General features: G+C 42.7%; 1 protein-coding gene across 3 annotated transcripts; it reads right to left on the bottom strand.

Moving 5' to 3' along the window:
- Positions 1–32,698: 32,698 nt before the first annotated feature.
- On the bottom strand, positions 32,699–142,373 carry LOC140066248 (alpha/beta hydrolase domain-containing protein 17A-like). 3 transcript variants are annotated; one of them, XM_072113822.1, is made up of 6 exons: positions 141,835–142,373; positions 141,405–141,657; positions 134,040–134,108; positions 102,312–102,506; positions 97,778–97,957; positions 32,699–33,870 (listed from the first exon to the last, which is right to left on the bottom strand). In XM_072113822.1, exons 2-6 carry the CDS (start codon positions 141,467–141,469, stop codon positions 33,648–33,650), a joined length of 732 nt encoding a protein of 243 aa, XP_071969923.1. In that variant the 5' UTR covers positions 141,470–141,657; positions 141,835–142,373; the 3' UTR covers positions 32,699–33,647. The 3 variants fall into 3 exon arrangements, with proteins under 3 accessions (XP_071969923.1, XP_071969921.1, XP_071969922.1); XM_072113820.1 differs by having other exon boundaries at positions 141,405–142,372; XM_072113821.1 differs by lacking the exon at positions 134,040–134,108 and having other exon boundaries at positions 141,405–142,364.
- Positions 142,374–144,179: the final 1,806 nt, after the last annotated feature.

Raw genomic sequence — 144,179 nt, 5'->3', positions numbered from 1 at the left:
TAGCGGTTAAGACAGATAAAAAGGGGAGGTTCATCTTCTTATTCTGTTCTTTATATAAAATCCTGTGTGTTCTGGCTTTTATATATATTCCGCCCCCCTTTTCAATGGAAGTTCTAAATGAGTTAATCCAGTTTACTAGAGATAGAGAGGACAATCCGGTCCTGGACCTAGGGGATTTTAACGCAGTTCTCGATGGAGATCTGGACAGACGTAGCCTGAGCAATTCTGCCGGGCATAGGGATAGGGGGTCCTCAAGCTTAAGAACTTTCTGCGAGAGTTGGTCATTTAAGGATGTCTGGCGCACTAAATACTTGGATAAACCTGCATTCTCTTGTTTTAGTCGGACTCATTCATCTCTCTCCAGGATTGACTTATGCTTGGCTAATGATGCCTTCCTTGGTTTCATTGCGAGAATGAGGTATGAGTCTATAGCGGTCTCTGACCATGGTGGGATATCCCTCTTATTGAGGTTACAGAAGGGAACATGTTTGGAAAGAGGAAGCTTTTTTAGACTTAACCCTCATTGGCTTGCAATCTTGAATAATGAGGAGAAGATCAATAGACTGATTCAGGAATTCTGGTCTCGTAACTCGGGGAGCGGGGAACCATGGAGGGTGTGGGATTCATTGAAAGCTTATCTGCGTGGTATCTTCTTTTCAGAGATTAACTGGAAGAAAAAGGAATTCAGACAGATGGAGCTTAAACTTAAAAAAGAATTAGACCTTAACCAGAAAACCTGGGCTGCTACCTCTACGGAAGCAGATAGAGATAAGTTTCTAGAGTCCCAACTGGCTTATACCACCTTCATGACAGAGAAATCCCAACATAGAGCTTTTTTTAGGGGATATAGAAACTACGCGGAGGGGGGTAAACCGGGTAAACTTTTGGCTAACTTTCTCAAAAAAAAAGAGAGCAACCAAGGGGTTCATGCTATATTGGACCACACTGGGAAACTGGTCCAAGATCAAAGAGTAATACTGGAGAGCTTTAGGCTCTTTTATGAGGCGCTCTACGCATCTGAAGCAAGGTATATGGATAGTCAGTTAAATGGCTTTCTGGAATCGATCCCTATCCCTAGTTTGTCAGAAGAAGAGAGGCTCCCTCTGAATGACCCTATAGGGGTAGAAGAGATTTTGGAGGCCATTAGGACTTCAACATCAGACTCAGCACCCGGACTAGACGGTTTACCCGCCGCCTTCTATAGAAAGTATCAAAATGTTCTGTCTCCAATATTAGAATCGGTGTTTACAGCAGCATATGTAGAGGGGGCGATACGGGGATCAATGACGGAGGCTGCCATAGTATTGATCCTTAAGAAGGATAAAGATGGAGCTGAGATGGGCTCTTATAGACCAATTTCTCTATTGAATTCCGACATAAAAATTTTATCAAAAATTCTTTCCTCCAGATTAAAAAAGGTAATTTCCGTCATTGTTCACCCGGATCAAAACGGGTTTATCCCGTCAAGGAGTACGGGACATAACCTCCATAGGCTGTTCTCAGATATGCAATTGGGAAGTAGGGGGGACCGCTCCATCCTGTCCTTAGACGCTGTTAAAGCGTTTGACAGGGTGGAGTGGCCTTATTTATGGAAGGTGATGGACAGATTTGGGTTAGGAGGGGACTTCGCTAGGTGGGTTAAGATCATGTATCACTCCCCCATAGCGAGGATGTGTGTTAATGGTTTGCTTTCTGAACCTTTCCAACTATATAGAGGGACTAGGCAGGGATGCCCCCTCTCCCCCCTCCTCTTTGCCCTATTTATTGAGCCGTTGGCTATTTTGATTCGGGAGTCCAACGACATCAAGGGCTGGGGGTGTGGGGGAGAGAGGGACAAGATTTCGCTTTATGCGGACGACATTTTGTTGACGATCCAGAGTTCAGATGACTCTATAAAGGAGGCCATTAAATTGGTGGATGGGTTCGGATTCTTTTCAGGATTAAAGATCAATTGGGGCAAATCAGTCCTCCTACCGTTGGATGGAGTGGGAAGAGTGGAAGACCTCCCTATTTCCCGGCTAGAAAGGGGTGCGTCCTTTAAATACTTAGGTATATGGGTTTCCGGGGATTTTGGGAGGTTTGTGGAATTAAACATAACCCCGCTCATTAATAAGTTAAGAAGGAATATCTCGGGGTGGATAAAAATGCCCTTTTCTAGAGCTGATAGGGTAGCTATCGTCAAAATGATCCTCCTCCCACAGCTCCTTTACCCTCTAGCGGTGTCCCCAATTTGGCTCTCCGGGAAACTGTTCAGAATTCTTGAAGGTTTGGTCAGAGATTTGATCTGGGGGAAAGGGCGGGCCCGGATCGGGTTGCCCTCTCTCTATTGTTCTCTGGAGGATGGGGGGCTCGGGGTTCCCTATTTCTTTGGTTATTTTTTGGCCTCCCAACTTGCTTTTTTAGTTATAAGAAAGAACTGCAGTGCCTATGGTAGGTTAATAGAGCTTAGTGTTGGAAGCAGGGATTCCATTTTCTCTTTGCTAGAAAGTGGGGAATTTAGATTTAATAATTATAAGAATATCCATATGGCGAAGTTATTGGATAGATGTTGGGGAACATATAAAAAGTTAAAGGGTATAAAGGGTATTATGTGGTTTACCCCAATATGGGAGAATTTTCACTTTGATGAATTTAAATCTATTCCAGATAGTGAGCACTGGTTTAACCCCTTAACGACTTGGCCTTTTTTAGTTTTTTCACTTCCATTTTTCACTCACCAACTTCAAAAATCTATAACTTTTTTATTTTTCCACATAAAGAGCTGTGTTATGGCTTATTTTCTGCGTAACAAATTGCACTTCGTAGTGACGGTATTTAATATTCTATGGCGTGTACTGGGAAGCGGGAAAAAAATTCTAAATGCAGTGAAAATAGTGAAAAACCACATTTGTGACGTTTTCTTGTGGGCTTGGATTTTACAGCTTTCACTCTGCGTCCCAAATGACATGTCTACTTTATTCTTTGGGTCGGTACGATCACGTGGATACCAAATTTGTATAGGTTTTATAATGTTTTCATACATTTAAAAAAATTAAAACCTCCTGTACAAAATATTTTTTTTTATTTTGCCATCTTCTGGGGCCAATAACTTTTTCATACTTTGGTGTACGGAGCTGTGGATAGTGTCATTTTTTGCGAATTTTGATGCCGTTTTCATTACTATAATTTTTGGGGCTGTGCGACCTTTTGATCACTTTTTATTAATTTTTTTATATTTTTCAAAATGGCAAAAAAATGCCATTTTCGACTTTGGACGCTATTTTCCGTTACGGGGTTAAACATAGTGAAAAAACATTATCATATTTTGATAGATCGGGCATTTTCGGACGCGGCGATACCTAATGTGTTTATGATTTTTACTGTTTATTTATTTTTATATCAGTTCTATGGAAAGGGGGGTGATTTGAATTTTTAGGTTTTTTTAATATAATTTTTTTTTTTTAAACTTTTTTTTATTTTTACTTTTACTATTTTTCAGACTCCCTAGGGTACTCTAACCCTAGGTAGTCTGATCGATTCTATCATATACTGCCATACTACAGTATGGCAGTATATGTGGATTTTACTCCCCATGCATTACAATGTGCAATTAGCACATTGTAATGCATGGGTAAAAAGGAAGTAGCCTCGGGTGTTCGGAACACCCGAGGTTACCATGGCGACGGATCGCCGCTCCCCGTGACGTCATCGGGGAGCAGCGATCCACAACAAGATGGCGGCGCCCATGCGGCGCCATCTCTTTGAAGCCGCCGGCAGCATTGCCGGCGGCGATCACGGAGAAAACACCCGCGATCGGTGCTAGCACCGATCGCGGGTGTTACCGGTAAGCCTTTGCTGCAATATGCAGCAAAGACTTACCGGCTATGGAGAGGGCTCGGCCCGCGAGCCCTCCCCATGCACCGGGACCCGGCGCGCGTCGGGAAGGGGTTAAGAAGGGGGTTCGATTTTTTTCACAGATTTTGGATGGGTCTCCATTATGTGATTATATGATGTTTGGGAATCGTTTCACAGGGATGGATTCGAGTTTTTTTCGATTCATGCAGTTGCAGCTCGCATTTAATGCGGTGAGGTGTAAAGATAGATTCACCTTATGCACTGATGTAGGAATAGAATTTTTGATTAGCACTAGCCTTAGGAAGAAGGTGACTTCACAGATGTATAAATATGTTATGCACGGGTTTGCGAAAGGGGTGGTTCATCCCTCGAGAAATAAATGGCACATGCAAGTTGGGGAGATATCGGAAGAGCAATGGAAATTGTGTTATAAAGGTATCGGATTGTCCTCTCAGTCTTGGAATCATAAGATAGTTCAATTTAACTTTATTCACCAGTTATATTATACGCCCAGGGGTTTATTCAAAATGAAACTTAGGGCCGATTCTAGATGTCGGAGGTGCCCCCTGGAGAATGCGGACTTTCTTCATGTAGCTTTTGGTTGTCAGAAGTTGAGGGACTATTGGAGTGAGATACTGGACTTTATAAATGGTACTTATAATTTGAGACTTACTTTTTCAGCTCGGGTTCTGCTCCTAGGTCTCATAGACTTGGGGAGAGATGAGTCTAGGAAAAGGCCGATAGTCCACAAACTTCTGTTCCTGGCTAGATTGATTATCGCCAGGAAATGGGGTAGTGTAGTAACCCCGTCTTGCGGAGAATTTATGGCAGAGGTACAAAAATGTAAAAGCTATGAGAAACTTACCGCAGAAAGAGGTGGATTTATAAATAAATGGAAGAAGATCTGGTGTGTGGATATATAAGACAGGGTTTTTTTTTTTTTTTTTTTTTTGTTAATATTATTATTATTTAATTTTTTTTGATTTTTTTTTTTTTTTTTTTTTTCCCTCTCCTTTTTTGATTAGTTCTGGTCTAGATGGTCAGTCTCGAGTCTCCCCATCATCCTCCTGGTAGGGTGGGAGCGGGAGGGAGGGTAGGGGGGGCGGTATGGGTTTCATAAGTTTAGATCGCACTTTAGTACTATGTGCAATATGGTATAACTTATATGGTATTTATTTGTTTGTACATATGTATTTTTGAGGAATGGTATTGTACATGTTTATTAGAATTTTTTCAATAAAAAAGATTTAAAAAATTAAAAAAAAATGTATGAAAACCTTATAAAACCTATACAAATTTGGTATCCCCGTGATCGCTGCGACCCAAAGAATAAAGAAGACCTGTCATTTGCGGCATACAGTGAAAGGTGTAAAATCCAAGCCCACAAGAAAACGCAAATGTGTTTTTTCACCATTTTTTTCCCACTTACCAGTACACGGCATGCAATATTAAATACCGTCACTATGAAGTGCAATTTGTTACGCCGAAAATAAGCCATCACAGAGCGCGTTATGGGGAAAAATAAAAAAAGTTATAGATTTTTGAAGGTGGCGAGTGAAAAATGGAAGTGAAAAAACTAAAAAAAGGCCAAGTCGTTAAGAGGTTAAATAAAAACATTTTTTAATAAAAATAATTAAATAATGTTAAAGTCCCCTAAACACAAACATTCCCTATACACATGTAATAAAGTAAAAAAAAAAAAAAAATTGCCAAAAAAACCCCACATATTTGGTATCAACGCATCCGTAGCAATCCGTACTATAACTCAGAAACATTATTGGGCTCACTTGGTGAACGCCGTAAAAACAAAACACGAAAAACTCGCCAAAAATTAAAATTTTTTATAAAATCTCTTCACAAAAATTTTCTAAAAAGTGATCAAAAAAAGTTACGTGCGCCAAAATGGTACCACTTGAAATGACAACTCAACACGTAAAAAATAAGCTCTAAAGCAGATCTGTCAACCAAAACATATTAAAGTTACGTCTCCGAAAAGATGGCGATGCAAAAAACAAATGAAATTTCCTCTATATTAGTTTTTTTCCAGTTAAATTGTAAAAATAAATGAAAAACTATATAAATGAGGTATCACCGTAATCGTAGTGATCTATAGAAAAAAGATAATATAGTATTTTTAGTGTACGGTGTATGACCCCCAAATAGTATAAAAAGAAAGGAAACCAAAATTGACAATTTTCTTTTCACCCATACATTCAAGAGTTAATAAAATCTCATCAACAAGCTAATGACCCACTAAAATGAAATATTTGTAAAGTGCATCTCATATCGCAAAAAATAAGCCCTTATATGTCCAAATTGCCAAAAAAATAAAGATTGTTTAGCCAATAAAAAGTGACAATGCATAATCTGTTCTGAATGGCGCAGTTCCCTTCAATGGCCTGGCGTGTGCCCATGCAGTAGGTTACCACCACATATGGGGTATTGTTATACGCAGGAGGGATTGGGTATCAAATTTTGTGGAGCGTTTTGGTATTTTATCCACTGAGAATTTTTACATTTTTTGAAAAACACATTAATTTAGCCAAACAAATGCATAGGCTGACACTATGCCTTTAAGTTGACCTCACAGACTGGAATAAGATGGTGGCCGTTATCACCTCTGGTTTGGACAAAGGGATCACCTGCGGATGTTCCCAGATCTCATTAATTTTGGTGTCGTCATAGATGCCCCAGAACAAGTCCAGATTATACTGAAGTTTGAAGCTGATATCAAATATCCTGCTTGAGGGAACATGGATCAGGGCATAGATCTCAGACATATCAAAACCCCTTAAAGTCCTTCAGTAGATCTCTTCCAATGTAGAGTCTGGAGGGAATGTCCTGTTGTGGGCTGGTGTATCTAATCCTCACAGCATTCTTCCTCTGTGGGTTAGAAAGCCTGGCGACATTGGAGAAGAGTCTCCTCTGCTGGGGCTTCTCAGCTGATGGTTTGGTGCTGGGCCTCTCCTCAGACAATTGCGCTGCAGATGCACCTGGTGCAGGTTCTGACTGCTGTGCAGCCTGCTTCCTACTCAATGGAGCTGTGCACAGCTGAGGGTTTGGTACAGAGTTCGCTGCAGTGATAATGGTGTTTCACTCACAGCACTGAGAGAGGTCTCACCAACAAAGTCTGTATAGGGGGAACACTCAAGGTCACACATAGGAGAGCCATTCCCCTCAGTTATAAGAGTCTGCTGGAGTTAACCCTGTATTACCAGGATCACGTGTAGTGTCCATCTTTAGCGACTCCTTCACCCTACAATGAAACACATACAGGGTTTCCCTGCTCCACAATGTTGTACACAGTCTCATAATCAATGTCCTTCTCTCCAATAATGGCCTTCCTCTGTACAGTCTGAGTTCTGGCGCTCTCTGCTTCTCATTGCCCAATTTTCTACTTTAAATACAGGCTTTGTATCTGGATTAATTCTCTCTTTTAATAAGGGTTATCCAAGCGCTCACATTTTATCAACTTTTCTTTTGGGTCAGTCTCATTCTTAATATCATCTCTTAATCTGCTAATTAGCGTCACCATCTTAAATACATCCTTCTTAGAAACACTTGAGCTCAGTCCAGAAACACCACAAACTTCACTTGACTCACCAGCCACCATTACATCTCCTCCATGATCTCCATGCTGCAGGCCCCACTCCATGCTCTTCGCTTTCCCAGGATCCTCAGCCCAGCTACCCTTTCCTCCTCCTCCATTCTTTTTCTTCTATTTTATCCATAACTACTATAATGCCGCCCCTATGTGCAAGAATATAACTACTATAATACTGACCATATGTGCAAAAACATATCTACTATAATACCAACCCCTATGTACAAGAATATAACTACTATAATACTGCCCCTATGTACAAGAATATAACTACTATAATACTGTCCATATGTACAAGAATATAACTACTATAATACCACCCCCTATGTACAAGAATATAACTACTACAATACTGCCCCTATGTAAAGAATATAACTACTATAATACTGTCCATATGTACAAGAATATAACTACTATAATACTGCACCCTAGGTAGGGTAATATAAATATCATGCCATATAAAACCCCCAGCCCAGTATAAAGCCAGACCATCCTGTGTATAGCCAGCAAGCCCCCACTGTATATAGCCAGACAGCCTTCCCCAGTATACAGCCAGCCCCCCCATATACAGCTAGCCCCCTGTATATAGCCAGTCAGTCCCCCATTATACAGCCAGCCCCCCAAGTATACAGCCAGCCCCCCAAGTATATAGTCAAGCAGCCCCCCGTATATAGCCAGCAAGTCCCCCCAGTATACAGACAGCCACCCCCCCAGTATAGCCAGCCCCTCCCAAGTATATAGCCAGCCTGACCCCCCATATATAGCCAGTCCCCCCAGTATATATCCAGCCAGTCCCCCCAGTATACAGCCAGCCCCCACTGTATGTAGCCAGCCATTCCCCTGTATATAGCCAGTCCCCCAGTATACAGCTAGCTAGTCCGGCAGTTACAGTTTCGTGCGCGACGGCTAAAAAATGGGACGTCAGTCGCTTGCCGACGTCATAGTCTGTGCACCCGCAGGCGCGCATAGAGCTTTCACTCCTGGCCGGACTCCATCAGCGAAGCGTCAGAAGGGTTAAATATATTGCTTTTTATTTTTCACTGGCTCCTGTCCCATCAGCTATCGCCGCTGCCCCACCCCACCCACCGCCCATCTGCCCCAACCCCTGGCTATCGCCGGCCTGCTGTGACCACCCCCCCCCAGCCCCACCGTCAATCGCTGGCTCCCCAACACCCGCCACACCCACCGGCTATTGCTGGCCACAACCAGCATACTCCCTGCTGGGAGGGTCGATAGGCAGATATGACTGCATCGGCCCTTCTCTTCCAGGGACCTGGTTGCAGTCGCGATCTTTACACCCCTGGTGAGACGGTTGCCATTTGAAATTTTCAATCTCCATGAAGAGCTGGGCAGAATCCCTCAGGTAGGTTGAATAGGATTTGGCGCAACCTTTCAAAAATATATCTACATATTTAAAAAGATTGCAAGTTACAGAGTTAATCCCAGATATGATGGATTGACCTGGTTGTTGGATTGGGTCTTTGTGGATTTTTGGCATGTGGTAAAAAATGTCCATTCTTTGGTTTTTGGGAATGAGATATTCATGTTCTTTCATATTGAGGATTCCAACAGAATACACTTCTGTAACTAGAGCATTTAGATCCTCTAAGTGTTTTTCTTTATTCATTTTTTCTTCAAATACATCAAACGTCAACATTTCTGGTGCCATATATGAATGCACAATCTAAGACAACCAAGCTCTATTTTCCTGAATACCAAAAAACCATATATAGGATCAATTCAACTCAACATCAACAACAAGTCAATACCATACAGGCAGTCCCCGGGTTACATACAAGATAGGTTCTGTAGGTTTGTTCTTAAGTTGAATTTGTATGTAAGTCGGAACTGTATATTTTATCATTGTAACCCCCAGCCAAATTTTTTTTGTCTCTGTGACAATTGGATTTTAAAAATGTTGTATTGTCATAAGAACCAGGATTAACAATAAAGCTTCATTACAGACACATGTGATAACTGTTACAGCTGATTATTGTAGCCTAAGGCTAAAGTACAGGAAATTACCAACATCCAGAGGTCCGTTTGTAACTAGGGGTCGTATGTAAGTCAGGTGTTCTTAAGTAGGGGACCGCCTGTATTATTGTAAATTCATTTTTTATTGTACGACAAAATAGACAATCCAGAAATATATTAAAAACATGATAAAACCACAACAACACATGAGGTGGTGGTCAAAAGTCAACAACAGTATATTCCACAGTGGGATATCACACCTAGGCACATGAGGATAATCACATAATGAATAGTAACAGGTATTGACAATGCCCAAAACGGGGCATAGTATGACCTACAAGTGCCTACCAATAAGATTATGAATTACCAGGCCACCAACACAGCACCCCGACGCACGTTTCGCCGTTGCTTCCTCAAGGGGGTGTTTTTTCCGCAGGGCTCTTTTACAGTAAAGTACATTTCATGGTAAATTTGTTACAGCCTGAGGCAGTCCGGGACGCAGACCTTCACATTCTATTCTATGTTTACAAATCTTTAATCATTCGTATAACATTTGTAGATCATAAGTGCTATATTGTTCCTATGCAATTGTATATCTTATGGCCTTTTAGATTGATTTTCTTGTACCTCTTTTTATTTATATTTATATTGATATTGAGCCCTTCCGCGCCTGATGATATATATAACTTGAATAACCTTAATCACTATAACTAATTTGCTTGACTCAATTAATAACTGTCAGGCTTGCGGGTAGTGGATCCACTGGACCACTGCAGACGATGACTCAAGCCACTACCTGGGACCGGAGTCTAAGTGGTACCCGGTTTTCACCAGAGCCCGCCGCAAAGCGGGTTAGACAAGCTGCGGCGTGGTACCACCAGGTCGTTCCTCAGGCGTGACTTGTCTGCAGTGGCGGCTAAGGTTGAGGTACAAGAACGGCAGTCAATCTCGTGGTCAAAGTCCAGGCACAGGGTCAGTGCAGGCGGCAGAGATGCAACGTCAGGGTTCAATCCGGGGTCAGCAACAAGAGGTCCAAGCTGAGGGGTACGGGAACACAGAACAGCAGCACGGAGGAACACTGGTACACGGAAACATGGAGGAGCTCAGGTAACACAGGAACACGGAGGGACACAGGAGACACAGGAACGCAGGATACACAGGAACGCAGGCTAATCGCAGTAAAGCTTTCTCTCAGGCTGTGAGGCACAAAGATCCGGCAAGAGATACAGGAAGAGGCAGGCTTAAGTAGATTTTGTGAAAATGGCCAGCGCCCTAGGAGGCGGGGACGCGCGCGCCATGCTCCTGGAGTCGGCGTGGGAATGGGACGGGGTAAGTAAGAAGCCGGGGGACCGGGGCAGCCATGAACCGCGGCACGGGTGCCCCTGCGACCCGGGAGGGAGGTCACAGAGGCACCCGTGACAATAACCTACTATAAAAATAAGTATTCGTATCAAAATCAGGTAACTATCTCATTTCTGAGCAAGGATTCATGGGAGGGTAAGGAAAGGGGGGGGGGGGGTTGGGGATTTTACTTTTTATCCGGTACTGTCTCCTTCCTGTATCAATTTTCAGTCTTTTTCACCTCTCTTGTTGTGCTCTATCCACTTTTCCCATGTCTTCAGGAACTTCTCTCTTTTACCATTTGTCCAAGCCGCTAACTCCTCTACTGTATATTTCGTTCATCCTATTTTCCCAGATCTCTAAAGTGGGTGCTTTGTTTTGCTTCCAGAAAGCAGGGATTAAAACTCTGACGGCCATTAACATTTGCGTGGCTAGGTCATGTTTCTTTGGCTGAAACATCTCTGTTGGGCGTCATAGTAATAATAGGCTAGGATCTCTTGGAATACAGATACCACATATGTCCTCTATTTTTCGTAATACCCTTGTCCAGAAGGGTTGAATGACCGAGCATCTCCACCATAAGTGTATGTATGTGCCCTCCTCTCTTTCACACCTCCAGCACTTTGATGAACATTCGGGATTAATTTTATGCATAAAGGTTGGGGTTTTGTACCATCTGGACAATAGTTTAAATGAGTTCTCTTGTATTCTGATGCATCTAGAGAACCCTGTGGAGTTGCCTAATATCTGTTTCGTTTCTTTTTACGTGAACTCCGTTTCTAGATCTCTCTCCCATTGTGTAAGACAGTGTGGTTTTGTTGCTGGATCTGTTAGGGACATTATACTATAGATCTTAGATACTCTCCCTTTTTTCGGTTTGTCTTCTTTCATATAAGCCTCCATCTGTGTCATTGGCTGGTAAGGTTGATATATGTTCAGTAGGGCTTGGATAGCTCGCTTAATAGTGTGCTTTTGAAGGAAATCGCTTATTTTGCACTCCTTAGATACATAAGCAACTGTTTCCAGGATTGGCCTCCCCGGGACTGCTACATCCCTCAGGTGGAGTCCCTGCAATCTGTTCCAGAAGGATACCTCTGGATTCCGTTTGCTATCTATTATGTAAGGGATAAGGCTGGCTGGTTTAAGTGGCGAAGGGCTACTAAGCAAGGGCTTTACCATCAATGATTTTTGCACAGTTGCAATGGGAACTTGAATTAGTATTCCTTGTTTTCCTTCTCTTTCTTTAACCCCTTAAGGACGGAGGGTTTTTCGGCTCATTTCTCGCTCTCCAACTTCAAAAATCCATAACTTCTTCATTTTTCCATGTACAGACCTGTGTGAGGGCTTATTTTGTGCGTAACAAATTTTACTTTCCCGTAATGTTATTTATTTTAACATACCGTGTACTGCAAAGCTGAAAAAAAATTCCAAATGTGGAAAAATTGAAAAAAAACCGCACGTGCGTCACATTCTTGTGGGCTCAGTTTTTACGACTTTCACTCTTCGCTCCAAATAACACACCTACTTTATTCTTTGGTTCGGTGCGATCGCGGTGATACCAAATTTATATAGGTTTTATTGTGTTTTAATACATTTTCAAAAATTAAACGAATGTGTACAAAAAAGAAAAAACATTTTTTGCCATCTTCTGACGCTAATAACTTTTTCATACTTTGGCGCACGGAGATGTGTGAGGGGTCATTTTTTGCGAAATGAGGCGACGTTTTCATTGCTACCATTTTGAGGTCTGTGCGACATTTTGATCATTTTTTATTTTATTTTTTATGTTATGTAAAAAGGTGTAAAAGTCGCATTTCGGACATTTGGGCGCCATTTCCTGCCTCGGTGGTCACCGCCGCCTGTAACCGTTTTTATATTTTGATAGATCGGGCATTTTGGGACGCGGCGATACCTAATATGTTTGTGATTTTTACTGTTTATTATGTTTTATATCCGTTCTAGGGAAAGGGGGGTGATTTGAACTTTTAATATTTTATTAATTTTTTTTATTTTTTAAACTTTTTTTTTTAGTTTTTTTTTCACTATCTTTTAGACCACCTAGGGTACATTAACCCTAGATGGTCAGATCGCTGCTACCATATACTGCAATACTTCTGTATTGCAATATATGGCATTTTTGCAGCACATTCATTACAATGAGCCACTGGCTCATTGTAACGAATCTGCAGCTGCCAGATAGCCTCGTGTCAAAAGAAGACACAAGGCTACCATGGCAACCGATCGCCGCCCCCCGATGACGTTCGGGGGCGTGACGATCGAAAAAAAGATGGCGGCGCCCGCGCGCCGCCGTCTTTTAAATGCCTCCGGCGACTTTGCCGGCGGCAACGGGGGGTTAATAGCCGCGATCGGTGCTAGCACCGACCGCGGTTATTAGCGGTGGGGGTTTTATGCATTATGCAAAAACCCCCACCTTAGTATGAAGAGGACTCAGCCCGTGAGCCCTCTTCATACATCCCTTATACCTCTGCGCCGTAGAGCTACGACGCAGAGCGTTAAGGGGTTAAAGTTGCTAATTCCCCATAACAACAATTGATTATTAACTGTGAGCTGAGACCTTTCCAGATCTAAGTATAAGTTACTACTTTTGGAGGAGAGCAATTCTGCCCATCTATTTATTTGTACTGCTCTGTAAAACAGTCTTACATTTGGCATATTGATCCCTCCCTCCAATTTCCTTCCTGAGAGCATGTTATAACTTAGTCTAGGTTTGCCTCTGTCCCAAAGGAACCTTGTAAACATTCTCTGTTAAGCCCCTTCTACACTGGCGTTTTTCACGCGCGAGTTCTGAGCGTGCATTTGACGCGCAGAACTTGCATTGCACTCTGTCCCATTGTATTCAACGGCTCTTTCTTCATTAGCGTTGTTTTTCACGCGCGTGCTTGCGTTCGTTTGCACGCGCGTCAAAATCGCAGCATGCTCTATTTTTGCGTTTCACGCACGTTTTTCACTCCCCATTCAAGTCTATGGGGACGTATCAAAAACGCATTGCACTCGCGAACATTGCAAGTGCAATGCGAGTGCAATGCGTTTTAAACGTAAGGGTTGCTAGGTGACCAGAATAACAGTATTTCCCCTGCTCGCGAACGATCATTTAATTAAAAAAACACAATGAAGAACAGTGAAGAATAGAATAAAAACAGTGAACACAGTGAACACAGGATCATTTAAGAGAAAAACACAGTGCAGAACACAGTGCAGAATAGATTACAGATGTTCGGCACATCTGCTTACTTGTCGGGAGATACGCGGGGAACGGTGCGCCCAAAATAGCATGTGAAGAACAATATATATGTGTGAAGAACACATTGCAGATGTATTTAAACATCTGCAATTTGTTCTTCACACACATATATATTGTACCAATTTTAATTAAAGGAAGAATGTCCCGCAGCAGTCAGGTGGTAACAGCGGAGTCTTTGCTTCCTTGTCGTTTTTGCTTCGTAGCTTTAGATGGTCCTGCTTTGCTCCACTGTGTCGTCATGGGCAGTGTTGGTAACTGAAGTGGAGTGGGTATAGGGAGCCATGACTGAATTTTCATCTTCGGGATGTTCAGAGTTTCACATGCTGTTTCTACAGTTATTGTGCCCCCTTCTCCCGAGATCAGTATGCCAAACGGGTATAGCTATCTAAAGCAAATATTCTTTGAGCGGAGTATGTCCGTGAAGGGTTTTATAATCTTCCTCTTGGTTAACCCCTTCCCGACGTGCGCCGTACTAGTATGGCGCGCGCGGGGTCCCGGTGCATGGAGAGGGCTCGCGGGCCGAGCCCTCTCCATAGCCGGTAAGTCTTTGCTGCATATTGCAGCAAAGGCTTACCGGTAACACTCGCGATCGGTGCTTGCCCCGATCGTGGTTGTTTTCTCCGCGATCGACGCCGCCAATGCTGCCGGCGGCTTCAAAGAGATGGCGCCGCATGGGCGCCGCCATCTTGTCGTGGATCGCTGCTCCCCGATGACGTCACGGGGAGCGGCGATCCGTCGCCATGGTAACCTCGGGTGTTCCGAACACCCGAGGCTACTTCGTTTTAGCCCATGCATTACAATGTGCTAATTGCACATTGTAATACATGGGGAGTAAAATCCACATATACTGTATACTGTAGTATGGCAGTATATGATAGGATCGATCAGACTACCTAGGGTTAGAGTACCCTAGGGAGTCTGAAAAATAGTAAAAGTAAAAATAAAAAAAAAAGTTTAAAAAAAAAAATTATAATAAAAAAACCTAAAAATTCAAATCACCCCCCTTTCCCTAGAACTGATATAAAAATAAATAAACAGTAAAAATCATAAACACATTAGGAATCTCCGCGTCCGAAAATGCCCGATCTATCAAAATATGATAATGCTTTTTCACTATGTTTAACCCCGTAACAGAAAATAGCGTCCAAAGTCGAAAATGGAATTTTTTTGCCATTTTGAAAAATATTAAAAAATTAATAAAAAGTGATCAAAAGGTCGCACAGTCCCAAAAATTATAGTAATGAAAACGGCATCAAAATTCGCAAAAAATTACACTATCCACAGCTCCGTACACCAAAGTATGAAAAAGTTATTGGCCCCAGAAGATGGCAAAATAAAAAAAAAATATTTTGTACAGGAGGTTTTAATTTTTTTAAATGTATGAAAACATTATAAAACCTATACAAATTTGGTATCCACGTGATCGTACCGACCCAAAGAATAAAGTAGACATGTCATTTGGGACGCAGAGTGAAAGCTGTAAAATCCAAGCCCACAAGAAAACGTCACAAATGTGATTTTTCACCATTTTCACTGCATTTGGAATTTTTTTCCCGCTTCCCAGTACACGACATAGAATATTAAATACCGTCACTATGAAGTGCAATTTGTTACACAGAAAATAAGCCATAACACAGCTCTTTATGTGGAAAAATAAAAAAGTTATAGATTTTTGAAGTTGGTGAGTGAAAAATGGAAGTGAGGCCAAGTCGTTAAGGGGTTAAAGTGGAAGGCGATATATCCTGGAAGATCTGTAGTTTAGAGCCTTCATACATAATCTCACCAGCCTCTCTAGCTCCTTTCAGTATCGCCGCTGTGTCGATATATGAGAGCAGTCCGCAAATGACATCTCTGGGTGGCTTGCCGTCATTAGGCTTTGGACGTAAGGCTCTATGTATCCTCTCAATCTTTATCTCCCTTGCTTCTCCTTGCCGGAGCAGTTTACCAAAGACCTCTTCCGCCATCTTGGGGAGAGCCTCATGCGCAACAGATTCAGGTACTCCTCTCAATCTGATGTTTTTACGGCGGCTCCGATTTTCTTGATCTTTCTTGATCTTGTGTTTGCTCGATTTGCTCTATTCTCCCGCCAATATGGCGTATGTCCTCCTTAATGTCCGACAACTCCTTTGCCACCGGAGTGAGGGCTTGATACAGGGTATGCTTTATGAAGTTACGTGAGCAATCTCCTCTTCTCCACTCACCTCCTCCCTACCTGCGGAGCTTCCAGCCTCTGAGTCCTCGTCAGCTCTTTCTGGTTCCACATGTCTCGTCGCCATCTTGGCTTTATTGGCTGAGGTCTGACTGGCTTTTTGTCGTTCCAGCCGGTGCTTGGTGTTGTCTGGGGCCACTTCCCCCGTACTTCACCATGGTTTTGTCTCTCTTTCTGTGCTCACGGGCTTTGGAGATCAGACGTCGTGAGGAGCTGAGTTCTCAAGCAGCCATCGCGGTCCGCGGCCAGACTCCGCCCCCCCCCCCCAGATCCTCTAAGTGGATTACTTTTGGATTGTAGTCTGCTTTCTCATAGTAATCTTTGTCAGATAGAAGATTAGGACTCTCTTTGATGTAGTCTATTCTGTTGAGGATCACTGTTCCACCCTCTTTATCTTGGTTATCCATTATGTTCTTAAGTGCTGATCTTTCGACTCAGTTAAGATTTTGAAAAATATTTGGTAGATTCTTCTTAATGGTTCTAAATTCTGAGGAGACCATGGATGAAAAGGTCTCAATGTGTGATCCTCGGTTCTGGATCGGGTTAATGGACGATAAAGGTATTAACTTTGTATGGATGAATGGGTCGATGGGTTCCGCCAAAGTTGGTTGCTTTTTGAATTGAGAAAAATGGCGATTAAGGGTCAGTTTTCTCACAAAATTATTTAAATCTATGAAGAGATCAAACTCTTTGGAACTGGTTGCAGGACAAAATGATAAACCTTTACTATGGAGGGTGTTCCCTGTTTGTAGCAGGACATGAGAAGACAAATTGATGTGTTTGTGTGAGTTGTTTTTCCTTTTTTTGTGATGCTTTCTTCCTCCTCTCTTCCCTATGGTCCATTTTTTCGTTCCTGTCCTGTCTGGGCCTGGGAGAAGATTGAGAATACAGCCTTTGGACTCTCTAATAGAGAGTCTGGATCAGGCCCTGCTGCTGTCACTGTGAGGTCTTTTAACCCCTTAACGCTGAAGCCACTGTTCACCTTCCTGACACGGCCCATTTTTTCAAATCTGCCCTGTGTGAGTATAAATGGTTATAACTTTGAAACGCTTTAACATAGCCAAGTGATTTTAAAATTGATTTCTCATGACACTTTGTACTTCATGTTAGTTGAAAAATTTTGGTGGTATGTTTTGCATTTATTTATGAGAAAATCAGATATTTGGTGAAAATTTGGAAAAATTCTCGATTTTCAAAATTCAAAATGTTCTACTTTTTCCACACATAGTCATAACAGCAAAAAAACGTAATAACTAACATTAACCAAATGTCTCCTTTATGTGGACATGGTTTTTTATGCATACTCTTATTTTTGTAGGATGTTATGGGCCTTTGAACGTTAGGTGCGATTTTTCACATTTTCATAAAAACCGCAAAATCCTGCTATTGAGGGATCTGCTCAGGTTTCAAATCACTTTGAGAGGCCTAAATAAAAGTAAAACCCCTTAAATTACCCCATTATAGAAACTACACCCCTCAACGTACATAAAACAACTTTTATGAAGTTTATTAACCCTTTAATTGTTTTACAGGGGTTAAAACAAAATCGGATACAATTTTGAAAGTATATTTTTTTTGTCTAAATTAATGTGTTTTTCAAACAATGTACAAATTCTCAGTGGATAAAATACCAAAACACTCCACAAAATTTGATACCCAATCCCTCCCGTGTATAACAATACCCCATATGTGGTGGTAACCTGCTGTATGGGCACACGCCAGGGCATCGAAGGGAAGCTGTGCCATTCAGAGAAGATTATGCATTGTCACTTTTTATTGGCTATACAATCTTTATTTTTTTGGCAATTTGGACATATAAGGGCTTATTTTTTGCGACATGAGATGCACTTTACAAATACTTCATTTTAGTGGGTCATTAGCTTATTGATGAGATTTTATTAACTCTTGAATGTATGGGTGAAAAGAAAATTGTCAATTTGGTTTCCTTTCTTTTTGTTTTTTTTGGGGGTCGTACACCGTACACTAAAAATACTATATTATCTTTATTCTAAAGTTCACTATGATTACGGTGATACCTCATTTATATAGTTTTTCATTTATTTTTACAATTTTACTAGAAAAAAAGGAATATAGAGGAAATCTCTTTTGTTTTTGCATCGCCATCTTTTCGGGGACATAACTTTAATATTTTTTTGTTGACAGAGCTGGTTTAGGGCTTATTTTTTATGTGTTGAGTTGTCCTTTCAATTGATACCATTTTGGCGCACATAACTTTTTTTGATCACTTTTTAGAACATTTTTGTGAAGAGATTTTATGAAAATTTTACATTTTTGGCGAGTTTTTCGGGTTTTTTTTTACGGAGTTCACCGAGCGGGCCCAATAATGTTTCTGAGTTATTGTACGGATTGTTACAGACGCGACAATACCAAATATGTGGGGTTTTTGGTGATTTTGTGTTTTTTTCACTTTATTGCATGAATATAGGGAATGTTTGTGTTTAGGGGACTTTAACTTTATTTAATTAATTCTTTTTATTAAAAAATGCTTTTTTTAAATGTTTTTAACTGTGTTTTTTCACTTTTACAGGTTAGCTTGAACAAGTGATCCACTGATCACTTGTAACTTCGAGTTTAAGTTTGTGCCTAGTGATCAGTCAGATCTAGAAACTGGTTAAGTTTATATGATGAATGCCAACAGAAGAATAGGAAGATAGAGAGGAAACGTGTTTCAGTCAGTAAAGACAAAGAGAAACATTGTACATATGGTAAAAGTCTATCATTAGGTTGTGTTAGACAGATTTATAGTCAAGAGCACTAGTTCTACTTTTAACACAGATAATGTGATCTGTGAGGAGATGGATAGTGAATGTAATACATGTGATGATGTTAATGATGATGTAACTCAGGAAAATGACCAGGGACAGGTCTGTGTTCTCTCTGCTGGATGTGACTCTACAGACCCTACAGAGAAGGGATCTTTTGAAGAAGGGTCATTTATTAAATCTGAGCAAAGAGGTTCCCACATATGATGAAAAAATACATGTGTGCAGGAATGTTTGGGAGTTTTGTGGAGAAATTTGAATTATCTAATGAACAGAAAAATCAGTTGTTTAAAATTTAGCTTCCTCTAAAGTTTTCCAGACAATTAGAATTAGGAAATTCAATTGAAATTGAGTCTAGTGAGTGGTCACATGGCAGTGATGTAGACAGATTAAAGAAGTCACTCTGGTGCACTACAAGTGACAGCATGCCTACATATGAGATTTTACGTGAACTGAAATCCCATGAAGGTAAATAATTGATGTGCATATGTCTTATGTAACAACATGATGGTGATAATAATGTCCTGAATGATGGCTTGATTATGGGGGCTAGTCCACAAAAAATGTTGATTATTTATTTGTCAAGTTCCCAGTCACTCCCATCTTCCACTCATTACCCAAAATTCATAAAGGAATTTTCCCTCCCCCTCTTCGCCCCATTGTAGCAGGCATTGGGTCATTAAGTGACAGATTGAGTGAGTGGGTAGATTATCATCTACAACCTCTGGTGACTACCTTACCTGGTTTCATAAAAGATACAAAACATGTTATTTCTCTCCTTGATGGTAAATTACGCAAACAGGACTATTTGTGGCTGTCATGTGATGTGGTGGGACTGTACCCGTCACTAGACCATACTATCGCTTTGCAATGTCTTTCTTACTGGCTTGAAAAATACAGTCTTTACACACTTGCAGTAAAAGAGTTTATTATGGAAGCTGTAGAATTCCTGTTGAAAAAGAATTATTTTGTTTTTGATGATGTTTTCTTTTTACAGAAATGTGGGGCCTCAATGGAGGATAGATGCTCCCCATCTTTGGCCAATGTGTACATGGCCAGATAGGAAGAGCTCTACCTCTTCCCCCGAATCCAACCCCTACCTCTCCCATATCAGGAGGTATGGTCGTTACATCGATGACCAGCTCCGGATATGGGAGGGGACTCCCAGTGAAGCCAACTCTTTTGTTAAATATCTGAATTCGAATGGTATGAATTTAAAATTTACTTATAACATTCAGGATAAATGCATCATTTTTTTGGACATTAATTTGACAAGTACGTCCATTGTACAGGTTTCTTCTTATGAAAAACCTACAGCAACTAATTCTACTCTTTTAGCGAGTTCCTGTCACCCTAGCCATGTCGTCAAGAATATTCCTATAGGAGAGCTGATTCGTACTAAAAGAAACTGCTCTACAGTCACTACTTGAGAAATCAGAGAAAAAGAAAATGTACAATAGATTTTTAAACAGAAAATATCCAAAATGGATGCTTAATAGAGCATCTAACATTGTAGACAATATTCCACGATACAATCTAGTGCACATACCAAATAAAAGTCCTAACATAACACACAAGGAACACATTCATCCCATAGTGTTCTCTACTACATACAGTGTGCAATACAAGGAAATCGAGAAAATAATATATAAAAACTTGCCTATTTTGCACACAGATCCAACCTTACTTGAAGTAATGCACAATACGGTAAAATGTGTGGCTAAAAAAGCTCCTACATTAGGTACTCTATTGTCACCCAGTTTATTCCAAACAAATGAAACAAAAACGACATGGCTCAGCATAACGGGGTTCTTTAAATGTGGAGCGGCACAATGTAAGTGTTGTGCAGTTGCGGTCCCAAGTACAACTTTTCCTTCCTATCCAAATAACACACAACATGAAATAAAACAATTCATCAATTGTAACACTTCCTTTGTGGTATAACAGATACAGTGCACCACAATTAAGAAACCAAAGAAAGGGGGAGATCTCAGGCGAATCCTTTTAAACAGGGAAACGTTTTGGATATTCACCCTTCGCACCATAGTTACTTTTGGCTTAAAGAAAAAAACAGGATTTAATTCATTTTTGTTAACCTCTTAACGCTGAAGCCACTTTTCACCTTCCTGACACGGCCCATTTTTTAACCGGTTAAGGACCGGGCCCTTTCCCGTTTTTTCATTTCCATTTTTCACTCCCCACCTTCAAAAATCTATAACTTTTTTGATTTTACACGTAAAAAGCTATGTGACGGCTCGTTTTTTGCGTAACAAATTGCACTTCATAGTGATCGCATTGAATATTCCATGCCATGTACTGGGAAGCGGGAAAAAAATTCCAAATGCAGTAAAAATTGTGAAAAAACGCATTTGTGTCGTATTCTTGTGGGTTTGGATATTACGGCATTCACTTCACGCCACAAATGACACATCTAATTTATTCTTTGGGTCAGTACGATTACAGGGATACCAAATTTGTATAGGTTTTATAATGTTTTCATACATTTACAAAAATTAAAACCTCATGAACAAATTTTTTTTTTTTATTTTGCTGTCTTCTTGTGCTTATAACTTTTCCATACTTCGTTGTATGGAGTTGAGGGTGGTGTCATCTTTTGCGGCTTTTGATGATGTTTTCAATGATATTATTTTTAGGACTGTACGACCTTTTGATCACTTTTTATAGAATTTTAATTTTTTTTTAAAGGAAACCTACCACTTGAAGTGGCAGGTTTCCGATGGCAATACCGGGCACCAGCTCAGGGTGAGCTGGTGCCGGAGCTTATTTTAGTTAGTGTTTTAAACCGCGGTATCGCGGTTTAAAACACTTTTTAAACTTTATAGCCGGCGCAGGCAGGTACGCGCTCGGCGCTTACCGTGCGCGCGGCTACATAGGAAGTGAATGAGAGCCGCGTGCATGGTAAGTGCCGAGCGCGTACCTGCCTGCGCTGGCTATACAGTTTAAAAAGTGTTTTAAACCGTATTGCCATCGGAAACCTGCCACTTCAAGTGGTAGGTTTCCTTTAAATGGCAAAAAAGTGCCAGTTTTGAATTTGGACGCGATTTTGCGTTACGGGGTTAAACGCAGTGAAAAACCGTTATTGTATTTTCATAGATCAGGCATTTTCGGACGCGGCGATACCTAATGTGTTTATGATTTTTACTGTTTATTTATATTTATATCAGTTCTAGGGAAAGGGGGGTGATTTGAATTTTTAGGTTTTTTTATTATATTTTTTTTTTTTAACTTTTTTTTTATTTTTACTTTTACTATTTTTCAGACTCCCTAGGGTATTTTAACCCTAGGTTGTCTGATCGATCCTACCATATAATGCCATACTACAGTATGGCAGTATATGGGGATTTTACTCCTCATACATTGCAATGTGCTGATAGCACATTGTAATGAATGGGTTAACCCGAAGTAACTTCGGGTCTTCGTGAGACCCGAAGCTACCATGGCGACGGATCGCCGCTCCCCGATGACGTCACGGGGAGCGGCAATCCTCGGAAAGATGGCGGCGCCCATGCGCCTCCATCTGTTTGAAGCCGCCGGCAGCTTTGCCGGCAGCGATCAGCAAGAAAACACCGGTGTTACCGGTAAGCCTTTGCTGCAATATGCAGCAGAGACTTACCGGCTATGGAGAGGGCTCGGCCCGCGAGCCCTCTCTATGCATCGGAACGCGACCGCCGCCGTGAATACACGGGGGGCGGTCGCAAACCGGTTAAAATCTGACATGTGTCTATTTAAGTGGTTATAACTTTGGAACGCTTTAACATATCCAGTTGATTTTGAGATTGTTTTTTCGTGACACATTGTACTTCATGTTGGTTGAGAAATTTAATCAATATGTTTAGTATTTATTTATGAAATAAATGGAAATTTGGCAAAAATTTTGAAAAAAAACAATGTTTTCCAAATTCAAAATTTTCTACTTTTTGGAAAGTTGGTCATAGCACTAAAATAACTTGATAACTAACATTTTTCATATGTCTGCTTTAACTTGGCATCATTTTTCAAACATCTTTTCCTTTTTTTGGGATGCTAGGAGGCTTATAACTTTAGGTGCAATTTTTCAGATTTTCACGAAATTCATCAAAACCTACTTTTGGAGGGTCAATTTAGTTAGAAGTGACTTTATAAGGTCCACATGACAGGAAACCCCCACAAATGACACCATTTTAGAAACTACACCCCTCAAAATATTCAAAACAACCTTTGGGAATTTTGTTAACCCTATGAGCGTTTCATGAGGGTGAAAGATAAATGAAAGTAAAATTACAGAAATGTAATTTTATCTTACTATAGATTCATTGAACACTAAAATTTGCACCTTCACAATGGGTTAAAAATGAAAATGTATTTTACAATGTTTAGGGCAATTCCTCCTGAGTATGCCAATACCCATTTTGTCACTGTACCCAGCTGTACGGGCACAGGGGGGCACTTGGAATGGAAAGAGCGTTGTTTTGTTTTGGAGGGCAAATATGGCTGAAAAAGTTTTCATGTGTCAGGATGCATTTAGAGAGCTCTAATGGTACCAAAACAGAGGAAAGCCCCAACAAGAAACACCATTTTGGAAAGTACACCCCTTGGAGAGTTTAGCAAGGTGTAATTTGTGTATTTGCCCCAACAGGTGTTTGATTAAAAAGGGAAAAAAGGTGAAAATTTTCTCAAAAAAGTCACTTTTACCCCAAATTTTTGTAAGCCATAAGGGATAAAAGATGAAACAACCCCCACAAATGTGTAAAACTATTTCTCCTAAGCACAGAACTGCACCACTTTTGCATATAAAGTAGGGCTCAGAAGGGAAAGAGGGGCTTTGGCCTTTTAGAAGCCAGATTTGACAATCATCCTTTACATGTGTCAGGATGCATTTGGAGAGCGCAAGTGGTACCAAAACAGAGGGGAACCCCCAACAAGTATCACCATTTTAGAAAGGACACCCCTTAGAGAATTTAGCAAGGTGTAATATGTGTATTTGTCCGTAAAGGTGTTTGATTTAATTAGGACTTAAATAGGAAAAAGGTCATTGCACCCCTAATTTTTTATAGCCACTAGGGATAAAAAAATGTAATAACCCCCAAAATGTGTAAACCTATTTCTCTCGAGTGTAGAAGTACCCCACATGTGTATATAAAATGTTGTATGGGCGCACAGTAAAAGGAAAGGGGGATGTTTGCCTTTTATAAGCCAAATTTGACATAAATGTTTGACATGCATTTGGAGAACCCTAGTGGTATAAAACAAGAATCCGAAAAGTGACCCTAATTTTTGAATGCACACCCCTTAGAGAATTTTGCAATGTGTAATATATGTATTTGCCCCTACAGGTGAATGATCCAATTAGGCCCTAAACATTAAAAAGGTGAAAATTTTCCTATAAATGTCACTATACCCCTAATTTTTGTAAGCCACAAGGGATAATATATTAAGTAACCCCGAAAAAGGTGTAAAACTATTTCTCCCAAGTGTAGAAGTACCCCACTTGTGCATATAAAATACTTTATGGGCGCACAGTAGAGGAAAAGAGGGATGTTTGTCTTTTAGAGGCCAAATTTGACAGAAATCCTTCACATGTGTCAGGATACATTTGAAGAGCCGTAGTGGTACAAAACAGAGGAAAACTCGAAAAGTGACCCTAATTGTTGAATGTACACCCCTTGGGGAATTTAGCAAGGTGTAATATGTGGTGTAGTGTAATACACGTGGTGAAATGAGCATTTTGAACATAAAGGTGGTTTCCAAATATGATGTGCAATGGAGTCCAAGATGGAAATTGCAATTATTTCTGGAAAGTTCAGTGCCCGTTATGTGGCGCCCCTTATGAAATAATGGAGGGGTATAGGGAGCAACGGGACCTAACAGTTGTTACAATTATTCATTTTACCAAAATGAATTCACAACAGGTTGGGTGTGAATTGTGAATGTGTTGCGTATAAGGAGGTAGAATATACACGGGGACCAACTAAACTTTTGTCACTCTTGAGGTGTCACAGTTCTCTTAGTAGTAAATAGTGTCCATCCTAACTCCTCTTTTGGAACAGACTCTTTATTGAGTCCTACCTTTAGAAGCAGCAGAATTCACCGAGAAAATGCTGTCCTGGCAAAACACGGAAACATCTAATCCAGAGGTACTGGGGCTCCGTCCTTCTTGTCCCAATATTAGTTTCCTAATACCTTCCTCTTGAAAACGGAGAAATGATACGGCAGGACCTGCACATTGGAACAGCTCGTAAGAGTTGTACAGCATCATCTGTACAATGTGCACGGCCAGTGCTTTTGTACCATATCTTCGTTTTTCGTAGGGAAATAATCGCCAAGTGTTGCTCTTATTTACCCTAGCGATGCCCATTGTGACAAATATTGCTGCTTTTGGCTGGACAAAATCGACCAGCCAATAGCGGCAAACATGGACAACCTCTGGACCGCAAGGCAAAATTGGTGGCAGTCAGGAACAGCCGCCACCCTGCCCCGATCACTGTGTCTGAACCGTGTTGGCAAGTCACTACCCGCCGAACCGTTCTATATCAACGTGCATTGGGAACAGGCTATACAATCTTTAATTATTTTTTTAATCAATTTAGACAAATAAGGGCTTATTTTTTGCGAGACGAGATGCACTGTAAAAAAAAAACCTAATTTTAGTGGGTTTTTAGCTTATTGAAGCAATTTTATTAACTTTTTACGTGTGGAGGAAAATAAAATCATTAATTCTTGTATTGGATTTTTAGCATTTTTTGGGGGGGGGTGTTCACTGTAGCATAACAATAATATATTATCTTTATTCTACGGATCACTACGATTACGGTGATACCTCATTTATATAGTTTTATTTATATTTGTCCAATTTTATTGAAGGAAAACTAGAATAGAAAAAATTGCATTTGTTTTAGTATTTCCATTTTTATAGTGGCATAACTATAGTATTTTTTGGTTGACGGAGCTGGTTGTGAGCTTATTTTTTGCGTGACAAGTTGTTCTTTTCAGTGGTATCATTTTGGTGCTTGTAACTTTTTCGGATCACTTTTTAGAACATTTTTTGTAAAGCAATTTGATAAAAAGTTTTAATTTTTGGCAAGTTTTTTGGGTTTTTTTTTTTACCACGTTCACCGAGCGGGTCCAATTATGATTAGGATTTATTGTACAGATTGTTACGGACGCAGAGATACCAAATAAGTGGGGTTTTTTTGTGATTTAGTGTTTTTTATACTTTATTACTTGTGTACAGGGAAATGTGGTGTTTGGGGGGACTTTCACTTTCTTTTATTATTTATTTTTATTTTAAAAAAACTTTATTTATTGTTTTAACTTTTTTTACAGTATCTGACATCTTAGCTTGAACAAGTGATCTTCTGATTTTCAAGCTCTTTTACAGGTTACACAGTAAAATACAGAAATCTCCGATCGCGGGTGTTAGAGGAGGGTGTCGGCTATAATATATAGCCGACACCCGCAGCTTCTGGCGCCGGCTCCGTTCAGAAGCTTGACCTAATAGTACTGCATTTTGCGGGAACGCACCTCCCGCCATGCAGTACTATTACGTCAAATGTCGGGAAGGGGTTAAAATATGCATTTCTATACAATATGTGTTGTTCATGAAAATGTTAGTTTTTATGTAGGAGTGTTTTTCATGTATTGAAAGGGTTAACCCCACTCCAATGCCTTATGGGATTGAGTAGGTGGGTTTAAAAGGCTAGGCTGCATAATATGTTGCAGAAGCCATGAATAAGGTACAATACCGAAACGAGCAGGCTTTTTAAGCCATCTTTTTCATGTTTTGTCTTCCGATGTGCTGTGTCCCACAAGTTTTTAAATGACCTAAGTAAAGGATCTGTGGATTTTACCTGTATGCCGGTTTCCTGTGTCCAGCTGGAGGTTCTTTCTAATATTGATGAAAATGATAATGTTACAACTTATGGACATATCTGATGGACTATGTTATCACTGAATGAATGGCAGCTGATAATTATAATACATCCATATGACAATAATTGGACTGAGTTATTATCAAGATTGTTTTGGTCAAAGATGTCACCAACTCGGTGAGAAAAGGGTTATTGATACAACTGTGACTAAGGACTGTTATATTTTAACTAAGGTGCATTGCTATCACAACTGTTTCAGTGAAAAGTGCACAGATGATTCCCAGGGGGAACTCAAATGATATGTTGACATATTCAAGTAAATTCCAAGGAGGTGACTGCTGCACAGATACAATAAGTACATGTTCCTTATGAAGACTTCAGTTTTAAATCTACAGTATATCTTTCTAAGACTTTTGTGCTACATACTGGAAGAAACTAACAATGAAGGAAATGCAATTAAAGGTTTCTGTACAAAATAATCTATTAACAGTAATAATAATGCATCTACATTCTAAAGACGGTAACTAATCCTTTTACTGGATAAGATGATGATGACCATAAGAAAATGACAAGAAGCTTCATTTAGTTTAGATTTAGTATAGTCTATCAATTTATTTGTATTTTGATCACAGTACACCATAACATTTATTAATATCATAATTTATAGTAATGAGTTAATATTGATTGATATTCATATAAGGACAGTTAATTATTACAGACATTCTAAATAAAAGAAAGATCATCCGATGATTTATAATATAATTGAATATTGTTAGTGTATTTTGAGGAATCAAACAGATGATCTCACCCTCAAGACGGGGAAATGTTAAATATTACAGATTTACAATATTCTAATTTGGGTGTGAAAATCCACTCAAGAGTTGATCAAGCACAATATGGTCAATGAGATACAAATGTGAGGATTAAAATACAAATGGAGAGTAAGTGTGTAATAATCATGAGTGAAAGATGAGGACCATATATGGGCAGCATTGGAGTTGTATGTACATTCTTGAGATATATCTAAAAACCTTTGAGAGGAAGCAACCTTCCCCCAACCACAACCTATCACATGGCATTAGTAGTCCTTTACCATACAATGGTCTCTGTGTTATCTGGTCATATATGAAGTGTCCTATGGATGTTACCATATATGAATGTGAACAAGACTAATGGATGAATTTGGCTCACAATGTAACTCTATAGGAGTGTAGTCTTTAAAAGTGACTCTGTCCAAGGGGGAGGGGTATTTTTAGAATTTTACACACACGCACACACCTAGCACGCTCTGACATGCCAATATATGGAGGAGATTTAAGGGCACAAGATGTGGATGAAGAGATGGAAGAAGAAAGACCAACAGAAGATGATGAAACCTTCACCAGAACATAATTTCAAGGACTGACTTTAACACATGACTAATAATCTACACAAGTATTCTGTATTCTACAACTTGGATGGCGACAATAAAAGTAACTTTTTATAATAATTACTCCTGAATTAACCTAAGTAAGGTATTTTTGGAAGAACATACTAAAGGACACGGAAATTAATATTCAATAAATATTTTTAACAATTAATTTGTAAAAAACTTTTCGATCTTACCAAATGGTTGCAATCAAAGAGAATAATCTAAAGGTATATGAATACTTTCTGTACTCACTGTATATTATTTTATAAATAAACTTTTTTTTGTATATCATTAACTGGAGCTGGACTACAATCTCTTTGAAACTGCATTGTCTACCCTGCAGTGGGGGGAGGCCAGTGCTCAGATGATAAGCTTTTGTGATTGAGGGAAATTGGTGAGGACAAGTCTATTACATGAAGGTCTTCTGGTAACATGCCCCAGAGCCCCCCTTGCTCATTAGCATAGTGTTAAAAGTAAATTTTTTAAACAAGTAGGCCTTGGATGATTAACACAGTCACATGTGCCTGGATCTATAAGTCTCCTTAAGGAGAACACCTACTGTCTGATATTCCCTAGTGGAGCGTCTATGGCTTTAAATCTCCACAAGCCTTTAAGGTGGCCTTAATTGGCAATCTCTCCTTAAGGAGAACACCTACTGTCTGACCCTAGTCAACAGCCTCTCACATGCTGTGAGATAGTGCTGTCTACAGTTGGGAGTCTGTTTCTTATGGAATAGATATACTGGTTTGGCTTAATCCCACATCGTGTTTTTAGACTTCTTGTAGGTCATACATGATGTTAAGGTGGCTGCCTTTCAAGGTAGCAAAAGGAGGTATTTTTTTCCATTTAACACCTTGGAAAACTTATTTGCCTTCTTCCCAGAGTTCCCCAGTGGTGCATCTATGGCTTCAAGTCTCCACACGCCTTTAAGGTGGCCTTAATTGGCAATCTCTCCTTAAGGAGAACACCTACTGTCTGACCCTGGATCTATAAGTAAGTGCACCTGGTTTATAATGGTTGATTTATATGCTAGATTTCCTTTAACTTAAACTGTTAAAAAAAAACATACAAGCAAAACCCATGCACTGTTTTACACATTTTGCAGGAAAGAAATTTTCTTCATTTTCTGTTGAGCTGCTTCAGGGCTTGTTTATTGTATTGTTTAGGACTTGACAAATAATGATTTTATAAGGCTTACTTACTAAGGGTCTGCGCACGCACTTTCGACGGACTTTCTGAAGTTTTTCAGGTTTTGTGCGGCTGTGACAGGTATTTAACAGGGGTCTGCACTGGAATTGTGTCGCACGCGATCGGATTTTGGCTTTCATTTAGACAAAAATGGGGGGGGGGCACCGTCGGACGATATGACTGATTCGGACGGAGCGCAGGATTTAACTCTCAAATTGTGTTGCAAGACAATGTACTTACATGCACCACGTACAAGGTGAACTGTCGGGCCTGAGCCGGGAAGCGACACATGCAGGATATCGCACGCACAATCTTAGTGAATCATAGCACAGTGCATTATCCACAGACAATGCACTTTCGGGCAACTTCGTCGGATAGGTAAGTAAATGTGCCCCTATGTGTTTGCATGGTTTACTGATGCAAGGATAATAAATGTATGGCATTTTCTAACTCAATTTTTTATTGAGGTGTCAGAACTCCGAAGCCACAGGTCACAAAGGCTGCTGTCACCCCTGTAGCTTTACGTGGTTCCTCACAGCAGCCGCTGTCTGCAGCATTGGTGCTCAGCAGAGCTAGTGCTGCATTTCTGCACACTCCACTTCAGGAACGGAAGTAGAAGATAGCCCCTGTCTCAACACCCGGCCTGCCACCTTTGAAGCCTCCATATCTTCCTGCCCTGCACAGGGATTCCTGTGCCAGTCAACTGCAGCTCCATCCAGTCCTAAACGGCTACTCCCCAGTAGCAAGCAGGAGTGGACGACATTCATCCTGGGGCCTACGGACAACAGGGGCGATGGCCGGCTGGGTCAGAAGGCAATATGAGGCAAGATCTCTCACGTCAGCTACAAATGACCCTGGCAGCCTCTCTGCCTCACATGCAGCCAAGTGACCCTTCTCCGTGGATCCCTGCAGGTTCAGAATCTCCAATGGCCAATTTTTCACCCCAGCCCTGCCAGCTGCCTGCCTCTCAGGACTACCTTCTTAAAGGCCCAAAGGGGCTGCAGCTCTGAGGTTGCAAGGCCAGAGACCAAGCCATTTCCGCATGCCTCCCCCTTGTTGTGCACAATACCGTAGAATAGCTGGGATGCAGAGTTTGTGCCTTCGAGTACCAATCTTCTTCTCATGACAATAGATTGGAGTTACTTGAAAAAATGTGTGACTTCTCAGCAACACATGCTATGCTCTCTAGCTCTAGCCTTAAGTGCTCAATCACCTGAATCTTCTGCTGCTCCCCAGTCCTATCCGTGGCTTTGAGTGACTGGCTGCCTTCCACATGCATAAGGGACCTGACTTGTTAATGTTGCATTTTTTATGCCTTTAATTTTTCATGTATCCCTTATTGGTGAGGGGTTTATTAAGCTTAGGCTATTCCCCTAAGGGTCCACTCTTCTACCTATATAATTAGCTGTAACTGGGCATTGTCTAGCCTGTTTTCTGGGAAGGTTAAAGGCACTTATTTAGTTTTTGGTCAAGAAGTTGGCATTCATAGAGTCTTCTGGCCTTCAGGAATATTTATATGAGCCCAATATAATCCTAATTTTCTTTCCCTTCATCATAGAGCCTGGGATTGCGAGCTCTTACTCCTTGATTGCCCTATCAATTCCCACCTAGAAACCCCCAGGAGTGCCTCCAGCTAATGGACTCCCCTTGGAAAGTTCCTGAACTCTTGGGATTACACATACAATTCCTATTCTCTAGGATTGATTTCTTCCTGATCGATTGTTTACACCTGGATAAAGTGGTGGATGTGGATATTCACATAACCCAACTCCCCTTTCTATTTCCATAAGCTTGGAGAGCTGGAGTACTATTTCTCATCCCATTCAGATGCTGTTTCTAACCCTCTTGTTTGCTGAGAGGCACATACATGTTACATTCAGATGTGTTTATAAGAATAAGGGGTGAGAACAGTACACCTGTGTATCAGAACTGCTCTCCCAGATTAGAGAGGTGGATGATAGACATAAACGTATTCAGACACCCTCGGGCAAGGCCCTACCCCACACCCTCTGAGTGTAACTTTACTCTCTATATCTTCTAGAAGTAAAATAATATCTTTGCAACAGAATTTTTTACAAACATGGTAAATAAACCCAGTAGAAACTTGCCAAATGCCCACACAACTCAAAGATCAGCCAATCATGTCCCACATTTTAATAGCAGCACAGGTACCAAGATCACCTCCCCAGCTGGAAGTCGTTTTAATTTCTCCAGTTATCAATTGTAGCCCCATTGTAGCCTATTATGGAGGATATTTGAGATTACCTGGATGTAGCTTCCACTCTTTGTCTGTGGAGAATAGGGAAGGTCTGTAAGCCCCAATATCATTAGAAGAACTCAAAAAGTTAAACAACTTATGACAGGCTTGGTCCACTTTTACCAGATGATTTTTATTCCCCACAATCCCTTCTTTTCCTTGGTTGAATTTGATGGACATGTGTCTTTTTTCAACTGTATAAACTATGATACTATGAGAGAGGCCAGGGATAACACCAACCAGGCCCTTAACATGATGTGTCTTGCTAACTAGAAAGCTACCCCTCCGGTTATACTCTCTACTGATGCTGAAAAGCCTTCCAACTTGGTGGGATGTCCATTAATTTTGGGTAGTTTGGACCTGGGATCCGGCTTGGTTTAAGGTTTTATATTCCAAGCCCTCCACCACAATGACGGTAAATGGGGTTTAATTTGTCTCCGTGTACACTAAGAATGGTACTTGACAGGGGTGCCCTCATGTCTCCCCTCATGTTTGCTGTGACAATCGAACCTCTCCTCTGTAGAATAAGAAATAACCTGTATATCACTGGCATGACTGTGGGAACCCAAGTGATATAAAATAGCAGCCTGTGCTGATGATTTACTGTTTTTCTCCATTCTTAAACCTTCTTAAAGAGCTTGAAATTTTAAGGTTAAAAAAAAAGTTTTTTTCAAAAATATAAACATGGGTTGGACATCTTGGGCAATCGTGGCTTTTGGATATTTTTTAGGCAGTGACTAGCCTCTGATCAATTTAGAGCCTGCCACTTCATAGTGGATGGTGCAAGGGTTAGGTTCTGTTTACTGGCAACCCCCAGGTAGGGTCTGAAGTTCCAAACAATGGAACTCCATTCAAGGAATCATTTGCAACTTTACAACAATATCAGTGAGCAACTTTATGAGAGTGTGAACCTATTCTCTTTTTGTCTCTTCTTGTTGTATTGCAGACAATTACACACACATAGAACTTAACGTTTTTACATTTTTATTCTTCAATTACCATAGATAATTCTTTTAGCAATAAGCATAACTATAATTTATTTCTAAGATGTTCATTAAAACTTTGCTAAAGAGGTACTTCCATTATATATATTATATCTCATATAGATAAGAGATAGATATATTAGGGGTTTTTCAAATAAGGAGGTTATACTGTCTCACCAGCCTGCTCCCTGGGCACTAGTGAGGTAAACACTTCCAGCTGAAGAAGCAGGAGTGAGGATGAGACAGTGCAACCACCAGATCAAAGAGGAGCTAGGTTAGCACCTCTCATTCATTTGCATTCATTTGCATAAATGGTTCATTTTAGAAGGAAGGAGGCCATGGACAGGTTACCTTTGAAGGGGTACAGGATAGGGTCCAACTAGCTGATTGGTGATTGTTCTCAGTGAGGAGAACAGAGGGTCCAAAGTCAGACCCCTCGTCACTCCCTGAGATGAGTGGAGGAGACGGCTGTTCATGTCTGTAGTGTTCCATTCATCTCTATGAAGCTGAAAGAGATTGCCGATCAAGTTGCTTGGCAATCTCCGTCATCTCTATGAGATGAATGGAGTAGAATGGAGCAGAACGGACATGCCTCGGACCCAATCAGACCCCCTGTTCTCGTGATCTGTAGATCCCACTGATTAGCAAGTTAGGCCCACTGTGGATAGGGCCTGTTTCCTGGGAAAACCCCAATATTGGAAGGGGAAAGTAAAAAATTTCTAGGAAGAATAAGCTATTTTAATGCCACTTGGTGAAGCATCCTTAAACATTTAGTGTAAAGTACTTTCTTGTTTGTAGTATCGCAGTGATGTGTACATCGTAATCTCTCAAATGACAAGTTAAAAGTTTTTTGCACCTTGGAAATTAAATAGATGCAGAGCAGTGAGACTTTTACCTTACATGTTGGCAAATGGCAATACTTAACTTACAGTGTCAATTCTGAGAAGGTAACTCTTGTGAAATGAAGTGTTTTAGACGTTCCAAATATTGACTGTACAATTCAATGTCATTATGTCCAGCACCCTCTACCCATAACGGCTGTACAGGTTTGGAACAGCGCTCATAAAGTGCCAGTCCATGAGAAAAATCGATTACTTCATCTTCTGTCCCATGGATTATCAACACAGGGGATGTTATCTTTGAAACCTTTTCAATACTGCAAAATAAATACGATGCAAAAAAAATTAAGAAAACATTGATAATAAATAAATCAGTAATTTTGGACACAAGGGCAAATTATGCAAAAGCTGTGTAGACTAGTTTACATATAAGTTATTTCATCTTTTGTAACATTAATTATTGTGAACTAAAAATGAACAGATACAAATCTTTCTAATAAATGCTAACTATATATAATAGCCATACTTGGTATTAACTCGCAAACACTGATACGAAATAACAGAGATGGGAACTGGCACTTCACTTTTTCTGTCTTTCTTGGTTGCAGCATGCACACACTCTGATACATGCCAGTTCTTTGCACATTTAGTAGCCATTACCATTTCGCACTTTTGGAAATTAAAAAAATTGCATGCATGTTAAAAAAGATTAAATGGGTTGTTTATCTCTATTATTCTTTTAAGCCTGCACGGCAATAAATAAAAAAGAGAACATATTCATCTGCCTGTCCCAATCACTTCCATGAGCCTGCTACAGCATTAGTTTCAGATAGTAGCAGGTATGCTGCTATAGTCAAAACAGTACTGCCAGCCTCTGTATACAAACAGTAGTGGATTATAATATAGACGGTTTGGGCAGTAGCCACCCAAACCAGCCTCCAAATTTTATATTGAGAAGGACCTTCCCCCATGAAATCCTTGTACATTTGTTCCTACTCTTCATACACTAATAATAATAATAATCTTTATTTATAACGTGGCAACAAATTCCGCAGCGCTTTACAAATCAAAAGGGAAGTTCACAAATATAATTTTACATTACAAACAGTCATATGGAACAATAGGAGTGAGGGCCCTGCTCGCAAGAGCTTACAGTCTATGAGGAGAAAGGGGGTGACATAGTAGGTATAAGAGCTTGTGTAATGATCCAGAAATTCTTTATAAGGGAACAGTATAAGATAATTTAATAAAAATTCATTTCAAGCTGTTAATGAGTTGTATAGGATTGCCTAAAAAGATGCGTTTTAAGAGCATGTTTATAACTTTGGTATTAGTCTGATAGTCCAGGAAGGTCATTCCAGAGGTAAGGTAGAGATTAATCTAATTTCACTGACAGATCAAAGTGAGTGAAAGACCAATTAGTAGGATTTATAGTAGTCCAGTCAAGAGTGAATCAGAGCAACTATTAGCATTTTAGAGGTTTCCAGTATAAGAAAAGGGTGGATTCTGGAGATATTTTTGAGATGCCTGTGGCAGAAGCGAGCAAGAGATTGAATATGAAGAGGTCGAATTCCAGCACAACCCGAAGACAGCGGGGTCTGCTGCCTCGGTGCTACTTACTGGCTTAAGAGCAGGTCACAGCAGGATCTGAATACCTGGCAGCGTAGTGTGCTACTGACGGTAGCCTTTGTTACGTCGGTCCCTGCTGTCTGCAGGTTATTCACTTCTTAAAGAAGAAGTTACAGGTCTGTGAGAGCCAGAAATCTTGTTTGTTTGTAGGTGAATACTTATTTCCCAACATAAATTCTTTAAAAATATGACAATGGGGTCATTTACTAAGGGCCCGAATCACGTTTTCACATCGGGTTACACAAATTTTACCGTTTTGCGCCGATTTTCCATGAATTACCCCGGAGAAATTAAAAATGTGTCGCTTGACACGCACTTACCTGCACCCGGCCTGGCTTGGTGAACTTCAGTGAACTCCGACGGAATTCAGCGCAGCAGCGACACCTAGTGGACATCGAGGGAACTACCTTAGTGAATCGCCGGAAGACAAGAATCAGCGTTGGAGAACTTGCCGCTAGATCGCGAATGGACCGGGTAAGTAAATCTGCCCCAATGTGATTTTCTAGATTTGTTTTCACATTTTGTCTCTCATAGTTGAGATCTACCTATGATGTCAATTACAGGCCTCTCTCATCTTTTTAATTGGGAGAACTTGCACAATTGGTGACTGACTAAATACTTACCATATACAGTACAGACCAAAAGTCTGGACACACCTTCTCATTCAAAGAGTTTTCTGTATTTTCATGATGTTAAAAATTGTAGATTTACACGAAAGGCATCAAAACAACAAATGCATGTGGAATCATATACTTAACAAAAAATTGCGAAACAACTGAAAATATGTCTTATATTCTAGATTCTTCAAAGTAGCCTTTTGCTTTGATTACTGATTTGCACACTCTTGGTATACTCTTGATGAGCTTCAAGAGGTAGTCAACTGAAATGGTCTTCCTACAGTTTTGAAGGAGTTCTCAGAGATGTTTAGCACTTGTTGGCCCTTTTGCCTTCACTCTGTGGTCCAGCTCACCCCAAAACCATCTTGATTGGGTTCAGGTCTGGTAACTGTGGAGGCCAGGTGCCGTATATACTCATGTATAAGCTGAGTTTTTCAGCACAAAAAATGCCGATGTCGGCGCAGCTCTCCTATGTCCCCGATGTCAGCGCCTGCGGTCTTCTTGCTTCTGTCATGGACGCGTCCATGTTTTCTTCCTGGTCGCGCATACAATGGCGTCAGCAGCGGCCGCGTCATAGTATGCGCCTGCTAGAAGAAAACATGGCCGCGTCCATGCCCGAAGAAAGAAGAGGAGCCGCGGAGAAGACGGGACACGCTGACATCGGGGAGATGCGCTGACATCGGGGAGCCGTGCCAACATCGGAGAGTGAGTATAGAAGTTTATTTTTTTAAGGGCTGTGGGGGCAGGCTGTATACTACTAGGGGCTGCTGTATACTATATGGGGGCAGGCTGTATACTACCAGGGGCAGCTGTATACTACATGGGGGAAGGCTTTATACTACTAGGGGCTGCTGTATACTACATGGGGGAAGGCAGTATACTACTAGGGGCTGCTGTATGCTACATGGTGGAAAGCTGTATGCTACTAGGGGCTGCTGTATACTACATGGGGGCAGGCTGCATACTACTAGGGGCTGCTGTATACTACATGGGGGCAGGCAGTATACTACGTGGGGGGAAGGCAGTATACTACTAGGGGCTGCTGTATACTACATGGGGGCAGGCTGTATACTACTAGGGGCTGCTGTATACTACATGGGGGCAGGTAGTATACTACTAGGGACTGCTGTATACTACATGGGGACAGGCAGTATACTACTAGGGGCTGTTGTATACTACATGGGGGCAGGCTGCATACTACTAGGGGCTGCTGTATACTACATGGGGGCAGGCTGTATACTACTAGGGGCTGCTGTATACTACATGGGGGAAGGCTGTATACTACTAGGGGCTGCTGTATACTACACGGGGGCAGGCTGTATACTTCTTGGGGCTGCTGTATACTACATGGGGGCAGGCAGTATACTACTAGGGGCTGCTGTATACTACATGGGGCAGGCTGTATACTACTAGGGGCTGCTGTATACTACATGGGGGCAGGCTGTATACTACTAGGGGCTGCTGTATACTACATGGGGGCAGGCTGTATACAACTAGGGGCTGCTGTATACTACATGGGGGCAGGCTGTATACTACATGGGGGCAGGCAGTATACTACATGGGGGCAGGCAGTATACTACATGGGGGCAGGCTGTATACTACTAGGGGCTGCTGTATACTACATGGGGGCAGGCAGTATACTACATGGGGGCAGACTGTATAGTACTAGGGGATGCTGTATACTACATGGGGGCAGGCTGTATACTACTAGGGGCTGCTGTATACTACATGGGGGCAGGCTGTATACTACTAGGGGCTGCTGTATACTACATGGGGGCAGGCTGTATACTACATGGGGGCAGGCTGTATACCACTAGGGGATGCTGTATACTACATGGGGGCAGGCTGTATACTACTAGGGGATGCTGTATACTACTAGGGGCTGCTGTATACTACATGGGGCAGGCTGTATACTACTAGGGGCTGCTGTATACTACATGGGGGCAGGCTGTATACTACTAGGGGCTGCTGTATACTACATGGGGGCAGGCTGTATACAACTAGGGGCTGCTGTAAACTACATGGGGGCAGGCTGTATACTACATGGGGGCAGGCAGTATACTACATGGGGGCAGGCAGTATACTACATGGGGGCAGGCTGTATACTACTAGGGGCGGCTGTATACTACATGGGGGCAGGCAGTATACTACATGGGGGCAGACTGTATAGTACTAGGGGATGCTGTATACTACATGGGGGCAGGCTGTATAGTACTAGGGGCTGCTGTATACTACATGGGGGCAGGCTGTATACAACTAGGGGCTGCTGTATACTACATGGGGGCAGGCTGTATACTACATGGGGGCAGGCTGTATACCACTAGGGGATGCTGTATACTACATGGGGGCAGGCTGTATACTACTAGGGGATGCTGTATACTACTAGGGGCAGGCTGTATACTACATGGGGCAGCCTGTATACTACATGGGGATGCTGTATACTACATGGGGGCAGTCTGTATACTACTAAGGGATGCTGTATACTACATGGGGGCAGGCAGTATACTACTAGGGGATGTTGTATACTACATGGGGGAAGGCAGTATACTACTAGGAGATGCTGTATACTACTAGGGGCTGCTGTATACTACATGGGGGCAGGCTGTATACAACTAGGGGCTGCTGTATACTACATGGGGCAGGCTGTATACTACATGGGGGCAGGCTGTATACCACTAGGGGCTGCTGTATACTACATGGGAGCAGGCTAGGGGATGCTGTATACTACATGGGGGCAGTCTGTATACTACTAAGGGATGCTGTATACTACATGGGGCAGGCAGTATACTACTAGGGGATGCTGTATACTACATGGGGCAGGCAGTATACTACTAGGGGATGCTGTATACTACATGGGGGAAGGCAGTATACTACTAGGAGATGCTGTATACTACATGGGGCAGGCAGGCTGTATACTACATGGGGGCCGGCTGGCTGTATACTACTGGGGGCTGCATACTACTAGGGGCTGTCAGGCTGTATACTACAGGGAAATGGCTGGCTATATACTACTGGGGGCTTGCTGGCTATAAACTGGTGGGGGGGGTTGACCAATGCATTTCCCACCCTCGGCTTATACTTGAGTCAGTAGTTTTTCCCAGTTTTTGGTGGTAAAATTAGGGGTCTCGGCTTATACTCGGGTCGGCTTATACTCGAGTATATATAGTAATTTAGCGTAGCACCCAATCACTCTCCTTCTTGGTCAAATAGTCCTTACACAGCCTGGAGGTGTGTTTTAGGTCATTGCCTTGTTTTAAAATAAAGGATGGTCCAACAAAAGAAAATGGATGGAATAGCATGCCGCTGCAAGATTATGTGGTAACGATGCTCGTTCAGTATACCTTCAGTTTTGAATAAATCCCCAACAGTGTCACCAGCAAAGCACCCCCACACCATCACACCTCCTCCTCCATGCTTCACGGTGGGAAAAAGGCATGTAGACTCTATTATTTCACCTTTTCTGTGCAAAGACACGGTGGTTGGAACCAATGATCACAAATTTGGACTCATCAGACCAAAGCACAGATTTCCACTGGTCTAATGTCCATTCCTTGTGTTCTTTAGCCCAAACAAGTTTCTTCTGCTTGTTGCCTGTCCTCAGCAGTGGTTTTCTTAGCAGCTATTTACCATGAAGGCCTGCTGCACACAGTCTCCTCTTAAGGGCTCTTTCACACTTGCAATTGTTCAGTCTCTCAATTTTTCACGCGCACTTTTAATGCAAGTCTGAAAAAACCCATTGATTACAGAGTGCAGTACAAGTTCTGCGCGTCAAAAGCACGCACAGAACACATGCGTGAAAAACTCAAGTGTGAAAGAGGCCTTAGTTTTCCTTACCTTGGCTGGTCCTCATGTGAGCCAGTTTTATTTGATGGTTTTTGCAGCTGCACTTGGAGACACTTTCAAAGTTTTACCAATTTTGCGGACTGACTGACCTCCATTTCTTAACTCCTTAAGGATGCAGCCCGTTTCTGCGTTAAGGCTCAGACCTTTTTTTAAAAAATCTGACAGTGTCTCTGCCTGTGGTAATAACTTTTCAACACTTTAATATCCCTGTGATTGTTTTCTTGTGAGAAATTGTAGTTTATGTTATTAGTATCATTTCGGTGATAAGTTTCTTTTTTGGGGGGTAAAAATTCAACAATTTATGGAAAAATGTAAAAAAAAATTACAATTTTCAAATGTTCTACCGTACTTTTTAGACGAAAAGTTATACCACCATTTTTTTTTTTGTAGAAACCTTTTGCTATTGGTCTTTTTTTTTTTTTTAAAAGCTTTATTTGGTCTACGGTAAAGAATATACATGCATACATATAGTCGCGGTAACAGTAGTGTCAGTATTAATACAAAGCATTGAATTCTTATGTTTTTTGACCATTGTTCTTATTCACAGTTAGATCTCAACTTTGTAACATAAACAAGGTGCAACTAGCGCCCTTACGGCTATTCGTCTGTCTTGTTCATTGCACAACAGCGTTTCCCTTGATCGATTAAAATCAGACATAGTAGGAAAGTAGTAGAATAGTAGTATAACTATTTATACCGTGGGAGACATAGTGATCCAGTGTGTGGCATAAAATAACCTCGTTTTTCTAAGGGCAGGATAGGTGTTTTCACGTAGGGAACCCCTTTCCCCTTGCTGACACTAGAAATTAGTTGTGTCTATCTGTAAACGGCCTAGGGTCCCTTTCAAGTTCTCGGTGTGGTACCAAGTTGTACGACATAGCTTTGCCATAAGACGCCTGATCTCCTCTGTCGTGAGGTAGGTGGTGATAAATTTCCTGCCATTGGCCTTTTTATCCTCATAATTTGTTTTATGTTTAATTTTTTTATGGAGGTGAGAAGGTTTTAAGTTATAGTAGCAACTTCTCAGATTTTCAAAAGATTTGAAAAATGCAAAATTTTTGGTGGCCAATTCAGCTTGGAAGTGCCCTATAAAGGATTATGTACTATATACCCCCACAAGTAACACCATTTTATGAACCTAACATCTCAGACTATTCAAATCAGCATTTGAGAAGTCTGTTAACCCTTTAATCTTTAATTCTTTCTCTGGAAGGAAACAAAATGGATTGGAAATTTTTAAATTTCAATTTTTTGAATAAGATTATTCTCATTTAGCCCTAAAATGGACACATTCTGAAGGAATTTAAGGTAAATATACATCCCCAAATTTTTGTCCTGCTTCTTCAGAGTACGGCAATACCAGATATATGGATGTGAACTGCTGTTTCGTCGCACAGGTATGTCCAGAACAGAATTAGTGCTATTGGGTTTTTGGCAGGCCAATTTGGATGCAAATGTTTTGTGGTGCCACAGTGTACTTGAAGAGCCCAGTACAATAGAAAACAACAGTACAATAGAAAACCCTTAAAGATGTCACCATATAGAAAACTAGAGCCCTCAAAGAATTTATCTGGAGTTGTGTTGAGAATTTTAACCCCCAACATGCTGGCCAAAATCTAATGCGAAGTAAATGTCATTTTAATTGTCATTTAAATGTCATTTTAGTGTCTAATACATTGTACCCAACCCATGCCACTTTAGAGGAACACCCCAAAAATCAATCTGCGAGTTGTCCCGAGTAGAGTAATACCACACATGTGGCAATAATTGACAGGTTGGGCACACAGCAGGGCTGAGAAGGGAAGGAGCGAAGTTTTGCTTTTGGAGCTACGTTTTCACACATTTGGATTCGGAGTGGCATGTCATGTTTGCAGGGCCCGTGAGGTACCAGTGCAATAGAAACCCCCGATAAATTATAACATTTTGGAAACTAGACCCCTCAAAGAATTTATCTGGGGTTCTGGTGAGCATTTTAACCCCCAAAATGCTGGCCAAATGCTGCAAAGTAAAAATGGCATTTTAGTATCATGCAAAAAATACAGCAATAACAGCTATGTGCTGCACACCTCTCTCATGGAGCTACAAACAGTCAAGGGTTGATCCAGTAAACCCAAATTGTAAAACATAGAAAATAAGTTCTGACCGGAGCTCCCGATTCCCTTGCTTCCGTGTGTCTTTGTCTTCCAATATGTCACTCACAAAATAGAGCAGTTCACACTCCTCCAGCACAAATTCCTGAATCCTCCGATAAGAATATACCGCTATTCAGACCAACACTCCTGCGTTTTTCTTGTGACCTCCTCCGTATGCAACATATGTTGTGGTAGATCGCTGGAAGAAATTCACCCGGAGATAGCGTAGTACAGTTTAACACTACAGTTCTGCTGCAACGCCCCAGAAGAAGCTAAACATGGCAAAACCCAGGGTCGGGCGAGAACGTGCAGCTGGCGTCCCATATTGGAGTTTTATATACGCATTTTTATCGCTCTTTTGTGAGTATGTTTTTAACCTAAATAAATCCTGAGTGTTAAACTGTACTACGCTATCTGCGGGTGAATTTCTTCCAGCGATCTACTGCAACATATGTTGCATACGGAGGAGGTCACAAGAAAAATGCAGGAGTGTTGGTCTGAATAGCGGTATATTCTTATCGGAGGATTCAGGAATTTGTGCTGGAGGAGTGTGAACTGCTCTATTTTGTGAGTGACATATTGGAAGAGAAAGACACACACGGAAGCAAGGGAATCAGGAGCTCCGGTCAGAACTTATTTTCTATATTTTAGTGTCATAGTTTATAAGGCCGGAAAAAGACGCAAGTCCATCAAGTCCAACCTTTAAGAATTAAAAAAATGTTTTATACCCATAACCCGTGATATTTTTTCTCTCCAGAAAGTCATCCAGTCCACCATAACAACCTCCTGCGGCAGAGAGTTCCATAGTCTCACTGCTCTCACAGTAAAGAACCTTTGTCTATGGCGATGGTAGAATTGGCTCTCCTTTAGGCGTAGAGGATGCCCCCTAGTCCTGGTCACAGGCCTAGGTATAAAAAGACCTTTAGAGAGATATTGTACTGTCAGTTCAGGTATTTTTACATTGTAATGAGTTCTCCCCTCAGTCGTCTTTTTTGTAAACTGAATAATCCCACAGTTTGTAGTCTGTCATTATTCTAGTCCCCCCATTCCCCTAATAATGTTGATTGCACTCCTCTGCACCCCTTCCTGTTCTAGTATCTCCTATTTATACACTGGTGCCCAAAACTGTACACAATATTCCATGCGTGGTCTGACCAGTGATTTGTGTAAGGGCAAAACTATGTCTTTATCATAAGAATCTATTCCTCTCTTCATACATCCCATGATTTTATTTGTTTTAGCAGCAGCTGCCTGGCTCTGGTCACTAAAATTAAGTTTACCATCCACCAATATCCCCAATCCTTTTCAGCTCCAGTTTTACCAAGCAATTGACTGTTTAGAACATAATTATACTTTTTGTTTCCATGGCCCAAGTGCATGACTTAACATTTATCTACATTAACTTTACACAGCTTAGTATCATCTGCAAATATTTAAACTTGACTGTGTAAACCCACTACAAGGTCATTGATAAAAATATTAAAAAGAAGTGGCCCCAATACTGACCCCTGTGGCACTCCACTGTCAACGTCAAACCAATATGAGAATATGCCATTAATGAGGACCCTCTGTTTTTTATCACTAAACCAATTACTTACTCAAATACATAGATTTTCCCCTAGCCCCAGCAGTCTAATTTTATGTACCAACCTTTTATGCGGCACTGTGTCAAATGCCTTTGAAAAGTCCAGATATACAACATATCCAGTCTGGAACTTACTTCCTTGTAGAAACCAATTAGTTTAGTCTGACAGGACCGATCTCTCATAAACCCATGCTGATACTGGGTTATAAGGTTATGTACAGTGAGATACTCCAGGATAGCATCTCTATATTAGTGCCTAATATATTGTCCCAAGTACGCCAATACCACACATGTGCCAAGCAAAATTTAGCTTCAGGAGCACCCTTTTGACTAGACTGGTGTTGGGGTGCCCTTGATGTACCAGTACAATAGAAACCCCCGAGTAGTGACCCCATTTTAGGAAAAAGAAACCCTCAAAGAATTGATCAAGGGTTGTATTTCAGGGATTTTAATCCCTGAGATGCTGGCCCAAATGAAATACAAATTGAATAGGGCAATGTAAAAATTGCATTGTTTTCTCAAATGTGCCATTGTAGTGAGCAATGTATTCAGTCCAATTCATGCCAATGTGGATAAACACCCCAAAAATTATTCTGGGGGTTACTGCAGGTATGGCAATACCCAATATGTGGCAATAATTTACAGGCTGGGGACACGACAGGGCTGAGATGGGACAAGCAAAATTTAGCTTTTAGAGCCCCCTATTCACTAGACTGGTGTTGGGGTGACACCATTTTAGGAAAGGGCACCCCTCAAAGAATTTATAAAGGGTTGTTTTTAACCCCTGAGATGCTGGCCCAAATGTAATACAAAGTGAATGGGGCAGTGTAAAAATTGCATTATTTACTCAAATGTGCCATGTAGTGAGCAATACCTTATATGTGACAATATTCTACAGGCAGGAGACACGGCAGGGCTTTTTTGGCATCATGAAACATTTGTAGATGCCAATAGGTACCAGTAAAGTAGAAACCCCTGAAAACTGACCCTATTTTTGAAACTACACCCCTCCATGAATAAATCTAAAGCATTTTAACCCCACAGGTGGACCCAAGGATGATACAGAGTGGATAGTGCATAGTACAAAATGTCCATTATGTCATCTTGTGCCCAGCTCCCGCCACGACAAACACCCCAAGAATCATGATGCGGGTTCTCCCGGGTACGGCAATACCACATATGTGGCAATGATCTACAGGCTGGGAACATGGCAGAGCTCAGCAGGAATGGTGCAGCATGTTGCAAGATATATAAGCTGTGTCTGCATCAGGGTATATCGTTCAGGGTAAAATTATATAAATTTATAAATCCTGAAACAATCCTTCATGCATAACCCTGGTTTCTCGGGGCATGTGTCACAGTGGTATATGGATTCCCTCCTTATGCCTCTTTTGGAGCACACCCTGCACCTTTTTTGATTCCTTCCCTTGCTGGCAGTTTGGGGAACTTCTCCTGGAAAGTGCTGCCACTTTCCACACAATGGGGCACATTTACTTACCTGGTCCATTCGCGATCCAGCGGCGCATTTATGTGGAGGATTCGGGTCTTCCGGCGATTCACTAAGGTGTCCACCAATGTCCGGCAGGTGGAGCTGCTGCAGTGAATTCCATCGGAGTGTACTGAAGTTCACCGTCCTACGCTGGGTGCAGGTAGGCGCGTGTCAAGCGACACTTTTTTTTTAAAATGCGGCGGTTTTTCTGAATCCGTTAGGTTTTTCGTACGGCCACGCCCCGATTTCCATCACGTGCACACCGGTGCCGATGCACCACAATCCGATCGCGTGCGCTAAAAACCAGGGGCAATTCAGGGAAAATCGGCGCAAAATAGAAAAATTTGGGTAACCCGCCGGAAAAAACGTGATTTAGTAAATGACCCCCAATATGTGTGGCCTCACTTCTAGACATACTAGCAGTCCCCCTTCCTTGTCTCTAAAAATCAACTACTTGACTACCACCTCTTGAAATTCCAGGAAAGTCCCCCTCTGGCCTGCACATCGATGTAACATGTAAGCATTATACAGTGTTGTCTGCATGATGTGCACGGCCAGCTTCTTGTACCACACCCTCAACTTCCACAAGGCGTAATATGGCTGAAGTACCTGGTCCGACAAATCCACCCCTCCTATATACCTATTGTACAGAGTGTGGGCTGACTTGGATCTAACCTTCCCAGTCATTGATCGCTGTCATTGGGCAGTCTGTACAGATTGGCCAATCGCAGCGATCGACACACAGGACCAATCAGAAGAGCTGCTGGCGGATGTATCCGCTCTGAACAGTAGGACTATCAGCTGGGTATCCACCTGACTTCTGATTGTACAAAGATTGTGCAAAGAAGTAATCAAAAGGTGGCTACTTTGAAGAACCTACTTTGAAGACATATTTTCAGTTGTTTCACACTTTTATGTTAAGTATATAATTCCGCACGTGTTAATTCATAGTTTTGATGCCTTTAGTGTGAATCTACAATTTTTATAGCCATGAAAATACAGAAAACTCCATTTAAATTTTACCATAGTAAATTTAAAATCAAAAGAACATATAAAATCAAAAAAATATATAAAATTTCTGGATGACACAGTAGAGATGACAGATACACGTCTTACCACTTCTTTATATACTAAACCCACCGACAGAAATAACATTTTGAGGTATAAGAGTTGTCATCCACGGCCTATGCTCTGTTCGTTGCCCCTCATTCAACTCATAAGAGTTAAGAGGATCTATAGTGATACTAAGAACTTGACTAGGGACCTAAACTACATGGAAACAAAATTAAAAAAACGGGGATACCCGACCAAGGTCATTCAAAAATTATAGGACACGGGTAGAGACTATGGAAAGACATGATCTATTATCCAACAGAACTCAAAGAGGATTTGTTACAACATATAATGACATGAGCCAAGAGATTAGTTATATCATCAAAAAACACACTGGCCGATTTTAAAAAATAATAAATAATTTGAGAACCCCCCCCACTCGTCTCATATAGGCGAGCCAGAAACATTAGAGACAAGGTAGTCAAAGCGGATGTGGGCCCCCTTAAGACATACACTCAATCAGGGCTATGCACGGACAGTTTTCCTTGTAGGACCTGCATCAACTGTTCTTATATGATTAAGGGTGACATTTTTTCACACAACAACAGGCAATATAAGATTAAGCATTTCTTAGACTGCAACACCACCCATGTAATCTATATGATTACCTGTCCATGCAATCGGGCCTATATCGGTGAGATACCTGGGACTTTAAAACTCGGTTCACACAGCACCGATATACGATCAGAAAAGGTAAACTTGATCTTCCAGTCTCAAGAGATTTCTCAGAAATGGGACATACAGAGAACCAATTAAAATTTGTACTTATTGACCATGTACCCCCCCCCCCTCCCCCTCAGACGAGGTGGCAATAGGGCAAAGATTTTAAGGAAAAAGGAACTTGAATGGATTTTTCGCCTGAATATGCTAAAACCAAACAGCCTCATTGTTGATTTTAATCTAGGTAGTGTTATCTGAGAAATATGCTTTCGCATTTTAATTAAGTTACTTGTTGTGATAATCCTTAAAGGGGTTATGCCACGAAACAATTGACTGCAAAAAGCTGTCAAAGAGGTTAAAATATTTCAAAAATCTATTTGTAAAGGTTACCTGGAATTAAAGATTCCTTTCTATTTGTTATTATGATGCTTGTTCAGCCTCTATTCTGCTCCACACAGAAGCAGATGTGGGAGGGGCCTCGCCAGGCACATGCACAGCACTGACAGCGGCAGTTATTGCACACCACAGTGCTACAGAACGCTCAGCCTTCAGAGTCTCCTTCCACCTGCTGTGCTCAAATAGTCCCTGCATTTACTCATCCAATAGAAGTCCAATAGAAATGTGTCATACGCCCCATGTTAAAAGTGCACCAAAAAAAGTTGGTGCACTCTGTCAAAGCAGTGCAGGGGGCTCCAGATTCATGAAGAACGTGCGCCAGAAATCCTGAATCTGGCGCCCCCTGCACACTACACAGGTCACTGCACATAGTACACATGTACTATGTATTCTCACAGCATCATGGTCGGTCAGGCTGACATGCATGGATGCATAGATAAATAGGTGACAGCTTCTCACATGTTACTGATCTTTAGCTACTTTCCTGCTAGTCAGGGACAGGGGCCCCTTTGCAGGACAGCAGTGTAACATGGAGGGACAGTGAATGGTGGAGAGTACAGGAGGAGGACTGCAGGACAGCAGGGTAGCATGGAGGGACAGTGAATGGTGGAGAGTACAGGAGATGCATCAGGAGAGGTCAGAGCTCAGCCTGTTACTTGTGTTATTTCTGCAGCCTCCTGTGTGACCTCACTAATGGTGGAGGGAGGAAAGGGCTGCTATATTGCTATGATCCATGTTATGGGGGACTCCTCTGTGCAGCAGATAGTCATGCATGTCTGCAGTTACCTTGTATCTGCTGCTGGAAGCAACTGTGAAGCAGTGGAAATCACCTCATTCACTGGTGTAGATGGCTGAGCTCTCTGCCCCCTGTCTCACTTCCTATTGGCTGCAGTGTGTCAGGTGATCTCTCAGTGTGGTGATCTGTAGTGGTGGTGGAATGTGGAGTGGTGGAATGTTTATGCGCAGACTCGGCCAGATCAGCTGTAGCTCAGGACGGGACACAGCTACCACTAGAGGGCGCCAGCAACCAGGACAAAAGGAGTTTTCTCAGTAAGCCTGCATATTTTGTAATAAGTGTAAATGGTGAAAGTACTTGTCACAATGCATTGGACCCAATTACAGCCATTTGCTATGGCGACACAACCCCTTTAACTGTTCTTGACAAGTGATAATGACAAAGATATTATACATTTTTTTTGTCTGGTTTTCATTATTTTAGATTTTACGCTGATTCCCAATATCTATGAATATGCTGAAAAAAACATATCTAATGGAAGACATCTCTCCGTGTGGAAGTCTCTTTTTTCATTACTTCTCCATCTATATTTTCAAATTTTTTCTATTTTTAATTTACGTCATTCTGGGTCCACATTCATCATATATATATATATATATATATATATATATATATATATATATATATATATTCATATATAATGTGATCATTATATATGCTACATCACTCACGGGGTGAGCACTGCTACTATTTGGGATATACTTATATAGAGTCCCCCTGACATCCATCTTTGCTATTGCTATAAGCACATTCTGTTCGGGACCCAGTGTATATATATATATGTATTTTCAGTGCTAATATGTACTTTGGATACTTTAGCGTGACTCTGATTGGCCTCCTTAACCCCACGGTGATGGGGGGGCAGCGATGTATCAAGCGGCCGCACAGATTGCCGGAGGACCAACACTTTGGTACCTCATAGTATTTTGCCTTGAACACAAGCATTTTTCAAACATTGTCTCAGACTTTTTGTTTATTATTTTTCTATATTTCATTGGCCCTTTTCAAATATGGCCACTCGGCAGTTGCTGAACACTAATACGCGTGTGATCCTTCTGACGCGGATATCCAATCATAAGTGAAATCAATACTTACACCCCGGGCGATCTCTACCAAAAGCATACTGGGTAATTTTAACACTTTCTTGTACACTAAGTAACACAGAATCTACACTTTGTTCTGACTATGCACTTTATTATTGGATGTACAACATATATATAACACATATATAACGTTAGCACTTGCCTCAATAAAGATCACCAACTTTCGATTGGGACTTCTGGAGTGCTGCTCGCTTCTTCTAATTTGTACCTAGGTAAGGACCACGCCAGGACCTTTGCAGACTTTGCACCCCCCTTCTTAGGGGCTCTATAAAGTTGTGTGGACTTGAACTCTACTATATACATATATATATATGCTCTGGTAGATGCCTTGTAGCAGTGCAGGAAGCAGGGACACACACAGAGTTAAAGTCCAAAAATCAAGTGTTTATTCACACTTCTTTGTCAAAACACAAATTCAGCCTTGGCTTAGGCACATACAAAATAAGACCTGCCCAGCTGGGCACTGCCTAATACAATAACAGCACCTAGCTATACATGTACCAGGCTGCCTGTCACACGCTCTTGGCCAGCAGAATATCAGGAGGCACTCAGTTACCTTTGCTGTGTGAGCACGGTCCAGCCTTCAGCTGTCCAGGTAGTGCCTCTCCTACTGCTTCTGGCCTGCAGTCTAAATCAGGCTCTAACGAAGTCTGTGAACCGCACCTGTGGGCTATACAGGAACCCAGGACCGAAGCCCGGATGGAGTAGGAGTCCCACTACCAGCCTACCCCTACTCCATAATAAGCAGGCCCAGTACGGACATTACAAAGGTGTCTATGCTAGCGAGGCCAACATAGACCAAACAGACTTCTCCTGCTTAGCAGTGTTAGCACATGTCTGCATTAACCCTTGGGTTACTGCAGAAAAATCCAGGGCTTACACCATGTACTTTTTATCTGCCTGTAGAGCAGATAGTTGTTCTCCCACACGACACCTCTCACTTTCTCACAATATATATATTTAATCAATGTAAATTTTCCTGGTTTATCCAAATCTGCACTAAAAAACTGGGGTTCTCATTTAAAGGAAAACTACCATTTGTTATTATGCATTGTAAACCAAACATGCCTTGAGAATGCTGTAGCTACACTGATGCAGAAACCAATGTTTAATTCCTGAACTGAGTGGTTTTGCTAAAAAAATGATGATGAGGCTTTGTCGCTCCTGTGGCTGCTTCAGCGCTTCTCCTCTTACCCTAATTATGCACTGCTTCAGAGAACGAAGTATTCCCTGATAGGCAGAAGTAATCAATCTCTGCACCATTTCCCAGCTGTTTCGTACGAATCATCTACCTCAGATTGATTAGTACTGTCTAGACAATTCAGGAAGCTCTGGTCCTGAATTTTATAATTGTTTTTTGAGCAAACCCACTCAGTTCAGGGATTAAACAAGATATGCTACAGTATTATAAAGGTATGTTTGGTTCACAACACATAAAAACAAATGGTATATTTCCTTTAAGATGTTAAAGTTTCCCGACCCCCTAGTATGCGCAGAATGCGGTTTGTTCCTGCTCCGAAGCTTTTACAGCTTTCTGTCGTGGGCCCAGCAGAGAATTCTTTGGTCTGCTGGTAGAACATTCCGACAATGGCTTCACCCCTCTGCCTTCCCACAGTGAGACCTAAGAAGCCATTGTTAGCTTAATTATTTGACTGCTGTCCTGTATATGCAGCGGCAGATTAAGGTGGCCATGGGCAATGTGCTGGCCCCCTACATCCTAGAATTGTTTGCTACTGTGTAAGTCTAGTTTTCTCTATTTAAATGCCCTCCCATTGAGTCCTGTGCCGTATTAGAGTCAATTGTAGAATGGCCGTAAACATAATTATTGATCCGGAAGGTATTACACCTGGGGGCATTACTCCTGGCTACTGGGGCTTTATTAATATGAGCTTTATTTCTACTGTTCACTGTGGGTCTCTATGACTTTTGTCTACTGTGGGGCCAGGGAATTTTTGTGATCTCTAGAGGAGTATTTAGAAGAGTATTAAGTTTGTGATAAAAAGGCAGAGGAGATGATGATGAAGTGAAGAAAATGTTTGGGTTGCAAATTTTACAGACACAAGTTTTGTATATAAGAATCAAATCCAAAAATGAAAAAAACCTCAATCTAGATAAATAAGCTTAAGCAGAGTGACAACTCACAGAGTGGTCCTAGTGCCTAATACTTAGCGTTTATTAAAAACATATTAAAAAAAATACATGCATAAACAACGCCTGTTGTAACAATAGAACGAAAGTCACTGGCCACAACCTATACATGTGACAGTGCTCAATAGAAGTATACAAGTCATAAAAACATCACTGGAATAACAACAGAGAGTGCATGCATAATTTGTTATCTCTTACCATGATTCAGGCGTATAGTGGTTTATTCTAAAGGGAGTAGAGGGCAAAATGATGCTATATTCCTCTTTTAGCTACCTTGTAAGGCAGCTCTCTTGACATCAAGTATGACATGATGCGGGATTAAAACCAAAACCAAACCAGTATATCTATTCCAGACAGTGCAGTCTACAGTTGGGAGTCTGTTCCTTCTGGAATAAAAATACTGGTTTGGTTTTTATCCCACATCATGTTCAAAGGTTTGACGGGCACTGTGTTAGATTGTGCTGAACAGGCACTTACTGCTGGCAGTCCTGGGGACCTTCATAGGACTCCTGGGCTGCCATGGAAGCAGTCTGATAAGTACCAGGCTCTGCTTCATAGACACAACAGTTACGATGACCGTGGCGTCAATGGGGTTAAATAGCAGGATCACAAGTATTGCAATCCTGGCTGTTTCTGTGGGAGCCCGACACATACAGCTGAATTCCCTCAGCAATCACACGGGTCCTGCTACTGGTCCTGGAGATGTACATGCGGAGATGTACATGCGGCAACTGATGGCATTTCCTGATGTACATGTATGTCAAAATGCACTATGGGGTTAAAGAGTTTTACAGGGATTAAAACAAAATGTAGATGCAATCTAGAAAATTTTGGGGTAAAATGCATCATTTAGGCCAAAAATTACATTCACAATAAGTAGAAAAATACCCCATATGTGGTGGTAAACTGCTCTAAAGAATAAATAGAAAGTTAATAAGGAGCAGGGAAGATGCTTTCTTTATGTTCCTGTGCTCCTTATTTAGTTTGTATGTGTTTTTAAAGTTTGCTAAAACATTTGTTTCGTACTATTGAATTTAAAAAAAACCCATTTTTTTTGGACTATAAGAGGCACTTTTTTCCCCAGAAAATGGGAAAATAACAGTGGAGCGTCTTATAGTGCGAATGTAGAAGCCGACGTCTCAGAGCTCTGCTGGAGGAGGGAATAGAGGACCTGGCTGCGCTCTGCCAGCTAATGCCATGTCCATCCACAAGACGGTTTAATTCTGGGGCAACCAAAATTGTATATACCAGGACTGATAAAGACCGGTTGGAATTATTAACATAAAATACAAAATTTCACAGCTATAACAGTGAATTAGAGAATGTATTATTTTGTTATCCTGAGTATATTTAAGAATCTTGAAAAAATACAGAAGGGGCTGGCACCACAAAATAGAACTATTTATAAAAATTGCTCAGCGTATCAAATAAATGTCCAAAATCTCACAAGAAAGAAATGTGTCATAAAGGCAAGTAGGAAAAATAGATCTTTTATTTCATCATATATACAATACAGCAGACAAAAAATAAAAACTATTAAAAAGATGAAAAACCACCTAACCAGGGATTAAACATATGATTGTGTTACTGCAAATATCTTGGAATCCTCCACTGATTGTACATCCAGAAATTGCATCTGGTAGCTAATAAAGAAATGATAAGCATAAATAGACACTAAATATTCCAACTCTAATAAGGACAAATCCAAAAGTGTAATAGCATATTAGCTAAACAAAGATGGGCAAGCTTTTTTTTCCAAACAATTTATTGGTTTTACAAAATTTGGTTTTGTAAACCATCGAAACAATTACTGGATATCGAGCCACCTTGATTTTCCCTCCTGGTCTGCTTTGCTATAGCAGTTCCTGGACTTGCTGGCATTCCCCACAGTGGAACCATGGTCCACAGAGGTGAAAGGAAAATCTCTAAAAGGGAAGAAACATGCTCATTAACAAGGTCCTAGATCAGTATCAACCACACCAGTGCACTGTAGAGCCTCCCCAGCCACTTGCTTGCCTCAAGAAATAAGAGCCTAACAAATCTCTTCATGGGCCTACATAGTAGGTCCCTGCAAACAGAGGCGTGCCCTGGCCCTTCCCCCCAAAGGCCATAATCTATAACCCCCTCGCATAGCTCTCAGGCCTACACTACATCAGAGAGACATTCCATAAACCACCTAATTATCAAAGTCCCTAGACCTCACTGGTCACAGCCACCGATCAGGGACACCCTCCTTCCGTTCCATTATACCGACTGAGAAGACGCGCTATTGACTCCCAGCAGTGTAAAGCAGTCTAACTGTCTAAATAGGCCATATTCATTCCACATTGTTCATATGACAAGTATGACAGTTGTTCATCAAATATGTTGTGTTTGTTTTTCATACAGGTCAGTCCATCCATGTTCCAGCCAACCTTCGCCTAGTGAGTCATATACACTTTCAACAACTAGACACTAGACAAACATGGCTACAGTGACAGTGAGAACTTCAAGGGTCTGAATACACCACAGAAGCGATCCCAGGTTTTCACACTTCAACACGAGTCTCACGCCTCCATATGTTTCCAGCAAGAAACGCATTTTAAACATGAAAAAATACCCAAACTACCAACATACCTCTTCCATCAATGATTTCAAAGCACCTATGACAAGGCAGCTAGGGGGGTGTCTATACCAATAATATCCAATCAATACCAATTATCCAGGAAATGTGTGGAAAGCAAGGACTGCTATGAACACCAACTATATGTACCTATATACAGGCCTTGTACAACAAAGTACACAAAATATATGCATAAATACCATAATATGGAAAACACAAAATTTTATTGAACAAAATAATAATACACATATGATCACTGCAATAAAAACAACCCATAAAATCAATCCCTGGTGGACTAAAAGTACACCGCCAATCCTGTACAATCACATTGTAAACCACAGTCAGTCAATACATTACAAGTGTAACACATAAGTCAATCAATATAATATATTACAAGTGTAAACAAGAGGTTATAACATAAACCTAATCTAAATAACATGGAACCTGGTAGGAGGTCATATAAACCAAACAAGACAAAATAAAGTGCATCGTGCAAAATAGCTATATATACCAACCAGGCTGCATATTGAACAGGAGATGTGGCGCTGTACCAGACAACCAGTCTATACCAATAATATGCCAATAATAAGCCAAGAATATACGGTTTGAACATTAAGTAGATCCTCCTACAGAGACAGCGAATGCAGATTCTTTTTCATTAAAGGCTTTCTAGGCAGTACAAATATCAGGCTGGCCAACTTATATGCCCCAAATACCAGGCAGATAACCTGGCTCAAGGAAGCTTTAGCTATGCTGCAGGACTTTGCAGAAGAAATTATCATAACAGGTGATATTTACATAGTTCTACACCCTGCTTTAGACTCCTCGACAGGAGCTTCGTCCCAATCTCAGAAGCCTCTGGCTAATCTATATAGGACTCTGCAGAGAGTAGACCTAATAGATATATTCTTTATTATTTTTTATCTTTTTCTTCTTTATTATTTTTTATTTCCACCAATTAGATGCTTCATTGGAGAGATGCGTCATGGATGTTCCTACTACTACTATCGCTTTACCTTGCTGGACATTTCCTTCCATTACCCCTTTATTGCCCTCATTTTTCCCTCCCTCCCTGTTTCATGCCCCCTCAAATATAAACATTTTCACTGTGCCTCACAGCATGTCACTGTTTTGCACTTTGCACTTTCACTTTACTTTTTGCATGCTTGCACTTTATATAAATTGTATATATCATTTATTTATATGTATTAATCATTCTTTCCTCTGAATGTCATAATTTGCTCTTTATAGTAAGGTTTGGATGTATATGCAATTTGGCAGTTTCGCTGTTTTCTATTGTATTTGCTACATTTTTATTATGTAAACTATATATTTATATTTATTTTAATTCATAATGTATATATATAGACTTTCTATGATTGATGCACTTACCACTTTATTTTGTTCTAGCTTCTATGACCGCTATACCCAGCATTATTTGCACACATTGGAATATCACATAATAGAATGATCTTCTTTCACTGGCCATTGAAGTTCTATTAATCTGTATATATGGCATTCTCTGCTCCCTATTGTTTACATATACTTACCCGATTATCCTCTTCCCTGATACTGCGGCTGCGCTGAATTCTTTCAGGTCCGACGTCTCACAGAGGTACTGCGCATGCGCATTCTACTCCTGCTGCTGCAGCCAAGATATTGCAATATTTCGGACTTCCGTGATTTGTCTCGGCATCTCGCGATCTCTACCATCTAGCCTGCTCTCTCCAAACCGCTGACATCGTGCGGTTGCACATCAGTATCCAATCTCATTTTAATCTCTCTTTTTCCATTGGTGGATCCCCATATATAGTCTTACCCAGTGTTACTCTACACCAGTGGTGGCGAACCTATGGCACGGGTGCCAGAGGTGGCACTCAAAGCCCTTTCTGTGGGCACCCAGTCCTTCACCCCAGCACAAAATTTTCTAGACATGACTCAAGGTTTCCTCCTGCGGTCCAAAACTATTCTTGGTAACACCTTCTTGGCTGCAAGGACTACACAAGAAGCGAGAAGGTGTGGATAGAGATGGATTATGGTTGGAGCTCCTGCTCTGGGTCCCCTGATTTCTCCTCTTCAGGGTACCCTGGAGGGAAGCTACAATCCAAATTTTCTTTCTATTGTATTGGTGTCCTCAGAACACCAATATGATTAAGACTTCTGATACAGTTGGGATCAATAGGTTACTGCTTAAAATTGTCATCTTGGCACTTTGCGACATAAAAGTAGGTTTTGGTTGTAGTTTGGGCACTCTGTGTCTAAAAGGTTCGCAATCACTGCTCTAGACACTCCCCTTGAGAAAGCAACTAGCGAAACACGTGTTTCAGTTTCAGTGCTAGCTCCATCTGAGATATATTGTTTCTCCTCTATTTATGAGATCTCTACTTAGGCTTTGATTTACACTATACCTTCTGTACCAGGTCTGATTTTCCCAATCGGTTTATGATTCTGTGATCATTTGGCACCCACTGTTTTTATATTTATTGTCTCTGTTATATTGCCGTCTACTTGTTTATACAATAAAATTTACTTGTCTGGCACTTGTCTGATTTATAATTCTTTTATTGTACTCAAAATTTTGGTTGTATTGTATGAAAACAGCGGGGGTTACCCTGGACAGGTAATTCTAGCTTAGTTTTTCTGTATTGCTAATAGATATATGGCAACTAGCAAATCCAACAACCAAAGATTTTACTTTCTACTCTCCGTTCCATGATTCTTTTCAAAGACTGGACTGAATATTTCTCCCCAGCACATCATTAGCTGTGGTCTGCTCGGTATCTATTGGACCTATAAGAACTTCTACCCACTCCCCAGTAGTCGCTGAGCTAACTATAGATGCTTTGCATCAATACCTAGGGTTATAGAGATTGAACGAGATACTATTGGACTAACATGTCCATATAAATTAAACAAAACCTCTGGGTCCTCCAGCACTCCAAAACATACTGGTATGTTGTAGATTGTGAGCCCCATGGGGACAGGGATTGATTTGGCAAGCTCTGTGTAGCGCTTCATAATCTGTGAGCGCTATATAAATAAGAATTATTATTATTATTAACAAAAGAGAAGCTAACATTCTTTTTTTGCGCAAGTCCCCTGGTGACACCTCCATCCTTTTGTACAAAAAATACTTGAACCAACTGTGTAATCCAATCCAATACTTTATATAAATCTTTGGATGACAAATGTAGACATAAGGCATATAAATACTTCACCAGTTTCTGGCTCAATATGCTGAAGTCCACGATTAAAAGTCCACGCTATGTAAACCTGGTTCACTGAGACGCTGAACGCCCGGTGTGTCCTATGACGTTTCGGAGGTACCGCTACTTTCTGTCTGTTCTTTTTTCTTGCGGTTAAATCTCCGTTCTTCTGACCAGGTATACACACGATTGAGTTGATAATCCCGGATGTCGCGTTCAAACTTGGACAATTTATTTCGGAGTAGAGTGCCTTTTAGCTTTTCCATGCTTTTATTAATCTCCTCATGAGTTTTAGTATAGATATCACTTTTACTCGTTACTTTAAATTCATTATCAAGGTCATTACACTCAGACTTTATCTTCTCTATGGCGTACTGAAGATGTTGTACTGTTAGTAACATCAAGTCTATCGAGTGTCGATTGCACAAAGCGAACCATTTTTGTACGAAAATAGGGTCATCTTTCAACAGCATTGGACGTAAGCTACAGCGCATTCCTCTTGGAATTCTCAGAGTCTTAACATACTCTGTAAGCGTAGATGCATGCATGGTCAAATTTATTTCACGTTTTTTAAATGCCTCAAGCATTTTAGCAAAATTCTTAGGTACATTTTCTTTAAAATTTTCAAAACAAAATCCAGCTTGCTCAGCTTGCTGTAAAATTGTATTACGTTCTGTCTCAGTGAAAACCAGGGTCTCTGCTTTATTTTTAGTAAGTTTAGAAATGTCGGCAAACGTAGCCATTTTACAAGAAATCACTTCTTCAAAACTTAAAAGTCCACTCGACATCCGGGATTATCAACTCAATCGTGTGTACACCTGGTCAGAAGAACGGAGATTTAACCGCAAGAAAAAAGAACAGACAGAAAGTAGCGGTACCTCCGAAACGTCATAGGACACACCGGGCGTTCAGCATCTCAGTGAACCAGGTTTACATAGCGTGGACTTTTAATCGTGGACTTCAGCATATTGAGCCAGAAACTGGTGAAGTATTTATATGCCTTATGTCTACATTTGTCATCCAAAGATTTATATAAAGTATTGGATTGGATTACACAGTTGGTTCAAGTATTTTTTGTACAGATTGTTTGATCGCGGTGTGGAGAGCCCGCGAACTTGACCGGTGTACACACTATGTTATAAGGGGCTTAATTGTTTTGTGTTGCTGGACTGTGTTTGCTCTCATTAGCCCTTATATTAAGTTTTGAAGAAGTGATTTCTTGTAAAATGGCTACATTTGCCGACATTTCTAAACTTACTGAAAATAAAGCAGAGACCCTGGTTTTCACTGAGACCGAACGTAATACAATTTTACAAAAAGCTGATCAAGCTGGATTTTGTTTTGAAAATTTTAAAGAAAATGTACCTAAGAATTTTGCTAAAATGCTTGAGGCATTTAAAAAATGTGAATTAAATTTGACCATGCATGAATTTACGCTTACAGAGTATGTTAAGACTCTGAGAATTCCAAGAGGAATGCGCTGTAGCTTACGTCCAATGCTGTTGAAAGATGACCCTATTTTCATACAAAAATGGTTCGCTTTGTGCAATCGACACTCGATAGACTTGATGTTACTAACAGTACAACATCTTCAGTACGCCATAGAGAAGACAAAGTCTGAGTGTAATGACCTTGATAATGAATTTAAAGTAACGAGTAAAAGTGATATCTATACTAAAACTCATGAGGAGATTAATGAAAGCATGGAAAAGCTAAAAGGCAATAAAGTATTGGATTGGATTACACAGTTGGTTCAAGTATTTTTTGTACAGATTGTTTGATCGCGGTGTGGAGAGCCCGCGAACTTGACCAGTGTACACACTATTGTTATAGTGTATATACTACTGTTATAAGGGGCTTAATTGTTTTGTGTTGCTGACCTCCATCCTTTTGACATGGGAAGTGCATAAGAGGTGAACTCATGGCAGTTGGGGAGGCGGTGAAAAAGTTACTTTTTCTCTGCTGTTAAAAATTTACCAACTAAACGGTTTCATGTGGCAGGAAGTCAAATATTGTAAAGCAACAAGAAAATCAGAAGAATATAGATGCAATAAGGAATAACAGAGGAGAAATTACAGATAGGCCAGAAGAAATTAAGGATATTTTTTTCAAAAATTTTGAGGAATTATATAAGTCTGAATTACAAATGAGAGATGAAAGATAAAAAACTATTTTTCAGGGGTAGAATTCCCAAAATTAACGAGTGATCAGAGAAAGGAACTGGAGAAACCATTTTCTTTAGAAGAGTTGCAGAATGCTCTAAATAAAACTACAGGAAACACAGCACCCAGTACAGATGGTTTGCCTTTTGAAGTCTACAGGAGGTTTGGTGGTGTATTATTTCCGGCCTTACTGGAGACTTTACAGGGGGCAATGAGTGGGGGTTTGCTCCCTAATACAATGAATGAGGCAGTCATTACTTTAATATTAAAGAAGAGTAAATATATATATGAGGTGGACTCCTATTGTCCGATATCTCTCCTCAATACAGACGTTAAGCTTTATGCAAAGCTATTGGCAATAAGATTGAGGAATGTAATACCGGACTTAGTTGTTGAAGATCAAGCAGGATTCGTGCCAAACAGGCACGCTTTAAATAATCTGAGAAGATTGTATGCCAATATACAACTGGGAGAGGGAGGGTTTGGTTTTGGCCCAAACTTTATCAGATGGATTCAACTGTTGTATATGGAACCTAAAGCTTGTACAAGAATTGAGCGTTCAGTAACTGGAATGTTTAAGATAAAAGGAGGAACTCGACAGGGATGTCCTCTCTCCCCCCTGCTGTTTGCATTATCCATTGAGCCGTTGGCAATACTCTGCAGAGGAAACAAGAAAATCGTTGGATTTGGCAGCAGAGGGGAGAAGGATAAAATACTTCTCTATGCAGACAACTTAATGTTTTGCTTAAGTCAAACAGAGAAAACATTGCCCATAGTTATAGAGATGATCAAGGAATATGGGGAATTCTCAGGATTGGTTGTGAATTGGGATAAATCCACAATATTACCGCTGGAGGAGATGGAGATAGGAGGATTGGGAGAACTTAAAGTGTTGAGAGAGGACGAACATCTCCAATATTTGGGACTTAAGACTGGGAGAAGGGCCAATTCTTTCCCGGAATCCAACTTGGTTCCGCTGATCCAAACAATTGGGAAGAAAATTAATGTATGGGTTACGCTTCCTATTTCACAAGCAGACAGGATAGCCCTGATTAAAATGATTATTTTACCACAATTGAATTATATTATATCTGCCACTTCAATATGTATAAACAGCAAATATTTTAAGATAATAGAAACCTTGATTAATGAACTGATATGGGGCAGGAAGAGGGTGCGAATCAAAATCAAACATTTAAATAAGCCAAGAGGTAAAGGGAGTATAGAGCTACCTAATTTTTTAGCTTCTACCTTGCAGTATTTAACAGCTGGGTATAATAAGATGATAATCAAAGAAATAGCTAAAAGGCTAAACTTTGAGACTAATAACGGACTTGTATTGGCAGAATCTGGATTATTAAGTTTTAATATTAAGGGGGGTACAGAATATACACCATTGCGGAATAATTTAGGATTAAAAGAATTTAGGGATTATCATGATAAAAAATTTTGGGAAGATATGGGAATATGGTCGGTGGTGCAGTTGTTTAAAAATGGGAAACTAAGGCCAATTATACAGTTGAAAAATCTTTTTTCACTAGAGGAAAAGCACTGTTATAAGTATATACAATTAGCTTATAGAATGGGTAAAATAGCTAGAAAGGAAAACTTTTTTGTGGGTGAACACGAACGATTTACATTTTTAGGGGGTTTACGGGATAAAAAGAGGACACTCTCTGAGGTATCTAAATATTTTTTGAGGAGGTTGAATATTGAAAATGAACATGTAAGCAAGATCAAGTGGAGATAGAAGAGATAGGTGCACTAGGTGAAGCACAATGGGATAGTATCTATAACAATATAGAATTGGATGGATTACCAGAATCTTTCAAGCTGATAAAAATCAAGATAGTCTACAGACTGTATTGTAGCCCAAGGATGATGAGTAAGTATAAAAAAGGGAAAGAGATAGAATGTTGTAAATGCAAGGAGAAAAACATAGATATCTTACACATGCTTTGGAACTGTAAACCAATCATGGACTTCTGGGAAGAAGTACATAAAAGGATAAAAGAGATCACACAGATTGATATGCCAGATACCCCGGACATAATGATTCTAGGCAGTTTGACGGAATTAGAAGGCACCTCATGTAAAATCAAATGGATATTAAGAGCGCTATTTATAGCAAGGTATATAATAGTTAGGAAATTAATGTCCCAAGAACCACCAAAAATAAAGGAGTGGGAAAGGCAATTAGAACGTATTAAAAAATTTGAAGAGATCAAGTATCATGATATAGGTAAAAAGCAGATATGGAAAAAAAGATGGCTCATTTTATAGAAAGGAAAATAGATAAGGAAAATAGAGACTCTTGAGTTTTTTGGACCCTGACTGGAGGTGGGGGGGAGGAATGGGTTAGGGATGGACATGCAAGGTATATATTTTTGTAAAATGTGTGTAATTTTTGGAATAAGAAAATCAAATAAAGAGATTAAAAAAATAAAAAATTACCAGCTAGAAATTTTTACACAAGAGGAGTAAGGTCAACTTTGCTTTGGAGGAGCCAACATCCACTAGGAAACAATTGAAAGATTGCCTGAACTTAAAGGCTGCAAAAAATTTTGGGGAACATTTACTTACCCGGTCCGTTGGGTTTCCGGAAGTGCTTTGTCCTACCGGAATGTACTCTGCCACTACGATTGTGCGCCAGATAATCTGCATCTGTTGCTTCCCCGCTCAGGTCCGCCGGAGTTCACCTTCTTCTTCCTGGTGTATGTAAGTGCATTGTCTTGCAACACAAATTGTAAGTTAAATCCCGCGAAGGGTCCAAATCAGTCAGATCGTCCGGAGGCCCGCGCCCCAATTTCTGTTGCATGAAATTCAGCGCAGCCGCACCACAATCCAATCTCCTGCGACACAATCTTCAGTTAAGTACCTGTCCTAGTCCCAAAAACTACAGAAAAACCGCAGAAAGTGCGGTTAGTAAATAAGCCCCTATATGTTCTCCAAATACATACATTATGCTCAAGGGGATCAAGGTAATAAACTGATGGCGCAGCTAATCCATAACCAGATTGTACAAAGACCAACTACACCAAAATATTCTGACTATAGTCAGGCAGGGCAGATTCTTCTCATGAATAGCTTCTCCTGTCTGTTTAATGTAGTGTTCTGTCTGCATCCAGCCCCTCCCCCTGCATTACTGGACCAGCTCATACACATACACTTCCTGCAGGCAAATACTAAATCTACAAATTCTCATGGATCTCATCACCTCATTATCTCTGATCTGTCTCATCTCTCTTTTTCTATCTGTCAGATAATAGTGAATGCCCAGAAGCTACATGAAAGTGATGAAAGTGTAGATAAACCTGTACTCTGATGATCTAAGCACATTGTCAGCAAACAGCATTTCACAGCACATATGAATTATGAAGTGGCTGCTTAGAGAGTCCCCATCCACACGCTTCAATTTTGCTAAGTTTTGGCTCCTATAACTCAGTGTTAAATTTCAAAGTGAGGAGGTTAAAATGATCTTTACTGTGTAAACATCCCTAGGGTATTGAAATTTGAGAACTTGCTTTCATGGGCAAACCCCTTTAATGCTCTGCAGTGTGGCCATATAAAAGTTTACCACCACATATGGGATATCGACAAACTCAAGAGAAATTTGAGCTTTTTGTCAATGAATCCATTGTGAATGTTTATTTTATTGTGCCAAAATGAATGTATTGTCCAAAATAATCTCAAATTCTAAATTGCACCTCCATTTTGTTTTAAGCCCTGTGAAACATCTAATGTGTTCATTTATCGGGTTTTACTGTTATTTAGACCTATTAAAGACACTTGTAGGCTGAGCCAATAAATATAGGTTTTGGCAAGTTTCTAAAATTTGTAAAATTGCAATCAAAATTCTGGGTCTCCTAACATCCTAGATGAGGTATAAAAACATGGCAACATAAAGCACACACTTTGGAAATGTTAGGAGGAACGCAGCATCCACAAAGTTCAACAGCAATACTCAGGAATACCGCGGGGGAGCTTTCTCTATGGCATAGGCTCAAACATCCGTCAGGGAACACAGGAAAGGGCTGGGAATTTATCAGGAATGGCAGGTGGCCAGCGCCAATTATCGGTGCGCTGGCCCTTTTAATTTAACAGCCAACGCGTGCTCGCCCTAGGCAGCGGGGACACACGCGAGGAGCCGCCGCTGGAACCTGGCTAGGTGAGAAGCGCTGCGGGGCACACACAGGAGCACGGGTACGCCTGCGAACCAAGACAGGGGTAGCAGGGGCACCTGTGAGACATATACATTTGCACACACCTATTCCACCAAAGTGTACCAGGAGAAAAATGGGTAAAGGTCCAAAGTCTGGCACAACAGGTTTGCCAAAAGCCGGACATCTCACTGAGGAAGATGGTGAGTTTAATCGGAAGATTAATAGCCATGAAACCTGGTTTTAAGCTAGCTCCAATCAGGTGCCGTGAATCAAAAATGTGGTTACATTCCCATTTAAGGAGAGAAATAGGAGGGAACAGAAAGGAGAAGACTCACTCACCCAGTAAGAGGGGAGTAACAGAGATGGGAGGAGTTTCTAGCTCCTCCTCCCTTTATTAATTCGAATGCCTCAGGCGGATCTGGTGATAACATCAGACACCTACCTCACAGGTTGGGGAGCCTTTTCAGCAAAAGGCGCAATAAGAGACGAAGAGAGAAGGTTTCACATAAACGTGCTAGAATTGAGAACAGTGAGACTAACATGTCTTCATAAGCTAAATACATCAGTCCCCAGCAGACTATTGAACTACATATGGACAACAAAACAACAATAGCGTAGGTCAACAAAATGGGGAACACGATTCAGGCAGTTATGCTTGGAGGCCCTAGACTTGTGAAATTGGGCAATAGAAAGGAACATACACTTAATAGCCCAGTATGCTCCAGGACAAACGAACGAGATGTCCAGATAACAATCATTATCAAAAATAGCACTCACTACACTCAGTTTCTTGAAAATTACTCATCAGTCGGGTCAGAGACAAATAGATCTGTTCATTTCAAAAACCACAGCACAAACTCAAGTGTTTGTAGCGAGAATGTGGTCCCTCAGTGCATGGAAAGTGGATGCACTACCGTTTCCATGGCAGAGTCTCCACGGCTATACGCCTTTCCTCCACCAAATTTAATTCCACACACACTATAGAAAATTCAGGAGGTGGAGACCATGGCAGTCTAGACCATGGTATCCCACATTACACAAAAGATAGATTCACAAGAAAATCCCACTGGGGAATACAAAATACAAAATCCTGGTGGACCTATTACAACAACTTCCGCAATTAATGTGAATTGAAGCATTGATAAGCTGTTCTGATACCCAAAATTAACTGACAAACTATTTACAAAACTGGTCCTTGAGACCAAAAACTTATGCTAAATAACGATCCATTTTTCAGGATTTTTAAACATGACAGACAAAATCAGGGGTACAAAAATCGGTCAACATATGAAATGCATTAGAGTTCCTGGCGGAGACACATAGATCAGGTAACCTAACTAAAAACACATTGGGGCAGATTTACTTACCCACCCATGCGCGATCCCCGATGTGTGTTCCCTGACTCCAATGCACAGCTGGCGCAATTCACTGAGACATCTGTTGCTTCCCCGATCAGGTCCGCCGGAGTTCACCTTCTTCTTCCCAGTGCATGTAAGTGCTTGATCTTGCGACACAAATTCAAAGTTAAATACTGCAGTTTATCCAACGACGCGCCTGTAGCATGAAAGCCGTCACCGATGCGCCAAAATCTGTCTGATCGCGTGCGATACAATCCCTGGCACAAATCCCGAAAAGTCGGAAAAACCCCACGAAAATGAGGCCACGGGACCCTAAGTAAAAAAGCCCGATTGTATTTGAGATTAATAAGGGGAGCTGTAGCATTATGTGGGACATAAATGTCTCACAATTCTCAAATATTTGAGGTTTTTATACTCAGAGACACTGCCCTGGCAGCAAGAACAATGGAGTTAGCGCTTATCCATATTAACGAACCATGGTTATCACAGACACCAGGAGATTTCCATGTGATCCTTAAAGGCAGAAAAAAAACCTCACACATAAAACAAAGTCTGTTAGAGATTGATTTAATCGAGGATTCACTGGACCCAGATTTATGCATAGTGCTTGCAAAGAGAAAATACTGTATATACTCGAGCATAAGCTGACCCGAGTATAAGCCGAGACCCCTAATTTTACCATCAAAAACTGGGAAAACCTATTGACTCGAGTATAAGCCGAGGTAGGGAAATGCATTGGTCACAGACCCCCCCAGTATGTAGCCAGCCTGCCCCCAGTAGTATACAGCACCGCCCCCAGTAGTATACAGCACCGCCCCCAGTAGTATACAGCACTGCCCCCAGTAGTATACAGCACAGCCCCCAGTAGTATACAGCACAGCCCCCAGTAGTATACAGAACAGCCCCGAGTAGTATACAGCACTGCCCCCAGTAGTATACAGCATTGCCCCCAGTAGTATACAGAACAGCCCCCAGTAGTATACAGCACTGCCCCCAGTAGTATACAGCACAGCCCCCAGTAGTATACAGCACAGCCCCCAGTAGTATACAGCACTGCCCCCAGTAGTATACAGCACTGCCCCCAGTAGTATACAGCACGGCCCCCAGTAGTATACAGCACAGCCCCCAGTAGTATACAGCACAGCCCCCAGTAGTATACAGCACTGCCCAGTCTTCCCCCAGTAGTATACAGCTTGTCCAGCGTTAAAAAAAAAAAAAAAAACTTATATACTCACCCTCCGGTGGCCCCGACGTGCAGCGCTGCTCCCCCGATGTCCGCGCGGGTCCTCTTCTGGCTTCCGCGGCCGTCTTCTTGCTTCTCTAACTTCGTGCCATTGCTCTCCCGCGGACGGCGCCTAGTATGACACGCCGCTGCTGACGTCATACTAGGCGCCGCCTGGAAGAAAAACAATGGCGGAGCCCGGCACGAAGTTAGAGAAGCAAGAAGACGGCCGCGGAAGCCAGAAGAGGACCCGCGCGGACATCGGGGGAGCTGCGCTGCACGTCGGGGCCACCGAAGGGTAAGTATATAAGTTTATTATTTTTTAAATATTTTTAAAGTATATATATTAAGTATTGACTCGTGTATAAGCCGAGGGGACGTTTTTCAGCACATTTTTTGTGCTGAAAAACTCGGCTTATACACGAGTATATACAGTACCTAGAACTAACACAATCATTAAGTGGGAGAATTACAGAACTTTTTTTATCACTTCCATAACCCCAATCAGGAGAGCATCTCCAAGCACCATTAGGGGTTGGGTTCTTGAAGCAATGTCTAAGGCAGGTATAGACACCAACATCTTCAGGGCAAATTCAGTCAGAGGTGCTGCTGGGACCAAGGCACTAGCAAAAAAGATACCGTTGGACACGATACTGACACCAGCTAGATGTTCTTCCAAAGGTCTATCTGTTAAGCCTTATTGGAGACCTTCTGAATGGGAAAGACTGCAGTTTATGAGAGCCACTACCAGGTGTGTGCTAATCTACCCATTAGCTGGTGCTGGGTGGCTGCCTCCCAAAGAACAAAGATCAGTTTGCAGGAATCTAGGATCTGCAAACTATTTGTTCAAGGGAATAGGTCAGCCACCCAGCAATAGAAAAACTTAGTGTCTAAAACATTGTTCTCATGGAAAAAAGGTTAGGCCACCAAGTCTTCTGGGAAAAAATACTGAGGTGGAGCATGTGCACGCTCAGTATGCACCACGTGACTGCGTTGGCTACGGAGTTCCATGGCGATCACTTTTAAAGCACCAACAGTGTTTACAGGAGCCAGCCGCTGGCACCCATTGCCTGTTGCTGGGTGGCTGACCTATTCCCTTGAACAAATATAGTTTGCAGAAAACTTGATATTTTATAGTGAAATTTCGGGTAAATTTTATACCAAACCGACTTGATATCTTCGTGTTTGGACGTTTTGGGCTGCTTAATGTTGTATAAGCCAAAGTACTATTCTCTGAAGTTCTTGGCAATGTCTTGTGTTTTGTAGTGCAGCTTATCCCCTTAGTAATATACAGGCAGTCCCCGGGTTACGTACATGATAGGTTCTATAGGTTTGTTCTTAAAATTTAATTTGTATGTAAGTCGGAACTGTATATTTTATAATTGTAGCTCCAGACAAAAATGTTTTGGTCTTTGTGACAATTGGATTTTAAAGATGTTGGGTTGTCATAAGAACCAGGATTAACAGACACCTGTGATAACTGTTACAGATGTTTATTGTAGCCTAGGGCTCAAGTACAATAAATTCCAGAGGTCCGTTTGTAACTAGAGGTTGTCTGTAAGTCGGGTGTTCTTAAGTAGGACCGCATGAATGTAATTCCTCTTTGGCCTTTTACCAAGGATGGCAGGTTCTTACAGCATATTCCAGATCTGATGTAATATGTAATTTATATAAAAAACAGATATTTTTGTATCATTGTTCTTATATATCTCTCTTTTTGGTTTGTCTAAGCTTGTTCATTTGTTTATCTAAATTTATGGCTAGCGTTTGTTTATGCATATTTTCTAGGGACCTAATTTCATTAGTAGGTACTAAGTCCTATCTTTACTTAATCCAATAAAGAAGCCTCTTATGCGTGCTTCCCATTTTTCATCATTACATTCTTCTGTTTTTAAATTCTCTTTTATGTATATAAGTGTCACGGATGCTCCCGCAACCCACAACTTGGATGACAGACGCACCTCCGTGTGCCCCGGGGCCCCAGTCACAACTCTCACCTCTTCACGATCCAGCACTGGCTCCAACAGGCCAGTGCGTGTCCCCAGCCCATAGGGCGCGCCAGCTTTCTGAGATTTAGAGAGCCAGTGCTGGCCGGCTCCTAATTCTGATAAATTCTCAGCCCCTTTCTGTGTTCCCTGCTGGATCTTGACCTGACCTCCAGCCTGTCACTGACCATGAACCTGCCTTCCATTTCTGTACCTCGCCTTGGCTGCCAACATGGACAAAGTCGCACCTGTGGAGCAACCTAGTGGTACCACGCCGCAGCAAGTCCAACCCGCTTTGCGGCAGGCTCTGGTGAAAACTGGGTAGCACTTAGAGTCTAGTCCCAGGTGTTGGCTTACGTCATTGTGCGTGGTGGTCTAGTGGGTCCACTACCCCAGCAGCCTGACAATAAGTTTTCTGATATATTCTACATCCTCCACAGATGATTGGAGGGATTCCTTAGGTTAGTATGAGATATTTGAATTTCTGCTAAATGTTAGAATAGTAAATCAGAGAGTACAATAGGGCTTAGATTCACCCAGGGCTACTTCTATAAATCATTAAGGGGTATTACCTTAAAGACAAAATTTTTATATATGTCATACAGACATGTAGGAAAAAATGTTCTTTTATTGAATCATATATAGACTACAGCAGACAAAAAAATAAAAACAATTAAAAGGGTGAAGTGGCCTGATGCCGGACTGAGAGGACGTGCGCCGCGGAGCTCCCGGGACCCGACACACTATCTCCCTTCCCAGGCAACCATCCCTCACCTGTGCCCGCTCCCTCCTGCTCCGTTGTGCCCCAGATGCCTGTTGCTGCCCACCGGCACCGATTTGGAAGCGGCCGCGGACTCCGCGCCGCTCTCCCGCACTCTCCTGCAGCCGGCCACGTGACCCGCGCGGCGGCCCGAACCTAGCCGCCTGGCGCCGCGGCAGGTACACAGCGCTGTATCGATCGCCGGGGAAATCCTCCCCTCTCCTGCAGCCTGAGATGCCGCTCCCTCCACCAGAGGTACCGCGGCAGCGCTCCAGACGGTCCTGTACCCTGCCGGAGGCGCCATCTTGTGGGACTCCCCTGCGCTGCCTGAGGCCTAGGCGTGCAGGGTTAACCCTGACACTGCCGGACTGAGCCAGGACCAAGGTAGGGAAGTAATTCCCCTGCTGTTGCCCACCTCTGCCCTGGGGACCCCAAGCTGTGCAGCCCAGCAGGCACAGAGTCCTCCATACTCCCAGTGATCCCCTGCTCCTGGGTTCTGTTTTATATTAACCCTTGCGGTGCCGCTGCAATACTCCACGTGGGTTTGGACTGTATCTCTGCTAATTACTGGACGCTAGGCTCCTCGATTGTTTATCACTGGCCCCCTCTGCCCAGACGCCATCAGTAATCGGAGCAAGACGGCTAAATTGCTCAAAGCAGCGTCCGGGGCATCTGCGCCTCCATCGGATGATGAATCCGTCCATGAAGATCCTCCATTCCAGTCCCTGGAACCCCTGAACGGCAGGAATGCTCCACATCCCAAGCCGTTCTTGCACAGATACAGTCGAACGCTGCCAAAAAGTTGGGGAAATTCTCCCACACACAGCCCTGCTCTCCTCAGGGGTCCCCAGACTCCTCTCCCTCCCTCTTTGAAGGCTCCCAGAGCCAGCCGCAGCTTGTAAGCTATGAAGAGGGTGATGATCCGTCTGACGCGGCCACGGAGTTGGACCGCAATTTTGCAGAGGTGCTGGCGGCCATTAACGGGTGCCAATCCAAACTTGTCACCAAGGTGGATGAGCTGCGACAGGACTTTGTACTTTTAAGACACGATGTCCACAAAGCTAAAGAGCGAATCACCAAAACTGAACGCAGAATATCTGAGGTGGAGGATGTCCAGAGGCCTATGCCGACACAGATCAGAGAGCTTCAGCGCCAAATGTCTACATCCATCGACAGAGCTGATGACCTCGAAAACCGCCTGCAGAGGAACAACGTCCGAGTGGTTGGCCTCCCCGAAAAAGTGGAGGGATCTGACCCTGTATTCTTTTTTGAAAATTGGCTCAAAAATATCAGATATTCCTGCAGATACCTTCTCCCCGTTTTTCACAGTGGAAAGGACCCATCGAGTGCCATCCAACCCTGGACCTCCAGGGGGCAATCCAAGACCCTTCTTGCTGCACTTTAGGGACAGGGACTCTATCCTAAGGGCGGTCCATACCAAGGGAGAAATTCTCTATGCCAACAGCAGAGTGTCCTTCTACCCTGATTTCTCTGCATCAGTCAAGAAACAGCGCGCACAATTCACCGAGGTCCGTGCCCGTCTCCATGACAAGAGGTATAAATACTCCATGATGTACCCTTCCAAGCTCCGAATTGTGGACAGCCAGAAGACTCGATTCTTCACCTTCTTCAACCGAAGCACTTCCCTGGGCTGATGCAGCCCCTCGGGCTCCTGCTGGGAGGCACGCTCCTCCGGAGTGACTGGACTCATATCCTTTTATCTGATGTGCAATGACAATGCTGGACTTAGTCCTGAATAGATCTCTAGGGGTTCCAAATCACTGTTACAGTTTTCTAATATTTGTTTACATATTACGTGCCTCACAAAATGTACCCTGTGACTGATTTGCATTCTCTTTTTGGTCATCTTGGCCCCCTCCTCCTCCCTCTCCCCCCCTACCCTGTTACCACTACCTCCCTACGTCTCCCTCCTTTCTCCCCCCCCCCCTATCTCCTCTTTGGTTCTCTCAAAATATGGCTGCCTAACAATCTCCTGTTCATCTATACATTAAGGGTTGAAGGTCCCGGGACAAATGGTGTAGGTGTGTCTTGAGTTAGTAACCACTGTTATAATATTTGACTGTTAGTGGGTATAGGTCTACACTACTGCTGTTAGGGTGTTAGACAGGGGGTTTATATTCTGGGGATTGTTAGTTTGGTTCTGGTTATATTTGTTATGCTCACTGTTGTCCGTCTGTCTATGTCTCTGTGGTATGAAAGGATGAAGGCTTGGTTGCTCACGTCTCCCTCCTCACACCCCTTTCCCTTCCGCTAATATGTCTTCACCTAAGGTAATGAGTTGGAATGTGAGGGGACTCAACTCCAAATTCAAGAGGGCCCTGATGTTAGATGTTATTAAGCGACAGGCCCCTCACATTGTATGTATCCAAGAGACACACCTTACGGGTCAGAAAGTCCTGTCTCTGAAGCGGGCATGGGTGGCTAGAGGTGATCATTCCTCTTACTCTGTCTACGCTAGGGGAATATCTATACTAATTTCTAAAGTGCTTCCCATAGAAGTCATACAGGTAGCGCCGGATCACTTCGGCCGTTATGTGGTCATACATTGTGCCTTGTGGGGCTTTACCTTCACTATAGCGTCTATCTATGTCCCCCCTCCCTTTGACCCAGCTGTATTGCACCTAATATCCAGCTGCTATGCCTCCAAGTCCGATACTGTGCATTGGTGACTTCAATGCAGTCCCTAATCCCTCCTTGGATCGCACAAGTGGCCTAGATGCAGGCTCGGTCCGTCTGAATGAGTGGCTCACTTCCCTAGACCTCGCCGATGTTTGGCGTAGTAAGAACCCTCATTTTATTCCTCTGTGCATAAGAGCTTCTCTCGGATTGATCTGGCTTTTGTCTCCGCAGATATGTTGCCGCACATTGATCAGGTATCCTATTGCCCGCGCAGTGCATCAGACCACTCCGCCTTGCTCATCAGTCTCCTTATAGGCCCCCCCAGTGACTCGCGCTAATGGCGCCTGCACCCGGCCTGGCTCCTATCCCCAGCGGTCCAGAGTACTGTTAGGGCAGCGCACAGCGAGTTTTGGGATGTACACTCAACCCATCCTGATCCCCTTCTGGTCTGGGACTCGTACAAGTCCTCGGTGCGGGGAGCATTCATGTCGGGCGTAGCTGGCCATAGAAAGTCTTTAAATGCGCAAGAGGAAAGGCTGACCGTTGCACTGGTGCCTGCAGAAAAGGAATATCTAGAGAAACCTACTCCGTGGAATAAAAAAACTTGGGCACGAGCGCAGAGAAACCACCTAGCTGTAGTAAAGGAGCACACCAGCAAGCGCCTGCTAGCCAGGGAGGCGTCTATCTTTGAATTCGGAGATAAAAACGGGAAGCTGCTTGCGCATCTCTCGCGGGCTGAACGTCCCTGTGCTTCCGTCCCCTCTATTATTGACCATTAACATGGTATTTCACGAATTCTATTCGTCTCTTTACAACTCCAGATTGTCCGCCTCTTCCGTCGAGATCTCCAGATTCCTTGTCAGTCTTCCACTTTGGAGACTCACACCGTCACAGACATCGGAGCTTGATGCCCCGCTCTCGGCGGGGGAGGTGGAACAGGCCATCCAATCGTTGCCCCCCGGTAAGACACCTGGACTTGACGGGCTGGGAGGTGAGTGGTATGGGGATAACTGTGAGACTCTGGTCCCCCATCTCCTTAGCCTGTATTCCGCTACGCTTGCCAGCGGTTCCCTTCCTTAACTCAGATGTTAAAATACTAGCAAAAATTCTGGCAACAAGGCTTAACAAAGTAATATTATCCTTAGTTCACACGGACCAGAAAGGCTTTATGCCTGGGAGGGGAACTGACATAAACATACAAAGACTACACCTGAACATAGCAGAGGCAGAAAGGTCTTCAGACCCTGGGTTTATATTATCCTTAGATAATTGTAAGGCGTTTGACTCTTTAGAGTGGACATATTTATGGACCCTTGTCATGGGCGCCCCCGCGATCCATACCACGGATCGCGGGTGCACCCGTGCCTCCGTTGCGGGCACCCCCGCGATCCATATCGCGGATCGCGGGTGCACCCGTGCCTCCCTCCGCTGCCCCGGTCCCGCTCCGCTGCACTCACCTCTCCTGGCTCCCGCTCCCGTCCGGACTAGGTCTCGCGCGCGGCCCCGCTCCCTAGGGCGCGCGCGCGGCACTGTTTCAAGATTTAAAGGGCCAGCGCACAGGTGATTAGTATTGGTCATTTCCTGTTTTGTATATAACCCTTTGTTTCCCATCATTCCCTGCCGGATCTTTGTGCCTCTTAGCCTTAGAGAAAGCTTCCTAGCGAGTATTGCTGTGTTCCTTCGTTTTCCTGTATTCCTGTATTCCTGCGTACCAGTGTATTCCTGTGTGTTCCCGTTCCTGAGTCCTGTGTTGCCGTGTTACCTGTGTTCCTCCCTGTTGCTGTGTGCCTGTGTTCCCGTTCCCTCCTGCCTGGACCTCCTGTTGCTGACCCCGGACTTGAACCTGACGTTGCATCTCTGCCGCCTGCCCTGACCCTGTGCCTGGACCCGACTACGAGTTTGTCATCCGCTAAGGTACCTCGACCTCGGCTGCCACCGTGGGCTAGTCACACCTGGGAACGACCTAGTGGTATCCTGCCGCAGCAAGTCCAACCCGCTTTGCGGCGGGCTCTGGTGAAAACCAGGTGCCGCTAGGCTCCGGTTCCGGGTGTTGGCTAGTTACATCTCCCGCGGTGGTCCAGAGGATCCACTGATCCTAACAGTAAGATCCGGCCATGGATCCTGCCGAGGCTCCTTCTCCCAGTCAGCCTGATCTCGCCACCATCGTGATCCACCAGTCCCGGCAGATTGCAGCACAGCGGAATCAGCTTGAGCAAGTCACCGCCATGCTCCAACAACTACTTGCTACCCAACATCAGCAACAGGCTCCTGAAGCGGCCGCTGCGACCCCTGCTACCCCGGCTTATCTTCCTGCTGCTGAACCCAGGCTACGCCTCTCTTTGCCCGGCAAGTATGAAGGAGATCCAAAGATGTGCAGGGGCTTCATAACCCAGTGCTCCTTGCACATTGACTCATGCCGTCGCAATTTGCCACTGAGCGGTCCAAGGTGGCATTTGTCCTCAGCCTTCTTTCCGGGAAAGCCCTGGCCTGGGCTACTCCGCTTTGGGACAGAGATGACCCGGTTGTGTCTAGCCTCACTGCGTTTCTGTCCGAGTTCCGGTCTGTCTTCGAGGAACCAGCACGAGCCTCCTCTGCGGAGTCTGCATTGTTGAACTTGCGTCAGGGCAACTCATCGGTGGGAGAGTACGCAGTTCAATTCCGCACCCTGGCTTCTGAACTTGCGTGGAACGATGCAGCCCTCATCGCTACATTTAAGAAAGGGCTCTCTGCGCAGGTCAAGGACGCACTGGCAGCTCGGGATCTTCCATCTACTCTGAGTGACCTCATCACCTTGGCCACTCGAATTGATGTTCGGTTTAAGGAGTGAGCTGAGGAACTACGCTCTGAGTATCCCCAAGGCCGTGTTAGACGCATTACTCGCCTGGCGCCAGTCTTCCAAAGGCCGCTCCAGGGTCCGCCTGAATCTTCTGCTGAGGAACCCATGCAGGTTGACCGAACCCGGCTCACTCTACAAGAGCGTTCAAGACGCGACAGGAGAACCTCTGTCTCTACTGTGCCAGCCCAGAGAATTTCATCGGTTCCTGTCCTGTCCGTCCTCAACGTCCGGGAAACGCCAGCACCTAGGCTTCTTGGGAGAAGCGTCCCTAGGTGTAAGTACAGCTTCTCAGCCTTGGTCTCTCGGCATCACTTCCCGGTGGTTCGTCTCGAAAAGCCATTGTCTATTGCCTCGGTCAATGGTCAGATTCTCTCCGTGCCCATCTGGTTTCGCACGGAGCCCCTGCTTCTGCAAGTTGGTGCCCTACATCAAGAGAGACTTTCTTTTTTTGTGCTGCCCCAGAGCACATCTGCTCTACTGCTGGGTCTCCCCTGGTTGCAGCTTCATGCCCCTGTACTGGACTGGTCCTCCGGGCATATCCTCCGTTGGGGACCGAACTGTGCTTCACGTTGTATGCAGATTCCCCGTCCGCTACCTGTGAGGACTTCAACTCTGGCTCCCAAGTCTCTGGAGGGTCTGCCAGCTTGTTATCGGGACTTTTCGGATGTTTTCTCCAAGAAGCAGGCGGAGATTCTACCACCACATCGTCCCTATGATTGCCCTGTGGATCTTCTTCCTGGCGCCACTCCTCCCAGAGGTCGTGTCTATCCTCTTTCTGTACCTGAGTCTCTAGCCATGTCCGACTACATCAAGGAGAATCTGCAGAGGGCTTTTATACGCAAGTCCTCCTCTCCGGCTGGCGCAGGTTTCTTCTTCGTTACCAAGAAGGACGGCTCCCTACGTCCCTGTATAGACTATCGTGGGCTGAATAAGATCACGGTAAAAAACCGTTACCCCCTGCCGTTGATTACAGAACTCTTTGATTGCCTACGTGGTTCCAAGGTGTTCTCCAAGCTGGACCTCCGTGGTGCTTACAATCTCATCCGGATCCGCAAGGGTGATGAGTGGAAGACGGCGTTTAACACCCGTGACGGGCACTTTGAGTATTTAGTGATGCCCTTTGGACTGTGTAATGCCCCTGCTGTTTTTCAGGAGTTTGTGAACGACATTTTTCGGGACCTTCTTTATACTTGTGTCGTGGTCTACCTCGATGACATCTTGGTGTACTCCCCAGACCTTGAGTCCCACCAGGCACACGTACAACAAGTTCTAGGTCGACTTCGTGCCAATCACCTCTATGCCAAGTTAGAAAAATGCCTGTTTCACCAGCACTGCCTTCCCTTCCTCGGTTACATAATTTCCGACAGAGGCCTCCAGATGGACCCCGCGAAGCTGTCTGCAGTTCTTCAGTGGCCACGTCCAGAGGGTCTCCGAGCCATACAGAGGTTCCTGGGGTTTGCGAACTATTACCGTCAGTTTATTCCCCATTTCTCCACTCTGGTGTCCCCCATCGTGGCGCTCACCAAGAAGGGTGCCAATCCACGTGCCTGGTCTCCAGCTGCTGAAATGGCCTTCTCCAAGTTAAAGTCTGCTTTCTCCTCGGCTCCCGTACTCTCTAGGCCAGATACGGACAAACCCTTTCTTCTGGAGGTGGACGCATCCTCCATAGGAGCTGGAGCGGTGCTCACTCCTGTATTCCTGTGTGTTCCCGTTCCTGAGTCCTGTGTTGCCATGTTACCTGTGTTCCTCCCTGTTGCTGTGTGCCTGTGTTCCCGTTCCCTCCTGCCTGGACCTCCTGTTGCTGACCCCGGACTTGAACCTGACGTTGCATCTCTGCCGCCTGCCCTGACCCTGTGCCTGGACCCGACTACGAGTTTGTCATCCGCTAAGGTACCTCGACCTCGGCTGCCACCGTGGGCTAGTCGCACCTGGGAACGACCTAGTGGTATCCTGCCGCAGCAAGTCCAACCCGCTTTGCGGCGGGCTCTGGTGAAAACCAGGTGCCGCTAGGCTCCGGTTCCGGGTGTTGGCTAGTTACATCTCCCGCGGTGGTCCAGAGGATCCACTGATCCTAACAACCCTCTTGCCTAGACTGGGTATTGGCCCTCGATTTACAGCATTAGTTAAACTACTGTATAACGATCCTAAGGCTAGGGTACGGACCAATCTTAATATCTCACCTACTCTCCCTATGGCCAGGGGCACTAGACAGGGTTGCCCACTATCTCCCCTCCTCTTCGCACTCGCCATTGAACCACTCCAAGGGCATTAAAGGCATTAATAGATGTACTATTATGGAAAAGGTATCTCTCTATGCTGATGATACACATGTATACCTTGGGGATGTGGGCCCCTCTCTGGAATCCCTTCTGTCCCTGATAGAACGCTATGGGGGGTTCTCAGGTCTCCGGGTTAACTGGGACAAATCGGCCCTCTTTCCCTTATCAGATGTAGGGGTACACTCCCTCCCCGTCCCAGTCCAGGTGGTGTCCACCTTTAAATATCTAGGAGTCCAGGTGTCACGCAAGGTCCAGGCATATACGGAGTTAAACATTACACCCCTGATAACTGCAACGGAATCGCGCGTAAAAGCCTGGTCCACTCTCCCCCTGTCTCTGTACGGGTGTATTAACATATTTAAAATGATCTTTCTCCCAAAATTTCTATACCTTTTCCATGCTTGTCCTATACTACTCCCCAAGCCTGTTTAAACGCATAGACGGCATTCTCAGGTCCTTCTACTGGCAGAGTGGCGCCCCGCGCTTCAGTTTAGCGCTGCTTCAAGCTCCCAAGTCTAGGGGTGGACTGGCTGCCCCGGATCTGTATCTTTATTACCTGGCTTCCCAGCTAGTATATGCCCAGTGGTGGATAGATATAGATATGGGTAATGCAGCTACTGCACTGGCAGGAGCCCTGGTAGGTTCCTACGAGGCCCTTACAAACCTGCTGTACAGATACAAATCCCCATCTGATACCCCACTCCCCCTACGTACGGTAGCGGTGTGCTAGCGTAGGGCGCAATCCCTGGTAGAACCAAGGAGCTCTCCCCCTCTCTCGCCTAGGACTCCATTGTGGCTCAATCCGTGGCTTTCTCACTTCCTCTCCCTCCCAGGCTGGACAATGTGGGGGACGGCGGGGGTGAAATTTGTAGGCCAGCTCTTATCCCCGGAAGCAGAATTACTCAGCTTTAACGAGATAAGGGAGAGACATACTGTACCAGATGCGGCCAGCTTCCACTACACGCAACTGCGACACGCATTCAAAGCCCAATTTTGCTCCTTTAGCCTGACAGTGAAATTTTCGAAACTAGAGACTCTGATGATTACCCCGGACCTTCCTAAGCCACTCACTCAGTGCTATGCTCTCCTACAAGAGCAAATGTTCAGACCGTTTGATAGAGCCCGTGAATGCTGGAGACAGGATATCGAACTGTCCTACTTCTCATCTGTAGTGAGTGCGAGGGACTTCCTGATCCAATCTAAATTCCTTCATCGGGTATACTTCACCTCTGCTAGACTATTCCGCATGGGAGCAATGCCCAATGATCTTTGTTTTCGCTGTCAGGCTGAAGTTGGATCCTTCCTGCACTGTGTCTGGTCCTGCCCTAGGGTTCATGTCTTCTGGTCCGAAGTGCTGGAGTTCCTAAATCTACACTTTGATTTCCCACGCTTACTGTCTCCCTCTGTGTGTCTCCTTGGCATCATAAATGAAGTTGTCAATGGCCACTATGACAAAATTTTCTTTAGGTTTGTCTTATACTACGCCCGAAAAGTGGTGATGATGACTTGGAAGGACCAGGAGCCCCCTCCATTAAAAAGATGGATATTACTCATTAACAGTGTCATTCCCCATTACCGATCCCTGTATGCCAACAGGAAGTGTCCCCAAAAGTTTGATTGCATCTGGTCCAGATGGTGCGTGACTCCCCATACAACCTTATAATCACATGTGATATATACACCTCTCCATGATGAAGGAGACTGAGTGTTCTGGTATGTGTGTGACTGATTGTCTGTCAGGATCAGTGGATCCTCTGGACCACCGCGGGAGATGTAACTAGCCAACACCCGGAACCGGAGCCTAGCGGCACCTGGTATTCACCAGAGCCCGCCGCAAAGCGGGTTGGACTTGCTGCGGCAGGATACCACTAGGTCGTTCCCAGGTGTGACTAGCCCACGGTGGCAGCCAAGGTCGAGGTACCTTAGCGGATGACAATCTCGTAGACAGGTCCAGGCACAGGGTCAGGGCAGGCAGCAGAGATGCAACGTCAGGTCCAAGTCCGGGGTCAGCAACCGGAGGTCCAGGCAGAAGGGGACGGGAACACAGGCACAGGAACACAGCAACACGGAGGAACACGGGAAACACAGGACTTGGGAGCGGAGACACACAGGAACGCAGGAAAACACAGGAACGCAGGAATACTCGCTTGGAAGCTTTCTCTAAGGCTATGAGGCACAAAGATCCGGCAAGGGTCACAGGAAGGGGAAGAAACTTATAGCAGGCCAGCGCCAATTATTGGCGCGCTGGCCCTTTAAATCTAAGAGTGACGGCGTGCGCGCGCCCTAGGAGACGGGGACGCGCGCGCCGAGCTGCGGGAGCCAGGGAGGACATCGCGGGAGCCAGGGAAGGTGAGCGGGACCCGGGACCGGGGGCAGCAGCAGGAACACGGGTGCGCCCGCGATACGAGACAGCGATCGCGGGAGCACCCATGACAGTGTCTATGTGTCAATAGTTATTTGTGTTGTATCAAGACGTCTGGCTACAGTATCCTGCTATCATTTACTGTGTAATATCCCTCAGTTAATTTTGGAACGCAGTAAGACCCTGAATGTTACCATGGTTGTTGCATAATAATCCTGTAATGTGGGGAAGGAAATATGTGACAGACAATCTTGCTCTTCGGTTCTGTTATTTTGTAATTGTATAAAATTTCAAAAAACTGCAAAAATAAATACTTAAAAAAAAAAAAAAGGGTGAAGAACCACATAACCATGACAGGCAGGGAGCAAACATATGATAGTGATAGTGCCACTGCAAATGTCCAGGAGTCCCCCACTAAATGTCGGTCCAAAAATTGTATCTGGTAGCTAATAAAGAAATGATAAGCATAAATGTGTGTATAAATATGAATGAAAAAAGAATGAAAATGCGCATTTAAGTGGATGCACATAGGAAATGGCGTGAGACCCATGTTTCGGCCGACTTATACACAAAAACGTGGTGAATTTACCAGTAATTTGATGGAACTAGCATCAAGTGATTTTTTATTAGTGATCAAGAAAGAGACAAGAAAGGGAAGAAGGTGTTTCCAATGCCAGCAAAAGGGGTTACAGGGATTTATCTCCCAATTAAAAGAGGGGCAAACAACCCAAGACCAAATACCTACAATCCAGTGTTAGTGTGAATTACACGTTATTAATTTATCCTCTTATTCGTTATCTCATATGGAGTTGAAAGTCCTCTCAAGAGGACTTAATTTTTCACCGAAGACGCGTCTTCTCAGATTTACTGTAAAATTAAAATTTTGATGATACTCCGTACCCTCTTCCAATCTACTCCAAATCTCAAACTTTTTCCTTCAATTCATGTTGATTGCATGTTGCAAGACATTAATTCCCTCAAAATAGATCCAAGATGGGGTGAAAATGTATCGAAACTGTAACAACAAGTGTTAAGTAAGCCGCAGAACAACTCTGATTTTAAATAAAGGAGGACGGTAATAAGGGGTATATCATATTGTGGCCAATTGAATACTATACAATGGAGGCCAATAGACAACTGTCCAATCATATCTTTAATATGCCACTACCATCTAATCCAACAGAGGTGTTCAAGAACAAATTGGACCGACTTTTCATATCTTTCCGACTTTCGTATCAAGGAGCGATTATCAGCAAGAGAGAGAAATAATTGTTGACTGTAAAGGAACCAGTAACTCCAACACTTTAATTTATTGCCTAAGGTAAATAAACCACTCGAGAACCCCCCAGGCACGCCCATTGCAATTCCTAAATATTCTCATCAATATTTTATTGAAACTGGTTAAATTCATACAACTTTATTTTGGGAAAAACAGCAACAAACAGCTTGCTACAGTATTCTAGCTTTCATCTGAGACATGTGAGGGAAGCAATCCCAGTGGGGCAATTTTAAATGTTTTGCCATTTCACCTAGGACATTTAGATTTACAGTATCATCACAGGAAATAAAGTTTTGTACCGTGTTAGCCAGTTAAAGAAATTCCTGTTGTTTTTCATAGGTCAAGTCACCTTCTTGAGATTGTGATGCCTTTTAATGGCTTACTGAACTATAAGATGTTACAAGCAAGCTTTCGGGGCAGCTATGATCCCTTCATCAGGCATAGTATGACAGTCTTTCTGAAGTGATACAGATTTTATACACCAGAGAAGAAATGAAGACAAAATGTAAACAAAGGGACAATAGAAATAACAAAGTTGAGATAACAGGTCCTTAATTAGATGACTTGGGCAGTGTGATGGTTTATTGCATCTAATTTGAAGATTCTGGAGTCTCTGATGAACCATTATCTCAAGATAACATCTGTTAGAGGTTGTAGTGAGTCATGAATCCCTTTGATAGATTGAGTCCTTTGTGGAGGGTGTCAAAGAGGGTAATAAACTTGTATACCCAAATTCATCTCTCATTTTGTGACTGGAAATTGCCCTTTAATATTAGAACCTTCATATCCAACCTTCATATAACAATCTTAGGAAGGGATACTAAATCAGGGATACTATCCTATGCTGATTGACAATCAAATCAGTAGAGCCAACAGGACACCCAGGAGCTATCTTCTCCAGTACAAAGAAAAACTGAATAACAATCGTGTACCACAGGTTGTAACTTACAATCCACATTTGGAAATACTAAGAACAACTTCAAAAAAACTCCACTACATACTCCACAAAGATGACCACCTAAAGACAATGTCCCCAGACCTTCCATTGCTGTGCAGCAGTCAACCCCCAAACCTGAGAAATATTGTGATCAGGAGCTCCCTACTATCTAACAAAGGAACTTTCCCCTCTGATGTCAGGAGCTGCAAAACCTGCTCTCTGATTTTGAACACAAAAAAAGTAGAGATCCCCAACACACAGCAGGAATATAACATCCCAGGGAAATTTTCATGTTCCACTTCTAATGTGGTCTATCTGATTGTGTACACAAAATGTCCTGTGGGGGGTCTTTATGTTGGAGAAACGGGAAAAACATAAAGCCCCAATAAGGTCTCATCACAAGACAATAAAAGATAAGCAAAAACATCTACCTGTGGCAAAACACTTTTGGAGTCCTGACCCCGATAACCAGGATAAAAATGTTCTAATATTAAAGAGCAATTTCCGGTAACAAAATGAGAGACACGAATTTGGGAATACAAGTTTATTACCCTCTTTGACACCCTCCACACATGACTCAATCTATCACAGGGATTCATGACCTGTTGTCTCTACTTTGTTATTGCTATTGTCCTTTTGTTTACATTTTGTTTGCTTTTCTTCTCTGTCCATGGCGATCTGTGTCACTTCAGAAAGACTATCATACCATGCCTGATGAAGGGATCATAGCTGTCTCAAAAGCTTGCTTGTAACATCTTATATTTCAGTTAGCCATTAAAAAGTATCACAATCTTGAGGAGGTGACTTTATTTGACTTATCAAAACAACAGACATTTACAGTATCTTAATGAAACCCTAACAAAAGTTATATTGTAACCCCTTAACGCTCTGCGCCGTAGCTCTACGGCGCAGAGGTATAAGGGATGTATGGAGAGGGCTCACGGGCTGAGTTCTCTTCATACAGAGGTGGGGGTTGTTGCATATTTTTTACGATCGCCGCGCCCCCGAACGTCATCGGGGGCGTCGATCGGTTGCCATGGTAGCCTCGGGTCTTCGTTTGACCCGAGACTATCTGGCATCTGCAGATTCGTTACAATGAGCCAGTGGCTCATTGTAATGAATGTGCTTCAAAAATGCCATATATTGCAATACAGAAGTATTGCAGTATATGGTAGGAGCGATCTGACTATCTAGGGTTAATGTACCCTAGATGGTCTAAAAAATAGTGAAAAAAAAATAAAAAAAAACTTTACAAAATAAAAAAAATTAATAAAATATTAAAAGTTCAAATCACCCCCCTTTCCCTAGAACGGATATAAAACATAATAAACAGTAAAAATCACAAACATATTAGGTATCGCCGCGGGTCAAAATGCCTGATCTATCAAAATATAAAAACGGTTACGGGCGGCGGTGACCTCCGAGGCGGGAAATGGCGCCCAAATGTCCGAAATGCGACTTTTACACCTTTTTAAATAACATAAAAAATGAAATAAAAAATTATCAAAATCTCGCACAGACCTCAAAATGGTAGCAATGAAAACGTCGCCTCATTTCGCAAAAAATGACCCCTCACACATCTCCGTGCGCCAAAGTATGAAAAAGTTATTAGCGGCAGAAGATGCCAAAATTTTTTTTTTCTTTTTTGTACACATTCGTTTAATTTTTGAAAATGTATTAAAACACAATAAAACCTATATAAATTTGGTATCACCGCGATCGCACCGAACCAAAGAATAAAGTAGGCATGTTATTTGGAGCGAAGTGTGAAAGTCGTAAAAACTGAGCCCACAAGAACGTGGTCAATTTTTCCACATTTGGAATTTTTTTTCAGCTTCGCAGTACACGGCATGTTAAAATAAATAACATTACGGGAAAGTAAAATTTGTTACGCACAAAATAAGCCCTCACACAGGTCTGTACACGTAAAAACACGAAAAACCCTGCGTCCTTAAGGGGTTAATGTTGGGACACGGGTTATTAGCGACTGGTTACACAGTCTTTTGGGAAATAGTTTGAGTACCCTGCCGAACATTGGTCCATTAGTTAAGTGAAATTAAGTGCAACTGTAGTACCAAAGATGCATTTTGCCCTAACTTATACTTGAGTCTACAAAGAAATGAACACTGTACTCACCTTTTCAACGTCCCCCACAGTTCCTCTTCTTGCCCCGGTTCTCTGGCTCCTCTTCGGGACCCTAGGCAATGCTGGCGCCATGCACAATGATGTCGGCAAGCAGCTGACGTCATTGTGTGTGCTGGCCGCAATCCGAAAAGGAGGCAGTCTATGTACTGTGGGGCAGGGGCTATCTGTATACGGAGGGGGCAGGGGCTGGCAGTATACTGGGGATATGGACTGGCAGGGTATATACTGAGGAGCAGGGGGTTGGCTATATACTCGGGGGCAGGGGCTGGCTGCATACTGGGGGGCATGGGGCTGGCCAGCTATATACTGGCTGTATTTCCCACACTAGGCTTGTACTCGAGGCAATAGGTTTTCCTCTCACTTTATTGTGAAAGATCAGGTGGCTCTTGTGGAGGTGAAAGATGGCATTCAAGTTAATAAAACAAGAGAATACAACTCTTTTAGCCTGCATTGAAGGTCAGGAAAGCCACGGGAGACAAAATAATCTGGGCCTGGTGGGCCTAACAGAAGTGTTCAAGCAGGGGGCACTACGCATACTATGTGAGTGTGAAGTTACAAACGCACTAGGGCTAGAGCACATGTGCAGAATAGAAAGAATCCAAGTTATAGGTCCAGAGTAATTATGGGTTAAGATGGAACTCTTTCAGGCATACGGTAAACTGAGGTGACCACTCAGAGAGCAGGTGCTCATGTTCGAGGATAACTCAGTGGCAGCGCAGCAGCTCAGAATTTTTGGAAGAGTTTGTTCCTCCTTGTACAAGCACAAGATTACATTTCAATAAGCATATCCAGCAGTTCTACGAGTGTTCCCGGATAATTCCTCTCCAAAGACAAACCCTTCCCCAGAAGAGGCAGGGCAAGCCTTATGTGACTTTTTGTAACACTCACCACCACCTTACCCAGGCAGCCACAGGCAAGACAGCCCAGGATCTTACACAGAGGTAGTGTTGAAAGCAGTTGGTGATGAGCTTGAAGAAAAAGGGAGACTCCACCAACAACTTGGGGTGAATGAATATCTTGGAGAACAGGATCTGAGGATATATGGCTGTTCCAGTTCTGGTCTGACTGATACGCAAAGGTTATTTTATATATGTTATGGAGGTAACAAATTTATTATGTTTTTGTATAGATGAGAAATAGAAATATCCGAATTGTGGCAGTAATTTAGGGGCACGTGGGTATTATGGCAGAAAAAAGCAAGGTCACAAACACAGGTCGAGTGGAATATATTTTCTGTCTTTCCATCCTAGTAATGACCAAGTGGTGGGTAGGAATGTTTTTGTTATAAGTTTTAACTTGCTCCTGCTAAATATGGTCAGGAGGGTGGGATCTGCCTATGTGTCGCGTTCTGCTGCTGGCCCGGAGGATTCTAAGGTGAATCAGATTGCGTCATTTTACTAATAAGATGCCCCAACCCGACATAGTATCCATAAGTAAAAACCATGCATTAGGGTTATAACCTGGAATGTAAAGGGGCTGCATTCCGTGAATAAACGTATGGCAAATTTACGCTACCTAAAGCATATGTGCCCTGATATTGTAATGCTTCAGGAGATACATCTTAATACAGCTTAATAAGCCAGATATTTGGTTCATTAGCATTAAAGGGAACCTACCATCACGGATCTACCTATAAAGGACGTGAGGATAGCCCTTTTTTAGGGGTTCAAACGTGGGGTTTGGCAATGGCAATGCTCTCATGGAAGGCAGAATTCAAATTGAAACTGTGCATTTATTCCAGAAAAAACACCAGCGGCTACTCCACGACCCAGTAGCCTCTTTGACTCTCCTACCAGAAATCTTCGGCGCGTAGCTCCTTGTAGCTGCACACCCTCGTCCGCGAAACCTGCCGTTTTTGTACATTCTGCTTTGGTGTTTCCTATTATATATGCATCAGTTATAAGTATTGCCATACCTACATGTTCCTTGCACTATGGAACTTTATCCTTATTATGTGAGTATTCATTTAGATTAGCTGCACTATGGCACTATATCTAAAATAGTGGTGGGTCGATAAATCAATTATATGTATTGATGTTTTTGCGCAAATTATGCAACTATTGCACATGTCACTTTGTTTATAAATTGCTCGTATTGTGGTCAATGGGTCATGCAAAATCTGTAAGTACGCATTTATACATATTTTTATACCCCCTTTTTGCTGTGCATTTTATTCATGCAATGTTTAAAATCCAAATATACCTTACCGAATATTTGCTGTATAACACTGTTTGCACGGTCTCCCTCTTTTTCCATATGCAAATACCTTTATCACAAACCAGCTCCTGCGGTGATGTACTGCGGCCAGCACACGCCCAGCTTTGACTTTTTAAATGAACAGGTCCTTGGACAGCCCTGCCCCAATTGCGCATGCGCTAATACACCATGATCATGTGATAGCGTGATTCAACCCACCGCGATCACATGACATCAGTAAAGGATGTTGATTGGTCCAATGTTCTCTTCATAAATGACCCTTGACCAGGATGACGCCACCCCCCAGTCAAAGGCTCAGTACGAGCCGAAACGCATGTCCGGGACACAGTAATCCCTGGACATCGGAGCTCACTACACCTCTACTAGGGTAAGGACTGGCTACTTATTGTAGGTGCCCCCCTATAACCATTACCTGGCACAGTCTTTGGCCATCAATACCTTCCATCAGATTAGACAGGGCTCAGCTACTACTCCTCCACCAGTCCTCATTTACATTATTTATCCCACATCTCCAAGGTATGTCTGTTCATGACTGCTTTTGTCTATGTATCACCACTTTAGGTCCGCATCTTTTTTTCATTTTAATCCATTGTGTTTTGTATGTTATGTAATTATTGTAAAGATATGCTAATAAAAATTGGTATTCATTTTTAGTCCACGTAAGTGTCATTGTCTTGCCTTTTATCACCTCTCCTGAGGAGAACAATAGGTAATATATTTTCGGTCATTTGGGGCAGCCGACTGGGTGCTATTAATTAAACAGGGGTGCAACTTTGCTTTTGTGATTAGGCTGGGCCCTCCTTTCCCCTACTCCTTATCTTCCTATTTTTTGATCAAACTGTTCTGAGCATGCGCAGACGGCAGGTTTCGCGGACGGGGGCGCGCATCTACGAGGAGCTGCGTGCCAAAGACATTTGGTAGAAGCATCAAAGAGGCTATTGAGGCGTGGAGTAGCTACTCCATTCCCCACTAGCCTGTTTACAAAGTTTACATATTTTACTAACTTTTGATTTCCTAATATTGCGGGGACGTGAGGCTTTGCACTTCAAAAGGCTATGCTCACGTGTAATAGATGCACCTACCACCCAATCTACCTTTATAGGTAGATTCATGGTGGTAGGTTCCCTTTAAGTGGGAAAGTGGTAACATTGAACCAGAAGAACTGTCTCTTGCAGGTATTATCTGTCACGTGTGCGTCTGTGACCTATTTGTGCCCCCGGACCCCTGCACTGCTTTTACCCTGATTTCCCATTGCGTTTCAACAACGCCATCTTGTTTATTTGGCAGGGCACTAGACAATCACTGGATGACTTTCTACACATACTGAATTTTAATGACCAGAACATAAAACTAACACAAATGGGGAGTCAAACAAGGATGGAGTTTCTGGATATCAATATTTTGGTAAGAAACGAGGGTCAATTGAACACATCTGTGTTCCGCAAGAAAACATCTGTTAATGCACTGTTGCACTCATCCTCCCCCCCCCCCCCCATACCATCCGTTCCATTCCTACAGGGCAGTTTTTACGAGCCTGACGCATTTGTGTTACTGAACAACATTTTGAGGCTGTAGCAAGCACTCTCAAGCATTGATTCAAGCAGCGGGGATACTATACTGTGGATATTGATGGGGCATACAGACAAGCAAAAAATGAGAACCAGAATCATCTCCTGAAATCTAAACTCCGTCGAACGAGTGATAACAAGGTGAGGTTTATTGCACCCTACAATTCACAATGGAGTAGGATTGAGGGGATCATGAAGTAGTTTTGGCCGATACTCTTATCTGACCCAGAACTGAATGTTCATTTATCATCTCGTCCTCAGCTGGTGGCAAAGAGGAGCAAATCAATTGGAGACATGTTAGTCAAAAGACACTATGTCCCCTTCCAGCCTAAACCCTATATTTTTGGGTCAAAAGGGCCAAAATGGGGGCCTTTACCTTGTGGGCATTGTTCCATCTGCAAGGTGATGATTAAAACCGACTCTTTTTCTGATCATTGTGGGGACAAGACATTTCAAATTGTTCATTTTATTAATTGCAGCACGTCTGGTGTGGTGTATTTACTATCATGGCCGTGTGGACTCAAGTACATTGGAATGACCACCAGAGAACTCAGGATCAGAATACATCTAAAGGATATTCAGGCTGCTGCAAAGATCAAGAATGATGATTATGAAAGGATTTCAAAATTGAAAAGCATTCCGAGGCATTTTCATGAAGTCCATAATGACAGATGGCAAGACGTTTGAGTATGTGGCATTGACAAATTACTTCTGGGATCGTGAGGCGGAAATACGTTCAAGAAATTGGAACGGGGGGGGGGGGGGGCGTGGCCTGACCACCGATGTGAGTGGAAGCACGGTGCCGAGCTCCTGCTACCCATCCTGAATTAACCTGCTCCAGCTGGATTAAAATCATCCGAATCGGACGGGAGTATGATCCGGAACGTACTTACCGGCAAGGGAAGAGCCGACACCAACACCTGCCATCAAAGACCGGGGAGCGCAGAGGCGGCTGCCGGGCAGGGGCCGCGAGTGAGAGGCGGCTGCTTACCTGCACAATCTAACGGTGAGCACTCCGAAAGAGATCCGGAACCCGGGGCACGGCAAAGCGGACGGTGCAGGAGAGGCACCGGTCCAGAATCGAAGTGGCGCTAACTCCTGCAGTGCACCTCTTGGCGCCCGCCATCTTGTCTGGAGGCCCGCGCGGCAGAGGAGCAGTAAAGTGGCGGAAGGCGGAGTATAGGCGCTCCGGTACTCAGGGTACATAACGGCAGTGAGAGGTGGGGTTTATGGAGAAGTGGCTGAAAGAGAAAATGGGACAAGATACCCTCACTCCGCTCTTCGCTATAGAAAGGGCACATAGAGTCCCATCGAGACCGCTCCCGCCAGGAGCAAGACCAAGACCAATGCTAATTAAATTACTTCACTACAGGGATCGAGACCAGATTCTTAGAAAGGCAAGGGACCATCAAGATCTGACTATGGACGGTGCATCCATTGTTCTATATCCTGACTTTTCCATGGAGGTGCAAAAGAGAAGAGCAAGATTCATGGACATAAAACGAAGATTAAGGGGATTGGAAATTCCATTCTCAATGCTATACCCTGCAAAATTGAGGGTGGTGGCCCTTGGCAGTACACACTTCTTTGACAGACCGGAAGATGCGGTGGCTTGGTTGGATGAGAATGAAAGGAGGCTCCGAGAAGGCGCAGACTGAGGGAAGAAGTCAGAGAAGAACCGTGAGATACCTGTACAAATATGGTGTTTTGATGTCGGTTAAAATGTTTAAACCCGGTTAAAATGTTGTTATAGATATAATATACAGCTGGTTTACATGTTATAACTCCTGCGGCAGATAGGAGCAGGAGCTCTAACACTATAGATAAGAGCTTTATTGTAATAGAAGCTAGCACTTCTATTCTAGGTTGAGATCTGTGTTTTACTCACGCAAGGTACAGGAGGGATAACTTGGCTCCCATCTCCTGTCCTTGGGAGAATGTCTTTTATGTGTTTGGTTAAGGGGTTTGTGGGTAGGGGTAAGGGTGGGTTGAGCCAGCTCCTAGAAAGATGCAAGCGGGAAACTCCAGAAGCTATCAATACATATACAAATTGGTGGAATGGCTAACAAATACAATGTACTGTTTTGGAATACCAGAGGGTTAGGAGATGCCAACAAAAGGTTAGCAGTTTTCTCTACGGTGCAACCACACTGCCCAGCAGTTATATGTTTGACCGAAACTCACCTGATCAAGGATTCCATACACGTATTGCAAAAGAGATGGGTGACGCATAGCTATCACTCCACATTCTCCATACATGCGAGAGGGGTGAGTGTACTGATACCGAGAACCATACCATTCGAATGCCATTCGTCCTTAATAGATGCGGATGGCAGATTCATTTGTCTTCATTGCTCTATCTTTAGAATCCCTCAGATCTTGGTAGCTGTATATATCCCGCCCCCATTCAACTGTAAGGTGTTAAAGAAAATACTGTCCTTTATTAATACCTTGCCACAACTACCCGTACTAATAGGAGGGGATCTTAATATGGTCGTGTCCTCCAATGCGGATAGATTTAGTGTGGGTAGACTGACAGGGCCAGAGGACACGACGGTATTGGCCAAATTGCTGGGGGAGCTAGGTTGGTATGATTGCTGGAGGTATAGATACCCAGACGCTAGACAATATTCATGTTATTCCAGCTCCCACGCATCGCTGTCAAGAATTGATATGGCAATAATATCCCCATCTATGCATACATACAGTCACCGGCCACTTTATTAGGTACACCTGTCCAACTGCTTGTTAACACTTAATTTCTAATCAGCCAATCACATGGCGGCAACTCAGTGCATTTAGACATGTAGACATGGTCAAGACAATCTCCTGCAGTTCAAACCAAGCATCAGTATGGGGAAGAAAGGTGATTTGAGTGCCTTTGAACGTGGCATGGTTGTTGGTGCCAGAAGGGCTGGTCTGAGTATTTCAGAAAAAAGAACAAACATCCAGTGAGCGGCAGTTCTGTGGGCGGAAATGCCTTGTTGATGCCAGAGGTCAGAGGGGAATGGGCAGACTGGTTCGAGCTGATAGAAAGGCAACAGTGACTCAAATCGCCACCCATTACAACCAAGGTAGGCAGAAGAGCATCTCTGAATGCACAGTACGTCGAACTTTGAGGCAGATGGGCTACAGCAGCAGAAGACCACACTGGGTGCCACTCCTTTCAGCTAAGAACAGGAAACTGAGGCTACAATTTGCACAAGCTCATCAAAATTGGACAGTAGAAGATTGGAAAAACCTTGCCTGGTCTGATGAGTCTCGATTTCTGCTGCGACATTCGGATGGTAGGGTCAGAATTTGGCGTCAACAACATGAAAGCATGGATCCATCCTGCCTTGTATCAACGGTTCAGGCTGGTGGTGGTGGTGTCATGGTGTGGGGAATATTTTCTTGGCACTCTTTGGGCCCCTTGGTACCAATTGAGCATCATTGCAACGCCACAGCCTACCTGAGTATTGTTGCTGACCATGTCCATCCCTTTATGACCACAATGTTCCCAACATCTGATGGCTACTTTCAGCAGGATAATGCGCCATGTCATAAAGCTGGAATCATCTCAGACTGCTTTCTTGAACATGACAATGAGTTCACTGTACGCAAATGGCCTCCACAGTCACCAGATCTCAATCCAATAGAGCATCTTTGGGATGTGGAGGAACGGGAGATTCGCATCAAGGATGTGCAGCCGACAAATCTGCGGCAACTGTGTGATGCCATCATGTCAATATGGACCAAAATCTCTGAGGAATGCTTCCAGCACCTTGATGAATCTATGCCACGAAGAATTGAGGCAGTTCTGAAGGCAAAAGGGGGTCCAACCCGTTACTAGCATGATGTACCTAATAAAGTGGCCGGTGAGTGTATATTCAAGATGTTAAATATTTGCCCCGTAGTATATCGGATCATTTACCGTTATTAGTAGAAATGTCTATTCTCACCTGGGTCATTAAACCAATAGGTTCCTGGAAACTAAACCCATTTTGCCTACAATTAGTTGATAAGGGCAATGAGTTTAGAATTGAAATTGAGGAATTTCTCCGACTAAATGAGGCGGAAGTCACAGCAGGCACCCTTAAAATGGAATTCCCTTAAAATGTATATAAGGGGTATATACAAAGCACGTATGAACACGCATAAATCTAAGTCTAGGGAGTTAACTACACAGTTGCAACAAAGAGTATTGGAGACAGAGCAGGATTTCACTACATCCCCAACGCCTGTTAAGGAAGTAAATTGGAAGGAAGCCCAACAGTTGCTAAAAGAACACATAGAACAAGTAGCGGAAAGCAAGAGACTATTCCTGCAGCAAAAGTATTTTGTCCAGGGAGAGGCAGTGGGCCACCTGTTGGCCGGCATAATAAAAACACAAGAGGGTTCCAACCACATAAAGGAAGTTTATACGTCAAGGGATGAGCTGGTTAATTCAGATGAAGACATTCTAAATGTCTTCTATAATTTCTATAGGGATTTCTACACTAGCAAATTAACAAAGGAGGAAAGGGACATCGAAAGATATTTAAGTGATATAGAACTGCCAATGCTTAGCCAGGAACAGAGAAATCAGTTAGATGCCCCATTGACTTTGGAAGAACTGGAGGAGGCTTTAAAGTCCCTTCCGAATGAAAAGGCACCAGGTATGGACGGACTTCATGGGGAATTTTTCAAAAAGCATAGTGAAGTATTATTACCTCGCCTACTACAGGTTATACAATACTCAGATGAAGTGGGTCTTCTCCCAGCATCTATGATGGAAGCAATGATAATTTTGCTTCCTAAACCAGGCAAAGATTATAGGCATCCAGACTCGTATAGGCCAATATCACTACTCCCGGTGGATGTAAAACTTTTGGCCAAAGTCATAGCTAATAGATTGTCAGGGGTAATCACATCTCTGATTCACGTCGACCAAACAGGCTTCATGCCAGATAGATCCACAGCATTAAACATCAGGAGATTATTTTAAACATTCAGTCAAATACAGCAAAGGATAGGGGAAGTTCAGTCCTTTCACTCGACGCTGCCAAAGCTTTTGACAGTGTCGAGTGGAAATTTCTATGGGCAACTTTGAGCAAAATGGGATTTGGACAGAGACTGATTAATTGGATCAAGTTACTATATTCAGGCCCTAGAGCACGGATAAAAGTTAATGGACGTGTCTCTAATGAATTTGCACTAGAGAGGGGCACAAGACAGGGGTGTCCACTATCCCCATATCTTTTTGCGCTGGCTATAGAGCCTTTGGCCGCAGTAATTAGGAACTCTGTGGAGATTATAGGCTTTCCTGGTAAAGGGGTAGAGGAACGTATATCGCTCTATGCTGACGATATGTTGATTTATATGGGGGATACGAATAGTTCTCTTCCGCAGTTGATGTCAACTATTAAGGAATTTGGCCTATATTCGGGACTTACAATTAACTGGGACAAATCTGTCCTGATGCCACTGGCAAAAGAGCATAATATTAATGTCCCGACAGAGGTACCATTGCAACTGGTAGACAAATTCAAATATCTTGAAGGAATACATTGAATAGACTAGAAGGAATACATTAAGTGCAATCTTGAACCACTATTAGCTAAATCTGACGATAAAATTAAGGTTTGGTGTAAAATCCCTCTGTCTTCGATCGGGAGGGGGAACATTATCAAAATGGTGTTAATGCCTCATCTACTTTATATCTTACATAATTCCCCGATATGGATATCACAAAAATACTTCCATAGAATCCGTGGGCTATTCAGGAGGTTAGTGTGGAAGGGAAAACAGGCCAGAATTAGCTTAGACATTTTACAAAGGGGGAAGGCGGATGGAGGATTGGCTATACCAAACCCCTGGCTTTATTTTATAGCGGCGCAAATGCAACATTTCCAAGGCTGGGGGGTGGAGTCAGAAGGAGAGCAAGCACAATCAGCCAGTAAATTGATTAGTTTATGGTCACAGCCAGGGGTGAACCTAGCCTTTCTGCTGCCTGAGGCGAGCTATAAAAAGACGCCCCCCCCCCATATATGTAATATATCAAGGAGTTTCAATACCAGACACAATCATATTGGTTTAATTTGAAAATAAAGCAATGCAAAATACATAGAGCATCCCACCGTGTACTATATAATAACCACAGCGAGCTACCACAAAGAACAAAATACATACAACAATCCGCCATATAATATAAAATCAATACATCATGCCACCATATATTATAAAATACATCCGGTGCCCCCCCCCCCCCCATGTAATATATAATAGGTCCGGTGTGCCGCCATATACCATATAATACATAGACATGCCACCATATATTATAAAATACATCCGGCGCTCCCCATGTAATATATAATAGGTCCAGTGTGCCGCCATATACCATATAATTCATACAGTGTGCCGCCATATACCATATAATACATACAGTGTGCTGCCATATACCATATAATACATACAGCGTGCCGCCATATACCATATTATACATACAGCGTGCCGCCATATACCATATAATACATACAGCGTGCCGCCATATACCATATAATACATACAGTGTGCCGCCATATACCATATTATACATACAGCGTGCCGCCATATACCATATTATACATACAGCGTGCCGCCATATACCATATAATACATACAGCGTGCCGCCATATACCACATAATACATACAGCGTGCCGCCATACACCATATAATACATACAGTGTGCTGCCATATACCATGTAATACATACAGTGTGCCGCCATATACCATATAATACATACAGTGTGCCGCCATATACCATATAATACATACAGTGTGCCGCCATATACCATATAATACATACAGTGTGCCGCCATATACCATATAATACATACAGCGTGCCGACATATACCATATATTACATACAGCCTGCCGCCATATACCATATAATACATACAGCGTGGCGCCATATACCATATAATACATACAGCATGCCACCATATACCATATAATACATACAGTGTGCCGCCATGTAAAATATACTATATGGAGGCAAGCCGTGTGTATTATATACTAAATGGAGGCATGCTGTATGTATAATATGGTATATGGCGACACGCTGTGTGTATTGTATATTAAATATATATATATAGTATACACACTCATACAGCAGATACACATATATACAGCATATACACTCATGCATATCCCCACAGTCACACAGTGTACACACACTTATATACAGTCATACAGTATACATACACACACATTCACTGTACAGAATATACATAAATACAGAGATGCATCTAAATATATAGTAGCTACACACTTACCATAATCGTTGAGGCAGGCCGCGAACGGGTTTGTCGGGCGGCCTGGAGGGGTGGGGATTGGAGCCGGGAGCCGAGCGCCGGGGTCGGAGTCGGGGGGGGGGGCGGTGTTTCGGTGTTTTCGGAGTTGGGAGCGAGGGTTGAGGGGGGAGATCTGGGACCGCGGGGGCAGGAGGGGGAGGGGTCGGCGCCGACAACTTTTGGAGCGGAGAGCGGCGGGGTGGGGGGAGCGGAAGTGAGCTGAGGTATGCGGAGGGTGGGAGTGTCGGCCGGTGGCCGGAACCAGGTGCTGGACGGAGCTCTGGAGTGCTGGTGGACCGGAAGCACGGTGCCACACGGAGGGCTGCAACAGTCCCGTTCGGCGGGTGGGAGTTCGATGCAGGCGGGGGTTGCTTGCACGGTGCCTGCGCCGGCGGGGAACTCGATGCCAGCCGGCACGGAGTGGGGGCACGGTGCCGCCCCCTCGTCGCGCAGGAGGTTTGCCGCCTGAGGCGAGATGCTCAACTCGCCTCATGGCAGGTGCGCCCCTGGTCACAGCACTCAGTACCAGTACAAGCCTTAGAGGGCGGGTTTAGTGGGGGGGAAGTTAGTAATAAGCCAAAAATGTCACTTATGTCTAAAGTGTGGTCCAAAGCCAAAGACATTTTAGGAATTCCCAAATACACCTCAGAAACTCCAATCTGGCGTAACCTGTTACAACATATCTATTCTGAAGGTAATTGCAGAACATTTGAACAAATACAAACAGTTGCCACATGCATGGTTCTATCAATACTTGCAGCTTAGACATGCTCTCGAAACACAGATTAGGGGGGAGCCGATAGAAGTAGGCTCTGTTGGGGCACTGAATAGGATATTGAAAGCAAAATCCACTAGGGGCCTAATTTCTTATTCCTACACTATTTTGCTCAATGACTCCGTGAAAGATGTGCCCTTAAAATGTAGGGCAAAATGGGAAGGAGAAGTGGGTCCTATTGAGGATGAACAGTGGACAGAGGCTCTAGAATTAATTCCTACTCTCTCCCCCAGCGAAGCTCGCAGAATGTCTCACCTTTTACTGCTGCACAGAGCCTATAAATCACCCCAACTTTTGTACCGAATAGGGATTAGATCCACTTCAGACTGTCCAAGATGTGGTACAGAAGATGCGGGAATACTTCATATGATGTGGGACTGCAGAGAATTAGAAATTTTCTGAAAGTCTATTTTGGAGTTAGTACGTAAAGTCTTTTCCATTGCTATAGAAGCAAGCCCTCTGGCATGTTTATTAGGAGTCTTAAGGGTTGATAACTTGACAGAACCAAATAACATCGCAATTCAGCGCTCCTTATACCAAGCCAGGAAGGTCATAGCCGCTCACTGGATAAGGCCTCGGCCTCCAGACAAGAGGGAATTTGTAAATCGTCTAAACGCGATTATACGATTGGAATATACTACGTATGCAAAACGGAATTGCATTCAAAAATTTGAGAAGATATGGGGCAAGTGGATGGACACACCAGGCTTGCCATCGGCATCCCTGATACGCTTAAGGGCAAGTTTGGAATATCAGCTATCTTTGGTGAAATAGGTAACGGAGGTTTCCCTTTGGGAACAAAATAATTAGAAACAAGGGTGTTGGAGGGGGAGCTGGCTCATAGGGGAGGGGGGGAGGTTTGGGGTTGGGTAGAGAGGGATATATATTGTTGTATTTATTTGTGCAAGTTGGATTATACAATATGAAGACATTGCAAAACTATAGTATAAATCTGATACATTTTTGATGATATTACTTGGTTGTAATGTATATTTGTAATACTGACTATGCCTGTCAATGATTATGTTTATATTTGCTGCGATGTATATTTCCCTCATTGTTGTACTTGTTGGGTTTGTAAAAGGGGGGGGGGGACTTTTAATAAAAATATCTGATTTAAAAAGAAATTGGAACGACTTGAAACCAAGTGGATTGTGAAACTACAGACCGTTTCACCTCTTGGCTTGAACGAAAAACTGTCATTCGTATCTTTTCTGTAGTACGGTATCTGCATTCACAACTTCGTCCTCTCATGTACAATATTCATATTGGTGGTTTTAATGGTATAAGCTTATTGTATTTTGGTTTGAGACATGTGGGACTAGTGGGGGATCCATTGGCCAATCATTATATACATATGCTAGCAGTATTATTTTAGGGCTAGGTCTGCATATTTATTGTGTTTGTATTGTGTTTAGGTAGAATTTCCCATACAATATGGGACTATAACACATGGGTAGTAAAATCTATCTGAGCATTAGCTAACTATTACATTGCACTAATAGTGCGCTTTATATATATATATTTTCACTGTTTAGATTTGTGGTTTTCTTGCTTTTTTCTTTTTTGTTTCGTTTTTTCCACACAAATTCTTTCTTGCTGATATACAGGTTGGCGTGTCATTCAGCAAATAATGTATCACAGCTTTTTTCTCACTTTGATATTGCTTTACAACTCGGGGACGTAAATGTTGGTATTTATCCCCCTTTTTCACCTTCACATTCACTTTCACCTTTCACATTCATCATCTCTATTTTCTCACTTCTTTTAGTTATTCACTCCCTAGCAGTCCTTTTCAGTTGGGCACCTTTATTTTGTCATTTCTGCATGCCCCACCGCAATTTATCCACTAGGTGTCCCTGTTGTTTTCTTCATTTATGGCCATTGCGCATTGGTATTCATCCAAGATAGAGTATGTTCTCTCTTCTCCTTCCATAGGCAGAAGAGTAATGGACGTCGAAATTAGGGTTATATCAGATTATGCTCCGGGGGAGATTACCTATGCTACTAGACACCCTGGGAGCTCATATGTATCATGATGTTTTCCTAGCTTTCTTACAAGGGATGAGGAGTTTTTGCCCTGATGGACGGTGTACTGCTTTGGGCACCAACAGAACATAGAGGAACAAGGTCTTTACTGGGCCTCAGCCAAAAATCTTAATGAAGAGGTAGGATTATTTTTTTGTTTTTTTCAGGGCACTAATATAATCTCTACAGAAATATAAGCAAGCTAGCTCAAAGAAGCTTGTTCATTTTTTCAGCAGAAGGATACACCAGAGACTACGGAGGGGTAGGTGCAAGCGAAGCGGCATTTGACAATTGGACAGAGCACAGAGAAAGTCTATATCACTCTGTGAGAAAAGCAAATTTGGAGACAGAGCAGGCAAGTTGTGGCCAAGATGGCAAAGGGTAGACATAGACCTCTGCATATTGGGGCACTGCGTGACCCTAAGGGTCTGGTTCATTCTGAGCCGGAAGAAATTAATTCTTTGTTTCGGCAGTATTACAGTACTCTCTATGAGAATCAACCTAGTGACATGACCAAGGGGTGGGAATTTCTTACGGCTCTGATCCACATGGCATCAAAATGGCGCAAGCCAGATCTGCATTTCCCTAGAGTTGTAGAGTCAACTCTACCACATGAGAAGATGAGGCTAACAGATTGGACTCCATGGACCGTTTCCAAAAGATCTGTTCCCTCCTCCTCCCACTGCCCAGATATGGGGTTTTAAGTGTCATTACAATACCCTGGTATGTTTTCATTATGTGATCACTAAGTTGTATCTTATCTACATATGGTGCAATACTTTGAAGACTTGTTGCACTAAGCGCAAGCCAAAAATATTTGCAGTGCTGTTTTAGTGAATGATGAGATATGGAGCCTGGAAGTCAAAATTAAATGTAGAATAATCCTCATAACTTACTTTGGAAATGCATCAAAACAGTATGTTTTCTTGGTCTCAGGAAATGCCACCCTCATTCCAGATGTCAGAGGTGAATGTAAAATAACAGCTGCACACTCATAACGAGATGCCAAATCCACTGTTGGCACGGTGCCAATGCTTTGTCCATAAAGTAAAATATTTTCAGGACAAATTCCATACCTACAGAAGAAAAATATATTTTTTTTAAAAATCTGTATAAAAGAAAGGATATATCATCTCACTTTATACTTAAAGAGGACCTTTCACCACCTCATACATGTTTAGCATGCCATTCTGTAGGGGATGCTTAACAGATTCAGGGGCACTTAGAATTTTCCTTCTAGCCCCCATGGTTGTGGAGATATTAGTTCCAGTATCTGACCATTGTGATCTATGTCTGGTCAGAAAAGAGGAGCTGGGGCTGGGGGTGTGTGTTTTACTTATCTTCTCTCATTCTGTCAGTAATGAGCTGTGATGTTCATCTAAAGGTTATGTTCACACACATTCTGCTAATATTCGGTTGACATTGCTTTTACATGGTGTTTACTAAAATGCTACAGGGATGCAAACACTGTGGAAATGAGAGCACAGTGTAAACGTAAATGCATTGTAAACACGCATGCAATGTAAACAGAAACCCAAACAAGACATAAATGCTAACACCACATAAATGTAAACATTATGCAAACAGGACGTAAATGCAAACAGCATGTAAATGTAAGTGCAAATGCGACGATCGCAAACATAAACGTAAACGTGATGGCAAAGAAAGTGTATATGCAACTTAAACGTGTAAACAAATATACCAGTCAAATTAGACAAACGCAAATGCAGCGTAAGCGTACACATTACACAAGCAACGCGCAACCGTAAATGTGATGCAAAAGTAAACAGTACATAAGCTTAAACTTGACGCAAGCTCGACATAAATGGAAAATCTGCATAAGCAGAAACGTGCTGCAAATGGCACATTAGCATAAACACAACAAAAAAGAGCACGTAAACATAAATGTGAGGCAAATTACACCTAAGCGGAAACATGACACAAGCACAAACTCAGAGCGAGCATAAACGCAACGCAAAAGATTGGACGGCATCCAAGTTGACTTTGAAACAACATACCTAGCAAGCTTGGATGTTAAATCTCTATATAACTCCATACCGCATGATAATGGTTGTAATGCAGTAGCAACATTCTTACAGACTAGGGCAGTGGTTGCGAACCTATGGCACTGGTGCCAGAGGTGGCACTCAGAGCCCTCTATATGGGCACCCATGCCATCACCACAGGACAGGGTTCGCCAGACAGGACTCAAGGCCTCTGATAATCCAAACTTCTTCTCCTTCTTTCTACTGTATTTGTGTCCTCAGGTGCCTATACAATTTAAACCTGTGACAGAGCAGGGAGTAATAAGTTCCTTCATAAATTGTGGCTTTGCGAAAAATATGTGGGTTTTGGTTGTAGTTTGGGCACTCGGCGTCTAAAAGGTTTGCCATCACTGGACTAGGGGTTCTCAGTATCAGAAACACAATGAATTTACTCTTTTACTGCTCAGGTTTGTCCTTGAACATAACTTTTTCATTTTCAATGGCAAGTTCTACCACCAGCTCAGGGGGTGGCTATGGGGAGCCCTTGTGCTCCCTCATATGCTAACCTCTTCCTGGGCTGGTGGTAGAAGGAGCTGGTCTTTAATGATCAGCTCGAGAGATATACGTCCCATATCTTGATCTGGCTCAGCTTTATAGATGACGTGCCATTCCTTTGGAATGGATCGACTATGTTATTTAATGAATTTGTAGATATCTTGAATACAAACTCAGTTGGATTGTTTCTTACATCTGAAATCCACAAGCATGGAATATCCTTTCTTGACCTCATGATCTGGAAATCTGAAGCAGGCAAGCTGAATACTCGTATATTTAGAAAATCTACCTCAACTAACAGCCTGTTACGATGGGAGAGCTTGGCACCCAAAACCCCTTATAAGGAGGATTCCAAAAGGGCAGTATCTCCGGGCCCGGAGGAACTGTTCGGATTTCTCGGAATATTTATCAGCTGCCGCTGACCTCAAGATTAGATTCCTGAACAGAGGTTACCCGACAAATGTCCTTAGGGAAGTTCATCATGATGCCCTGAAGAGGCAAAGAGAGACAGTTCTCTCTCCTCGTATAAGGGATACAGATACCGCCCCAATTCGCATCGTTGGGACCTATGATTCAAGGCATCATGAGGTGAGACAGATCCTTTCCAAATGGATCCGGACATAGGAGGAATGGTGGGTGATGGACCTATTATCACCTACAGAAGGGGCCTAAATCTGAGGGACAAATTGGTCCCTCAGACCAGTGATTTTCAACCTTTTTTGAGCCGCGGCACACTTTTATACTTAGAAAATCCTGGGGCACACCACCAACCAAAATAGCACAAAATTACACTAAAACAGTCATATTATACATATAGCTAATAATATAGATTCTAAATTTATTTTACTCAGTGTGAAACCTGGGCCTGTTTCGATAAACACAAAAGGGATATCCTGGCAGGATTGGTGGAAAGACACACACGAAGCTCTTCCTCAACAGTTCTCAGTTTCTCCCTGTTTTTAGTATGTGGTGCTGATTATTATGTGGCTCATATACTACAAAATAAAGGGGTACAATAAGAAGTACTATGGCCATGAGACCAGAGTACAAGTGCCAGCTCATATACTTAGCATATGAGCTGGTACTTGTAGTACTCCAGCCTCATGACTATAGTATTTCTCATTTTACATTTCTCATGGTTATATGCAGTATACTGCTGGAGTACTAAAAGTACCAGCTCATATGCTGAGTTTTCTGCCAACAGTTCATATACTCAGGCAAAAGTTCATTTAGTCAGCATTATTGGTGGCCATTACCTTGGCGGTGGGCAAAAGCGAAAGTCACTCCGCTGTCAGGATGATGCGCCGGCTTCGGTGACGTCATTTTGTCGTGCGAGGTTCAAAGCTTGCGCATGTGTTATTGTACACGTCTCCTACATTGTAAGAAGCCGTGACTGCGAATCGCTGCACATTGCCTGGAAACAAAAGAGAGGGGGCACCATAGTTTGGGGAACTTTCCCCGCGGCACACCCGGCCATGTGTGGCGGCACACTAGTGTGCCACGGCGCACTGGTTGAAAATCACTGCCTCAGACGACCTGGCTGCCTAATCCACCTAATGGCACTTTTAAATGTGGTTCATGCAAAGCGTGTAAGTCAATCAAACAGGAGAAGACATACACTAGCAGTGTCACTGGACGCATTTACAAAAATCGACAGTTCATTATCTGTAGAAGCACTGGGTTGGTCTATTCACTGACCTGTAAATGTGGCCTTCAATATGTCGGAAAAACAATTCGGGGATTTCGTGTTAGAATCCGTGAACACGTTAGGGATGTGAAAAATGGTAATTATACTCCTATATCCCGACATGTATGGGAGGTACATCAAGGAGACCATATGTCCATCAATTTCCAAGGCATTGAGCTGGTCAAACTTTGCTTATTTCTTATAGCTCACTTCACATTTCTGTATTTTGGAGAAACTTTTGTATTTTGGAGAAATTACTCCTTCACTGCATGGCATTTATGTGATTTAGTGTGCTAATGGAGTGTCTTTCTATTTATCTCTCTGTCCGTGGAATTATCTCTAGTCTTTTTGATAACGGCTGTCTTTTATAATTACCTGGTTTTGTGAACCACGAATACCATGATGTGATGCATCCTAGTTACCCTTACCAGCAGGCGGCTTTCTCCATTGGCTGCGGGAAACGAGCCTCCAACGCACGTCATGTTTGGACTTTGAATCGGGATTGGAGCCGAGCATTGGAGCTCCGCCCTGGTAAGGAGGGGCTTTATCTTTAAACAGCCGGCACATCACGCACGGCGTCTTCAGCCGCCACAGTGCCGGTATGTCAGACACTAGACAGCTTGGCATACCAATGTTATAAGCCAAGGGTCTGTGTTTGAACCAAGTTATTAGCCGAACACGTACTCTTAAGCCTCTGAGGACGCATGGACTAAGAAAAGAAACAAGTCCATGTAGAAACGTGTCAGGCAGGTAGGATAGGCATGCTGTGTGACTGTTTACGGTGTGATCGCTGTTCAGTCAATAACAAATAAGATTGGCGGGGTGTTTGATGTGCTTTAGGAGTCAATACTCAGTAACACACTGTCCGTGTCAGCACAACGTGTTCACCCTATCTAGTATTGTGCAAACCTGAGCCACATAGGATTGTCTGCACTTTATCACTTGCACGATCCGGCTAGGGAACACAATAAGCCTGTTTTTTTATTTATTTGGGTATTATGGGCCCCGTTTTTTAAAATTTAACAAATAAAGCGTAACTCTTTCATTGAGATTAACCCTTTGGTGATAGGTCCTCTTGAAAGTTACTTGTGCTTTAAGTTTGCGACAGTACGAAGTTGTTTTACACATCAAGTTAAGACAAAAATAAGTATTTTACTGTAAACATATCTGAAGTTTTCACCTAACAAAGATTTTTTTACTCACCTAGTACGTACAGCTTTCCAAGCTGCATCAATATCTGCATATAAGTTTTTTTCAGAAGGATGCCCTGAACTAGCTCCATAGCCAGAGTAGTCATACGAGAAGATGTTACAGTTGATGCGTGTCCCTAAGCCTAAGTAAAAACTGCTCATTTGTCCTAAATCCACTGCGTTACCATGGGAAAAGAGGAGGGTGAACCTGCAGAAAGAGAACACAATGTTGAAAATTAAAGTCTTAAAGGATGAAGGATTGTAAACTAAGAAGACTTACATGCCTGGCCTGTGCTCCCTCTGGCAGGATCTGCTCTTCTTTTAGCTTCTTATGTCTGTTTTTTTTAAAAGGCTTAAAAAAATTATGCAAAGGAGGATGAGGGGCTCCGGGCTCAATTAACCCGGGCTCATTTGCATAATTTCCAAAGCCCGTTTTTTTTTTTAAACAAGCGCATAACAAGCTAAAATATGATCCTGCCAGAGTGGGCACACACTAGCATGTAAGTGTGCCTGGTTTACAATCCTCTCTATTCTAAGTTGTTAGGAGGTTCAGAATTTTAGGTGCAATTTTTCTCATTTTTATGAAAATCGCCAAAACCCTTATTTAGAGACACCTGTTCAGCTTTAAGTGGCTTTGAGAGGCCTAAATAGAAGTAATAGCACTGTAAATTATGCCATTTTAAAAACTACAACCCTCTAATGTGTGAAAACTTAACTTTAAGAAGTGTGTTAACCCTTTAGATGTTTCGCAGGGGTTAAAACAAAATGGAGGTGTAATTTATAAGCTGTAATTTTTTTTTAGACAATGTATTAATTTTGGCCAAAAATTAAATCATCACTAAGTATTAAATGACAAAAAACTCCACAAAGTTTAATACCCAATTTCTTCCGAGTATGAGGATGCCCCATATGTGGTGGTGATTGCTGTATGGGCACATGGCCGGGCATAGAACAGAAGGAGCACTATTCAGAGCAGATCTGTATTGTCTCATTGTACAGGCTATAAAATGTTTATTTTTTTGTAATTTGGACATATGGGGGATTAATATTTATTATTGTGGTGGTTCAATAGCTGATTATCGGATTTTATTAACTCTTTCTTGGTGGTGGTTAAAAAAAATCATTCACTAGATATAGAATATAGAACGCATTTTGTGAGAAATTTGCTTGTTTTTGCATCACCGTGTAACAATGGGCATATCATTTATACTTTTTTGCTTACAGAGCTGTGTTAGAGTTTATTTTTTGCTTGATAAGCTGTACTTTTTCTTGGTATCATGTCGGGGTAAATGCTACTTTTTGATCACTTTTGCAGCGCTTTTTATGAGGTCAGATGTGAAAATTTCATAATTTTTGTAAGTTGTTTGTGTGTTTTTTTTGCGTTCACCGTACGGGTTCAGTGACAATTTGATTATTTGATCACCTGTTCATTGTAATATACTGCAATACTAATGTATTGCAGCATATTACATAGGCAGCCTATGCATTCTGTATAGGCTGACAGCTGCACTGTTAGATCGTGCAGAGTGCTAATATAGGCAGCCCTAGGGTCCTTATCGGACCTCAGGGTTGCCATGGGCCCAATCGGCACCTCCGTGCCCTGCACGGAGGGTCCCGATCGACACACCGATGGATAATAGACGCCAAGGTCACTATGACCACAGCGTCTATAGGGTTAAACAGACGGGATTGCGATAGTCCAGCTACCCTGGGATGTATGAATATTGTAGCCAAGTCACTTGCTACATATGATAATCAAGCTTAAAGAATGGAGGATGAAACACTTCTGCCTGCTTTCAATCTGCAGTTTCATGATCTTCAAAGGTGTCTCATGTGCATATGTATAAAAGGGGCTTTCCCACCAAGCAACTTTATGATTGGTGAGGTGGGTATCAGTGATGTGACAGACCCCCAGTGAGACCCCCACAGATCACAAGAACGGGGGGGAGGAGGTCTGGGTCGGTCCCAGGTACCTTCGTCGGACCGCTTGTTGAATGCATAACCGTTCTGCTCCATTCCTTATTATCCGCTACTCAACACAATCATGGGGTAGACTGCTGACTTGACATATGTCCAGACGGCAGGCACGGACACACTCCACAAGGAGACAAAGTCACGAAATGTCACTTATAAAGAAGCACATTGATGGAAAGTTGAGTGGAAGGAAGAAGGGTAGTAAAAAAGATACACAAGCAACTGGGATAGCCGCAGGCTTGATAGGTATCTTAAGAAAAGGACATTCATCAAGTTGGGGGATATTCACAAGGAGAAGTGGGATTTTGCGGGAGTCAGCGCTTTTAGAGACATATCGAGGACATTGGCTTCAAGTGTCACATTCCATGTGTCAAGCCAGTCCTGACCAATATACAACGCCAGAGGTATCTTACGGGGAGAAAAAGAAATGGTCTGTTGCTCAGTGGTCGAAGGTATTGTTTTCATAGGAAAGCATTTCATTTGGATATTAAGGTCCAAGAGTCTGGAGGAAGAGCGGAGAGGCACGTACTAATAATAATAATTATTATTATTATTACAGGCAGTCCCCGGGTTACATACAAGATAGGGTCTGTAGGCTTGTTCTTAAGTTGAATTTGTATGTAAGTTGAAACTTTTATAATGGTAGATCCAGACCAAAAATTTTTTTGCCCCAGTGACAATTGGAGTTTCAAAATTTTTTGCTGTAATTGGAGCAAGGATTATGAATAAAGCTTCATTACAGACACTTTACAGCTGATCATTTCTGCCTAGGTCTATACTAAAGCATCCAGAGAGCTTCACCAGAGGTCACAGTGGGCAGAGGGGTCCGTCTTTAACTATGGGTCGTCTGTAAGTTGGGTGTCTTTAAGTAGGGGACCGCCTATATTATTATTATTATTATTAATAATAATCTTTATTTATAAAGCGCCATCAAATTCTACTAATCATAATGGGTATATACAAATCCAAGCTGCTTGAGGTCTAGAGTGAAGTTTTTACAACCAGTGATGTTTGGAGAGCAATGTCATCTACTGGTGTAGGTTTTGGTTTGATCAACAACAAATGAACAAATACCACAAAAAAGACAAAAAAGGCACTACTAAGAGTATAAGTCCATGCATCAATGAATAAGTACATTGTGAAAGACTAGAAAAAGAGAGATGTGTATATAGGACTTAAAAATACAAAAAAATTATATTCAATGTACAAGTAATAAACATAAAAATACAGGACATGAATAAAAAAAAACACATAGAAATGTGTGTGGCAACCCAGGGCTAAATGTGTTAGCCCATACATCCCTCTTCTATCTATAAATGACTGCATACTATCAAAGCAAATGAGGTAAGTATATGCATCAATGCTGAAAGCCGCAAACTGACAATGCATACAAAAACAAGCTACATGATCTGTAGGGACAAACCGCCCATGGTCCTGGAGACAGGCACTTGGGTTGGTGTCGGAATAAGACAAGGACATGTGTGACAGTTGGTTGCTGACGCCATTAAACCAAACTGTACAGTAGGAAAGGTGTGGTGTCATGTACTGTAATCCACTCCTTGCACCGGGGCCTGTATATTTGTTATATAAACAAATTACTTCATTACTTCTGTGCCTTATTCTGGCACTAGAGACTATCCTTTATTGAAAAACTACTGTGCTGCCTAACCCTGCTACCATTCGGGTATAGGACCAAGTGATTTTGTGCTATATTTCACATTGACTTTATTACTGCTGCCAAGCGCTGTCAAGCATCGCTCCAGCAATCAGGGGGCTTATACAATGGACACAGGAGCTTACAATCTATGAGGAAGAGACACAGGAGGTGACAGTGCTTGTACAATGGTCACAAGAGCTTACAATCTATGAGAAGGAGGGGACATAGGAGGTGACAGTGCTTGTACAATGGTCATCTTTATTGCGGCCAAATACATCTTGCTAGTTAGTGAACGCAAGTGCATTGGTCAGAAAGCTTATGTTTTTGGGAAGGACTATTTACTTTAGTAAAAAATAAAGGGTGTAAAAAAAAAGTGTTATGCCCTCAACACCCCAGAAAATAAATGAAATAAATTTAGAGGCGGCAGCCGCAGCCTGCTCAGTGTGGGGAGGTAGCGGGTTTGGGGCTGGCTGTTAACAATGTATACGACTAGGAGTTATATATTTGTATTACTGAAAATTCCATACTCTTCCTCGGCTAAAAATACTCCTCAAAAATGGTGAGAGGAGTATTATTACCCTTCTGGAAAAATGTTAGTGCGACCTCTGAGGGAAGCAGACCCCACACATATTACCACACAGTGGTAACTTCCTCAGGCATATATAAAAGAAGAACTACATATGTCCTGTTTATATACACTGCTCAAAAAATAAAGGGTACACTTAAACAACACAATATAACTTTAAGTAAAACTTCTGACTTCTGTGGAATCAAACTGTCCACATAGGAAGCAACACTGTTTGACAATCAATTTTATATGCCGCTGTGCAAATGGAACAGGAAAGAGTGGTTCTGTAGGTGGAGAACCACAGACCACTGCTTGGAATCAATGCTTTCTGGCTGATGTTTTGGTAAATTATGAATGTCAGTGGTGCTTTCACACTGTGGTAGCATGAGACAGACTCTACAACCCACACAAGTGGCTTAGGTAATGTAGCTCTTCAAAGATGGCACATCAATGCAAGCTGTAACCATAAGGTTTGCTGTGTCGGTCAGCATAGTTTTTGGAGGAGCTACCTGGAGACAGGCCAGTACACCAGGAGACGTGGAGGGGGCCAACAATCCAGCAGCAGAACCACTAACTCTGCCTTTGTGCAAGAAGAAACAGGAAGAGCACTGCCAAAGCCCTGAAAAATTACCTCCAGCAGGCCGCAAATGTGAATGTGTTTGCACAAATTGTTAGTAATCGACTCAATGAGGATGATATGAGGTCCCGACTTCCACAGATGGGCATGCAGGATGCTAGGAATTTGCCAGAGAACACCAAGGATTGGCAAATTAGCCACTAGCGTCATGTGCTCTTCACAGATGAAAGCAGGATTACACTAATCACATATAACAGACATAACGGGACAGCTGTCTGAAAGTCAGAAAGTTTCTAGTTGCCTATTGCAACCAATCACAGCTCCCCTTTAAAATATTCATGAGCACAAGTAAAATGAAAGCCGAGCTTTGATTGGTTGCCATGGGCAAATAGAAATATTCTGACTTTCAGACAGCTTGATAAATCTGCCCCAACATGTCTGGACACACACATTACAAGTCTGGAAACACTGTGGAAAGCCATCTTCTGCCTGCAACATCTTACTGCCTGACTGGTTTGGCAGTGATTCAGTAATGGTGTGGTCTGGCATTTCTTTGTGCTCAAAAGGGGTTGCCTGACTGGCATTAGGTACCCAGGTGAGATGCACAGACTCTTGTGAGACCATATGCTGTTGCGGTTGGCCCTAGGTTCCTCCTAATACAGGACAATGCTAGACTTCATGTGGCTGCAGTGTGTTAGCAGTTCCTGCAAGATGAAGGCATTATGACATTATGTCTCGCTTTAGTCCAGGTCTGGGAGGAGAACTCTCAGGAGACCATCTGCAACCGCATAAAAGAGAATACCATGGCATTGTAGGGAGGTTATAAAGGTACGTGGAGGCCACACACAATACTAAGTCTCGTTTTGTTTTAAGGACATCACAAAGTTGGATCAGCCTGTAGTGTGTAGTGTGTGGGGCAACTCCAAATTCAGGTCTCCATTGGTTAATAAATTTGATTTCCATTGGTAATTTTTTTTTATTTTGTTGTCAGCACATTCAACTTTGTACCAAAGTATTGAATGAGAATATTTCATTAATTTGTTCAGATCTAGGATGTGTTATTTGAGTGTTCCCTTTATTTTTTTTGAGCAGTGTATATACACTCAACCCGAGATCGAGACCAAAGTCACCAGGAAATTTTAAAGCACTCAATGCTTCCTTTTGTTGACAACCTTTCTGGAGATGTAATTTTTGTTTTCCAGTAGGATTCGGCACCTGCCCACACTGCCAAAAGTACAAATATCTGGTTTAATTGCAATGATGCAGTCATTCATGCAAAAGGAGCCCCCGACCAAGTACAGGCAGTCCCCTACTTAAGAACACCCAACTTGCCTCCATGATAAGTCACAATGATGCAGTCATTCATGCAAAAGGAGCCCCCGACCAAGTACAGGCGGTCCCCTACTTAAGAACACCCAACTTACTTAGATGACCCCAACTTACAAACGGACCCCTGGATGGTGGTAATTTACTGTACTTTAGCTCTAGGTTATAAAAATTAGCTGTAGGAGATATAAAAGGTGTCTGCAATGAAGCTTTATTGATAATTCTGGTTCTTATGACAACCCAACATTTTTCAAATCCAATTGTCACAGAGACCAAAAAACATTCTGGCTGTGTTTACAATTATAAACTATACAGTTCCGACTTGCATACAAATTCAACTTAGGAACAAACCTACGGAACCTATCTTGTACGTAACCCGCAGACTGCCTGTATAGGGTTACCAAGTTTACTGTACATACTTTTCATTTGGCAACATTTCTGTGTTCAAAACATTTTTTACAGTTGAATTTATTCTCATTTTCTCAGATAATGGCCCACATTTATTAAAGTGTTTATGGCACTTTTCTGTCCGACTTTTCAAATAAAAGAACGTTGTGAGAGAGATATTTCTCTACAGACGCCATTTTAGGCCAACTTGTCATGCTGTCCACTAACTCTGCCACATTATAAAAAAATGTCTATTCATCTCATGATTCAAACATCATTTTGAATCATCTGCTGAGAGACAGTTCTGTCTTTGACTCTTGTCCTATATTTTTCCTTCAGCACCTGCTTATCTTATGTTTTGGCCTCAACGAGGAGCCATCAGTCTTCTTCTCAGGACTTTTAGTAAAAACCAGTGCTCTGTGTGAGAAATAATATGTAAAGTTCATCTGCATGTTTTGGGAAAGTGAAGAAGAAGGTGAAGGTGCCGCATTTAAAAAAAAAAAAAAAAAGTGTCACGGGACACGCACTTCACCTTCACCAAGTATAGGGTCGTGCACTCCGGCGGACCTCGGCGGACTTCAGCGCAGCAGCGACAACTGGTGGACGTCGGAGGAAGTGCCTTAGCCGCAAGACCCGAATCCACCGCAGAGAACACGCCGCTGGATCGCGAATGGACCGGGTAAGTAAATCTGCCCCTACGAGTCTGCTTTTTCTAAGAGACTGGTGTGTTTTAGTGTGTGCTCTCATCCCATTTTTGGTTAAAAGAGCCATTTTTGGTTAAAAAGGGTTAATTTGGAAGTCACCTTACAACTAAACGCCTGTTTGAGCCCTAAATAAAGATCTTTTACAAAGTGCAAACTGCTTGCCCATGTATTTATGAAGGGTTTGCGCCAGTTTTATGTCCCTAAAGGGACATTTCAGTGTCAATTCGGACAGTGCATTTGTAGTAATCTGAGATTAAGAGAAAAAGACCTGAAAATACTTTTTTTGGTGGTCGGGACCTATATTTAGAAATATATTATCATATTTCTTGCATTTCTGCAAGGAAAAAGGAGGTCCTTGGACCAATATTTTAAAACTTAACTTTTATTGTTCCTTGTTATTATGAACAAATTATTATTTATTATTATATTTCTTAGTATTTGTTCAGAAATTGTGTGCTAGTTAACATGAAAGTGAATTAAAATCGTTTCGTGGTGGGAGTAGGTACTGTGTTCTAATGAGGTTAGGAGTTTTTGTAGGAATTTGGGTATTATCAAGAGTACCGTATATACCGGCGTATAAGACGACTTTTGAAGACAGAAAAATCTTCTGTCTTCTCTGGGGTCGTCTTATACGCCGGTAATCGTCTTATACGCCGGTAATGACGGCGTATAAGACGATCGCGGTCGGATCGCGCTGCATGGAGAGGGCTCACGGGCTGAGCCCTCTCCATAGCCGGTAAGTCTTTGCTGCATATTGCAGCAAAGGCTTACCGGTAACACCCGCGATCGGTGCTAGCACCGATCGCGGGTGTTTGCACAGCGATGGCTGCCGGCAGCCTCAAAAAGCTGCCGGCAGCCTCAAAATGACATCGGGGGGAAAATACTCACCCTCCGTTGGCCCCGATGTCCGCGCTGTGCTGTCTTCAGTCTTCCGCGCCGTCTTCTTTCTTCTGCTGGGCGCCGCCATGTCTTTCCCCGGGTCGGCGCCTAGTATGACGTCAGCAGCGGCGCGTCATACTAGGCGCCTGCCGGGGAAGATCAATGGCGGCGCCCGGCAGAAGTAAGAAGACGGCGCGGACATCGAGGGAGCATCGGGGTGAGTATATGTTTATTTTTTTTTTTAATGCTGGGCTGTATACTACTGGGGGCTGTGCTGTATACTACTGGGGGCTGTGCTGTGTACTACTGGGGGCAGGGCTGTGTACTACTGGGGGCAGTGCTGTATACTACTGGGGGCAGTGCTGTATACTACTGGGGGCAGTGCTGTATACTACTGGGGGCTGTGCTGTATACTACTGGGGGCTGTGCTGTATACTACTGGGGGCTAGGCTGTATACTACTGGGGGCTAGGCTGTATACTACTGGGGGCAGTGCTGTATACTACTGGGGGCAGTGCTGTATACTACTGGGGGCAGTGCTGTATACTACTGGGGGCTGTGCTGTATACTACTGGGGACAGTGCTGTATACTACTGGGGGCTGTGCTGTATACTACTGTATGCGTTGGAAAAGGGGTAGTCTTATACGGCGAATATATCTTAAACTCTATATTTTAAACAGGAAAGTAGGGGGGTCGTCTTATACACCAGGTCGTCTTATACGCCGGAATATACGGTAGATATATTCGCACTGATGCGTTTAGCAGGGAGTTTGATGTATGTGTCCCCTCGAAGGGGTGATAGAATCTATTACAAGGATGACTCCTCAAATACGCTCTTATACTGCGGTATATATTGCCCTGTTGCGGTGCGGCTTGTTGAATTACCGCTATTTATTCGCTACTCCGCTAACCAAAAACTTTCCTATAGACTCTCTCCTTAATTCGTCCCTAGTTGCAGTGTGTCGCTGCAGATCGACACAATGCTGCGCTAGATTTGTCCCACTTGTTGTCACCACTTATTAAAAATATAGGCGCTCATACAGCCCCCCCGACATGTTTCGCCATAGTTATGGCGTCCTCAGGGGGTATCGGGGCTGAACTTCGGACAGTGCGTCACATTTATTACATTTTAATTGTATTGTACTCTCTATGTCAAAGGTGCACCAAAAAAAAAAAAAAGATGGTTCACTTTTCTGGAGCAGTGCAGGGTACACCAAATTATTGAAGACCGTGCATCCTCTGCACATTAACCAAGCAATCTGCATTTAGTGCAATTTGCACTACTTTTCATAAATATGGGCCTATGACTTTTGCGTTCTACTTGGCTGAAAGCCATAATCATCCACATTAACATAAACACCTTGTTTGTAATGACTCTATAGTATATATAAGTTTCACATTTTGAACTGAATTACTGAACAAAATATTGTAGTATATTGAGAAGCACTTGTATGTGTATTGATGGTCCTAGCTTGGATGGTGGAAAATTTATGTTTTTTGGAGGATGAAATGATCACAGCCATTACTCCAAACAATAAGGTCAGAATGGACTAGCTGGCAGACACGTTGTCAAAATGCCTATCCTTTTCCCATCGATCCAATGATGAACCACCTCTCAAAATTTGTCAAAAGGGCACAATGTCTGAAAGCCAGACTTTTATACTTGACCCATTATATACAGTAATTAGACCACATTTGTACCCATGTCTGCCTAAGATCTATTTGCAAAATATTTATTCTAACATATCTGGTAGCATTTTTTTTTTTACATATACTTCAAACCCAATAAAAAGAGTTTCAAATCCAAGGAAAGACGCATCGAGATTGTCCATTTGGTATCACAGCAAAAAAAAAAAAAAAAAAAAAACTTGACAAATATGAAGCTTCAAATCGGGAGGAGGAGCATGGAGTGTGCAGTGTGCTGCATGATGTCGTAGCCCGTGCTGCACGAAGCTGGAGCCGTGATGCTAAGCATCTGAAGCCGGATCCCTCACCTGACGTTCATGTGCCCTGTTGGCCCCTCATGTAGTGGTGCGGTGCAGAGGATGGGTGCATAACTGGGCAGCAGGCGATGCTACTTCCCTGATGTTGGCTGCTAGTAGGACCCCGCTGCTAGTCCTGGTTCCGTTCGTGTGGAGGTAGCTGTGTAGCAGACCCGAGGAAGCTGGCACCACTGCTGTCGGTTTGGTCGGAGGGAACCGCGAAAGTGATACATTGGGTCTGATCGAGACCTGAAGGCGAAACGGCTTATGCAGGTGTCCCTGAATGATCCGGACCTTCTGTGACTGGAGGGGGTCTCTGAGAAGAAACCTTTTGGAGGCCGTCTCTTTGCTGAAGTGGATTCACCGTTCCGGAAGCCAGGGTAACCCTTGCTGCTCTCTTTATAGCCTTCATGTGAACGGAGCTGTATTGTCTACTGGAAGTGGTGAGAGAGTTCCAGATTTCTTCTTTGTTTGTGCCCAGTGTCCCCTCAGTGATAGGCTGTTTGCCTAGCCGACCCTCACCAAACGAGGTCTGTCTGGGTAAGGAGTACCTAGGCTACATTTGGCAGCTTATTAGGATGTGGGCTGGATAGTTTGCTGTGTGGTGGCCGCTGGTGTTTTTTATACAGCTGTCTTTCTTATTATCTAACATCAAGTCTATCCAGGCGCCTTATTGTTATTTAACATCAAGTCTACACAGCTGTTTAATTGACACTTAACTTTAAGAATATACAGCCGCTTTTTATTTTTATCATCCAACATCAAGCTTATACAGCCGTGTTTTTTTGTCTTCTAACATCAAGTCTATACAGTCACTTTATTGCCATCTAACATCAAGCCTATACAGTTGTCTTATTTGTCATCTAACATTAAGTCTAGATAGCCATTTCATTGTCGTCTAACAATAAGTCTATGCAGTCGTCTTATTGTTATCTAACATCAAGCTTATATAGACGCATTATTGACATCTAACATCTAGTCTATAGTCGTCCTATTGCTATCTAACAACAAGTTTATACAGACGCATCTTTGCCATCCAACAACAAGTCTATACAGTCACTCCCGGCCTATGGAGCGAGCGGGGCGGTCCGGGGAAGAGGCAGCGCCTCAGACCGCCCCCCTCATGAATACATCGGACAGCTTTGCAAGCTGGCCGATGATTACACTGTACCCGCCGCAGTGTTTGATAGCATTACCGGAGGTTTCCGGTAACGCTATCACTGTAACTGCGGCGTTGTTCAAGCACTAGGAGCTGCTTACTTTAGTAAGCAGCTCCTAGTGCCGAAAATTTAGGTGACAGGTCCTCTTTAAGCTATTTGCCCCTCGGATCTTAGTGAGCATTTTTCCACTTGCAATTTACAATGGGTAGCAAGAGGCAACAAAAAAGTGTTACTAAAGCTAGACTTTCTGATGTAGAAGCCCCCTCGGGGAGGGGGGGGGGAAATAGAGATGGTAAGATGGAGAAATATCTACGATCTCCGGGTGCCCCCCAGAACAAGGGGAACAAAAATGGAGACATAAAGGGGCCGGAGCCCCGCAGTCAGCTATAGATGACTCTATGGATAAATCCAGCATTGAGGAGAATGTAGGTGGAAATGAGGAGGGAGATATAATATAAATCAATGCAATATATCAATGCAAATAACCCAATGTATTGCTGCTGTAGGCAATGTGCTAAAAGAGATAGGAGGACTAAAAAGTGACATTGGCATGGTGAGGGAAGACTTAAATAAACTTAGTGGTAGAACTGAGGAGGTGGAGGAACGTGTGGGAAAGGTGGAGGACCAAGTAATAAATGCCACAAAACGGATTAAAGAGCTAGAGAAGAGGGAGTTGAAAATACAGCATAAACTGCTGGATTTGGAGAATCGCTCGAGAAGAAACAACCTCCGGATTGTAGGCTTCCCAGAGGGTGTAGAAGGAGAGGATGCAACTAAATTTGTCACAGCTTGGCTGGTGGCTACTTTTCCGGAGGGGGTCCGCACCGGAGTATTTCTGGTGGACCGTGCCCACCGGGTACCAGCCAAGGCTCGCCCGGTTGGGTCTAACCCCAGAAATGTCCCGGTGCGACTCCTGTCCCCGAGAGATAGGAACAATATAATGAAGGCCACGTGGTCTATGGATCAGTTGAAATTTAACAATTCCCCAATAATGGTCTTCCCTGACTACCCGCAGGAAATTTAAAAAAAACGAGTTAGCTATGCTAGTCTCAAAAAAAGATTAAGAGAAAAGGCGGTGCTATACTCCTTGTCCTATCCTGCTAAGTTGAAGATAATACATGAGGGGAAAGCCTATTTTTTTGAAGATGTTAAGGAAGGGAATGAATGGGTGGAGAGGGTCATAAAAATCTGAGGCTAACAGACAGGTGCATCCGCTCCAGCTAGAAGAGTGCTCCAGGATGAGTCTAGGGTATCTATACTCTGGGCAATGGGGAGAGGGGGGAGAAGGGGGAGGGACTGGGATTTTCTAGCGACTGGAGGCTAGTGTTTAGGCTAAGTACAAGCGTTAAGACAGGGAATGGTATGAGTTCTCACCTATGATATAGTATGATAAAGGTGCTATCATAGAATGTCTGGGGTCTGGGAGATAAACTAAAGAGGAAAGCTGTTTTTGATCTATGCTGCTCATACCAGCCAGATGTAATTTGTCTACAGGAAACTCACCTTTGCGGGGATAACTGTAAGCGGATGCATAAACCATGGATAAGTCATTATTATCATACTACGTTTTCTTCCTATGCTTCGTATGATAAACAAATGGGTTAGCTTTGAAGAACGTGCGATAAGGATTGACCCGTTAGGTAGATATATTATTCTGTATGCCTCTTTGAATGGAGTAAGTATGGTTTTGGTGGGAATCTACCTTCCGCCTACGGCACCATTGGAAGCCTTGGTGAATATTGTGAACCAACTGGCAATGTATGAGGGAGAACCGATATACCTGCTGGGGGACTTCAACCAAAAAATGAGGGCTTGGACAGATTTAGAATGAATCAGCAGGGTGTAACAGTGTCTAAACAATCTACTACAATTTTTGGGAGGTTGATCTTGGAGTTAGGTTATAGGGACATATGGAGGGAGAAGAACCCTGTAAGGAGATATTACACTTGCTATTCTAAGACATGTAGCTCTCTCTCCTGAATTGACCTGGTTCTGACAATGATCTTGGCAGCGATTTAGTGGCGGGCGTAGCAATAGGGGCGAGAGGCCTCTCAGATCATTCTCCAGTGTGGTTCACAATAAAGAGGTACAATAAAACAGGAATCATCTTTTATAAAGTTAAGCCCTTTTGGTTTAATTTGATACAAGATAATAAAAACTTAGAAGAAGAAATTGTCTTTATTTTGAACTGTAATCTGAGGGGGCAGGATGTTAGGGTGGTATGGGGCACGCTGAAGGCGCACCTGAGGGGGTAGACTCGGGATCAGATATTATTTTTTTTAAAAAGGAAGTCGGAGACCCTTCAATTGGCAAAAGAGAAGGTGTCAGTTCTGGAGAGTAAATTTGTGCACAACCCCACAGAGGAGAATAGGAGATTATGGTTTGACGCACAGGAATGTTTTGGTAGATACTGTCTTGAGAAAGCGTCATGGGGAAAAAAAGACAGGGTCAAAGAGCTATATTAGGGGAGTATCTGTCAATGAAAAGACTTGCGGATCTGTTGAAAAATCAAAACAGGAGGAATACTCTTAGTGCCATAAAAGGGAGAGATGGAGTCTTGGTAACAACCCAAGAAGGAATTTAGAGAGGAGTTCAGGCTCTTCTTTGAGAGGCTGCACTCCTCTGAGTTAATGGTGGCGGAAAAGGAAATAAATGCAACCTTGGCAAGTGTTTCTGTTCCAAGGTTATCAGAGGAGGAGAGGGATGCTCTATAACTTCCTCTTGGTCTGGATGAGATGAGTGAGGCCCTAAAAGATCTCCCTAGGGGCAAGGCTGTCGGCTCGGATGGAGTACCGCCGGAGGTTATATTACAGTATTCGGATGTCTTACTCCCCTTTCTACTGAGAGTTCTCAACCACTCTGTGTCTGTAGGCTTGCTACCCCAGGCGATGAGAGAGGCAATCATAGTTCTAATTCTCAAAGAAGGGAAATGCCCCACAGATTTGGATGCATATCGGCCGATCTCCCTGCTGAACTCCAATAAGTTGCTAGTGAAAGTTCTTGCAACTAGGTTGCAACCAATCAGGGTTCATGCCGGGGAGATCGGTCAGAGATAATATCCTGCGTATATGGTGGTGTATGCAGTGTCCTAGTGAGTCTACATGCATACGGTCAGTATTGAGGAGAATGGGCTTTGGGACACAATTTATAAATTGGGTGAGGCTCCGATATAGCGGTGCCCTGGCCATGGTTAGCATTAATGGGAGAGCGTCTACAGCTTGGCAGTTGTACAGGGGAACAAGGCAGGGGTGTCCTCTCTCCCCCTTATTGTTTGCGGTGGTACTAGAACCCTTGGCCTGTAGCATAAGAACAATGGATAACATAAGAGGGTTAGTATGGGGGCAGATAGAAAGAAGAATACAGCTGTACGCGGATGATATGCTCCTGTTTCTGGATAATGCCGAGCAGGGGATAAAGGTGGTGGTTTATTTGATAGATAAGTTCGGTCAACTGTCTGTTATTAGAATAAATTGGAGTAAGTCTGCATGCCTACCTCGAGATTTCGCTACATTACCACTGTCCTCTATTGGACATCTTCCGGTAGTAGAGAGGATGCAATATTTGGGGATTATAGTTAGCAACAAGCCAGGTGATTATGTCAACCTTAATGTTAAGCCCCTGATTTGTAAGATTTGACAAAAAAAATTGCTGTATGGAATAGATTGAATCTCTCGTTGGCAGCAAGAGTAGTCATCTTTAAAATGGTAATTTTACCTCAGATTCTATTTATACTTCAGAATAGCCCAATGATAATCCCAAGAAGGAGCTTTTCTACTCTTGACTCTCTCCTAAGACACTTCCTGTGGGACAGGAAAAATGCACGCATTGGTTTGAGGAAATTGCACGCATCAATTGATAAGGGTGGGCTAGCAGTACCGGATTTTATTAGCTATTTTATAGCTGCCCAATGGCAAAACATTATTGATAGTGATAAGGAAATGGTGAGTCCCACACTGAAAAAGAAATATGGAGAAATATAAGAAAGTTTGACTTCAAGGTGGGTTATTTAATATTTGTGCTAATGCAATGGGTTTGGGCTCTTCAGGGTTTAAAGGGCCAGCGTCCTCCTGATTGGCGATGGCATTTCCGTCTCTGCTATATAATCCGGCAGCTCCCAGCATTCCCTGCCGGATCTTCAAGTTATTCCCCCTGAAGTGAAAGTCTCCTGTGTGTCTCCAGCGTGTTCCCGTGTACCCTGCGTTCCAGGTCCTGAATCCTGTGGTCCGTATCCTGAGGTCCGTTCCTGTGTATTCTGTGGTCTGTTCCTGTGTATCCTGTGGTCCAGAGGGTCCACAGAATCTTCCCAAATATACTTTCTAGACTCCTGAATGTGACATTGTTAAAGCGGTTATCCAGTTTACACAAATAAATGCTATGTTTGTGTAAGGAAAATTAATACAAGTATATTGGAAAATTGTAAAACTTTTTATTTTACAAAACATTGCATTTATTTGTACAAACTAAACTCCTTTAAGGAGTTAATTTCTTAGTGAAGGTATTCTCTTCCCTTAATTCTTCCCCATTGTTAGAATAGAATAATAACTTTATTATCCCCATAGGGGAAATTTTAAGTGTCACTGAAAAGACCGCCGTGTTGTTACATGCAAAAATACAACCTCAGATTCCTATAAGTACACACACACACACATATACATATACTGTACAAATTACAATATAAAAATTAAAAAGAACATATTCACAAATAAAAACTATCCCTCAGGCTTGTTTTCTGCGTAACAAATTGCACTTCATAGTCATGGTATTTATTATTCAATTCAGTGTACTGGGAAGCAGGAAAAAATTCCAAATGCAGTGAAAATCGTGAAAAATGCATTTGAGTCGTTTTCTTTTGGGCTTGAATTTTACAGCTTTAACTGTGCGCCACAAATGACATGTCTTCTTTATTCTTTGGGTCGGTGCGATCACCGGGATACCAAATTTGTATAAGTTTTATAATGCTTTCATATATTTACAAAAAATAAAACCTCCTATACAAATTTTTTTTTAGATTTTGCCATCTTCTGGCGCTAATAACTTTTTCATATTTTGGTGTAGGAGCTGTGGGTGGTGTCATTTTTTGCAACTTTTGATGAAGTTTTCAATGCTACCATTTTTAGTATTCTACGACTTTTTGATCACTTTTTATTTTGCCATTTTCAAATTTGGGCGCCATTTCCGTTACGGGGTTAAACGCAGTGAAAAACCGTTATTATATTTTGATAGATCAGGCATTTTCGGATACGGTTATACCTAATGGTGTTTGTGATTTTTATTGTTTATTTATATTTATATTTTTATCGCACATTGTAATCAACGGGTTAAAAGGAGACAGCCTGGCTGTCATGGCAACAGATCGCCACTCTCCGATGACGTCACGGGGAGAGACGATCTCCAACAAGATGGCGGCGCCGCCATCTTCTTGAAGCCACCAGCACCAACTTCCTGGCTATGGAGAGGGCTCATGCATCTGCAGGCGACACGTGACGTGCTATTACATCAGGGGTCGTTAGTACCACTTTCGTAGTATATGTTCTGATCTGAACCTGTAACAGATTCTATGTCAGGAAGACAATTAGGAACCTATACATAAGGATAAGAGAACACCTTAGTTCTATAAGGACAGGGACAGGAGCACCTAGACTCATTGAGCACGTGAGGGAAGCCCATGGGGGCAATATAGAAGCCCTCAAATTTTCAGGCATAGAGATCGTCCCTCCTCCTAAAAAAGGAGGGGACAGACAATGCCTGCTACAGCAGGCAGAAAGTAAATGGATCCTTCGTACAAATGCTATGGGACCTGTGGGTCTTATGGACAAGATAGATTTTGGAGCGTTCTTATGAGAGAGGGGTCATCCAGATGTAGTCAACATAAGCATTGTGTAGATGTGATTTATTAACCCCTAGGCGCACCAGGACGTTATAGTACGTCCCCGGGGCTGGATACTTAACACACGGGGACGTTCTATAACGTCCTGCTTCTGGCACCGGCTCACGAACGGAGCCGGTACCAGAAGCAGCGGCTGTCAGCCGTTTAGCACAGCTGACAGCCTGCGCTAACACCCGCGATCAGAGCCGGCTCCGATCGCGGGTGTTAACCCCTTACACGCCGCGGTCAAGCATGATTTTTGCGCTGTGGATCGGGTCCCCCGTGCCGCTTACCGGGGGATCCGATCCACTTCTGGGCAGCTCCGAGGACTGGCATGTGCCCCGGAGCTGCCCGGTCTCCCTGGCAGTCAGACCCCTTCTGGGTCTGACTGCAAACTGTCTGAGCATGCACAAGCATGCCAGACAGTTTACACTGCTCTACAATAAAATAGCATTGTAGAGCAGTGTATTGAACTTGAACTAGTGATCAGAGCATCACTGGTTCAAGTTCAAGTATGTATAAGTAAAAAAAAGTCAAAAACACTAAAGTTAATACATTAGAATAAATAAAAAATAAATGCATTAAAATATTAAATATAAAATATAAGCCCCTAAAATGTCACTTTCCTATAAAAACACTTAATATATAGTATAAAAAACGCAAAAACACAAAAAAAAACCCTGCATATTTGGTATTGCCGCATCCGTAACAATCTGTATAATAAAACAGAATCGTTACTGCAAAACGTTAAGCAAAAACGTTCCGAAAAAAGATCATTTTTAATTAATACCCTATAAAAAAATGCTCTAAAAAGTAATTTAAAAAATGTTATGCACTCCAAAATAAGCCCACTAAAAAGAACAACTCTTCTCGCAAAAAATAAGCCCCTAACTAGATTTGTCAGCCGAAAAATAAAAAAGTTATGCATATGAAAAGATGGTGATGCTAAAATGAACAAGATTTTCTCCAAATTGGTTTTTATTCAGTACAATTGAATAAAATACACAAAACCCCCACATATTTGGTATCCCTGCGTCCGTAACAATCTGCATAATAAAACAGAATCGTTATTAAATCCGCAAAGTGAACCCCGTAAACAAAAACCCAAAAAGCTCCAGAAAAAAGATCATTTTCAATTAATACCCTATAAAAAAATGCTCTAAAAAGTGATTTTAAAAATGTTATGCAATCTAAAATAAGACCACTAAAAAGAACAATCCTTCTCGCAAAAAATAAGCCATTAAACAGATTTGTGAGGCGAAAAATAAAAAAGTTATGCATATGAAAGACTGTGATGCCAAAATTAACAACATTTTTGCCAAATTACTTTTTATTCAGTAAAAATGGGAAAAAATAAAAAATCTATATAAATGAGGTCTTTTTGTAATCGTGGCAACCCATAGAATAAAAATAATATACTATTTTTATGGTATGGTAAACGGCCAAAAAAAAAAAAAAACATAAAAATCTTCCTGAAAAGTGATGATTTTCATTTCCTCCACCAACAAAGAGTTAATAAAATCTCACCAATTAGCCTATAGATTCCCCCAAATTACGTACCAGAAAAGTGCATCTCATGTGGCAAAAGAAATAAGCCCCTATAGGTCCACATTAAAAAAAAGAAAAAAATTATAGCCTGTACAATGTGACATAGCAAATCTGATCTGGATGGCGCCTCCTTCCCTTCTATGCCCGGCCGTGTGCCCATACAGGAGGTTACCACCACATATAGAGTATCCGTGTACTCGGGAGAGATTGGGTAACAAACTTTGTGTAGCCTTTATTCATTTAATTCATTGTAAATGTTTAATTTTCCACCCAAAATGGGTGTACAGGCAGTCCCCGGGTTACATACAAGATAGGGACTGTAGGTATGTACTTAAGTCGAATTTGTATGTAAGTCGGATCTGGTGTATTTTATAAATGAACAGTAACTGCAGACAATATTTTTTTTGTTTTATATGACAGGCAACTGTGCACAAGCATGTTAAGTTGGTTTTGATGCTTGTGCTCCTGTTCAGATTGAACTTCACTTATTGCCCCTGTGACAATTGGATTTTTAAAATTTTGGTAACCTTTGACCATTTTCTATTCCCCTAGTGGTATATGTACTGTACAGTTTTGTTGTAGTAAAGACCTCACAGTGGCTTTAAGCCCACCACATACAAAATAGAGATAAATAAATTGCATGGTACAAATTAAATGCAACTTCAACAACAGTTTGTCTTAACAATTTTTTTAATTTTTACACTGCGCATATAAACTCAAACATTTTCAAAAACGTATATGTACGCTACTGGTACAAACTTAAACAATCATGGTAGAAGATGAGGGACTTGTTGGAGAGGATGGGATTGGTATTAGAGTGTCAGAGTCTGACTCTGCGGCTGGAGTCGATTTTTTGAAGTAGACATCAAGGGAGGTTTGTACTGTGCCTTTCTTTTTCTCATCATAAATAACCCTGTAGCATCTTAGGCCTTCAGTAACAGCACGGTACACTTTACTGAACCTCTCTGTATCAGGATCCTGCTCCTAAAAGCATCGGCTAAATCTCTTGTACAAAATTTTTTCGACTTTGGAGTTTCCATGTCCTGGTTTTCCTCACTAAATTCTGAGATTTGCTGCTCAAGTTCCATAAGGTCTTCATTGGTTAGTTCTTTGCCATGGGAGCTCAGTAACTCTTCAACATCATTTTCATTGATGTTCAACTGGAGATCATTACCAATAGCAACCACAGCTTTCATGGTTTCAGCGATTTCATCATCTGTAAACCCCATTGGGGGCACAACTTGTTCCAAACTCCTCTCATATTTGTCTCTTTTACTTCATCCCAAGAATCAGCAATATTTTTGATGGCATCATAAATATTAAAGCTCTTCCAGAACTCCCTCAAGGTTATTTCATTGTTTTGCGTAGCCCTCACAGCTTGTGAGAATGTCCTTCTCAAGTAATATGCCTTAAAGGAGGCTTTTACATTGGGGTGCATGTCGTCTAAAGTGTTTGGATGTCCAGGGGCATTGTCAAGGAGAAGAAGAATTTTGAATGGAATATTTTTGTCTAAGCAATAACGTTTGGCTGCAGGAACAAAATGGTTCAAAAACCAATCCTGGAAAATTGCTGCTGTAACCCAAGCCTTTGAATTTGCTCTCCAAATAACAGGAAGAGATGCTTTAGTGACATTACGCAGTGCCCTGGGATTTAGGGAGTGATACACCAGCAAAGGCTTGAGCTTTAAATCCCCAGATGCATTACCCCCAAGTAATAAAGTCAGCCCGTCCTTTGATGCCTTATGCCCTGGTGCATTTTTTTCCTCTTTGGAAATGTACGTTCTCTCAGGCATTTTCTTCCAAAACAATCCAGTTTCATCTACGTTAAAAACTTGGTCTGGCAAATAACCTCCTTCATCAATAATCACTTCCAATATCTTGGGAAAGTCACTTGCAGCACTTATGTTGGCACTTGCTGCTTCACCTTGAACTTTAATATTATGCAAGTTAGCCCTTTCTTTAAAGCGATTGAACCAGCCCTTACTTGCAGCAAAATCTTCATTGCAATCTCCGTCACCTTCTATATGTGCAGCTTTTAAATAGTTGAAAAGGCTTCGTGCTTTTTCTTGCACTAAAGAAAGACTAATGGGCATATTACGTTGATTTTGGTCTTCGATCCAAATTATCAACAGCCGTTCCATCTCGATAATTAAGCCACTGCGTTGCTTGGTAATAATTGTAGCATTCATTGGAGTATGTCCTTTCACATGCTCCATTATTCTATCTTTATCTTTAAAATTGTTGCAATTGTCGACCGACTGTAACCGAGCTCTCTGCCAATGGATGATGGAGTTTCGCCTCTCTCTGACCTCCTTATTATATGTACTTTATTTTCCATTGTGATGGTTTTCCTTTTCTTTGCTGTATCACCAGCACTTGCTTCAGATTTGTTTTTAGAAGGCATATTGTTTCTAGGTGCAAAACGTGCAGTACCTATAAAGAAACACCTTTACTGTTTCAATTGTTCTGTATGTCTGGGCACTGTAGGAAGAAACACCGCCTCTGTGTCTGGGCACTGTAGGAAGAAACACCGCCTCTGTGTCTGGGCATTGTAGGTAGAAACACCGCCTCTGTGTCTGGGCACTGTAGGAAGAAACACCGCCTCTGTGTCTGGGCACTGTAGGTAGAAACACCGCCTCTGTGTCTGGACACTGTAGGTAGAAACACCGCCTCTGTGTCTGGGCACTGTAGGAAGAAACACCGCCTCTGTGTCTGGGCACTGTAGGAAGAAACACCGCCTCTGTGTCTACGCTCTGTAGCAATTGGGCAATTGGGCACTGTAGTAGGATACACCACCCCTGTAGTAACTGGGCACATCAGCAGGTTAGTCTGGGCACTGTAGGATGAAAGACCCGCCTCAGAGATAACTGGTGCAGAATAAAACACAAGCCACTGCTATACAAAGCCACAGGTAACCAAGGAAACAAGGGAGATCACACGAGATCTCACAAGCGCATGCGTCCTTAGTTACCTATGATTATGGTTAGCAGGGGCTGAAACATGACATCAGAGGACATCCACCCTCCGGCGAGATTGCGATGCTGCCGCTGCCATCACTGAGGACGCGGCAGAATCTGTGCCCACACAGAAGCATACAGAAGAAGCAGCTGGTATTGCCGACGCGTCCTTAGTTACCCCCGAGATCGCGATACTGCTGCCATCACTAAGGACGCGGTCGCGGCTTGTACAGGCTTCTGTGCCTATACAGAAGAAGCAGCGGGTATCGCTGTCCTCGTCCTTAGTTACCTCCGCCGAGATCGCGATACTGCTGTCATCACTAAGGACGTCCTTAGTGATGACAGCAGTATCATGATCTCGGCGGAGGTAACTAAGGACGCGGTTGGCAATACCATCTGCTTCTTCTGTACAGACACAGAAGCGCTGTAGAAGCCGCGACCGCGTCCTTAGTTACCTCCGCCGAGATCGCGATACTGCTGTCATCACTAAGGTGACAGCAGTATCGCGATCTCGGCGGAGGTAACTAAGGACGCGGTCGGCGATACCCGCTGCTTCTTCTGCATAGGCACAGAAGCGCTTTACAAGCCGCGACCGCGTCCTTAGTTACCTCTGTGCGCTGAAGCTACAAGGCACAGAACTTAGGACACCATCTGCGATCTGAGTTACGGGCCACTCCTAGATGCAAACGGGGCTCTCAGCTGCGCATGCGCAGGCCAGGACCCCGTTCGTATCTACGGGTTGTTCGTAACTCGAAACCGCGTAAGTCGGGGACTACCTGTATTGTGAAAAAATATTACAATCTGCAGACTGCACCTCCATTTTGTTTTAACCCCTATAAAACACGTAAAGCGTTAACAAACTTCTTAAAAGTGGTTTTTCATACGTTGAGGTGTGTAGTTTCCACAATGGGGTAATTTACGAGTCTAGCTATTATTTAGGCCTCTCAGTGTCAATTAGAAGTTGAGCAGGTCCATCTAAATACGGGTTTTGGTGATTTTACAAAAAATGTGAAAAATGATACCGAAATTCTGAGCCTCATAACATTCTAGTAAAATATGTGGAATCTTAAAAACCATGGCAACATAAAGCAGACATTTGGGAAATGTAAGTTATGAATTTATTTGGGTGCTATGACTGTCTGCATCAAAAGTAGAGAATTTAGAATGTTGAAAATAAAGAATTTTTCCAAATTTTTGCCAAATTTTGTTTTTTTTCATAACTAAACGCAAAAGATTTCATCCAAATTTTTAAACTAATTTGAAGTACAATGTGTCACGAGAAAACAATCTCAAAATCCCCTGGATATCTCATAACCACTTATAGTGACACAGGTCAGATTTGCAGAATGGGGCCGCATCCTTAAGGCCAAAAGAGGCTGAGTCCCGTAGGGGTTAAGCAGGAAATTGTATTACCGTATTGTTTTTAATTATCTTATATATAATGGGGTTGTGCACCTCGGTACCATGTAGGTATACACTTTGTGAAAAAGTACTTACGGGACGACTCCCGTTTTTCCTTCGACCCCCGCCCCCCCCCCACCCCCACCCCGTATCGTTTACCTGCCTCTGACCTTTCCGTTTGTTGCCCATGATTGGGCGCGGCTTCGTATCAGCGTTTGGATGCCATCTGTCTGCACCCCACCACGGTCTGTAGCGCACCCGCTCCTAAGTGTCGTCTTCTGGTGACGCTCAGCCGCGTTTTCACGGCAACGCGGCAGTGAGGGGGTGTGGCTCCCGGTCACGTGCCTGCCCGGCGTTCTGGAGGCCGAGGTAGGCGGCACTGCTGCCTAAGATCAGAATGGCGTGCCACGGCCCCAGACAACCACCTGCTGGACGGGCCAAGATTTGGTGGGTGGAACTACTAGGCACCAGGTGAGTTTAGTGGTCCGGGCATAAGGATTGGTGGGTTAAAGGTAGACTTCCTGGGGACTGAGATTGATGGCCCTCCTCACCTATCATGAGGCCTATTTACTCTGGAGGGCATACCCTAGTAGGTCTGATGGTGCATAAATACCCTTACACGTTTTAAATCACTGACATCGGAGGCCGGAAGAAGCGCGGGTCTGCGCGAAACGGCCGTTGCCACCGACTACAGGCATTCTGCCTTCACCCCTCCCTCCCTTGCATGCACAGTTGTGAGTATGTCTTTGCTCCTGTAATGTGAAATAAAGAGCAAGAAGATTTTTTATTGAAGATTGGTGAGTGCCGTCCATTCCTTCTCTGAATTTGAATGTCGTTAAAGGGTTAAGCTGAAGAAACCTGTCAATAAAAGTGTGGTAATCAAAGATCCACTGTATCAGAGTACCGACATACCCCCCAATTCATCACACATTAACCCCCATTATCCCCTTGATGGCCACCCATGCGGGTTTCTACGTCGGTCATTAACCGTTTTTCCGTCAGCTTAACCCAAAGAACAGTAACACATGTGACGGCAGTCATATGACAGCCAGGCCCCTGTTTTAACAGTCTGGATCGGAATACTGTGGCTGCAGGATCTATGTATCTGACGAGGGAAGGGGCTATCTTCCTTGTCCTCCGACATCCCTGGCTAGAACGAGCAGTCAGCCTATGCAAGTGCATAGGCTGATTCTTCTAATGAACTGCAGTACATTGGTATGAACTAGTGATGAAATGAGCTCTAGTTCATATGCTAGTAATGTACAAATTTAAAAAAAGTTAAAAAAAAAAAAAAATCATTAAAAATGTCCCAAAAACTAATATAAAACAATATATAATTTTTAAAAAAGTAAACATGTTAGGTATCAACATGGCGTATAAGACTACTTTTTAACCCCTTAAAATAATGGCTACAGTGGGGGGTCGTCTTATACGCCGGATATACGGGGGCCGCACTGTGTGAGGTGTTTTTTTTCCCCGTCAGTGCGCAGAGAGCCGCTTCCTGTGACCGCGGCGCATGCGCGGCAGTCCACCTCTCACAGTCATTAGAAGAGGCTTAGTACGCGCTGACGGGGCGGCGCGCTGTATGCTAATGCAGCCGCCCTGTCACAGCGGTCGGCGTCACAGAGCTCGGGGTCACAGGCGGCACTTACAGAAGCATGTCAGATCTTCATTAATATCGCAGCTTACAGTTATGATCACCAGGCACTTGCTCTCTTGTTTGTTTTGCAAAGTTTTAAGCAGACTTTTTTTCATTTGGGAGAGGGGTAGTCTTATACAGTGAGTATATACCAAATTCTATATTTTTAGGGCAGAAGTTGGGGGTCGTCTTATACGCCCAGTCGTCTTATACGCCGGCATATACGGTATTCCAATCTATAAAAATATAAGAACAGTTATTCATGGTGGTGAACCCCAAAACACCCGAATCGCCACTTTTTTGCCGTTTTGCAACACATTTAATAAAATGTGACTAAAAGGTCACACAGTCCCCAAAATAGTAGCAATTAAAATGTTAGTTCATCACGCAAAAAATTACATCTTTTGCCAACTCCACACTAAGTATGAAAAAGTTATTGGAGTCACAATATGGCAAAATAATGACATTTACTGCATATATTTGAGTGTAAGTATAAGCCGAGTTTTTTAGCACAAAAAATGTGCTGAAAAACCCTATCTTGGCTTATATTCGAGTCTAATAAAATAAAATGTACTCACATTCCAACGCCCCCCTGGGAGGTCCTCTTCTGTCCATCGATGTTTCGGCTGCCTCTCTTCTCCGATGACGGCGCACGCACTAGAACGTCAGCAAGCCGTGCTGACACAAGCGTTTTTAATGTGCTTTAAATTGCAACAAAAATGCGACATGTGGCACTGGTCTTAGAGATGCCATTTGGAGCGCACAGTGAAAGATTTAAAAACAGAGTCCACAAGAAAATCGAGCAAATGCCGTTTCTTGCATGGAATGCATATAGTTTAACCCCTTAAGGACGCAGCCATTGTACAGCTTAAGGCTCAGTCCCATTTGAACACTGTTACTTATCAAAGCGATTCTGAGATTGTTTTTTTCCCCACATGTTGTACTTCATTTTAGTGGTAAATTTTGGCTGATAAGTTTTGCGTTTATTTACAAAAAAAAAAGAAAAAAATTATGAATTTTTAGAAAAATTTGCCATTTTCGAAATTCAAAATCACCGCGTTTTCAGGCAGATCGATTTACCACCTAAATAACTTGCCGAATAACATTTCCCAGTTGTCTACTTTACATTTTCATAATTTTTTTAATGTTTGGATAATTTATTTTGACGTCTCGCGGCCTACAAATCGAATAACGATTTTCCGTATTTTCAGAATTTACTATTTTGGGGATAAATACTGTTTGAAATTAAATTTTACATATTTAGCATCAAAAACCCCCTATATAACCAACCCATTTTCAAATCTGCACCCCTCAAACTATCAGAAACAGCATTTACAAAGATTGTTAACCCCTTGAGATCTTCATAGTAATTGAATCAAAATGGCGGTGAAATTTAGAATGGTCAAATTTTGTCGGTTATACGTTCATTTAGCCCTAAAATTTACACATTTCCAAAAGATAAAAAGAGAAAACCCACCATAAAATTTGTTCTACAATTTCTCCTGAGTGCAGAGATCCCCCACATGTGGCCGTTACTTGTGTTATGGGGGCACAGCGAGGCGCAGAAGGGAAGGAGCACCCTGCAGCTGCCAGGATTTTAGTTTTCTCGTTGCCCCCTTTTGAAGGCTATAAAATTTTCGCTTTTCCGTTATTTGGGCCATGTGATGGCATTTTTTTTGCGCGATGAGATGCTTTTTCCAGTGTTACCATTTTGGGGATGGTATCACCTATTGTTGAAAATTTAGGAACTTTTTTTGAGGTCATGAGTAGAAAAGCATCAATTCTGTACTGGATTTTTTACTTTTTTTTATTTCGTGTTCACCGTATATCCTAATAATCCTGTTATCTTTATTCTATGGGTCAATACGATTACGGGGATACCAGACATGAACATTTTTTCTTATGTTTTACTAAATTTGCCAAATAAAACCCTAATATGGGGAAAAATCTATCATTTTTGCATCGCCGTCTTCCAAGTGGCATAACATTGTTACGTTTTTGGCTACAGAGCAGGTTGATGGCTTGTTTTTTGCGGGACATGTTGTTCTTTGCAACAGTATCGTTCTGGAGTACATATGTTTTATTGCATTTTTAGTGGGATATAATAGGTAAAAATCATAATTTTTGGCGGGTTTTTAACATTTGTTTTTACGGCGTTCATCATATGGGTTCAATAGTTAGTTTTATTCTACGGATTGTTACGGACGCGGTGATACTATATATGTGGGGTTTGTGTTATGATTTAGACTTTTTTGAGCGTTATATGTCTCTTTATATGTTTTGGGGCATAAGCCCCAAAACATATAAAGAGACATATAACGCTCAAAAAAGTCATTTTTATATATATATATATATATATATATATATATATATATATATATATATATTATAACGCTCAAAAGGGCATTTTTAGTGATTTATAAAGTAATTTTTTATTATTTTTTTACATTTTTTTACTTGATCCACATGGGATATGAACAAGCAATCATCTGATTGCTTGTTCATGATAATACTCTGCAATACTGATGTATTGCAGGGTATTAGCAGTGCCAGCCTATGCAGATGCATAGGCTGACACTTTGCCTTTAAGATGACGTCACAGACGCCATCTTAAAGGCACTGCCTTCAGGCTTCTCTGGGGTCCCGATCGGACCCCAGAGGTGCCAAAACATCCCCCTACCCCGAAAACGGTGCGGGGGACCGATCGTGGGGTAAAGACTCCCCGGAAGGCATGTTAAATGCCGCAGTCGTGTTGACCGCGGCATTTAACGGGTTAAACGCCCGCGATCGGACCCCGCTCCGACCGCGGGTGTTAGCCGGGGATGTCAGCGGTAAATTACCGCTGAAATCCCGCGGCTAACGATGCCGGTTCGGCTGCTGTGCAGCGCTGAACCGGCATTGTCTCTGCGCAGTAGCTGTACTGTGCTGAGCGCTATTCGCGGGACTCAGCGCAGTACAGCTACGACGCAGAGCGGTAAGGGGTTAAAGTACTACTGGGGGCAGTGCTGTATACTACTGGGGGCAGTGCTGTATACTACTGGGGGCGTCTGTGACCAATGCATTTCCCACCCTCGGCTTATACTCGAGTCAATAGGTTTTCCCAGTTTTTTGTGGTAAAATTAGGGGCCTCGGCTTATACTCGAATTACCGTATATTCCGGCGTATAAGACGACCTGGTGTATAAGACGACCCCCCTACTTTCCTGTTTAAAATATAGAGTTTAAGATATATTCGCCGTATAAGACTACCCCTTTTCCAACGCATACAAAACACAAGTAAAAATTAAAAAAAAAACAGATTTGAATTTAACATGGTCCTTTTTTTAATTTAAATTCTTATGACATGCAGGTATATAGCAGGAAAACTGTCGCTCATAAACCTAAGGCATACAACAACAACATTACCATTACAGCACAGCCCCCAGTAGTATACAGCACAGCCCCCAGTAGTATACAGCACAGCCCCCAGTAGCATACAGCACAGCCCCCAGTAGCATACAGCACAGCCCAGCCCAGCATTAAAAAAAAAATAAACTTATATACTCACCCTCCGGTGGCCCCGATGTGCTGTGCTGCGCTGCGCTGCTCCCCCGATGTCCGCGCGGCTCGTCTTCAGTGTTCCGCGCCGTCTTCTTTCTTCTGCTGGGCGCCGCCATTGATCTTCCCCGGCAGGCGCCTAGTATGACGCGCCGCTGCTGACGTCATACTAGGCGCCGCCCCGGGGAAAAACATGGCGGCGCCCAGCAGAAGAAAGAAGATGAGCCGCGGAGACATCGGGGCCACCGGAGGGAGAGCATGCGCCGCCATCTTTTTGAGGCTGTGAAAACACCCGCGGGTGTTTCCGGCAAGCCTTTGCTGCAAAATGCAGCAAAGACTTACCGGCTATGGTGAGGGCTCAGCCCGTGAGCCCTCTCCATGCAGCGCGATCCGACCGCCGCCGTGAATACACGGCGGGCGGGCGGGATTGCCGGCGTATAAGACGACCCCAGACAAGGCAGAAGATTTTTCTGTCCTTAAAAGTCGTCTTATACGCCGGAATATACGGTACTCAGTCATAGCTAATAAAGGCAAGTGGCATTTACTCAGTCATAACTAATTTGGTGGCAATCCAAAAGGTCCCACTCATGATCACATGTTTTGGCATCTTTGTGTTTCCAACAAGTTAACTAAACGTAAAGGAAATGCAACACTGCCTCAACATGCGATCAGAGGTGGAGCCTCTGGTTTGCGTTTCAAAATGCAACCAAAATGCAACTTGTGAACGTGGTTTTTGAGGCTCTGCAATCACATCATGGCATCTGACAACTATTCTTTTAACTCCTCAGTGAAAGCCCATACAGATTTTCCTGTCGCTGACTAAGGGGCCTTAGACTAGATTTCTCCGTCGGCCTAACCTAAGGACTGCACAGGCCCCCTCATGCAGGGAAAAGCTTTTCCCCCTTAGATCCTGCGGTCATTGTAGTGACTGCGGGAACTATATACCTGTAGAGGGTCTCCCTCTCCTCCCGGCACCCCGAGATGCGATCTTGGGGGCCCGTCTTCACTGCCGGGCAGCGCTGAGTGTAATATAGAGTGCCATTTAGAAAACGTAAAAATGGAGCCCAAAAGAAAAATGGCACAAATGCGGTTTCTTGTCAATTTTAGCGCATTTTTTATTGTATTTCCACTTCCCAGTGGAATAGAAAATGCCGTCACTTGGAAGTACAATTTGTTAAACAGAAAACAAGCCTCACACAGCTCTGTATATGGAAAGTAGGAAGCGATAAATAGAAAGGGGTTAAAAAGTTAACACATTCTTGGGGATAAGGGTTTGTGGTACCTGAGGCCACATTCACACATGGCATTTTGGTTGCGTTCGGAAACGCAATCCAAAGGCTCCACTCGTGATCACATATTTTGGTAACATTGGGGCAGATTTATCAAGTGTCTGAAGGTGAGAATATTTCCAGTTGCCCATGGCAACCAATCACAGCTCCCCTTTAAAATATTCATGAGCACTGGTAAAATGAAAGCTGAGCTGTGATTGGTTGCCATGGGCAACTGGAAATATTCTGACTTTCAGACAGCTTGATAAATCTCCCCCATTGTGTTTCCAACACGTTAACTGAACCTGAAGGAAAAGCAATCTTACCTCAACATGCGATCGGAGAAGGAGCCTTTGGACTGGGTTTCAAAACTCAACCAAAATGCTGCGAGTGAATGCGGCTCCAGGGGCTCTACAAACACTTAAAACTATTCTGCCCTACAAAAGCTCAATGGCGCTCCTTTCCTTCCGTGCCCCGACAGCAGGTTACATCCACAAGGAAAAAAATGCTCAATATATTCCTAGATGCATTTTCAACTTTTATTCAGTTAATGTGGGCACATTTTGCTAAATTGGGCTAAATGATTGCAACAATAATAAATATTAGTGAATTCCAAATCAAACCTTCATTTTGTTTGAATTTCTGGAAAATACAAAAAGGGTTAACAAGTTTCATACCTGCTGTTTTGAATATATACCCCAAACACAATATGTCCTCTAGCTCTTTTCAGGAGAATTCCCCCCTGCGCTTCAATTTAACACCCAAACATAAGGGGAACTCAAGGTTAATATGTTTAACCCCTTCCCGACGCGCGCCATACTAGTACGGCGCGCGCCGGGTCCCGGTGCATGGAGAGGGCTCGCGGGCCGAGCCCTCTCCATAGCCGGTAAGTCTTTGCTGCATATTGCAGCAAAGGCTTACCGGTAACACCCGCGATCGGTGCTAACACCGATCGCGGGTGCTTTCACCGCGATCACCTCCAGCAATGCTGCCGGAGGCTTCAAAAAGATGGCGCCGCATGGGCGCCGCCATCTTGGCGCGGATCTTCGCTCCCCGATGACGTCACGGGGAGCGGTGATCCGTTGCCATGACAGCATCGGGCCTCACGAAGGCCCGAAGCTGTCTCGTTTTAACCTATTCATTACAATGTGCTATCAGCACATTGTAATGAATGAGGAGTAAAATCCCCATATACTGCCATATTGCAGTATGGCAGTATATGGTAGGATCGATCAGACAACCTAGGGTTAAAGTACCCTAGGGAGTCTGAAAAATAGTTAAAGTAAAAGTAAAAAAAAGTTTAAAAAAAAAAAATTATATTAAAAAAACCTAAAAATTCAAATCACCCCCCTTTCCCTAGAACTGATATTAATATTAATAAACAGTAAAAATCATAAACACATTAGGTATCACCGCGTCCGAAAATGTCCGATCTATCAAAATATAATAACGGTTTTTCACTGCGTTTAACCCCGTAACGGAAAATAGCGTCCAAAGTCAAAAATGACATTTTTTTGCCATTTTGGAAAATATAAAAAAATTAATAAGAAGTGATCAAAAGGTAGCACAGTCCTAACAATGATAGCAATGAAAACGCCATCAAAAGTCGCAAAAAATGACACCACCCACAGCTTCGTACACCAAAGTATGAAAAAGTTATTAGCGCCAGAAGATAAAATCAAAAAAAAAATTTTTGTACAGGAGGTTTTAATTTTTTTAAATGTATGAAAACATTATAAAACCTGTACAAATGTGGTATCCCTGTGATCGTAGCAACCCAAAGAATAAAGTAGACATGTCATTTGGGGCACACAGTGAAAGCTGTAAAATCCAAGCCCACAAGAAAACGTCGCAAATGTGTTTTTTCACCATTTTCACTGCATTTGGAATTTTTTTCCCGCTTCCCAGTATGCGCCATGGAACATTAAATACCGTCACTACGAAGTGCAATTTGTTACGCAGAAAATAAGCCATAACAGAGCTCTTTATGTGGAAAAATAAAAAAGTTATAGATTTTTGAAGGTGGGGTGTGAAAAATGGAAGTGAAAAAACTAAAAAAGGCCAAGTCGTTAAGGGGTTAAAAATCTTATAAATTTTTTTATTTCATATCGATTAAAACAAATACAAACATTAACTTCAACAGATTAAAAGATGGTCCCAAATTGATGGGGGAGACCTCAGCAATTCATCTCAAATGTATTCATTGTACTTTTGAACATTGTACTAGGCAATAACGTACATTGTACTAGGCAATAAAGTGCTAGGCAATAAAGTGCATTTTCTAACTACAATCAATGGTCTGAGGGTTATTACCTTGCTGTGGCTGATTGTCTGCCCCGCGCCCCGACGCGCGTTTCGCTCTCTGCTTCCTCAGGAGGCGTGCTGTTTTGAATAGTTTAAGGGGTAAAGTTAATAGAACGGGGTAATACGTGGGGGGTTTCTATAAACAGAACTTCCAAAACCCCTAGAGAAATGAAATGGTCCTTAAAATAATGTATTCAAAAATTTTCTTGAAAATTTGAGAGAATGCTGTTCGAATTGTGGTCTTTCTATCGTCATAATAAAACAAAAGGACACTTCTAAAATGACGTCAAAACAAAGCTTAGATATGGTAAATGTTAATAACTAATTTGGGTAGCAATACTATCACAGTTTGCAAAAAAGAACATTTTGAAATTTGAAAATAGCATTTTTTTTTCAAAATGTTTACAAAATTCACCTTTTTTCATAATTAACCCCTACCCACACAAGGACTTGATAGTACTTCCCTACGAGTAGATACTTCCCGCACCGGAACGTGCTATAACGTCCAGCTTCTGCCACCGGCTCATAAAACAGAGCCGGCACCAGAAGCATCGGCTGTCAGCTGTCTAGTACAGCTGACACTGCGCTTTAACACTCGCGATCAGAGCCGACTCCGATCGCAAGTGTTAAGTCATTACAGTCATGGCCAAAAGTTTTGAGTATGATACAATGTTCATTTTTACAAAGTCTACTGCATCAGGTATTATAATGGCAATTTGCATATACTCCAGAATGTTATAAAGAGTGATCAGCTTATCAGCAATTAATTGAAAAGTCAATATTTGGCTAGATAAGGAACTTTTCCCCCAAAACACATTTCAACTTCATTGCAGGACTGGCTTAAAAGGAGCAGCTAACATTGTTTCAGTGATTGCTCCATTAACATGTTGAGGACAGGGCTGGAGATCAATCTGTCATGATTAAGTAAGAATCACACCACTGGACACTTTAAAATGAGGCGGGTGCTTGGCATCATTGTTTCTCTTCTGTTAACCATGGTTATCTCTAAAGAAACATGTGCAGTCATGATTGCACTGCACAAAACTGGCCTAACAAGGAAGAGTATCGCAGCTAGAAAGATTGGATCAGCAAGCGCCAGAACCGTCTCTTAAAAGTGTTTCAGCTTCGGGATCAGGCTACCAGCAGTGCAGAGCTTATTCAGAAACTGTAAAAGGCAGGTGTGAGTGCATCTGCACGCACTGTGAGGCGGAGACTCTTGGAGCAAGGCCTGGTGTCAAGGAGGACAGCAAAGAAGCAACTTCTCTCCAGAAAAAACATCAGGGACAGACTGAGATTCTGCAAAAGGTACAGGGAGTGGACTGCTGAGGACTGGGGTAAAGTCATTTTCTCTGATAAATCCCCTTTCCGATTGTTTGGAACATCTGGAAAACAGCTTGTTTGGAGAAGACAATGTGAGCGATACCACTAGTCTTGTCTCATGCCAACTGTAAAGCATCCTGCAACCATTCATGTGTGGGGTTGCTTCTCAGCCAAGGGAATCGGCTCTCTCACAGTTTTGCCTAAAAACACATCCATGAATAAAGAATGTTACCAGTATGTCCTCCAAGAGCAACTTCTCCCAACCGTCCAAGAGCAATTTGGCCTGGAAACTCCCCAGACCTTAATCCCATTGAAAACTTGTGGTCAATCATCAAGAGATGGGTGGACAAACAAAAACCAACATATTGTGACAAAATGCAAGCATTGATTGTGCAAGAATGGACTGCTATCAGTCAGGATTTGGTCCAGAAGTTGATTGAGAGCATTCCAGGGAGAATTGCAGAGGTCCTGAAGAAGAAGGGTCAACACTGCAAATATTGACTTGTTGCATTAACTCATTCTAAATGTCAATAAAAGCTTTTGTTACTCATAATATGATTCCACTTGTATTTCTGTATGTGATAAAAACATCTGACAAACACACAGAAACCAGAGTGCAACAGATCATGTGAAAATATAATGTTTGTGTAATTCTCAAAACTTTTGGCCATGACTGTACATGCCGTGGTCAAGCATGACCCCGTGTGTAAAGGTCTTCCCTCTATGGATCCGCTTGCCGGGGGATCCGATCCACTTGTGGGCAGCCCCGAGGTCTGCTGAGTGCCCCAGGGCTGCCAGATGTTCGCAGCAGTCAGACCCCTTCTGGGTCTGACTGTAAACTGTCTGTGCATGCGTCTGCATGGACTTGAACCAGCGATCAGAGCATCGCTGGTTGAAGTTCAAGTATGTACAAGTAAAAAAAAAGTTAAAAAACACTAAACACTACACATTAGAATAAAAAATAAATGAATTAAAATATAAGCCCCTAAAATGTCACTTTTACATAAACGTCACATAAAAACTAAAATAAAGTATAAAAATTGCAAAAACACAAAAATAACATAACGATTACTGGACCTGCATGGTAAACGCCAGAGGAAAAAAACGCAAAAAACATTTTTAATTAATTCCTATAAAAAATGCTCTAAAAAGTGATTAAAAAAATGTTCCGCACTACTAAAAAGAACAACTCTTCTCACAAAAAAGAAGCCCCTAACCAGATTTGTCAGCCGAATAATAAAAAGTTGGATGTGAAATGAAAAGAACGGGATGCTAAAATGAACAAGATTTTCTCCAAATTACCGTATATACTTGAGTATAAGCCGACCCAAGTATAAGTCGAGGCCCCTAATTTTACCACAAAAACCTGGGAAAACCTATTGACTCGAATATAAGCCGAGGGTGGGAAATGCATTGGTCACAGCCTCCCCAGTATATAGCCTGCAGGACCCTGCCCCATAGTATATAGCCAGCGCCTGCCCCCCCCCCCGTATATAGCCATATCCCCGTATATAGCCCATATCCCCCGGGAAAATATATCCAGCCCCCTCCCCCAGTCTATAGCAAGCAGCAGGGGAAGCCAGAAAGGTGAGTTTTGATATATTTTTTTTTACTCGAGTATAAGCCAAGTTTGGCTTTTCAGCACATTTTTTTGAAATATATGAAAACACCTATCACTTGGCTTAGCGACGCCCCCTGCTCCTCTACAGCTAATCCCCAGTGAGGGGAGTTATTCATATATTTGATAAGGACACATGGAGGAGCAGTTTCCCAAGGTTGGGGGGGGGAACTGCTTCTTTCCAGCCACTCCCAGGGGACGAGTGCCTAGTCACACAGCAGATGCTAATGAAAGGAACAATATAACATATCTTTTTTTCTGTAAAACCATTTTTTTTTATACAAAAACACTTTGGCAGTGTATGTACTATGCTCTGTGGGGACTGGGGGAGTGCTAAAAATGGGTCTCCTGGTGACAGGTTCCCTTTAAAGGGCACCTACCACCCCGATTCTACCTATAAAGGTAGAAGGGGTGGTAGGTGGATGAATGGGACGTGAGGATAGCCCTTTTTTGGGCTAATCCTCACGTCCCGGGTGTCTTTTAGAAAACTTTATTACATGTATATGCAAATTTTTTTTATGCGGCTACTGGGGCATGGAGTAGCCGGACATGAGGCTACTAGTTGCGGCTACTCCACGCCCCAGTAGCCTCTTTATTCCGCCTACCAGGTAATCTACCAGGAGCTGCGCGCCCTCGTCCGGGTCCCATGCGTTTTGCGGCAGCAGCATGCGCAGTAGCCGGGGGACTCGGATGAGAGCGCGCAGCTACCAGGAGCTGCGCGCCGAAGATTACCTGGTAAGCGGAGTAACGCGGCTACTGGGGCTTGGAGTAGCCGCGACTAGCAGCCTCATGTCCGGCTACTCCACGCCCCAGTAGCCGCATAAAAAAATTAGCATATACATGCAATAAAGTTTTCTAAAAGACACCCGGGACGTGAGGGTTAGCCCAAAAAAGGGCTAATCCTCACGTCCCATCCATCCACCTACCACCCCTTCTACCTTTATAGGTAGAATTGGGGTGGTAGGTTCCCTTTAAAGTGTTTTTTTGTACGCTGAGGGATGTAGTTTCCATAATGGGGTAATTTATTGCTATTACTTGCTATTATTTAGGCCTCTCACAGTCAATTAAAAGTTGAGCAGGTCCATCTAAATATGGGTTTTAGTGATTTTCCCACAAAATTTAAAAATGGCACCGAAATTCTGAGCCTCATAACATTCGAGTTAAATATGTGGAATCTTAAAAAAACATGCCAACACAAAGCAGACATTTAGGAAATGTAAGTTATGAATTTATTTTGGTGCAATGACTATCTGCTTCAAAAGTAGAGAATTTAGAACTTTGAAAATAAAGAATTTTACTAAATTTTGGCCAAATTTCATTTTTTTCATAACTAAACACAAAAGATATCATCCACATTTTTAAACTAATTTGAAATATTTCATAGCATTCCAAAGCTATAAGCATTTTTAGTGACACAGGGCAGATCTGAAAAATGGGACCGCATCCTAAAGGCCAAAATAGGCCCGTAGGGGTTAAATTCAAAATATATCAACCAAATTCCCCACTAACTTGAAGTACAAAATGTCACGGAAAAACAAATTCCAAAACAATTGGGTAAGTTATAGCCTTCTAAAGTTATAACCAGATAAAGTGACACATGCTGGTTTTGAAAAATAGGCCTTGGTCATCAAGGAGCAAATGAGCTTGGTCACTAAGGTGTTAAAATCTGCCCTACAAAAGCTAAATGGCCCTACCTTCATTTTGTTTGAAGTTCTGTAAAATACTTACAGAGAACCCGTCAGGCAAATTACCCCCCTAAACTAAATATATTTTTATAAACTGCCATTAGAAAGCATTGCCTCTATCCCTTCATTGTCCCTCTACAAGACTGTAAACTTAAGCATTGAGGTCCTAAAGCTGTATGCAAATGACCTGTGAGATCTCCAACGAGTCATTATCATATCCAAGCTGTCCAGCTTATTCATGAGTGAGAGGCACAGCCACACACCCCAGTGCTTGACTGACAGCCTGTATATTGTGAGGTATAATGGTGTAATGTCTCCTCCATGTGCTTCCTGGTGCTGGCGGCCATGCCCCCTGCAGCCTGTGTGTGGAGATACAACTCCAGGCAGCCATGTTATAGCAGAACATTTCATGTTCATGTGAAGCTGATGTCTGTGTCTCACATGTGTATGGGAGGAGAGAGGAGGACAGCAGATAAAGCACAGACACTAGCAATGCTTTACTATACATTACACACAGACATGAGCAGGGGGAGGATAGGGGAGGGGGAACAGTGGTTACATCACTTTCTCTGACCATGTGACCAGCCTCATTTACATAATAAAGAAAAGATGATTTTATAATGATTAATGTATAAATTGATTAGATAAAGGATGGGATGGGATCCTTGTGAGCTGCTCCAACAGGTAGTGGTGACAGAAATAGACCTGATGACAGGTGTGCTTTAAAAGGTTAACAAGCTTCTTAAAGGAAACCTACCACGCGCGGCTCTCCTTCACTTCCTATGTAGCCGCACGTATGGTAAGCGCCGAGCGCGTACCTCCCTGCGCCGGCTATAAAGTTTAAAAAGTGTTTTAAACCGCGATACCGCGGTTTAAAACACTAACAAAAATAAGCTCCGGCACCAGCTCACCCTGAGCTGGTGCCCGGTATTTCCATCAGAAACCTGCCACTTCAAGTGGTAGGTTTCCTTTAAGTGCTGTTTTGAATAGTTGGAGGGGTGAAGTTAAGAAAACGGGATGATATGTGGGGGGTTTCTACTAACAGAACTTCCAAAGCCCTATAGAAATTACGGTAAAATGGTCCCCAATATAATTGATTCTAAAATTTTCTTAAAAATTTGAGAGAATGTTGTTCAAATTGTGATCTTTCTTGGGTATATTAAAGTGTTCTTAAGTTATCGAAGGGAACCCGTCACCAGGGACCTCATTTTCACTAAAGACAGGTGACAGAAGCCCATAACAGCTGCATTGTTAATATGCCTTTCTGCTTTCTCTAAGCATTTGCATTACAATTTAATTATGTGCTATAACTTACCTTGCACCCTGACAGAATCCTCTGTGTAGTCCTAGCGGTTGGGCTTTGGTTTAGATGCATTTAAAAAAACAACAACATGTGACTTGTCTGTGCTGTTCACTCCACAGCCCCAATTTTGTGCTCCTGTACAGCTCCTACCCCACTGATGTCAGCTCACTAGGCTGTGACCTCTGTGAAAAAGCAGGAGGGAGGAGCTGTAAAGGAGCACAAAGGTGGGGGCCAAGAGCTGAGCTCTGCAGCACAGACAAGTCACATGTTGTTTTCTGAAATGCATCTACACCAAAGCCCAGCCCTTAGGACTACACAGAGGATTCTGTAAGGGTGCAAGATATATTATAACACACAATTATATTCTAATGCAAATGCTTAGAGAAAGGAATATTTACAATGCAAGTGTGATAGGCTTCTGAAACCTGTCTTTAGTGAAAATGAGGTCCCTGGTGACAGGTTCCCTTTAAAGTTATTAACGGATAAAGTGACGCATGTTGGTATTGAAAAAAAGGCCTTGGTCATCAAGGCACAAATAAGGGTTGGTCACTAAGGGGTTAAAGCAAAAGAACAACACTGCTTAGGCATTGCATTTTAATATGCTACAATGTAGAACACTATACTAAATCATTAGAAAAACAATACCTTGCCCCAGGGACGCATCATATGTACATGCAGGCAATCCTGTTTCAACAGCTACTTTTGGTCATAAACACTTCTATATTGTCCAGGTCATGTTGAGTGTACTGGAAGTTAGCGGCATCAGTTAAATGAAGTTTCCATCGCCTGTCAACCCCTTTACCTCTTCCAGGTGTAAGCCGTGTAGAAGCATTTTGCTCTGGTAAAATGGCATAGGTTGGTATAGGGGGCAGGAATGCTAATTTTGCAGCAATTCTGCCTGGACATGGCGGCAACAAAATAAACAGCACAACTCCTTTATAGAAAATCCGTTCATCTCTCAAAACAAAAATTGTTACTGTGAAATATAGACATTTATGCCAGGGGTTGTGTAGTCCTAGGAGATGGGCTTTGGTTTGGATGCATTTCAAAAAAACAACATGTGACTAGTCTGTGCTGCTCAATCCTCAGCCCCCATCTTTGTGCTCCTGTACAGCTCCTACCCCACTGATGTCGGCTCACTTGGCTGTGACCTCTGTGAAGAAGCAGGAGGGTGGAGCTGTAAAGGAGCACAAAGGTGTGGGCCGAGAGTTGCGCTCTGCAGCACAGACAAGTCACATGTTGTTTTTTGGAATGCATCTAAACCAAAGCCCAACCCCTGGGACTACACAGAGGATTCTGTAAGGGTGCAAGGTAAATTATAACACATAATTATATTCTAATGAGGTTGGTCACTAAGGGGTTAAAGGAAAAGAACAACGCTGCTTAGGCATTACATTTTAATATGCTACAATGCAGAACACTATACTAAATCATTAGAAAAACAATACCTTGCCCCAGGGACGCATCGTATGTACATGCAGGCAATCCTGTTTCCACGGCTACTTTTGGTCATAAACACTTCTATATTGTCCAGGTCATGTTGAGTGTACTGGAAGTCAGCTCCATCAGTTAAATGAAGTTTCCATCGCCTGTTAACCCCTGTGCCTCTTCCAGGTGTAAGCCGTGTAGAAGCATTTTGCTCTGGTACAATGGCATAGGTTGGTATAGGGGGCAAGAATGCTAATTTTGCAGCAATTCTTCCTGGACATGGCGGGCAACAAAATAAACAGCACAACTCCTTTATAGAAAATCCGTTCATCTTTCAAAACAAAAATTGTTACTGTGAAATATAGACATTTATGCCAAAATAACCATAAACACTTATATTTCACTCTATTTCCACAGAGTGAAGCATTTTAGTATAAAATGAGAATATACCTCTGTTGATATCTACTGACAGAAAAGTTTTGAACTGCTTCAAATAACATATCGTCTATGAAGAGCTGTAGCTTGGATTAGCCTGTCCCTGTCACTCTGCTTCTATTTACAGTAGGAAGCAGTAACAACAAACTTAGGAAACGAAATGTGACGCATCCGCTGATCTCTAATCAAGTCTATCGGCCGTGCAGTAGAATGGTTGTGACTGAGACCCAGGCCGTCCCAACCTCCGTCCCTAATTTTCCCTTTCAGTCTCAAAGGCTTTCAAAGGACCGGATATGACTCTGAGGCTGGAAGTGACGAAGGAAAACAAGGATGGACCGGAGAGGAAAGCAATACGAGCTGAGCAGGTGGTGTCTGGCATTATAAGCGGCAGCCAGTTCAGGACTGAAGTGTCAAATGACGTGCACGTTTCTTCGCCTCCTTCTGTTTATATTGAATTTCTTTCGAATTTTTGTCACTTAATTGTTATTAGTCATACAGAGTCGTAAATATAGTTTTATGCTAGTCTGAAAGGGAAAAAGTCCATATCAACTATTCAGACCGCAATTTTTAGTTTCAATTGAACTTTTCAGCAATGTAAGCAGTAATCTAATTGGCTGAGACGTTGCAGACGTTGTCTTCAGTTTAGTTTTTAGGACCATATAGATCTAGCCATCTCTTCATGATATTTACTCATTCCCTGAGGACTCCGTCCTAAAGCTGAAATGTCCTCAGCCGGTTCAGTTCATGTAGTGTGCAGTACTCATAAGAGGACCATCTTCAAGAACAGCCATGATAACGAGGTGTTTCTATTTCTAGTTAAGCATGAACCTCAAAAATAATATCACCATCAGCCAGAGAACATATATGATATGGTTATATTATCAGCATCAGGCAGAGCTAAAATATTATATCACTATCAGGCAGAGTGCATATATTAGATCACTATCATGTAGAGAGCACTTATAACATCAGGCAGAGCGCATATACACTCACCGGCCACTTTATTAAGTACACCATGCTAGTAACGGGTTGGACCCCCTTTTGCCTTCAGAACTGCCTCAATTCTTCGTGGCATAGATTCAACAAGGTGCTGGAAGCATTCCTCAGAGATTTTGGTCCATATTGACATGATGGCATCACACAGTTGCCGCAGATTTGTCGGCTGCACATCCATGATGCGAATCTCCCGTTCCACCACATCCCAAAGATGCTCTATTGGATTGAGATCTGGTGACTGTGGAGGCCATTTGAGTACAGTGAACTCATTGTCATGTTCAAGAAACCAGTCTGATGATTCCAGCTTTATGACATGGCGCATTATCCTGCTGAAAGTAGCCATCAGATGTTGGGTACATTGTGGTCATAAAGGGATGGACATGGTCAGCAACAATACTCAGGTAGGCTGTGGCATTGCAACGATGCTCAATTGGTACCAAGGGGCCCAAAGAGGGTCAAGAAAATATTCCCCACACCATGACACCTCCACCACCAGCCTGAACCGTTAATACAAGGCAGGATGGATCCATGCTTTCATGTTGTTGACGCCAAATTCTGACCCTACCATCCGAATGTCGCAGCAGAAATCGAGACTCATCAGACCAGGCAACGTTTTTCCAATCTTCTACTGTCCAATTTCGATGAGCTTGTGCAAATTGTAGCCTCAGTTTCCTGTTCTTAGCTGAAAGGAGTGGCACCCGGTGTGGTCTTCTGCTGCTGTAGCCCATCTGCCTCAAAGCTCGACGTACTGTGCGTTCAGAGATGCTCTTCTGCCTACCTTGGTTTTAACGGGTGGCGATTTGAGTCACTGTTGCCTTTTTATCAGCTCGAATCAGTCTGCCCATTCTCCTCTGACCTCTGGCATCAACAAGGCATTTCCGCCCACAGAACTGCCGCTCACTGGATGTTTTTTCTTATTCGGACCATTCTCTGTAAACCCTAGAGATGGTTGTGCGTGAAAATCCCAGTAGATCAGCAGTTTCTGAAATACTCAGACCAGCCCTTCTGGCACCAACAACCATGCCACGTTCAAAGGCACTCAAATCACCTTTCTTCCCCATACTGATGCTCGGTTTCAACTGCAGGAGATTGTCTTGACCATGTCTACATGCCTAAATGCACTGAGTTGCCGCCATGTGATTGGCTGATTAGAAATTAAGTGTTAACGAGCAGTTGGACAGGTGTACCTAATAAAGTGGCCGGTGAGTATATATTATCACTTTGAGGCAAAGCGCATATATTATGTCACTATCAGGCAAAGCGCCTTTATTACATAAACAGCAAATATATGACCTCACTATATGGCAGAGCGGATATATTGGGGGTCATTTACTAAGGCCCGAATCAAGTTTTTCCGTCGGGTT

This window comes from Engystomops pustulosus, chromosome 1 (genome assembly GCF_040894005.1).
Source record: "Engystomops pustulosus chromosome 1, aEngPut4.maternal, whole genome shotgun sequence".
NCBI classification, from domain to species: domain Eukaryota; kingdom Metazoa; phylum Chordata; class Amphibia; order Anura; family Leptodactylidae; genus Engystomops; species Engystomops pustulosus.
Note: the sequence above shows the minus strand (reverse complement) of the source record. Positions and strands in the feature narration are given on the sequence as shown.

Coding starts and splice junctions, on each gene's coding strand:
- LOC140066248 (XM_072113820.1), bottom strand. CDS start 141,715: ATGAACGGATTTTCTATAAAGGAGTTGTGCTGTTTATTTTGTTGCCCG. Junction 134,109..141,404: donor CGATGCGTCCCTGGGGCAAG/GTATTGTTTTTC, acceptor TATTCAAAACAG/CACGCCTCCTGAGGAAGCAG. Junction 97,958..102,311: donor TGGAAAGCTGTACGTACTAG/GTGAGTAAAAAA, acceptor TTTCTTCTGTAG/GTATGGAATTTGTCCTGAAA.